General features: G+C 36.1%; 9 protein-coding genes, 1 long non-coding RNA gene and 1 pseudogene across 14 annotated transcripts; 3 read left to right on the top strand and 8 right to left on the bottom strand.

Moving 5' to 3' along the window:
- Nucleotides 1-60,695: 60,695 nt before the first annotated feature.
- Nucleotides 60,696-61,873, bottom strand: LOC132612303 (GTP-binding protein YPTM2-like). The gene is made up of 2 exons (XM_060326599.1): nucleotides 61,867-61,873; nucleotides 60,696-60,985 (listed from the first exon to the last, which is right to left on the bottom strand). Exons 1-2 carry the CDS (start codon nucleotides 61,871-61,873, stop codon nucleotides 60,696-60,698), a joined length of 297 nt encoding a protein of 98 aa, XP_060182582.1.
- A 3,196-nt stretch (nucleotides 61,874-65,069) lies between these two features.
- LOC132609824 (uncharacterized) lies at nucleotides 65,070-69,790 on the top strand. The gene is made up of 5 exons (XM_060323986.1): nucleotides 65,070-65,428; nucleotides 67,834-67,911; nucleotides 68,004-68,088; nucleotides 68,348-68,436; nucleotides 69,378-69,790. Exons 1-5 carry the CDS (start codon nucleotides 65,141-65,143, stop codon nucleotides 69,519-69,521), a joined length of 684 nt encoding a protein of 227 aa, XP_060179969.1. The 5' UTR covers nucleotides 65,070-65,140; the 3' UTR covers nucleotides 69,522-69,790.
- A 903-nt stretch (nucleotides 69,791-70,693) lies between these two features.
- LOC132609823 (autophagy-related protein 8f) lies at nucleotides 70,694-74,083 on the bottom strand. The gene is made up of 6 exons (XM_060323985.1): nucleotides 73,941-74,083; nucleotides 73,234-73,282; nucleotides 73,060-73,115; nucleotides 71,937-71,989; nucleotides 71,339-71,457; nucleotides 70,694-71,029 (listed from the first exon to the last, which is right to left on the bottom strand). Exons 2-6 carry the CDS (start codon nucleotides 73,268-73,270, stop codon nucleotides 70,932-70,934), a joined length of 363 nt encoding a protein of 120 aa, XP_060179968.1. The 5' UTR covers nucleotides 73,271-73,282; nucleotides 73,941-74,083; the 3' UTR covers nucleotides 70,694-70,931.
- Nucleotides 74,084-75,527: 1,444 nt separating this feature from the next.
- LOC132609821 (vesicle-associated protein 1-2-like) lies at nucleotides 75,528-80,539 on the bottom strand. The gene is made up of 8 exons (XM_060323981.1): nucleotides 80,259-80,539; nucleotides 79,815-79,885; nucleotides 79,630-79,711; nucleotides 78,889-79,004; nucleotides 77,950-78,105; nucleotides 77,827-77,868; nucleotides 76,824-76,901; nucleotides 75,528-75,990 (listed from the first exon to the last, which is right to left on the bottom strand). The coding sequence occupies exons 1-8, from the start codon at nucleotides 80,314-80,316 to the stop codon at nucleotides 75,880-75,882; spliced, it is 714 nt and encodes a 237-aa protein (XP_060179964.1). The 5' UTR covers nucleotides 80,317-80,539; the 3' UTR covers nucleotides 75,528-75,879.
- On the bottom strand, nucleotides 79,827-89,538 carry LOC132609822 (bifunctional adenosine 5'-phosphosulfate phosphorylase/adenylylsulfatase HINT4). 2 transcript variants are annotated; one of them, XM_060323984.1, is made up of 7 exons: nucleotides 89,322-89,538; nucleotides 88,665-88,711; nucleotides 87,774-87,850; nucleotides 87,596-87,662; nucleotides 86,718-86,795; nucleotides 86,448-86,598; nucleotides 79,827-79,885 (listed from the first exon to the last, which is right to left on the bottom strand). In XM_060323984.1, the coding sequence occupies exons 1-6, from the start codon at nucleotides 89,412-89,414 to the stop codon at nucleotides 86,481-86,483; spliced, it is 480 nt and encodes a 159-aa protein (XP_060179967.1). In that variant the 5' UTR covers nucleotides 89,415-89,538; the 3' UTR covers nucleotides 79,827-79,885; nucleotides 86,448-86,480. The 2 variants fall into 2 exon arrangements, with proteins under 2 accessions (XP_060179967.1, XP_060179965.1); XM_060323982.1 differs by lacking the exon at nucleotides 79,827-79,885 and having other exon boundaries at nucleotides 86,301-86,598; nucleotides 89,322-89,537.
- Nucleotides 84,417-86,209, top strand: LOC132609820 (NADPH-dependent aldehyde reductase-like protein, chloroplastic; annotated as a pseudogene).
- Nucleotides 89,539-105,856: 16,318 nt separating the features above from the next.
- On the bottom strand, nucleotides 105,857-116,411 carry LOC132609818 (flowering time control protein FCA-like). 3 transcript variants are annotated; one of them, XM_060323979.1, is made up of 13 exons: nucleotides 116,208-116,411; nucleotides 113,830-113,900; nucleotides 112,043-112,121; nucleotides 111,611-111,693; nucleotides 111,458-111,509; nucleotides 110,770-110,846; nucleotides 110,208-110,274; nucleotides 109,746-109,825; nucleotides 109,605-109,669; nucleotides 108,477-108,552; nucleotides 108,028-108,228; nucleotides 107,815-107,940; nucleotides 105,857-106,299 (listed from the first exon to the last, which is right to left on the bottom strand). In XM_060323979.1, exons 1-13 carry the CDS (start codon nucleotides 116,374-116,376, stop codon nucleotides 106,279-106,281), a joined length of 1,167 nt encoding a protein of 388 aa, XP_060179962.1. In that variant the 5' UTR covers nucleotides 116,377-116,411; the 3' UTR covers nucleotides 105,857-106,278. The 3 variants fall into 3 exon arrangements, with proteins under 3 accessions (XP_060179962.1, XP_060179961.1, XP_060179963.1); XM_060323978.1 differs by lacking the exon at nucleotides 105,857-106,299 and adding an exon at nucleotides 106,301-106,695 and having other exon boundaries at nucleotides 116,208-116,410; XM_060323980.1 differs by lacking the exon at nucleotides 105,857-106,299 and adding an exon at nucleotides 106,301-106,695 and having other exon boundaries at nucleotides 113,830-113,941; nucleotides 116,208-116,344.
- Nucleotides 116,412-118,223: 1,812 nt separating this feature from the next.
- Nucleotides 118,224-118,934, bottom strand: LOC132612302 (uncharacterized). The gene has a single exon (XM_060326598.1). The coding sequence runs from the start codon at nucleotides 118,932-118,934 to the stop codon at nucleotides 118,224-118,226; it is 711 nt and encodes a 236-aa protein (XP_060182581.1).
- An 8,683-nt stretch (nucleotides 118,935-127,617) lies between these two features.
- LOC132612301 (uncharacterized) lies at nucleotides 127,618-128,244 on the bottom strand. Its single transcript, XM_060326597.1, has one exon. The coding sequence runs from the start codon at nucleotides 128,242-128,244 to the stop codon at nucleotides 127,618-127,620; it is 627 nt and encodes a 208-aa protein (XP_060182580.1).
- A 2,580-nt stretch (nucleotides 128,245-130,824) lies between these two features.
- On the top strand, nucleotides 130,825-133,655 carry LOC132608728 (uncharacterized). 2 transcript variants are annotated; one of them, XR_009570498.1, is made up of 3 exons: nucleotides 130,825-130,979; nucleotides 131,924-131,974; nucleotides 133,409-133,655. It is a non-coding gene; the product is annotated as an uncharacterized LOC132608728 (long non-coding RNA). The 2 variants fall into 2 exon arrangements; XR_009570499.1 differs by lacking the exon at nucleotides 130,825-130,979 and having other exon boundaries at nucleotides 131,084-131,974.
- Nucleotides 133,656-135,955: 2,300 nt separating this feature from the next.
- On the bottom strand, nucleotides 135,956-136,669 carry LOC132612300 (uncharacterized). Its single transcript, XM_060326596.1, has one exon. It carries the CDS (start codon nucleotides 136,667-136,669, stop codon nucleotides 135,956-135,958), a length of 714 nt encoding a protein of 237 aa, XP_060182579.1.
- Nucleotides 136,670-144,179: the final 7,510 nt, after the last annotated feature.

The following is a 144,179-nucleotide window of genomic DNA, read 5'->3' as shown; positions in this document are numbered from 1 at the left end:
GCAATTATAATATTGTTGGTGGAGTTGGTGATTTTGCAACAATCCGAAGTAGCTTTGGTGGATTTTGCAATTCTAGCGGCCTTCACTTTGTTGGAAATTAATCCGGCAATTTGGTACCTTCGTTCCAACTCTATCTTTATTTTTCGCAATTTAATTCTAGCAATTTATTTTTCGCAATTTAATTTACGCAATTTAATTCTAGCAATTTAATTTGTTGTAATTTATTTTCTTGTGATTTATTTGATTGTGATTTAAATTAATTCTATTTAATAATGTCAAAGAGATTAAGACGTGGTGCTGGTAGTAGTAGTCGTACTGTTAGGGGTGCGCTTAATGAGGAAACATTTGTGGAAGAAACACCTAATTTAGGTATTGATGTTGGTGGAAATAATCCACTTTTAGGTCATGAGGCAATGCAACAACATTTTACCGACACTTTTAATGAAGACTTAGATGATGATGATGAAACACAACCCCCCGAAAACCCCATAGGAGATACATGTCCTGCACAATCACATACACAAGACAAACCGCCTAGAACTCGTAAGCCAACAGCTAAAGTTTGAAAATTTATGATTAAGAATAGGGAAAACCAAACAGCTACGTGTACCCTATGTGGACAAGTATTTAGTTTTAAGCAAGGAACTGGTAAGGATGGTGGAACGGGTACACTAAATGGTCATATGAGAACCAAACATATGGATATTTGGGGAGAACAAACAAGTTCAAATGTGGGGGGGATTCAAATGACGATAGACCCACGAACCGGTAGAAATTTTAAGTATGACAAGAAAAAAGAACGCGTAGAAATAGCTAAAATGGTAGATTATGATTGTTTACCATTTTCCTTTCCTTCGGGTTTGGGATTTGCTACTTACATTCAACGTTGTTATAATCCGTTATTTGAGAGTATTCCTAGAAGTAATTGTAGAGCCGATATTATAGATTTGTTTAAAAAATATAGATTTTATTTGCTCCATGTATTTAATTCTTTAAATTGTAATGTTTGTCTTACCGCTGATTTGGGTCTTAGTATTAACCATTTAGATTTTTTTGCTATTACATGTCATTGGGTTGATGACAACTGGGTTATGCAAAAAAGAATTATAGCTTTTTTATATGACGAAGGAAAAGGTCGTCATGATGGAAAAATTTTTGCCGATTCAATGTCTACTATAATGAGATTTTTTAACATTTATAGAAAAACACTTTGTATTGCTTTAGATAATGCTTCTAATAATACAAAGGCAATTGGTCTTTTAAAAAGAGAAATAAACCCTCCTCTAAGAAATATATTTCATGTAATATGTAGTTGTCACATTTTAAATTTAATTGTTAAAGATGGTCTTGTACATTTTGATGATTCTGTTCAAAAAGTTAGAAATGCTGTTGCGTTTCTTTTTTGTAATGCTAATAGGGGAAGAATTAGAGATTTTAAGAATGCTTGTGTAGAAAATAACCTTAGACCTAGGAAAATTCAAGTAGAAATTGAGATTAGGTGGAACTACACTTACATTATGCTACAACAAGCATGTGAGTATAGGATTCCCATACAACAAGTTCACAACAAATATAATACCGATAGTGAGGATTGGTTAACTTTTAGGCATTGGGAAGATGTTAAAGAATATATTAAACTCTTAGAAATTTTTTATAATGCAACTCTTGCTTTTTCTAGACAATTCTATCCCACGGTAACCGGAATTTTAGTCTACTTAGCGGAAATAGCTGGAGTTTTACAAGAGTATAAATATAAACCCGATTATCAAGTGGCTATTTTTGAAATGATAATCAAATTTAAGAAATATTTTTTTCCCATCCCAACTTTATTTATATTGGGTTCCCTTTTAAATCCTTATTTAAAAGTATCTTATACTAAAAATTTGGTTAGTCAAATTTATACATTTTTAGAAATTGAAGAGGGAGTTCAACCATCTTTAGCTGAAGCCGATCTCGCTATTGATGATGAGTTTAGAAAAATTTTTACTCATTATTCTAGTTTGGAAGAACATGCTACACCCGTTGCTCCACGCCCTACTACTTCTCAGAGTAGCAAAAAGGGCTTGTCGGGTTTAAAAGTTTTACATTCACAGCCAACTTCTTCTTCTACTGCAAACTTTGAGGAATATAACTTTTATTTGATGCAGCCAAATGTGGATATCAAGGAACTGGATGAGTTGGACGTCTTAGCATGGTGGAAGAAGTACAAGGCAAGCTATCCGGTACTTTCAAGAATGGCTCGAGATATCCTTACGGTTCAAGTATCAACCGTGGCTTCGGAGAGCGAATTTAGCCAAGGAAGACAGCAAATTGGAGACCATAGACATTCATTATCCGACTTTTTCTTGCAAGTACTAGTGTGCATTCGAGATTGGATTAGATCGGAGCGACACAACCAAAACTCAGAAGCGGAGCAAGACGAAGAGGAAGAAATTGAAGACTTGATAGCTAGTGGACCGGACCAAATGGAAGACTTTGAAGATATTTCCATGACCGAATATGATGTGGGGGAAATTAACGAAATGGTTCAAAATTGGTGATTTTATTATTCTACTATTTTTGTATAACTCATGTATTATTTGCAAGTTTTAAAAAAATACAACTTGCAAATAAATGTTATCCAAGAATGAATAAAATATATGGCTCATTGAGCTTTCTTCTATTTACTTGTGTTCATATTTTTACTTTTATTAAGTTAGGAATATACCTAAAATATACTAAGAATATACTTATAAGTATATTAAGTTATATAGTATATAAGTATATATAGTATATAAGTAAGTATATATAGTATATAGTACATATATATAAGTATATATAGTATATATAGTATATAAATATATATAGTATATATATATATATATAGTATATATGTATATATAGTATCTATATTAAGTTATACCTATATATAAGTATATATAGTATATAGTACATATATATACATATATATAGTATATATATTAAGTTATACATATATTTAGTATATGTTAAGTTATACATATATATAAGTATATATAGTATATATATTAAGTTATACATATATATAAGTATATGTAAGTTATACATATATATGTATACGAAAAGCACTATTTTGTATTGCTGACTTGCTGTTAGGTTGTTAGTCAGTAAATATTTAAACTTTAATTATAAAGTTGTATATCATATGTAAATATACCTACAATATAAAAATAAATACTATAATATATATATATATATATATATATATAATACAAAAAAAAAGATTTTAAGCACTCCAAACCGGACCGGTTCCGGTTTGGAGTTTAAAACCGGTAAACCGGAACCGGTTAAGCGGTTCCGATTTTTTAACCGGAACCGGCCGGTTCCTTAACTGGTTACCGGTCCGGTTCCGGTTGGAACCGGTTAACAGGCATATTGTTGACCACCTACTCACAGCTTATAAATTTCCACGTCACATCTACAAATGCAGCTCCAACTGAGAACAGAGGCTAAGCGTAGTCACCGTAATCAAATAGGCAATGGCGATGCTGTCAGTTTTTACCCTCTCGAGAAAATTTGTCAATACTTCCTTTATTGCAGTACACCGTAAAGATGATGGTGATGATTTTTTTTAAAGGGCAGTTCGTTTAATTTGAACTGATAATAATAATAATTTTTTTTGCGGTGGTGGTGGCGGCGACGGCGGTGGCGGTAGCAACGGCGTAATGGTTGATAAAAATAGGGTGAGGATGAGGAGAAAGAAGAAGAAAGAGAAAGAGAAAAAATAAAAAAAAATTAAAACAAAAAATGAAGTGTTGGTAATTTTGATATGGCAATGATGTGGAAACGACGTGACCATGATGTGGCATTGACGTGGCAATGATGTGGCGCGAGTGTAATACACCTCACATTGTGAGAGTGGTATTATTTTTTTAGGGTGAAAAATAATTGAAACGTAAGTTGTTAAGGGGGGTAAATAAATAGAAGTTAAGTTTAGTTGCTAAAGTGAGTTTTCGTGCTAAGTTCAGGATTAAAACATGTCTTTTCTCTTTAAATTTTAAAATCTTACAATTGCCAAAAAATATAAAGTAAGTTGTCAGGAGAAGTGAAGGTAACTAGCCAATACCTTAAAATTTAATAAATTCAAAATGGTAGAACAAACAAGGTTAATTCACTTTGGATTTGTCACGACCCAACCCAGTAGGTCATGACTAGTGCCCGAGTTGGATATTCATATTATTTGTTAACTATAATCATTTATAATAAGCATATCATGAACTTATTTGTATGAAAGGCAGGATGTTATTTTTCAAGCTGTCACGATTCTATACGTCATAGGCATCTGTCTCCTGAGGAGTTGCAATTTTTAACAACAGCATGTATATATATATCTACGCAAGCCGATAAGGCTGCCACTATATGCAACATACCAACATGTTTATATATGCAAGCCGACAACGCTGCCATTACGAATGGGTACGCCCCAACATAAGTCATAGTCATACAACGCATCAACAACAATATACAGACCCATATAAATGTCCACAGACCTCTAAGAGTAATGACAGTATCATATGAAGGGACAGGGCCCCGCCGTACCCCGAATAAACACTTATATATACAACAAAAGGGAGTTATACCATAAGCTAGGCTCCGGAACAAAGGAGCAGTCCAAAATAGCTGAATAGGTATCCTAAGCTGGCGGATCTCCGAAACGAGCGTCTGTACCTGCGGGCATGAACGCAGCCCCCGAAGAAAGGGGAGTCAGTACGGGATATGTACTGAGCATGTAAAGCATGAAACATAGTAATAGACTCATACCGAGACAAGGTGTATAAGACCCAATGCAACGAACATAATTTCATATAACTTGCCTTTAAACATATTTCATCTGTAAAGTTCTCATATCAATGTCAATATAGAGTTTTGTAATCAAAGCTGCATAATCATTCTAAATATAACATATATAACGTGTCCCGGCCCTTTAATGAGGGACTCGGTAATTAACATCATAGCATCATAAACATAAACATATACGTGTCCCGGCCCTTTAGTGAGGGACTCGGTAATAAGGAATATATGCCCTCCTGGCCACCATCTCCATATCATCATATCATCATATCATCATATCATCACATCATCACTTCATCATATCATCATATATATATAACATGTCCCGGCCCTCTAGTGAGGGACTCGGTGAATAATATAGTAAATATGCGCACGAAAACGTGTCCTGGCCCGGAACTCAGTGAAGGATATAGTGGTAAGCACGAGCAGAATAATAAGCAACCACATATATGCAATTCATCTTTTGAGACTCAATAGATAAGCAACTAACCAGCTCTAAAGTATTGGGATAATAACCATATTTAATTCTTTTCAACTCTCATTACAAGCCATAGCAAGAAACGTTTCAGCTTTCATGTACATGTATCAATTTTCATGATGTAGTTTTTGAAAGTCAAGTATGCCTCTATTTATGCCATTCTTTAAGAGTATGAACTTCTATACATCATTCATTAGTCAATCATATAGTAGGCTCGCGACAATAACATTAAGGAAATATAGAATCATAAGTCATGCATGGAACTAGAGAGTAGAATTTATCCCAAGGTTCATATCATTTCATACTTACGTCTAGGACATGCCAAAAGAAAGAAGGAATAGGCTTTACATACCTTTAGCGTTTAGTCGTATTATAACTTGTACTTGCTGTCCAAAAACACTTATCCTATATCAAGATATCAAGAGCTACGATTAGGCTACGAGGGAATTCAATACGTATTTTAACGTTAATAATCCCTTTCTAACATTTAAACGACGTTTCGTTCGCATTCAAACCAACTAGCACTACAAATTAATATTGCTAATCATACTTTCAAGTATCAATCCGAACTTGTTTAAACATGACTTAGGGGACTTGGACAGCTTGTACATCATTCAAAATAGTCCCATACTCACGGCCAAACAACACATACAACATTACCATTCTCACTTAGCAATTTTCCCGTTTTAACTTACAACGACAACAACACGTTTAACAACATTACCTTTACGATTCTTGGAACTGTTTTAGCATCATTTTCATTCTTACAACAGCCCACAACCATTTCAATTTCAACTTGAATCATTAAACTTCTCTTTCACTATACGTTCATAACAACATTCAACATTCAAAACGCACAAATTTACTCATATCATCAAAACAGTCCACGGTTTGGACTGTTTTCCCCCTTCAACATGATTCGTTTCTTTAACACCTCCATTCACATATTCAACATGCATACAATACACCACAATGTCCATAACAACAACAATCAAAATATGACACAAAACAGTCCATAAACTCCCCTAAAACAGTCCCCTTACACGGCTTCAACACAACTACAACATCTTCATGATTTTCATCCATTTATCCAAACTACAACACATTCAATCCATTTCCAATACATGTACAAGAAGATTAAGCATGATTTCATTTAACTCTACAACACACGACTCATTTCAAATTCAAGAAAAACAATCCAATACCAACATGCAATATCATAAATAAACTTCTACAATCTTTGTTCATTTACATATGTTGACACACATTCAATCCATTAACAATACATGCAAAATGAGACCAACCATGGCTTCACCAAGCTCACGGCTCACCCCCAAGTTCAACCACAACAACAATCCAACAACAACATGCATGAATTATACATTCAAATCATCATGCAACACAAGAACAATGATCATTCTTACCTTGTAACTAACTTCTTCAATCGGCTAGCCCCTCAAACTCTCTTCTTGAATTTTAACACTTGTTCTTGCTATATCAATGAATGCTGCACGTTAATTTACCTTCAATGGAGTTGAATTACTTAAGAAAACTGAATTTTTTTGAGCAATTGGAACCCTTCACTCTCGGCTAGCTCTAGGCCGAGAGCTTCTCTCTCTAACTATGTATTTTCTTGACTTTGTAATATTGAAATGAGTTGTGTAATGAGGTATGAATCAGATTTTTGCCTTATATATTCACTCCATGATTTGGACATGTGTCCCACTCAAATTTTGAGTCAAGAATCTTTGACCATTGCACTCAACTACACGGCCAAACATGGCTTAAAATAATGGACTGATTTTTGTTCCCAATCCCACTTAATAATTTAACCATGGTTAATTTAATCCCCATTTTCCATTAATGCTTCCATGCCAAACGAAATTTGTAGGTAAATTGTGACTTGAAACGAAACCGGAAGTTAAAGTCTCTACTTCGTATCTTAAGATAGTCTTGTCTTTAACTTGTCGCGTTTATTTTAAAACGTCCCAATGTATGAAAATATAGGATGTAACAGGATTGTAGTGTCGATTGTCCGCTCTCACATCCGTATAATCATTATAATGTGATAAGATCCTATTCATGGGTATTCTCTAACTTAGAATCGAACTCATATAGGTAATCTACGATCTACTAATTAGCGCCTTAGTTTTTGTTGAATAGGCGTACTCGACTTTCAGCTAATTGTCAAATAAAGTTGTATGTGTTTAAATTCTTAGCTTGCAAGCATTTTTTTAAGCTAAAAATTCTAGAAATATTCTTGAATCCTACACAGTTAAGAGAAAAAATATTCCCCAAATAACTCGTATCTTTCTTGGATACTCTCAGTTAAGATGATATTTGTTATGACGTGAAATTCAAAAAAGCTGAGTATCATATTTAAGACAACAAAAAATTAGCCATTTGTTTTCCTTTTTAAACTTCATGTCATGCTAATATAATTCAAATGCTATTAAAGTGAACGGAAGAGTATTATAAATATTTTAAAATATGGAAACTTTTGCATAGTTTTTGAAATGCATAGAGTTGGATTAGTTAAGTAAATTCAAACATGCTTAGTTAGCTTGCATAGCGCACTAAAATAGTGCGTTATGTAATTTAGTTTTTTTTTTTTTTAATTTGGATAGCGAATTTTAACAGGAATTCACTTTTATATAACACATAAAAAAGCTGCGTTAAAGATAACTCTTTTTGTCATTACTTCTCCACTTTCCACCATCTTTTCTTGCAAGAAACTAGAATCATTTTTCACCAACCTGTGTTCAAAAAACAACCACAACAATGACAGAGAAAAACTTTGATTCTGAATTACTGCCTGGTTTTGCCACACCTTTAACCAAGACTGTGTCAAGAAGCATTACTCCTCCTAGTTCTCCAACTCAAACTCCAACAATTTCTCATCTGAGCGAAAAATGCATGGATGATTTTGTAAGATGAGTTTCACAACACAGAGCGGTTTCACAGGAAGGTGAGTTTCATCACTAGTACTCTCTTCGTTCAAAAAGATTGTCCTCTTTTGACTTGACATAAAGTTTAAGAAATAAATAAAAAAAATTAAAATGTGTGATTCAAAATAAAATTTAAATATTTATGTGACTGTAAATTATCTCATAAAGTTAATATTTCTAAATATAGAAAGAGATAATTTTTTCAGGACAAATTAAAAAGGAAAGAAGGACAATTTTTTTTTTGGACAAAAGGAGTAGTTTACATTCTGTTTTTGGTTCAAATGCGTTTTGTCTTTTCTCTTCTTGTGCGTGTTGGGGGCGGGTGTTATAAACTATTCTCCGGTGAAAGTGTGTTTATCTCTATAAGGAAGGGTATTCCGGGGCATGAGGGCACTTTTAACCTTAAGCACTATTTTTTACACTAAAGTAGTGAAACTTAACTCTAACCTATTATATTATTTTTTACACCAAAAAAAAAAATTTCTTTTATATTATAATTATTTTTTATTTCATAATTTTCTTTTTTTACATATTCATCTCATATAATTCATATTCCATTCTTCTATAATCATTTAATATAAAATTATTTTATATAATAAATTTTTAAATAATATAAATTGTAAGCAAATATTATGCATTATACATATTAATGGATAATTCAAATAAAAGTGAAATCATTGATAAAATATAATTAAATAAATATTACATTATGGTAAAATTTATTTTAATTTCTATATAAATATTCAACTTCCAGGATTAGTATATTTGTAACGACCCGTTTAGTCATTTAGCACTTTTGAACTCGTTTTCGCTAAAATACCCTTTTCGTAGTTTTAAAGGGTATTCTTGACTTGCGGGAATTGGTGGCACGGTGATTTAATTGGCGAGTATTTTTTTTTGTTTTTTTGAAAAATATTGATGTAATATGTGTGAATAGTTTATTTATAGGAATATGAGTTTCACACATATAAGGTCTAAGTTGGTAATTAAAGTATTTGGCGGAAGGACTATATTTCTACAGGTGGTTAAGTGAATAGGTAAATTGTAGAAATTAATGGGAATATTATTTGCACAAATATATATAAGGCATGAGGTGAGAGTATTTATTTTATTTTATTTTATTTAGATAATATGCTAATGGATTGGTGGACTAAAGTGTAATTGTTTGGTTATTAAATGGTAAAAGAAGTGGGTCAAGCTCACCATCCTTCACGTCATGGGTCTTAGGGGTGTTTGGGAATAAATGAACTTTTTATTATTTTATACCTAGTACACTAATCAAAAGAAAACTGCATATATTTGGTTGGGCCACTTTGGGAAAGAGACAACTGGAAAGAAATTTTATTGAAGGAATATTCACGTGGAACGAACAATTAAGGCATCAGGTAACATGGAACAAGTGAATAAATTCTTTACATTTTGTTGTCTTGAGTGTTCAATTTCTTTTTTTGTTTGTTTGTTAAATCAATTAGTGATGATGGCGTTAATGATTAGAGGGAGGGAACAAGAATAGTAATTAGGCAATGATGGGTTAATCATTGGAAAGGCGTTAGTTTGATGGGTTAATCAGAGGCTCTACGCAAAGAGAAGGCGTTAGTTTGATTGTTCGTGGCATCCGCTCGGCATTGAGGTAGGTTACGGTCTACTTTAGTTAGACTCTGATTAGAGAATCGTATGTAGTTGTAGAAAGTGACGGGGATAGCATATAGGCCTTCGGGCATGAAGTGGAGGTGGATTCCAATTAGGGTAGCTCTGTCAGCTGTTATGTGGGCTTGCCGCCATATGTGTTATTTTCTGTGATTATAACCTGTTTGTATCTCCGTCATATACTGGCTCCCTCATTATATGAAAAGGAACGATAACATTAATATGACTTGTATTTGTTGATTGTATATTGGTGATATTGTTGAGACTGATATCATGTATGACATGCCTTCCATATTATTCTTGTGATGATGGTGAGCTAAGTGATTGAGAGACTCCGAGATTTTTGCCGGAGATTGAGAGTGACAGAGAGACTCCGAGGTCTTTGCCGTAGATTGAGAGTGATTAATAGCCTCCGAGGTTTCTGCCGGAGAGCACGAGTGGTACACGGACTTCGCGGGTCCCCCATGGGTCATGGCTTTGAGGCACTGCCCTTAGCATGTATGTACGAGAGTGGAGTGAGAGAGGTGACTATTGCATTGCATTGCATTCATCCACTCATATATTTGACTGATTATTTGGTGAATTATATCTGTCTTGGTTGATTTCATGATTCCTTTACACCTTAATTGTTTATGATATGTGACCATACCTGTTTTCTCTACGTGCTACTTGTTGGTTTCAACTTCTTCATGCGTTATCTAATCATTGTCGGCCTATGATGCTTACCGGTACAAGTGTTGTACTGATACTACTCTTGCTGCACTTTTATTGAGTGCAGAGTACGATCCAGGTTCCAGTTCTACACCCCGTGGCTGATACGCGAGGGTGACATATTTCAATCATTCAGGGTGAGCTACTTGGTCATCCGTGGCCCCTGAAGGATCTCCTCTATTTATTTCTGTTTTTGTATTCGACAGACACTATGTAGCCTTCGGGTATTTTCAGACTTCTATTCCGTACTATGTTAGCGCTCTTGTACCCTTTGACCAGATTTTGGGGTTGTCGTGACATTTCTAGTTATGATAAGCATTTAAGACTTGATAACTTATTCTTATTTAATTTTTCGCTTATTTTACTTGTTATTAGTAATGTGGTTCGCCTACTCGGAGGGATAGTGTAGGTGCCACCACGACTCGCGAATTGGGTCGTGACAATATTGCTCCTATAAATGCTCTATTAATGCATTATGAAGTGCAAAATGAGCATCTTTATCCTTTATTTTATTTTTTGTGTCGAGCTAAATATTGTTTAAATTGGTAATTGTCATATACTATCATTTTTTCTGTTCGAATTGGATATTACTATGTTATTGAATATTGTGTTATAATTTTAATGTATTTTCAATTCTAAATTATTACGTTATTGAATATTATGTTATTTATTAACAACATATTATATTTTATATTTGCACTTTTCATTTTTGTAATGGTTATATTTTTTATACAATTATAAATTATAATAAAATTAACATACAATTTTATTTAAAATAATATATTAAAAATTAATTTATAAAATTATACTTCAAAATTAAAGTGTAAAATTAATATTATAAAGATATTATATAGAAAATAATTAGGAATATTGGGGACCTAAATGAAAAAATTTAAATTTATAATATATTAAATTAAAAAAATTATATAATAAAAAATAATAATAAAATATTGATGAATAGTAATAGTGTTGATGAATAGCGTTACACCAAATTTGGTGTAACAATATTCACACACCAAAATGGTTTAAGAAATGGGATTGAGTTGGAGATGGTCTGACCTGAGGAGAAGGGATGTCACAATTGAGGTTTTGAATAAATGACTTTTTGATTTTTGATTTTTTCCTTTTTCATATTTAAAAAGAATGAGGGGGTTAAAGCATTTTATCATTCTTGAGTTGAACTATTTTTCCGCAGTTATTGTGGAAGACGGGGAGCTCACCAAGTACCTAGCCCTCAATTTCGGGGGTTGATATAATAGTCCAATAATTCTTTATTTCCTATTTATAAATGATAAAAGCCCAATATCTTCATACTAGTTTGCAATTTATAAAGCTTTGATATGAAAAGGACAAAACCAAAATAATCAATCAATCAACAACAATCCAGTGAAATCCCACATCGTAGGGTCTGGAATATTTGAAACCATAAAAGAGTGATTTCCACTGTTAGCTCTATTTTTTAAGCCAAGTTTTCGGTGAGTTATAATTCTAAAGCGTATATCAAGTTCTAACTTTGAAGTATACATCTTCTAAAATCAAAGATTAAATTGGTTTGTTTTCGTTGTGTTCTAACATCAAACATACAGATTGTAAATTTAAACCTTAGCAATTTCTCAAGAAGCTTTAAGTTTAAAGCATGTATCTGGCGCCAGAGCTTTAGTTAGTTCTCAATAAGTTCTAATGTTAATGCATTAATCATTTTGAACTTATTACCAAGATTTTGTAAGTTATAATTATAAAGCTTACATCTTTTTAAACTCAAGAGTTAGTAAGTTCACAATGAGTTGAGTAAATGCATTTTCATAAACTAAAGTTTCAGAAAGTACTAGTTACCTGTTAAGCATACACCTTTTCCGTTACTTTTTCTGATTTCCTTAACTAAATCTTGTGAGTTTGTTGATGTTGAAGCTCCATCGATGCCCACGAAAGAAACTCCAGCAGTTCGATTGCCTCCTATGCCACCATCCGGATCGAGCATAAATGCGCCTATACTAATTGTAGATGAAGAAGAGAGAGACACAAAGATAAATCTGGATCCATTGTCAATACTGAATCCACCACCAAATCCACGCCTTTGGATTAATGAATGTTCTTCCCACATTAATGAAAAATCTAATAGAGGATACCTAGGGGTATTTATGTAATGTGTAAATATTATTCATATATATATATATATATATATATATATATATATATATATATAAGAGGTCATGGCACCCGAAGAGGGTGTGTAGTATCAATATTTCACATGGTATCAAGAGCTAGGTTATTCTAGGGTTTACTTTTCTTAAATTTTTTTTCTTTCTTTCCGCAGCCCTAGCCAATTGCTTCCGCACAGTTTCATGGCTTCTACTGGAATTCTCTGTTCCACGGTCTCAACCAATGTTGAGTCTGTCTTGTCCACGCCTCTTTCTTCACCTTTGTCGTCTGTAACGCTGCTTGTTCATGGCGCCACCATGTCGCTGCCCTTTACCATTGGTAGCCCTCGTGTCTCCTCGTTTCCTATGCAATCAGGTAACGGAGAACAATATTCGACAACATTTACGTGGACTCCAACACGGTCTGAGGCTCCTTCTCCTCTCTTCCAGGCCAGCCAATTTGATCGTGGTAATTCTTATGGGGGTTCGACGTTCGCTGGTCATCCAGGATTCGTATCCCAGCCACACACGCCTTTTGGCTTTGGCGAACCCCCTGGTTTTCATCCTCATGGACCGTCTCTTGCCTCTCTCGCTGCTAGTCTGGAGCCATCTAAATTTAATGTCAAGAATTTTGTTACTACTATTCTCAATGTTGTTGAGGATTATTTACCATGGCGTGCACAATTTGAATCGTTTCTTATTGCTCACGGTCTGTTTGGCATGATTGATGGTTCCATCCTGAAGCCTCCAATTTATATATTAAATACTAATCATCGTGAGATTGGCAATACTGATTATCATCATTGGCTACGCATTGATCAAATTGTGCGTGTGTGTCTCTTTGCTACGTTGTCTAAAGAGACTTTAGTTGATGTACATGATATTAAACATTCTATAGTGGTTTGGGAGAGATTACAGTCTCGTTTTATGAATGCAAGTATGGCTCGATCTATGGAGTTGAAACGTATCTTGTCTCATGTTGAGAAAGGCGAGACTCAATCTATGGAGGCGTATCTTCGTCAGATTAAACTGATAGCTGGTTCTCTTGCTGCTATCAATTCTCCTGTGTCGATAAAGATTTAATTGAATACACCGTATTGGGTTTTGGTGAGGATTATGAATCCTTTATTACTGGAGTTACTCATTTTTTGGGGGCGATGTCCTTTGATGAGCTGCGTTCTATGCTACTAGTTCAAGAACAACAGGTGATTTTCAAGAAGAACAGAGAACATGGGCTAGTGACTCATCAAGCGTTTGGTGCAAATACTTCGTCTGCTCATATCAACACCAACTTCTCTACGTCTAATAACTATCAACAGTAAAAACAATCCAATAAAAATAATGGTAGAGGACAAGGGGGTTGGCGTGGCGGCCGTGGAGGCCGTGGGCGAGGTCGCGGTCACAGTGGCCAGCAACACGGACAGCAGCAAGGGGTTGTCTCAGGGCCACAGTAAAATGCTCAAACTCAGAACACTCAAGGAGGTATGGCAGTTTGTAATTCAGATTTAGCATCTAAGAGTATTATGGCCCTTGCTTCCTGTGGTACTAACCATATTTTTGCAGGCAATTCTAATGTTGAGGGGGTGTTTGGGACTAATACTCCTCCTGTAGTTTGTCAAATATGCTATCATCCAGGTCACTCAGCAATTTCTTGTCCATCCCGTTATGCTCAGACGTCGTCTACGTCAGCTTTTGCTGCACTACCTACGGGCGAGAATGAGACCACTACTTGGTTCCCTGATTCCGGAGCATCTTCCCACATGACACCTGATCAAGGTATTTTATCGAATAAATCCCTTTACTCTGACCAAGTTCAAGTTCAGATTGCAAATGGTACTAAGGTCCCTATTAAAAATATTAGTGATGCCTCATTAAACTCCAACAGTAAATCTTTGAAGTTAAACTCTGTTTATCATGTTCCACAACTTAAAATTTAATTTAATGTCGGTTCAAAAATTGTGCAAAGATAATAATTGTATTGTGAGTTTTGACAAACATCATGTTTTTGTAAAGGACAACCACTCGGGGGAGGTGCTACTCAAGGCTACTAGTCAGGGGAGTGTATACCCGATCACCATCACCAATCGTTCTACTTCGCCAATAGCTCTTTTGACAACCTCCATTCCTGGTCCAACCTGGCATCGTCGACTTGGTCACTATGGAGATAGAGTTCTAGACACACTTAGGAAAAATAAGGCTATTGTTTGTGCAACTAGTTTTATTCATGACTGTGTTTCATGTCGTTTAGGAAAATCTCATCGTCTTCCGTTTAAAGATGTCATTCATTCGTGTGATAAACCTTTGCAAATTGTTCATTCTGATTTATGGCAATCTACTATTTCATCAAATCTTGGATACAAATTTTATGTTTGTTTTGTGGATGATTGTTCTCGCTACTCTTGGATTTATCCTTTAAAAAGAAAATCAGATGTTTATCAAAATTTTATTTTCTTTCAAAAGTTAGTTGAGAATTTATTTGATACAAAAATAAAACATTTTCAAAGTGATGGAGGGCGTGAGTTTGATAATGGTCCTTTAATTAACCATTTTTTACATAATGGTATTTCTTTTCGAAAATCATGCCCGGACACCCAAGCACAAAATGGAGTAGCCGAACGAAAGCATCGACATATCATTGAGTTGGCCCGAACAATGCTCATTGCAGCCTCACTACCTGCTCAATTATGGGTCGATGTTGCTTATACGGCCACTTATATAATTAATTGATTGTCAACTCCAGTTTTGCATGGTGTATCTGTTGACACCCAATTTTGTCCCGCCTCTCCTCCGAAATACCTAGTTACACTTCTGGTATTTCGAGAAATTGATAAAATACGCATTTAAGTCTTACTATAACTATTAAGTCTTTTATTAACACCCACGTTTATTACCCTACTTCAATTATTATAATTATTATTATTATCATTATTATTATCACTATTATTAATTATTGTTACTATTCTTAAACTATTATTATTACTAATTGTCATTAATTATTATTATTCTAGTTATTCCCAATTACCATCATTATCATTATTATTATTAATTAGTATTATCAGTGTTATGTTGTTATTAATTATTAATCATCATTATCATCGTTGTTTTATTATGATCATTGTTTTCATCGACAATTGTTATTTATTATTATTATTTTATTAGCATTATTATCATTATCATATCGTTTTATTACTGTCATTATTATTATTATTAATTATCACTTTTGTTATCATCAATAACTGTTATTTTTTATTATTATTATTATCAATTTATTACCATTTATTGTTATTTTTTATTATCAATAATTGTTGTTTATTGTTATTATCATTATTTTTATTATTATTATTATTAATTACCATCTTTTAATATTATTATTAATTATTACCATCATTATTGTTGCTACTTTGTTATCAATCGTCAATATTTGTTATCTATTATTGTTATTATTATTACTATTATTATTATCATTATTATTATTATTATTATTATTATTATTATTATTATTATTATTATTATTATTATTATTATTACCACTACAATCATTATTAGGGGGGCATCAGTATTATCATCATCATTTATCGTTATCATTGTTATTGATTATTAATACTATTATTATTATTACTATTATTATTATCACTATTTGCAGCGTTATCACCGCTAGTTATTCGTTACGGTATTTAGTATCATTGAAACTGGCATTTCTCGGCATTTTATCAACTCCCGCATGCACATCGCATTTATTTTCGCGCATTTAAAATGATAGCTTTATTTATTGTTAAAATTTTTATCACACGGTCATTGCAACAGCATAAATTTTACTATCCGGGTCTTTTTACAATCACACATTTTTTTTCGTACCAGGTGATATTCTGGCACCCTTGGTACATCGTTAATCAGAATGGGTCTTTTATTCAATTTAGAAGCCAAATTATTTCTTGCACTCGGTCGGCATTTTTGACTTACCGGACCCCAAATCAAAGTCCGATTAACTCCTAATATTTTTTTGATTAGCCCATATCGCTTATCTTAATTTTTAGACTAGTCCATGGTTTAATTCACTAGTCCATTCTTTTAATACCCAATCTAAAAATTGACCCGGTCCGCAAATGGACCGGGTCCGATCCATTTTGCATCCAAATAAGGGAAACCCTTTTCAGGGTTTCCCATTTCATTTTGTTCTCCGCCTCATCTCCATCGCTTCCCTCCCCTTTCCCCGTCGTCATCTTCATCTCCGCCGTCTCCTCCACTCCCATCGTCGCCTCCCTTTTCCCCATCGCCACCACACCGCCGTCTCCTCCACCTCCGCCGACTCCACCATCCCTCTTTCTCCTCACCGCTCCCCCATCGCCACCCCACTCCTTCTCTCTCTTCTGCTTCTTCCTCTCCCTCATCTCTCCCCTCACGCCCATACTTCTGACACCCCATTCCTCCATGTTCCCCACGTTGTCACCGCACACCCCCATTCTCCCTTGTCCCCCTGCTTCTCTCTCTCTTCTTCACCAGCAAACCCTAAAAATCCCCTATAAATAATCCTGTCTTGAAGTCGTTGAGGAGGGGATTTTTTTTGGAGATAGGCGAAACCCCCTGGAATCTGATTTTTTGATTAAAAGAATCCCCAAGGATTGAAGCTGAAAAACCCCTCTGAAAACAGTTTCGAATCACCACTTTTCTCTTGAAAATACGAACTTTTAACTGTTCCAGTTCCTCCATTAAAATCTTAGTTCTAAATTATCTTGATATCATCCCAAAATACTACATCCTTTTTTGCTTTGGTATTTGTTCGGATCTGAGTATATGCAAACTCGGGATTGGTAGTGTTTCGAAGTAGATCGGAGACTCGAGGCTTCACTTCGCTGCACCCGAATAAGGTAATTCTCCGTTTTAGTGATTTCAGTAGTCATTTAAGTGCGTTATACTGTTTATGTAAACGTTTGTTATCACATTTATTTTTAGTAGTTTCTTAGTTCTTATTTATTGAGTGCGCTAACTTTGTTTGTGATTCATGTTTGGTTCGGGTGTTTAGCTTGCTCTTATAACTTTAGCTCAGTCATTATAATTTCTATTTCAGATTAATGTTTAGTTCTGTATCTATCCAGTCATTAATATGAGTATGGTTTGGTTATGACTTCATTACTGCTTAGTTGTGTGATTTGTAAGGTAATTAGGCTTACGAGTCTATTTACAATGTAGTCTTGGTCTAATATTATTAGCGTCACATATGATTGGTTCAGATTCAGGTCTGTTTTCATGTATTCATCTGTCCTGAGGTATGATTCATGTTGTATATATTGAACCATAGATAGTTTGTCCGGACATCTATTAGGATAATATTTGTTTAACTCAAGTGGATATGCCATGCACAGTGTATGATTTGATCATCTGCTTTAGTGTGGGCATCTGTTAGCTTCATTATAAGTCTGCTCTGCTAATTCTGGTCTCTTGTTTGTTGTTTCCTGTCCCCCATCAGTTGTCCTGTCTAACTAATGAAGTAGTTTGTTATGAAAAGTGGACTGATATACCACATACTCCTGCATCTGTATTGCTATCCATCCATGTAAAATCCCTAGCTTGATAGATGATCCTAGGTGTTTCAAACTTAATAAGTCCAAAGTATTAAGAGAATGTTGGAATAAAGTAGTTTTGATCATGTTTGGTCAAGTTCCTGAACAGTTTAGGGAATGAGGCTTTTCTTTTTTCTTGTCTTTTTTGGGAAACATGAGGTCTGTTTTTCTTTTTCTGTGTGCATGAGTCAAGAATATGAGGATAATAACTTGAACCATCTTAGGAGAGGATTGAGAAAAGTCAAGCATCACTTGAACCATATTATCTTTATTCCCAAATAAAAGCTCGTCATGACATTTTCATAAGTTTATGGGTTGTAACCTGTTATATTTGCACGTTTAGTATTTTCCTTGCCATTTTACTAAGTTAGATGGATCCCAAAAAATAAAAAACTTCTTGCGCATTAATAACTGTTTATTTAGATAATTAAACCTGACTCTGATCTGTGAATTTTGGACCCAAATGGATTTCGCTGGTCTGCTCTGATATGTCTTAAGTAAGATGGGTTGATTAGTTTAGATGATATATGATAAGTTGGAGGATTATAGTCTTTGCTTAAAACTGGAGAAAGGAAAGAGTTTTCAAAAGGAATGCTGTTTGTTTTTGGAAAGAATGGCAAGAACACTTACTTGGGCTATGCATAAGACACCTCAGCCTGTTTGAGGGTCTTGTATGAATGATTCTACATGATCTCTGCAAATGCCACATCTGTTGATCTTCTCTATTGTATTATGCTATGTCTTGAAGCTGGTTTACCTTATGTTTATGTGCCTTTACATTTTTCATATACACTTGATTCAATATTGTAAGGAATTGTGCTATTTCCAGCAGTCTTCACTTAGTTCGACATGGAAACTGTTCTGAGTTTGTTTGGACTGAATGATAAGTCTTGATCCCTCAACAAACATTCTTTATTCGCATGCTAATTTGAAGGTATATATAGATGAAAGCTTAATCTTAAATGATCCTAACTTCCCAAGAATGTACTAGTGAACTTGTTTGGAATATGTGTTGGCCTGTAATATATTAGTATTGGTCATAGATGTTTAGTTTATATAGGTGTTCGTTTGAGCAGACTACATTGTTTGCTTGCTGTTGCTGTTGTGTTTTGGTTTGTTCATTTTTGCTTCCTAACTGATCAGTCCACCGAGTATAGAAATACTTTTGAAACATGTTCGAGTTTTTTTTTTTCTTTCTCTCTGGTACGCTTATTTATCTTAGGTTTAAGCCTTTTCCTTTTCTCTCTGTCTCCATCTCATGTTTAGATATACATATCATATATGCGCCTGCTGATCTACTTTGATTTCCATTTTGTATGTTTGATCTCATTATTCTATTAGCTACTAATTCCTTTTTCTTCTGTTTGTGCATGACTATCGCGCACGAGTCCAAAAGACTCGTCTTCCTCCACATCCGGTGTTGGGCTAAAAGCCCAACGAAATCTTTTCCGCGTCCAGCCAGTCCGTAGCAAAAAAAAATAGAAAACAAAATATTTGGGCCTTGGCCCATATGTATAGCAGCAGCGGCCCGCAAGCATAAAAAAGGGGAATTCTGGGCCAAGCCCGATGGCAAACAGATTGCAGTTGTCTTTTAAAATGGGCTGATCCCATTTAACTCTCACCTCTATTTTATCTTTTACATTTGACTTGTATGTCTAATGTTTTATTTTGCTAATTTAGATGAACCTTGGGGACATTAGTGGTTTTAGTAATGGGTAGTTAAACTGATAATTAATGCCATAAGTCTCACTCTCTTTCATTTTGTACGTTAAAATTATTTATAATACTTATAGTATTTGTCTTCATTAAAATAATTGATTTTCAAAAGGGCATGACTACACATTTTTGAGCTAAGGAGTCACGATTTATTATTACTATCTTAGAAATGTTCAATGTGCCTCCAATATGCAAATATTAATCCTAGTGTAAATTTATAAGCACTTAGATTAATTCAACTTTATATATTTTAACCGAATATAGTTAAACATAAGTTAATGAAAGAGAAAAAACTCACGCCTCTTTCTTCATATTAAAATAAGTTTAGGCTTTTCTACATCGCAATACTCATAATACAATTTTTATCTAAAGTTCAATATCTTTAAATTCTATTTAGCATCTAAAATTTTCCCTTATGCGAAAGTATTATATTTTTCTACAAGTCTTATCTTTAAATAGCGTTACTATTTTCATTCAAAGTTTCAACAGTCTTTGTAAGTTTTCATTTTTTTAAAGCATTTTTCTTTATGCAAATTACTATATTTTTTTCTATAAGTTATTTCAAATAGCATTATCATATTTCCCTTCAAAACCTTAGCAACATTTCGTGAATTGTATTTTTTTTAAGAGTATCTAAACCCTCTTGTATGTAAAAAATTTTATTTCTAAACAGCATCTTATTTAAAGTCTTAGCAATATTTATAAGTTTCATTTAAAATGGCATTTAAAGTTCCTTTATACAAATTATTATCTCTTTTCCCTAAATCTTATTTTAATTAACATGATTTTCTTCTTAAAAACTTTAGCAATATTTTAAAGTCATTTTCTAAAATTTAACCCTACATTAATTAACTTAAGTTTGGTCGGATAACCGTAAGTTAACGGATTCTAAAGGATGCCTAACCCTTCCCTTTAGGATAATATAGAGCCCTTACCTAGAATCATACTGGTTAAGCAGACTATTAACAGAGGTTTAGTTAGCTTTGCCTTAGTTAATAAATTAGGTGTCCTAATTCACCATTAAACTAATTAGGTGGCGACTCCTTAAAATATGCAAATTCAGGAACCTCCAATATGTTGTACTCCGCTTCAACCCGGTTAAAATGGGGTATAACAGCTTGGCGACTCCACTGGGGAATTCATTAGGTTCTAACCATAACAAACTTAGGTTAATTTGTTGGATGTTTGGTTGTTTTCTGCATTTGCTTTTATTGCCTTGTTTGTTTCTTTTATGATTGCTTTATTATGTGAAATTTTCTATGTAATAATGTGTTACTGCTTTCCTTAAATTGGCATTCCGTTCATATTTCTTCCATTCCTGGAAAATTCACACATATTCACACACTTAAAGCGGCTTCGCAGTTTGCGCCCGTGCACTACTAAATTACCCCTTTAGTTGGATTGGTCTAGTGGATTTAGTCGATCAGCGGTGCAGTCGACGGCCACGGACTTTCCACTCCCAAGTTGTCCGCTTGGGGGAGCCTTGTGTCATAGGAAAACAACTCTTAGTCAGCCTAAGATAGAGCTAAGCCAAAACCCTTTTTGAAGACATGCACGAGCTTAGGAGGCTTAATACCCAAGGTGTATTAAGTCCATTAGTTAACCTCTTCCAAATGTCCGAGTGGGTCTATGACCCCAAGTGACAATTATCATGTTACGTGCATCGATTTGAAGGATAAATATGTGCGTTATGCGGACCATGTGCTATTCAGGTAGAACTAACCATTTGTGAACGCAGGTAACCATGAGTCAACACAATGCCTACCCGAGATTCAGCATGGTTTTGAGCGTCCCTTCCCAACTAATAGCATGGTGGGTTGATCTGGGGGACTACGGACAGCGGGTTGTACGTGGAGCATTGGGGCACTTACCGTCTTTGATGGATATCCAACCCTGTAGGGACATCATCGAGGCGGCGACCGTGTTTTGGGATGAAAAAAGGGCCGTGTTTAGATTTGGCAACATTGAGATGACTCCGTTGCTAGAGGAAATAGGAGGCTATATAGAAAATGTTGCTTTGTTACATAAGCAGAAGAAATGGCAAAACTGTGGCATGATTATTCCGAAGGAACCTTTACCAAAAGAATTCGCTGACAGCTTCGGTTTCAGAGAGGGTGAAGGCGTGGAGTGTTTACAAAGGTCTAGGATACCATTTGAGTATCTATATCGCAGATTCGGTTATCAACGAGGTTTCACCGATCATCAAGACGAGTTCCTCTCATATGACTCTTGGAAGCAAAAACGGTGCTTCGCTTTCGCAGTATGTTTTTTGGGAATTCTGGTATTCCCTAAAGGAACCACGAAAGACATCCATACCCATCTCATCACTGTAACTAAAGCTCTCTTTGGTGGCATCGACGGAAAACACTACACTGTGGTCCCTATGGTCGTGGCAGATATCTACCGGGCATTAGAACTTTGCAAGCACGGGTATAAGCATTTTGAGGGATGCAACTTGCTTCTGCAGATTTGGTTGATGGAACATCTTCAGAAAGTCAACGGGGGTCTAGCATTCCGAAAGCCGGCAGGTGAAAATCACATTCTGGGTCATGTTCCAGGCGCTATCTTGACGGATAGACCATTTCAAAAGCCAAAATGTGTAAAAGAATGGGTAGAACTTCTTAGCTGTTTGAGCGATGACTCAGTTCAATGGATGTTTAGCTGGTTTCCATCCGAGAGTTTAATGTTTCGTACGAAGATCGTACCATTCTTAGTTTTGATGGGACTTCGAGGCTTGCAACCTTATGCCCCACTTAGAACCTTAAGGCAATCTGGAAGGAAGCAGAACATACCTTTAGTGGCAGACATAGATCATTATCGAGCTGACTACAAGGAAAGAAAAATTCCTTTTGCAAAGGAGGTTATCCGCATGTGGAAATTGAGGGAAACTATGAAAGCAGATTCAGTTGAGCCGAATAGATACCAAGCGGGATGCGAGGATAACTATATGGAGTGGCTGACCGCTAACTTGGAAGGATCAATCAAGCCTGGCATTAGTCTGAAAGGGCGGATTAAGGATGGAGAAGCGGAAGCGTGCATCTTACTCCGACAATTGCGTAAGAAAAGTCTTGTCTCCGAAGCCGAGCATCATGCGCAACTTAAGGAAAAAGAAAGGGAGGCAGAGAATTGGAAGCAGCAAGCACTGAGTTACGACCAAAGCATGCGAGAATTGGATGCACTCCTGGCTGAGCAAGGCGACACTTGCATCAAAGAAGGCATCAGAACGGGAGGAGTTTTAGCTATGTCATACCTTGCCCAGAATCGCCGAAAGATCGATCAATCAATTCAGGCAACCAAAAGACTCAAGAGCGACGAAGGGCCTTCGTCATTTAATTAATTTGTTCAGCAGCAATTGTAATAATTTCTTTTGCGTTGGCATTTTAAGTTCAAAACAGTATATTCGTTTTGGGGCCTTCAATTAATAGCACGTTGGGATGACACATGATTACATATTTTATCCTTCAAATCCACGCTAGGCCTACCTTTGGCACAAAAGGGTCCTTGCATAATAGGACGCATTGATTTCCTCCCGATACATTTTGTTTGCAATATGTTTGTTTGCTATTTCATGTTACGTAATATGTGCTACGCAATATGTGCTTCTTTCAACATTTGTCCGCTAAATTTTCACATTAATTTCACAGCAAGCATTTGCCCTATACTGACGCAGTTTTCTTTATTTTTGAAGGTTTATTTTCTTTTGTTTATCCCCCAGAGGTTGATTCGTGTTGACTGCGAACTGGCAGACCATCCATACTTCACGAGATCGAAAGCACGAACATCCGGCAATATGAATGATTCAGGGGCATCCGAACAGATTGGCTTGGGACTCGTCACTCTTCCAAGAGAGGAACCTGAGGCTTCAGGAGGGGGAAACGATGAACTCATTGCCCAATTGTTGCAACAAATGGCCAATATGCAATCCGAAATTGAGCGGCTGCGGAATCTCACCAACTTGTCCATCACCCTGAATGCCCCTCACCCTGAACAAGGAACAAACACGACAATTCCACCATCCTTTTCGCCTGTCGATTCACCCGCCCCTCAGCCCTCTCCTATCAACCCTGCGCTTTACACGACTCATCCAAATATTTCCAACCCCCAACAAACTAACCAACGGCAATCCACCTCACAACAATCGAATCCACTACAAGCCATTCCACCTCAGATCCACTCGCAACCCACCATCCCGCAACCAACTGTCCAACAGCAAACCATCCCGCAGCACGCCAACATACAACAAACTACTTCACAACCAAATGACCAGCAACAAGCCAACCTCCAGCAAATTAACTTCCAACAAACCAATTCACAACCCTTCGCTACTCCTTACATTCCTCAACCTGCAGTTACCCAAATTAACCCACATACCCAAAACTACCAAGCAGTTCGCCATACACCCTTGGCGCATATTGCCAGCCATAACACACAGTATGCGGCAGAAACTCATCCTTTCACTACCCAGGTACAGGCATTGCAACATCCAGAAGTTGCCCCCTATGAAGAGTTGGAAAGGGAAGCCAGGGCAAGAGCGGACGAAGATGTGGCAAAAGAGCTTCGCAGTCTGAGGGAAGCAGTCAGGAACATCCAAACCAACAGGGGATGTGACGGACTTGAATATGAAGATCTGTGCATTCACCCGGACATTGAGTTACCTGCTGGATATAAGGTGCCTAAGTTTGACATGTTCGACGGGAAGGGAAACCCTCGGGCTCATTTGAGATCATATTGCGATAAGCTTGTCGGAGTAGGTAAAGATCAAGCTATCAGAATGAAACTGTTTATAAGGAGCTTAACGGGAGAGGCACTCGATTGGTACACATACCAAGACCCGCAGAGGTGGCACAGTTGGGGAGATATGGCCCAGGAATTCATGGACAGATTCAGGTTCAACACTGAGACTATCCCGGACCGGTTTTATTTGATGAAGCTGGAGAGAAAATCAACAGAAACTTTCCAGGAATACGCTATGCGCTGGAGAGCGGAAGCTGCAAAGGTCCAGCCTCCAATGGCAGAGAGTGAAATGACGATGCTTTTCGTACAATCTTTAAAGGACCCCACATATTATGAAAGAATGTTAAGTGTCATTGGGCAGAAGTTTGCTGAAGTCATCAGGATGGGGGACTTCATAGAAGAAGGGATAAAAACAGGGAGAGTTACAAATCTTGCGGCCTTGCAGGCCACAAGTAAGGCCATTCAGGCGGACCCTGCTAAGAAGAAGAGAGACGGAGTATCCCCGGTCATGGCCATCCAAGATCAAAGACCCACCCCAAAACCAACCTGCCAATATTCTTCACCCCAGCCCTCGCACTACAGCCAGCACACCCAAATACCTCAGCCTTATTACCAACCCCCACCTGCCCCCCTTCCGGTCTATCATACTCAACCAACATACTACTCACCCCGGACCCCCTCCTACCAAAACCCACCACAACACCGTCCAACCTACGCAACGCAACCCCAGTACCATTCGCCAAACCGCCCACAAAACACCCCTAGACCACGCCCAAATGTCGAAAGAAGACCAACCAGAACTTACACACCATTAGCCGAACCTTTAGCCCAACTGTACGAGAGGCTGAAAATGGCAGGGATACTCCAACCGATTCAAGGAAGAACTCCTGATCCTATCCCGGGATGGTATGACGGAACCAAACATTGTGCATATCATTCGGGAATTGCAGGGCATGATACCGGAAGCTGCTTTGCTCTCAAGGATAGAGTTGAGACGTTAATCAAGGAGGGGGTCATACAGCTTAAGGAAGCTCCCCCGAACATAAACAACAATCCACTGCCGAATCACGGCGATGCAAATGTGCACATGATCACCCTTGATGAAGATTGCAATCTGGAGGGGACTATCGTGCCAGTTAAAGAGAGGGAGGAGATTGAATCGTCGGCTTGTGTTGCTCCAATAATCACGGTTCAAAAGAGGGCCCCATTCGAAGTGCTCACTCCAAGGCCCAGGATCACAATTTTCGTTGCCCCAGCACCTTCTCGCAACACCAAAGCGGTCCCCTGGGATTATCAATCCGGTGAAAGGGACAAAGGGAAAGGAAGAGTGGTCGTGGAAACCGTTGCCACCGGAATGACTAGGTCTGGACGATGCTATGCCCCCGAAGAGATAGCACGAGGGGCGCCAAGCAAGGAGAATGGTACGAAGAAGGCTGTTACAGAAGCTGAAATCGAAGAATTCTAGAGAAAAATGCCGACGAAGGAATATTCTGTTGTAGAACAATTGAAGAAAACGCCAGCTCAGATTTCCTTATTCGCATTATTGATGAGTTCTGAAGCCCATAGGAGTGCTCTAGTGAAAATACTGAACGAAGCCTATGTTCCGGCCGAGACTTCCAGTGAGAAACTGTCAGCTATGGTTGGGGAAATCCTTGAGGCCCACCGGGTCTCTTTTCATAACGACGAGTTGCCACCTGAAGGTTTGGGGCATAACAAAGCATTGAACATCACCATCAAATGCAGGGATAAGTTCATCTCCAAAGTACTGATTGACGGAGGCTCAGCTGTGAATATATGCCCTGTTGCCACTCTACGAGCATTAGGGATCGATGTCGGGAAACTCCGCTGCAGTCAAGTCAGTGTCAAAGGTTTTGACGGAGCCCAAAGAGACGTTGTTGGAGAGATCGATTTGTTTCTGGAGATTGGGCCTGTGGAGTTCATAGTGAAGTTCCAAGTGATGGACATATCTACCAGTTACAACTTGCTGATCGGGAGACCATGGATTCACATGGCTGGCGCGGTTCCTTCCACTTTGCATCAGAGTCTAAAGTTTGTGTGGAATCATCAAGAAGTAGTGATCCATGGAGAAGGCAACAATTCTCTCTACCCGGAATGTTCAATTCCTCCTATTGGAAATGTGGAAAAGCTAGACGGATCTGTTTTCCATGTCAAAGAGAATGTGTGCGCTGCTCAAGCGAGGAAAATGGAATTGCCACAGGTACTTATGATGGTGGCGTGGGAGATGCTAAAGAATGGCTTCCAACCCGGTCAAGGCCTTGGTTTGAACTCGGATGGAATTGTGGAACCAATTCAACTGCCCGGGCACAAGTATACTTTCGGTCTCGGATACGAGCCTACCCCCGAAGAGATTGCTTCGGCTAGTCTCAAAAGAAGAAGTGACGTTCCCTTGCCAAAGCCTGTTCCTTGCATGAATCAGTCATTTCTCAAGGCTTCCGCTGCCCAAGCATCAGAGGGAATATCTGAAGATAGACTCCTGGAAAGTTTCAAAAATTTATTCGTCACCGAAGAAGAAACTGAATGCAGCATGGTTTCGAATGGGTGTTCTGAAAACCCGACCATCCGGGATGCAGAGCCAGGATGCCGCTTGAACAATTGGACTTGTACCCCGCCCCCGTTTCTCCGGGAGTCTTGGTAGACTAATTGTATTCAGTATTTGATGAAACAGACACGATTTGAAATTGAGGCTTGAATCGTGCCTATACTTTTGTTATATTTTTGCCTCCAAACTTTGAAGTTCAAATGCAATTTTCAAGCCATGCTTTTATTTATATTTTTCCGTCTTGGTTTAATTAATTTTCTTTTATTTTTTCAGCAATCAAATTAATAAATTTGCCGATACTGTGAATGTGGCACATAATGAAACAAGCGAGCCCGTAGGAAATGCCGAGCAAGATTCTGAAGAATATGAAGGAGATATGCAACCCGAGGGATTAACTAAGGATTTTGAGTATTTTGAAAATAAGCCGAAACCAAATTTGGATGAAACGGAAGTTATAAATTTGAGTAATTCAAAAATCATGATGGAAGTGAGAATCAGTGTCCATTTGACCCCGTCGCAGAAAGAAGAATTGATCAAACTCCTGAAAGAATATATAGATGTGTTCGCATGGTCTTACGATGATATGCCCGGACTAAGCACTGACATTGTTTCGCATAAGTTGTCTCTTGATCCGTCCTGCCCTCCGATAAAGCAAAAGAAGAGAAACATTAAATCGGATTTGAGCTTAAAAATCAAGGAGGAGATCTCCAAACAGTTTGATGCGAAGGTTATTCGGACTACAATGTACCCCACTTGGCTAGCCAATATCGTTCCCGTACCAAAGAAGGATGGCAAAGTTAGAGTATGCGTGGATTATCGGGATCTCAACAAGGCTAGTCCAAAAGATGATTTTCCTCTCCCAAATATACACATGCTCATTGATAATTGTGCGAAGCATGAGATGCAGTCTTTCGTAGATTGCTATGCGGGATATCACCAAATTCTAATGGACGAGGAAGACGCAGAGAAAACAGCCTTCATCACACCTTGGGGGGTGTACTATTATCGGGTAATGCCTTTTGGGCTCAAGAACGCGGGTGCCACCTACATGAGAGCCATGACTACCATTTTTCACGATATGATCCATAAGGAGATTGAAGTCTATGTGGATGATATCATCATCAAGTCACGGAAAAGCTCAGACCATCTGGCAGATTTGAGGAAATTCTTCGACAGGCTGAGGCGATACAATCTGAAGTTGAACCCCGCAAAGTGTGCATTCGGTGTTCCTGCAGGGAAACTGTTGGGTTTTATTGTGAGCAGAAGAGGCATAGAGTTGGACCCCTCGAAGATAAAGGCCATTCAGGAATTACCTACCCCAAAAAGTCGGAAGGGTGTGATGAGTTTCCTCGGGCGTCTCAACTACATCAGTCGATTTGTAGCACAATCAACGGTGATATGCGAACCAATAATCAGGTTATTGAGGAAGGATGCTCCTACAAAATGGACTGAAGATTGCCAAAGAGCCTTTGACAAAATCAAAGAATATTTGTCTAGCCTGCCCGTTTTGGTACCTCCGGAAGCTGGAAGACCTTTGCTGTTATATTTGTCCGTATCGGAGAATGCGTTTGGATGTGTATTAGGACAACATGACGAAACAGGGAGGAAAGAGCGAGCAATATATTACTTGAGCAAAAAGTTCACACCTTACGAGGCACGGTATACGTTATTGGAACGCACCTGTTGCGCGTTGACTTGGGTTGCGCAGAAATTGAGACATTATTTGTCTGCATATACTACTTACCTCATCTCAAGGATGGACCCACTCAAGTATATTTTTCAGAAGCCTATGCCTACTGGGAAGCTAGCCAAGTGGCAGATGTTGCTGAGCGAGTTTGACATTGTGTATGTTACCCAAAAGACTGTCAAAGGGCAGGCGATAGCTGATCATCTTGCAGAAAATCCTGTGGGTGGGGAATACATACCCCTTAAGACTTATTTCCCGGATGAAGAAGCACTGTTTATCGGGGAAGATATTGCAGAAGAGTACCCAGGTTGGAGGCTGTTCTTCGACGGGGCGGCAAACTCTAAAGGAGTCGGCATTGGAGCGGTTTTGATTTCAGAGTCAGGCCAGCATTACCCCATTTCAGCAAAGCTCAAGTTTCTGTGCACCAACAATATGGCGGAATATGAGGCTTGTATTCTTGGCCTCAGAATGGCTGTCGATATGAATATACAGGAACTTCTGGTTATAGGTGATTCAGACTTGCTGGTTCATCAAGTACGAGGCGAATGGACCACTAAGAACATGAAGATACTGCCATACCTGCATTGCGTGAAAGATCTATGTAAGAGATTCATCAAGGTAGAATTCAAACACGTTCCAAGGACACAGAACGAGTTCGCTGATGCGTTGGCCACTTTGTCTTCTATGATTCAGCACCCAGACAAGAATCGCATAGATCCTATCAAGGTAAATGTGCACGATCAACATGCTTATTGTTTCTATGTGGATGAGGAGTATGATGGGGAACCTTGGTACTACGACATTAAGAAATATCTTAAGACGGGAGACTATCCAAAAGGCATAACCAGTGTTCAGAAGAAAACACTTCGAAGATTAGCAAACCATTTCTTCCTAAATGGAGAAATCCTGTATAGGAGGGCTCCAGATTTAGGGCTATTAAGATGTGTCGATGCTAAAGAAGCGACTCATTTGATTGAAGAAGTGCATGGCGGCACGTGTGGGCCTCATATGAATGGTTTTACACTGGCCAAGAAAATCCTTCGCGCATGCTATTTTTGGATGACTATGGAATCAGATTGTATCTGCTTTGTGCAGAAATGTCACCGATGTCAGATTCATGGTGATTTGATTCGAGTCCCGCCAAATGAATTACATGTGACAAGTTCTCCGTGGCCTTTCGCAGCTTGGGGTATGGACGTCATTAGTCCTATCGAGCCAGCCGCGTCGAATGGGCACAGGTTCATTTTGGTAGCCATTGATTATTTCACAAAGTGGGTGGAAGCATCTTCGCACAAGTCGGTAACAAAGAAAGTGGTGGCAGATTTTGTTCGGAGCAGCATTATTTGCCGATTCGGAGTCCCAGAATCAATTATAACAGATAATGGAGCTAATCTTAACAGTGATCTAATGCGGGAGATTTGCGAGACATTTAAGATTACCCATCGCAATTCCACTCCTTATCGCCCTCAGATGAATGGAGCAGTTGAAGCAGCCAACAAAAACATCAAGCGAATACTGAGGAAGATGATCGATAATTACAGGCATTGGCACGAAAAACTGCCGTTGGCTCTTCTCGGGTACCGTACTACTGTGAGGACTTCAACGGGGGCAACACCTTATCTTTTGGTCTATGGGACAGAGGCGGTGTTACCTGCGGAGGTAGAGATACCATCATTGAGGATTATCCAGGAAGCTGAGTTGAGTGACGCTAAGTGGGTACAGAACCGATATGAACAATTGATGCTCATTGACGAAAAGAGATTGAATGCAGTTTGTCATGGGCAGCTTTATCAGAATAGAATGGCCAGAGCTTTCAACAAGAAGGTGAGATCGAGGCAATTCAAAACAGGGCAATTGGTACTGAAACGCATATTCCCATGTCAAGATGAAGCTAAAGGAAAATTTGCGCCTAACTGGCAAGGACCTTATATGGTTCATCGAGTATTGACTGGAGGAGTGTTAGTCTTAGCAGAAATGGACGGCGAAATTTGGCCGAAAGCTATCAACGCAGACGCCGTCAAGAGATATTACATTTAGGAGCTTTTTCTTTATTTGTATGTAATATTCTGCAATAATTTTCCATGTAATGGCGCTGCCCTCCCTCGGCGGGAGGCGTACCAAACCTATATCGGGTCAGATTTTCAGGATAAGACCTTCATATTTACCTGTAATTTATGAACTACGCCTGACCTGATTCTCATGGGGGATACGTAGGCGGCCCGCATAGGCCTCGGTCGCATCATTTCATTCCCTCAATTTTATTTCTGCTTATAATTATGAACTACGCCTGACCTGATTCCCATGGGGGATATGTAGGCGGCCCGCATAGGCCTCGGTCACACCATTTTACCTCAATTTTATTTTTGCTTGTAATTTATGAACTACGCTTGACCTGATTCCCGTGGGGATACGTAGGCAGCCTATATAGGCTCGGTCTCACCATTTTAAGAGCTCAACATCCTTCGCGCCAGAAACTGGGACAAATTTTAAAAGGGCATCGCCGCAAGATAACGTCGAAAGACTTGGAAGAGCACTGTCTCAGCAGAATCATCGGGCAGAAGAAAACTTCGGAAAAGGGGCATTCGCTTTGTTTCACAATGTGTCACAGTTCCGAGTTCAGCAGAAATTATTTATCACCATACAATACACTTTACTATGCCTATTTTTCGAAAATAATGTGATTCTAATCAGACTGTTTACTAGTCGGCCAAGACTTAAAATGAGCGGAGGTTACAAGTTCAGACGAAGTTGAAGGCATGAGGCGCCAAGAGCCGGATCCCCCAAGTTAACGCGAATCAACCCCCTCCCCAAACTTACAAAATTTACTTTGGATACAGGTTTCCAAGTTGCAGAAGCTAAAACATGTACAGCCTTGTAAGGATGGCGCGTCAAACGGTTTGAGCTTTTCTATCAATTATTCTTTCAAGTATCAATAACTTTCGACAATCAGAATAAGCTAATCCTGCAAATTATCCTTTTTCCAATATATATTAACGCACAAATATTTTCTATTGCTTTCGAATACTTTGCTTTGTTTACTTTCAAACGCCCCTGCGCACGCTTGCGACCACATTGCACTGCACCTGCATTGCTCACCGCTTTTCATATTGCCCGGGCCATGCACCGCCCTTTTTAAATTTCTGCATAAGGCCATGCACCGCCTTTCATATGATGCAGGAGCTGCGCACCGCTCTTCGCATCGTTTTCATATTTACTGGGCCATGCACCGCCCTTTTTAAATTTCTGCATAAGGCCATGCACCGCCTTTCATATGATGCAGGAGCTGCGCACCGCTCTTCGCATCGTTTTCATATTGCCCGGGCCATGCACCGCCCTTTTTAAATTTCTGCATAAGGCCATGCACCGCCTTTCATATGATGCAGGAGCTGCGCACCGCTCTTCGCATCGTTTTCATATTTACTGGGCCATGCACCGCCCTTTTTAAATTTCTGCATAAGGCCATGCACCGCCTTTCATATGATGCAGGAGCTGCGCACCGCTCTTCGCATCGTTTTCATATTGCCTGGGCCATGCACCGCCCTTTTTAAATTTCTGCATAAGGCCATGCACCGCCTTTCACATGACGCAGGAGCTGCGCACCGCTCTTCGCATCGTTTTCATACGTTTACTGGGCCATGCACCGCCCTTTTAAATTTCTGCATAAGGCTGTGCACCGCCTTTCATATGATGCATGGGCTGCGCACCGCCCTTCGCATCGCCGTTCATATATTGCCTGGGCCATGCACCGCCCTTTTAAATTTCTGCATAAGGCTGTGCACCGCCTTTCATATGATGCATGGGATGCGCACCGCCCTTCGCATCGCCGTTCATATATTTCCTGGGCCATGCACCGCCCTTTTAAAATTTCTGCATAAGGCCATGCACCGCCTTTCATATGATGCAGGAGCTGCGCACCGCTCTTCGCATCATTTTCATACGTTTACTGGGCCATGCACCGCCCTTTTAAAATTTCTGCATAAGGCTATGCACCGCCTTTCATATGATGCAGGAGCTGCGCACCGCTCTTCGCATCGTTTTCATATTTACTGGGCCATGCACCGCACTTTTTAAATTTCTGCATAAGGCCATGCACCGCCTTTCATATGATGCAGGAGTTGCGCACCGCTCTTCGCATCTTTTTCATATTGCCCGGGCCATGCACCGCCCTTTTTAAATTTCTGCATAAGGCCATGCACCGCCTTTCATATGATGCAGGAGCTGCGCACCGCTCTTCGCATCGTTTTCATATTTACTGGGCCATGCACCGCCCTTTTTAAATTTCTGCATAAGGCCATGCACCGCCTTTCATATGATGCAGGAGCTGCGCATCGCTCTTCGCATCATTTTCATACGTTTACTGGGCCATGCACCGCCCTTTTAAAATTTCTGCATAAGACTATGCACCGCCTTTCATATGATGCAGGAGCTGCGCACCGCTCTTCGCATCGTTTTCATACATTTACTGGGCCATGCACCGCCCTTTTAAATTTCTGCATAAGGCCATGCACCGCCTTTCATATGATGCATGGGCTGCGCACCGCCCTTTGCATCGCTTTCATATTGCCTGGGCCATGCACCGCCCTTTTAAATTTCGGCATGGGCTGCGCACCGCCCTTCGCATCGCTTTCATATATTACATGGGCCATGCACCGCCCTTTGTAAATTTTTGCATAAGGCTGAGCACTGCCTTTCATATATCACATGGGCCATGCACCGCCCTTTTAAATTTCCGCATAAGGACATTGCACCGCACCTGCCTTGTTTTGTTATTATTAGTACCCTGCACATGCTCGCAGCCGCATTGCACCGCACTTGCGACGCTGTATTTCAATATTTATTCTTACTGACTATTTTCATCTAGTTTTTAGTTTCGCAGGAGCTTTAGCGCAACGTGGAACTATTTCTTCGGCAGCGAACTGGGGCAATACGTCGGGAAGGACAAGCAGACTTCTCGACAAGGGTCAAGATCTACCTCGAACACTCGGCTCCGAATTTAAATTTCCCGTTCACATTCCAGCACAATCAATTTTCAGGGTTCTATCACAATACCCAGTGTCATCATAACTCGACACTGGGACAATATTTTTTGCGAGGATTCGCACCAAATCGTAATTCGCCAGACATAAGGGTCGTAGACATCCCAGAACTACACGCGGCCTGATTCTCGTGCAACCCGAGATATGTAGGCGATTCAGAGACCAGAGTTCGGCCGTAATTTTCTTTACCCTTAGTCCCCCATGATCCTCTAGCCGGGACAAAATAGGCTACTAAGTCAACGTCTTTGCCCGACAATTCCTTCATCATTATCAGGCAAAGAGGGACAAGTTGTTGACACCCAATTTTGTCCCGCCTCTCCTCCGAAATACCTAGTTACACTTCTGGTATTTCGAGAAATTGATAAAATACGCATTTAAGTCTTACTATAACTATTAAGTCTTTTATTAACACCCACGTTTATTACCCTACTGCAATTATTATAATTATTATTATTATCATTATTATTATCACTATTATTAATTATTGTTACTATTCTTAAACTATTATTATTACTAATTGTCATTAATTATTATTATTCTAGTTATTCCCAATTACCATCATTATCATTATTATTATTAATTAGTATTATCAGTGTTATGTTGTTATTAATTATTAATCATCATTATCATCGTTGTTTTATTATGATCATTGTTTTCATCGACAATTGTTATTTATTATTATTATTTTATTAGCATTATTATCATTATCATATCGTTTTATTACTGTCATTATTATTATTATTAATTATCACTTTTGTTATCATCAATAACTGTTATTTTTTATTATTATTATTATCAATTTATTACCATTTATTGTTATTTTTTATTATCAATAATTGTTGTTTATTGTTATTATCATTATTTTTATTATTATTATTATTAATTACCATCTTTTAATATTATTATTAATTATTACCATCATTATTGTTGCTACTTTGTTATCAATCGTCAATATTTGTTATCTATTATTGTTATTATTATTACTATTATTATTATCATTATTATTATTATTATTATTATTATTATTATTATTATTATTATTATTATTATTATTATTATTATTACCACTACAATCATTATTAGGGGGGCATCAGTATTATCATCATCATTTATCGTTATCATTGTTATTGATTATTAATACTATTATTATTATTACTATTATTATTATCACTATTTGCAGCGTTATCACCGCTAGTTATTCGTTACGGTATTTAGTATCATTGAAACTGGCATTTCTCGGCATTTTATCAACTCCCGCATGCACATCGCATTTATTTTCGCGCATTTAAAATGATAGCTTTATTTATTGTTAAAATTTTTATCACACGGTCATTGCAACAGCATAAATTTTACTATCCGGGTCTTTTTACAATCACACATTTTTTTTCGTACCAGGTGATATTCTGGCACCCTTGGTACATCGTTAATCAGAATGGGTCTTTTATTCAATTTAGAAGCCAAATTATTTCTTGCACTCGGTCGGCATTTTTGACTTACCGGACCCCAAATCAAAGTCCGATTAACTCCTAATATTTTTTTGATTAGCCCATATCGCTTATCTTAATTTTTAGACTAGTCCATGGTTTAATTCACTAGTCCATTCTTTTAATACCCAATCTAAAAATTGACCCGGTCCGCAAATGGACCGGGTCCGATCCATTTTGCATCCAAATAAGGGAAACCCTTTTCAGGGTTTCCCATTTCATTTTGTTCTCCGCCTCATCTCCATCGCTTCCCTCCCCTTTCCCCGTCGTCATCTTCATCTCCGCCGTCTCCTCCACTCCCATCGTCGCCTCCCTTTTCCCCATCGCCACCACACCGCCGTCTCCTCCACCTCCGCCGACTCCACCATCCCTCTTTCTCCTCACCGCTCCCCCATCGCCACCCCACTCCTTCTCTCTCTTCTGCTTCTTCCTCTCCCTCATCTCTCCCCTCACGCCCATACTTCTGACACCCCATTCCTCCATGTTCCCCACGTTGTCACCGCACACCCCCATTCTCCCTTGTCCCCCTGCTTCTCTCTCTCTTCTTCACCAGCAAACCCTAAAAATCCCCTATAAATAATCCTGTCTTGAAGTCGTTGAGGAGGGGATTTTTTTTGGAGATAGGCGAAACCCCCTGGAATCTGATTTTTTGATTAAAAGAATCCCCAAGGATTGAAGCTGAAAAACCCCTCTGAAAACAGTTTCGAATCACCACTTTTCTCTTGAAAATACGAACTTTTAACTGTTCCAGTTCCTCCATTAAAATCTTAGTTCTAAATTATCTTGATATCATCCCAAAATACTACATCCTTTTTTGCTTTGGTATTTGTTCGGATCTGAGTATATGCAAACTCGGGATTGGTAGTGTTTCGAAGTAGATCGGAGACTCGAGGCTTCACTTCGCTGCACCCGAATAAGGTAATTCTCCGTTTTAGTGATTTCAGTAGTCATTTAAGTGCGTTATACTGTTTATGTAAACGTTTGTTATCACATTTATTTTTAGTAGTTTCTTAGTTCTTATTTATTGAGTGCGCTAACTTTGTTTGTGATTCATGTTTGGTTCGGGTGTTTAGCTTGCTCTTATAACTTTAGCTCAGTCATTATAATTTCTATTTCAGATTAATGTTTAGTTCTGTATCTATCCAGTCATTAATATGAGTATGGTTTGGTTATGACTTCATTACTGCTTAGTTGTGTGATTTGTAAGGTAATTAGGCTTACGAGTCTATTTACAATGTAGTCTTGGTCTAATATTATTAGCGTCACATATGATTGGTTCAGATTCAGGTCTGTTTTCATGTATTCATCTGTCCTGAGGTATGATTCATGTTGTATATATTGAACCATAGATAGTTTGTCCGGACATCTATTAGGATAATATTTGTTTAACTCAAGTGGATATGCCATGCACAGTGTATGATTTGATCATCTGCTTTAGTGTGGGCATCTGTTAGCTTCATTATAAGTCTGCTCTGCTAATTCTGGTCTCTTGTTTGTTGTTTCCTGTCCCCCATCAGTTGTCCTGTCTAACTAATGAAGTAGTTTGTTATGAAAAGTGGACTGATATACCACATACTCCTGCATCTGTATTGCTATCCATCCATGTAAAATCCCTAGCTTGATAGATGATCCTAGGTGTTTCAAACTTAATAAGTCCAAAGTATTAAGAGAATGTTGGAATAAAGTAGTTTTGATCATGTTTGGTCAAGTTCCTGAACAGTTTAGGGAATGAGGCTTTTCTTTTTTCTTGTCTTTTTTGGGAAACATGAGGTCTGTTTTTCTTTTTCTGTGTGCATGAGTCAAGAATATGAGGATAATAACTTGAACCATCTTAGGAGAGGATTGAGAAAAGTCAAGCATCACTTGAACCATATTATCTTTATTCCCAAATAAAAGCTCGTCATGACATTTTCATAAGTTTATGGGTTGTAACCTGTTATATTTGCACGTTTAGTATTTTCCTTGCCATTTTACTAAGTTAGATGGATCCCAAAAAATAAAAAACTTCTTGCGCATTAATAACTGTTTATTTAGATAATTAAACCTGACTCTGATCTGTGAATTTTGGACCCAAATGGATTTCGCTGGTCTGCTCTGATATGTCTTAAGTAAGATGGGTTGATTAGTTTAGATGATATATGATAAGTTGGAGGATTATAGTCTTTGCTTAAAACTGGAGAAAGGAAAGAGTTTTCAAAAGGAATGCTGTTTGTTTTTGGAAAGAATGGCAAGAACACTTACTTGGGCTATGCATAAGACACCTCAGCCTGTTTGAGGGTCTTGTATGAATGATTCTACATGATCTCTGCAAATGCCACATCTGTTGATCTTCTCTATTGTATTATGCTATGTCTTGAAGCTGGTTTACCTTATGTTTATGTGCCTTTACATTTTTCATATACACTTGATTCAATATTGTAAGGAATTGTGCTATTTCCAGCAGTCTTCACTTAGTTCGACATGGAAACTGTTCTGAGTTTGTTTGGACTGAATGATAAGTCTTGATCCCTCAACAAACATTCTTTATTCGCATGCTAATTTGAAGGTATATATAGATGAAAGCTTAATCTTAAATGATCCTAACTTGCCAAGAATGTACTAGTGAACTTGTTTGGAATATGTGTTGGCCTGTAATATATTAGTATTGGTCATAGATGTTTAGTTTATATAGGTGTTCGTTTGAGCAGACTACATTGTTTGCTTGCTGTTGCTGTTGTGTTTTGGTTTGTTCATTTTTGCTTCCTAACTGATCAGTCCACCGAGTATAGAAATACTTTTGAAACATGTTCGAGTTTTTTTTTTTCTTTCTCTCTGGTACGCTTATTTATCTTAGGTTTAAGCCTTTTCCTTTTCTCTCTGTCTCCATCTCATGTTTAGATATACATATCATATATGCGCCTGCTGATCTACTTTGATTTCCATTTTGTATGTTTGATCTCATTATTCTATTAGATACTAATTCCTTTTTCTTCTGTTTGTGCATGACTATCGCGCACGAGTCCAAAAGACTCGTCTTCCTCCACATCCGGTGTTGGGCTAAAAGCCCAACGAAATCTTTTCCGCGTCCAGCCAGTCCGCAGCAAAAAAAATAGAAAACAAAATATTTGGGCCTTGGCCCATATGTATAGCAGCAGCGGCCCGCAAGCATAAAAAAGGGGAATTCTGGGCCAAGCCCGATGGCAAACAGATTGCAGTTGTCTTTTAAAATGGGCTGATCCCATTTAACTCTCACCTCTATTTTATCTTTTACATTTGACTTGTATGTCTAATGTTTTATTTTGCTAATTTAGATGAACCTTGGGGACATTAGTGGTTTTAGTAATGGGTAGTTAAACTGATAATTAATGCCATAAGTCTCACTCTCTTTCATTTTTTACGTTAAAATTATTTATAATACTTATAGTATTTGTCTTCATTAAAATAATTGATTTTCAAAAGGGCATGACTACACATTTTTGAGCTAAGGAGTCACGATTTATTATTACTATCTTAGAAATGTTCAATGTGCCTCCAATATGCAAATATTAATCCTAGTGTAAATTTATAAGCACTTAGATTAATTCAACTTTATATATTTTAACCGAATATAGTTAAACATAAGTTAATGAAAGAGAAAAAACTCACGCCTCTTTCTTCATATTAAAATAAGTTTAGGCTTTTCTACATCGCAATACTCATAATACAATTTTTATCTAAAGTTCAATATCTTTAAATTCTATTTAGCATCTAAAATTTTCCCTTATGCGAAAGTATTATATTTTTCTACAAGTCTTATCTTTAAATAGCGTTACTATTTTCATTCAAAGTTTCAACAGTCTTTGTAAGTTTTCATTTTTTTAAAGCATTTTTCTTTATGCAAATTACTATATTTTTTTCTATAAGTTATTTCAAATAGCATTATCATATTTCCCTTCAAAACCTTAGCAACATTTCGTGAATTGTATTTTTTTTAAGAGTATCTAAACCCTCTTGTATGTAAAAAATTTTATTTCTAAACAGCATCTTATTTAAAGTCTTAGCAATATTTATAAGTTTCATTTAAAATGGCATTTAAAGTTCCTTTATACAAATTATTATCTCTTTTCCCTAAATCTTATTTTAATTAACATGATTTTCTTCTTAAAAACTTTAGCAATATTTTAAAGTCATTTTCTAAAATTTAACCCTACATTAATTAACCTAAGTTTGGTCGGATAACCGTAAGTTAACGGATTCTAAAGGATGCCTAACCCTTCCCTTTAGGATAATATAGAGCCCTTACCTAGAATCATACTGGTTAAGCAGACTATTAACAGAGGTTTAGTTAGCTTTGCCTTAGTTAATAAATTAGGTGTCCTAATTCACCATTAAACTAATTAGGTGGCGACTCCTTAAAATATGCAAATTCAGGAACCTCCAATATGTTGTACTCCGCTTCAACCCGGTTAAAATGGGGTATAACAGTATCACCTTATGAGAAATTATTTAAACGGGTTCCAGATTATAATTTCTTACGAGTCTTTGGAAGTCAGTGTTTTCCTAATTTTCCTGCAAAACCATCAAACAAGTTAGCTCCTAGGTCAGTGTCATGTGTTTTCATTGGCTATGCTCCCGGTTATAAGGGTTATATGTGTTTGGATCCAATTACGGGGCGGGTATATGTGAGTCAGGATGTCGGATTTCATGAGTCCGTCTATCCATATCGAACCTTAGTGTCGAGTCAACCATCCAAAGTCATTGGGACTAGTGATTCAGACCCTTCACTTTTATCTTTCTCCCAATCCCCGACTAATGTGGCTCACACCATTCCCTTAGGTGACCATTATGTTCAGATCACACCCGTTTGTCTGACCCATCCCCAGGTTCACCTTCTTCGTCCAGCTCATATCGTGGTCCTCTTAGTCCACAACCGAGTTCTAGTCCATTCCAGCAGCCACCTACACAATCTCCTCTTGAGTTGTCACCTTCCAGTCCACCTATGCAGCCCAGTCCACGAGTCCCATCTAGCCCATATCTTGCTGGGTCGTCTTCCCCAAGTTGACACCCAATTTTGTCCCACCTTTTCTCCAAAATACCTATTTTTCACTTCTAATATTTTGCCAACTTTAAAAAATAATTATTTGCATTTTTTTACTATAATTAGTTTTTATTAATACCGGCATTTCATTATCCTGTCATTATCTTTTACTACCGTCCTTACTACCATTATTATTATTATTATTATTATTATTATTTTATTACTATTTTATATTATTACTAGTATTATCATAATTATCATTTCAACATTTTTTACTGTCTTACGCACATGCATCGCATTTATCTTCGCACAATTAAATGATAGCGTTTATTTGTTTTCAAAACATTATTGCACAGCTATTACAACGTCGTATAATTTTATTACCTGAGCACTAATAATTACATATTTTATATTTTAGCACACTTAGTATATATTTAATTAAAATGAATCTTTTATTTGAGATTAGAAACCCAAATTGGTTCTTTCATCAGCCAAATTATTAGTCCAAATACGAGCCCAATTCACCCCCAATATTTTCGGATTAACCCAAAATAATTTTCATAGCCCACTACCCATTTTAATTCACCCCAGCCCACATTTAAAATTGACCCAGTCCATTAAATCATTTGACCCGACCCAATTCCATTTGAACAAAAAGGAACCACTAGGGTTCCTTTCATTTCCTCTCAGCCGCCGCCCCCTCCCCCTCTTCATCTCTCTTCTCTCCCTTTCTCTCTCTCTCCATCACCCGCCCCCATCCTCGCCTGTCCCCCACTCCACTCTCGCTCCACTTTCGTCTGTCACCCCACTCCCGCTGTCCCCTCACGCGTCTGTCACCCCATTCCCTCTTTGTTCCCCGCTCTTCTCTCTCTCCCGCTCCTCCCTCTTTCTTCAACGCCAAAAGATCAAAAACCCTATAAATGGTGGTGAGTTGAATGGGTAAAGGGAGATGACCCCAAGAACAGCAAGTTTTGGAGCCGCGAAAAACCCTCCCTGAAAAGAAGTTCCTCAGCTTTGAATACTCCTGAAAATATCAGTCCCTAATCGCACGAATTTCCCTTTTTAAATATTAGTTTTAATTTTCTAAATATGGACTCAAGCACTAAATTCTTTTCTGTTTTGCCCTTGTTATTTGTTTGAATCCGACCGCGCGCAAGTTCGGATTTCGTGGTGTTTCGAGGTAGATCGGAGATTCGAAGCCTCACTTCGCTGCACCCGAAGAAGGTCAGTAAGCTTCCCTCTTTTAGCATATTTTAGCTTTTTATTTGTATTTTGTTTTTATGTGTTAAGTTGATTAGCTATGACAATCGTTAGTATAAGTTAGGCAGATATGTGTTAAGTGCTAGCCTTGTTTGGTTGTGTTGTCCCAATTGTTAATTTTAGCCATGTTTAAAGAGCAATTTAAATGTCAGTTTAGGTCTTTGATTTAAGCATGTCGAATGATTAGTTTAATCAGCGTTGTGCTTGTTTTAGCTCATGTTTCCATATGTTGATTAGTTTAAAAGTCTTGGTTAATTGCATTCCTCTCTTGTTTTGCTTGATGAATCAACCCCTACTATGCAAAGAATACGGTATCAGTAGTTCTCTCGTTATTTCAGCATTTAGCTTCTCCTAATCTTATTGCTGCCTAGTGTGAGTTTATGCTAGTTTCGGTATATAAGTGGGCTAAATCTTTAGTTTACTTAGGCTTTTGCTTGATCTTGTTTTATTTTACCATTTTCCAGTTTAGTAGTTTGGGTATGTGTCAGTATGAACTATACTAATAAGATATCATTAATGTCTCTATGCTAGGCTATAAGCTGATTCTGATAGGTTTTGGTGTTGGCCTGAGTTTATTTTGGTTCGTATTTCTTTAGCATGTTAAAAAATAGGATTTAAACGATGTTAACAAGTCTAAATAGGATCAATTGGGATCTGAATTCAACTTTAATTAGTTTATAAACATATAGTGTCTCTGGTTTAAAGGATCTGAGCTTTAAATGTTTCATGTTTGTATATTTGTCTGCACCTTGCTTCATCTGAACTTACTCTCAATGAGCATCTACTCATCTGCATATGGTATAACCTCACTTGCATCATGATCGGAGTGTAATTGGTTAACATATATGTCTTTCTTGTTGCTTCACTGCATATATGTATTAGATGCCTTCCTATCTGTTTTGTACCCTCCATGCAATGTCTTGACTTCATTAGCCTACTGAGCCATCATGGTGGCTGAGATGCTATGCCTACTTCATGTATTCTGTGAACTTCCATGTATCCTAAGTCAATCTATCCTACCCTGCCCCCCTGTAGTGCCACTTATTACCCTCCACGACCATCCTGTGATAATCTTGGAATTTCTTTGGATATGCAAAACTACTTTTAGCCTCATGTCCCACTTTGCTTGCTTGAATCACTCTTCAATATACTACTGTGTGTTGATGTGCTCCCTAATGTGATCCTGCCTATATCTGTAACACTGACCTAAGACCTTGCACAACCTTTAATTTGTGGTGTTTTGCCTAAATCTTGTGCATGCATGCCCTCTGGGAAGACTCTTGTTCTTAAGAGAGGTTCTGGCAGACCATGTTTTTGCTTGGAGCATTCATTGACATAGAATACTAGGTTGTCCTCATCTTGTCCCCCTATCCTATTATGTATATGATTCAAGTATCGTAGTATAGTTCAGGGCAGCTTGAACTATTTAATCTGTTATTTGTTTGAAGTATTAATCTGTCAGGAAGTAGATCTCTGTAGCATGTTCTGTGTCTATCGTTAGCCATATTTATCGATTACATACTAATATTTTCCTTTCGTTTTTATGCATGACCACCGCGTGCGGGTCCGAGGAACTCATCTTCTTCCGCATTCGATGTTGGGCCAAAGCCCAACGAAAATATTCTATCGAGTCAGCCCCATCAGCTGTGTAAAATGATTCCGGGCCGAGGCCCATAACCGCAGCAACAGTGCACAGCAATTGGCCTGAAATGGGCCGATCCATTTAATTCCTCTCCTCCTCTATTTTATGCTCTATTGAGCATTTTGCTTTGGTATTGAATGACTAACGCTTTGCCTTGTTTCGTCTTCTTAATATTAGATGAATCCTAGCGGATTAGTGGGGATGATGTTAGTAGTAACGGGTAGTTAAATTAAAGGAGAAACCAATAGTTAATTCCCTAGGATTCAGTTTCTTACGTTAAAATTATTTAAAGTCCTCTTTTATGCAAATTATTATGCTTTCCTCTAAATCTCATTTTAAGCAACATTCTTATATTTTCTTTAAAACCTTAACAACCTTTTTTAGCCCTTTTTCTTAAAATTCAAAGCACCTTATTTAGCATTAATTAATTAACCTAAGTTTGTCCGGATAACCGTAGTTAACGGATTCTAAAGGATGCCTAACTCCTTCCCTTTAGGATAATATAGAACCCTTACCTAGAACCACATTGGTTAAGCAGGCTATTGACGGAGGTTTAGTTTTTAACTTTGCCTTAGTTAACCTCTAGGTGTCCTAATTCACCGTCAAATTAATTAGGTGGCGACTCTTTCAAATAAAGCAATTTAGGAATCTCCAATATGTTGTACTCCGCTTCAACCCGGTTAAAATGGGGTGTGATAGCTTGGCGACTCCACTGGGGAACTATTTTAGGTTCTTGACCATAACAACTTAGGTTAATAATTAATTTGTCGGATGTTTGGTTGTTTTTCTTTATTTTTGCTTTTATTGTTGCTTCATTTGTTTTTCTTTTATGTTCTTCTAAGTGATTGCTTTATTATGTGAAATTTTCTATGTAATAATATGTTACCGCTTTCCTTAAATTGGCATTCCGTTCATATTTCCTCCGCTTCTGGAAAACTCACATTATCACACGTACACGCGAGGTGTGTTTTGGGCACCCGCAAATTTTTTTTCTTCGTATAATCCAAATTTTAGGAGAGTTCGCGTATGCGCGGGGTGCCCGAGTAACGGGGACCGCGTAGCCTTCTCACTCGAGTAGTCCGCTCGGGAACCTTGCGTCTAGTAAGCCAAATCCTAGAAAAACTTAAGATAGAGCTATGCCACCAATTCTATTTAAGTCATGCATGCATAAGCCTCAGGTGGGTCGGTCCTTGGTATCGACTTCACAATTAGGAAACTTACCAAATTGTCGACGGGTTTCATAACCCAACGACCGAACAAGCATATCGTGTGTAACGTGATAATGATAGAAAGATCCAAGCCTATCCACGACATGTCGAGTTTGGGAATCATTTCGTTTTGTAGGATGGTTTTTCACAACCCCTTTCAAAGTTGAACTTATTTTGCTAGATCTGTTAGTTTATGCATCCTACACTTTGCAGTGGCATATGATGTTGATCTTATTTATCAATAAGTAGCATAAGTTATTTATGGTTCACTCATGCTTTGATCTTATAAGTGACTTTGTTGAATATTGGTTTGTAGGTAAGTAGTTCAATTATAATTCCTGGTCAAATGCACTGTAGGTTAACTTATAGTTTTGTTTCAAGCTCCACCACCTGAAAGTATTTCTGTGTTTAATTTTCTTGCCAAAATCCTTTGTTGAATGTTAAGGTCTTATGAAATTCTGGATACCTAGTTGTGATGTGAGATTCTAAAGACCTGCATTTTGAAGCTAGCTTGGCAGGTTGAAATTAATTAATGTTTTCATGACTATCCCCCTAAGAATTGAGATACCTAACTGCCCATATATGTTCAAATCAGTGATAAATTGCCTGCATTGATTCTCTTTGAATATACTTCTCTTTCTCTCTTTCATAGTTAGGCATGAGAAAGCTCGGTTACGCTTCAGTTTCTCCCTCTGTTAACAAGTTATCCGGGCTTCTTAATCTGTTAAGCTTGTTTCAAAATAGTTGAAGTATTGATCTCAAACCATTTTGAGGGCAAGCATAGATCCTTAGGCCATAAAATCACTATATGTTAGTTCAAAACCTGGAAATATGCCCATGTGCACCTAATCTAAGCCTATGTCTTTTTTTCCCTTTAGTGTGTATGCTAAAGAATAAGGATGTTCTGTTTGGACTAACTTCTTGACTAAAAATGACCCTAGTTTAGTTGCTAGCATTCTGTGACATTTATGGGACCGTTTTGAAGTCAATACCTTCTACCCCTATCCCTTAATAGTCTCTAGCATTCTGCGACATTTATGGGGCCATTTTGAATTCTGAGATTAAAAGTCCTTCTGGTTTAAATAAACAAGAGTTATGCTTTAGCTTCTAAACCAGTCAAGTAGCCCCTTTTCTTGCACAATCTCATTATTCCTTATTTCTACCTTGGGCATGTGTGAACTATCTTAATTTGTTTTCCTCTGCCTAACTGCTTACACATTATAAAGAGGGGAGAAAATAAAGACAAACCTCAGGATCAGTTTAAGATAGAAAGGGCAGATTGGTCTGAGGTGTGCTTGTATACATGATTAAGTCAAAATGAATAGGATTTTGTTTGATGAATGCTTGTGCCTTTGACCAGAATGCATCCTGCTGATTCGAAATGCTAAACTTGAGACAAACTGGTGAAATCAAGCCATCATTATTTTGCCTCTAAGTCTCCACTGTTGCATTTTTGTTGCCTTCTGGACAAAACCATTGTTGCACACTTGAGTTATTGCTATACTTGATGAACTTGTTGCTTAGCTAGAATCTGAGTGAAAATGGTGATTGTTATGCTCAAATGCTCTTAAAGTCTGCTCCATCCCAATACCCTTGATCACTGTTTGATAAACTACTGGCTGATTATGAAAATTGCTGCTAAGAATTCTGTTGCTATTCAGAATTGCTATTGTGTTATATATGAGAGCCTAAATGAAAGTCGAGGAACACTTATGAGATTGGTTAAGTCTTTTTCGATAGCCTGCCATGCTTGGGGTTCTAGAAACCTTTTGATCTTGCGCGGCATCGAAAATATGAAGGTAGTAACCCCCTAAGTTTCCTTATTCCTTAAACCTTTGCACACATAGCATTGACAAATATCTCAAGGTAGCCCAACACTGTGTCATGATAAGTGTGATTACAGTAAATAGAATATTAGTCTTTGTTGTGTACATGTTATGCTTTGCATGACCAACATTGTGTTATGATAAGTGTGATTACAGTTTCCTCTTTGATTCATTAATAAAAGGAAGGTCCTGCCTGCTGTTTTGCAGCTTGGAGTCTGCTTATTGTTATTGAGGTATTTTGTAGTTTTGAGTCTGCTTATTGTTGATTGAGGTATAATGGGTCCTGTCAACCTAGGTTTGCTCTGTATGCATTATCTTGGTAAAATATGATGAAACTACATTGGCAAACAAATTGTTGCTGTGTTCTGGAACATTAAAATCACACTTGCTATACTTTGAATTCTGGAAAGAACAGATGTGTTTTTTTTTTTTTTTTGTGACTTGAGTTATTGCTTTGTTTCACAAAAGATACGCTTCTGGTGCTGTTGAGTTTTAAAGAAACATAAGCATTTGATAATGATTGTATGAATGGTGTTGCACGTTTTGCTAAAGCCCATCACTGCACATTATGCTAAATAGCTGCCTATTCGAAGGCAAACTGTGGTTATAAATGGCTGCCGCTCTGAGGTTGAAAATGGCTGCATTACTGAGTAGATTTGAGCTAAAATACTACTGCACTTTTGAGCTGCTACTTGGCTGTTATGTTTGTTGTAAGAAGCTGCTGAGATTTTGGTCGTTTACACCTTTTCTTGAAGGTGTTTCACTGGTGCATCTTGGCTGAAGTTTTTTTTACTAAGATCTTAAATGAAAGTCGAGGAACACTTATGGGATTGGTTAAACCTTTTCGATAGCCTGCCATGCTTGGGGTTCTAGAAACCTTTTGATCTTGCGCGGCATCGAAAATATGAAGGTAGTGACTCCCATTGTTGCCTAGTCTCCTCAAGCTTGAGATTCTGTGCATAAGTTAAAGTCTTGAACCATCAAGAGGCGGCTGTCTTGCATTTTAAAGAAGCCAATACTGCTCCCGCTTGAGTTTGCTAGCATTGTTTGCATTTGGCCCTTGGTATTGCATTTCGGATCCAAATGTTTGGTCCATTTTGTTCTGGTCGTCTATTTCTGTTTGTTGCCTGGTGTTGCCTTTGCACCTGAGTATTTATTTGAGGTAAAGAAAGGCGATATGTTGGTTTTTAGCTGAGAATTTCGGACAAGGACAGATTCTATACCTCCACTTAATAGAGCAAACAAAGGCCAGTGCTGTTGTTTTGTGTAAATAGCTGCTGCCGTGTTTATTCTAAAAAAAACAGATACTACTCTAGCTGCATTTTTGCCATGCCGTTGATTTGTTCCTATCACGAGTTACTGTACTCTAAACCTGAGTTGCTGCTGCATTTGAACCTAAATTGCTGCTATAATTTATGGCAAGGAGATACTGCATTTTGAGCAAACGTGTTGCTGCATATTTATACAAGACTACTTGGTTTGTTGCTGTTACTTTGAAGCCTAGATGCCATGTATTTGATATGTAATTGCCACGCGTAAAAGGCTGAGTTTGTTGCTATATGTTAAGTTGAGTTTTTGCTACATTTTGCTATATGTTGATTTTCATGGCCAAACGCCTACTGACAGCTGAAGTATCTCTGTGTATTTTTCTTATCAATACGCACGATAAACTTTCCCTTTCCATTCTGTAGTTGTCTCATAGTACTCATGCCCCTAAAATAAAAAAAAATTGTGGACTAGATATGTTCCTTGTACCATATCGAGCAAGAAGACTTTGCACACGAGCGCTTAGCACTGAAAACGTAAGAATCTGTCTCATCCAGATGCTTAAGAATATATGTTTTTCGATCGGGAGCAACAACTAAATAAACTTTTAAGAGAAAAATAAGCGAGCAAACAAACAATACAATGAAAAGTAGGTCAGTTTTAAGATTTCTCCATATTTTGGTTATCGCCTTTTATGTATTTTGGTTGTCTATGTACTCACTTTTATTATTTCAATGAAACTTGGTCTTTTAGTTCCAAACTCAAGTGTCTCGGTTAAATGGCTTGGATCACTCTATCATAATCTCGAATATTTGGCGTTAGGCCTACCTCTGGCATAAAGAGGTCCCTGCATATTAGGACGTACTATTAATGTTTGCCTTGTAAACTTTGTAAGTCATTTGCTGGCTTACTTGCTAAGTGATTTACTGGAATTTATTTGTGCTATGCTCGCTCTTGAATTTACTTGCGATTACTGGATGCTAAGAGAATTATTTGAACTTATTCTCTACTTGTTTAGTTTTAATTCTTTAGAGGTTGCCTAGCATTGAACATTGGTTTGGCTGCGAATCCGCGTTAAGGACAAAATACAATGGCAAAAAGATTTGAATCATTCAACGTCGGTATGGGATTGGCGCAAGCGCAAAATGAGAATAGCGAGGAGAATGTGGTACAAAGAAGCGTGTTGGTCAATTTGGGAAATACCCTCAGCCTGCTTCCTAACACAAGTTCAGCTTCCCGCTCAACCCAAAACATTTCCTTCACTATTTCTCCTCCCTCAGCTCCTACATATGTGCCGCCAAGATACTCTGTTAAACCAGAAGTTTTGCAAGTCACGTTGACGCCTAATGTCCAAAAGCCTGCACTTGCAACACCCTTCACAGAAAACCAGCAAAATCAGCTAGCGATATGTCCATACAAGAGATTGAGAAATGAAACAAATGCAATTGATTGGGATGACTCGGATAGAGAGCTTCACAATTTAAGGAGAATTGTCGAAGAAGAGATGCGGGCAAGAAATGTCCAAAGTTTAAGATATGAAAACTTGTGCATGCTTCCAAATGTTGAGTTGCCGCCAGGATTCAAAGTGCCAAAATTCAACACCTTCAATGGCAGAGGAAATCCTATTACGCACTTGAAGGACTATTGTAGCAGATTAATAGGAATTGGACAAGATGAAGCCATACAAATGAAATTGTTCATTCAGAGCCTATCAGGGTTAGCATTAGATTGGTACACAGAACAAGACTTTCGCAAATGGTACACATGGGAGGACATGGCCCGCGACTTTGTAGAACATTTCAAATTTAACATCGGGGTTAGTCCGAACCTTTATGATATGCTTGAGATAGAAAGAATGCCGCATGAGTCTTTTCAGGAATATGACATCCGATGGAGATTGGAAGCTTCAAAGATACGCCCTCCATTGCCCGAGAATGAGTTGATTTCAACTTTTATCCACATGCAAAAGGGCATATACTACGAAAAGTTGTTATGTGCGCGATTACGAGTCTTTTCTAGTCTAATTCAAATTGGAAAGCAAGTAGAAGCGGGCATTCGAGCAGGAAGAATTGTTGACACTTCATCGGCACAAGCAACTTTTCAAGCTGAGACATTCAACAACTTGCAAGGCAAAAAGAGAGAAACCGACTCAGCTGTCAGGTCTACATACCAGCCGCAATCACAACAGAACTATCAAGTTTCACGTGATCATATATCTCTTCATCAACGAGGCTTTCAATATCAACCCGATCAAGCACAATCTAGCTTACGACAGTCAGAGCACGTAAAATTCTGCATTTTTACTCCTCTTGAAGAGTCATTAACCAGCATATTTGAGAGAATGAAAGCTAAGGGACTCCTGAAGCCAAAGAAAGGATGGATCCCTAAAAGCCTACCGCCAGATTTTGATTGGTCCAAGAGTTGTGCTTACCACTCTAATATTCCAGGTCATGACACAGAAAATTGCCCGGCACTTAAGCATAAGATCCAGAACATGATTGAAAAGGATAAGATAAGTGTGCAGCAAAATAAATTGCGCGACAATGATGACCCTTCAGTGGCAAATGCAATTATTGTTACCGGTGATCCATCAAAATTGGCACCGAGACATTTGAAAAGGAAACGTGGAACTAAGTAAGATGACTGAAAGGATCTACTGTCACTAGCATTCTCCACCCACTTTCCTCATGATCAGCTTTCCTTCTTGTAATTTTTGCTAAAGCTTTGTATGAACTACGTTCGACCTGATTCCTGTTGGTAGCGGGATACGTAGGCGCCTATGTTGGGTTCGGTCTTAATATAGTGGAAAATTCCATTTTTTCCCACGAAGCAACACTGGGGCAACTTTGCAAATGGCCTATCATTATTCGACAAAAGCATGAATCGAAATTCCGAGCAATATATTAGCGTCACCAGATTTATTGCAATGCCATCACCACGAGAAATGCAGATTCAATGCCAAAGCTTTAGTGTTCAACGCAAGGCAACCATTTTATTTTACACTAACAAGTTTTCTTTGAGTAACGCATGGGCATATTTTAGCTATTCTTGAAGGATATTGCACAGTATCAAGTCGGCAATTGCAAGATTCAGATAAAGCAAAGGGCAAAGCCAACTTAATACTAATTAAATTTGAAACTCACAAATTTCTTTGAGTGCAGGAACTTTTTAGATGCAAATTTTGGCAGGGTAGAAGGTCCCCAAATCTTCGGCATTACATCATGAATATTTGCTGCTGCAAATTACGCACTGCGTCAAACTCATCTCACCGCATACAAATAAAGCATCGCAAAAGCTCCTCGCTCCACACTAATTTTAGTAATCATAAATCAAGCACTGCATTCAGGCTAGTCCGCCTTTAATAGGACATTTTAGGCTCGTCCGCCTTTAATAGGACATTTTAGGCTCGTCCGCCTTTAATAGGACATTTTGGGCTTGACCGCATTTTATATATCGCATGGGCTGTGCACCGCCCCTTTGAAATTTCTGCACAAGGCAGAGCACCGCCTTTTATACATTGCATGGGCTGTGCACCGCCCCTTTGAAATTTCTGCATAAGGCTGAGCACCGCCTTTTATATGTTGCGTGGGCTGTGCACCGCCCCTTTGAAATTTTAGCATAAGACCGAGCACCGTCTTCTATCTCAATTTTATTCTGCTTTGTAATTTAAACTACGCTTGACCTGATTCCCTTAGTGGGATACATAGGCAGCCTATGTCAGGCTCGGTCTCGTCATTCGCAAAAGCAACATCCTCCTATACCAGAAACTGGGACAAATTTTAAGGGCATCACCGCAAAAGCTCAATATCCACCTATACCAGAAACTGGGACAGTTTTAAGGGGCATCATTGCAAAACGACACCCTCTTATGCGAGTAACTGGGACAATTTTTAAGGGCATCATCGCAAGCGACATCGAGAAGCATGGAAGAGAATATGGCCAACAGAGTCATCAGGCAAAAAGAAGACTTGGGAGAAAGGACGCTCGCTTTGCTTCACGGTTCCCAAGTTGCGGAAGCCAAAATATATAATGTTTGCAGCCTTGCAAGGATTGCACGTCGAACGGTTTGATCTTGCTTATAACAATTATGCCTCTCGAGTATCAATAATTTACGAGATTCGCAGCAAATTAATGCTTGAGTCTTACAAATGATTTTTCAAACGTGTCGATGCACAAACATTTCCTATCGCTTTCAAATGTCTTGCATAAATGCTTTCAAATACAATGCGCATGCACTATTGCTTTAAATGGCCCGCACTGCTCTACGGTTTTCAAATGCCCCGCACTGCAAAAGCAACCGCACCTGCATTACATTTTTACTTTCAAATGCCCTGTAAAGGCACATCATCATTGTTCGCAAAAGCACCGCATTTAGGCCCGTCCGCCTTTAATAGGTCATTTAGGCCCGTCCGCCTTTAATAGGACATTTTAGGCTCGTCCGCCTTTAATAGGACATTTAGGCCCGTCCGCCTTTAATAGGACATTTTAGGCTCGTCCGCCTTTAATAGGACATTTTAGGCTCGTCCGCCTCTAATAGGGCATTTTAGGCTCGTCCGCCCTTAATAGGACATTTTAGGCTCGTCCGCCTTTAATAGGACATTTTAGGCTCGTCCGCCCTTAATAGGACATTTTAGGCTCGTCCGCCTTTCATATGATGCATGGGCTGCGCACCGCCCTTTGGATCGCTTTCATATATTGCCTGGGCCATGCACCGCCCTTTTAAAATTTATGCATAAGGCTGAGCACCGTCTTTCATATGATGCATGGGCCGTGCACCGCCTTTTGCATCGCTTTCATATATTACCTGGGCCATGCACCGCCCTTTTAAATTTCTGCATAAGGCTGTGCACCGCCTTTCATATATTGCCTGGGCCATGCACCGCCCTTTTAAATTTCTGCATAAGGCTGTGCGCCGCCTTTCATATGATGCACGAGCTGCGCACCACCCTTTACATCGCTTTCATATGTTACATGGGCCATGCACCGCCCTTTTGTAATTTCTGCATAAGGCTGAGCACCGCCTTTCATGTTGCATGGGCTGCGCACCGCTCACTTAAATTTCCGCATAAGGCTGAGCACCGCCTTTCATATGATGCATGGGCTGCGCACCGCCCTTTGCATCGCTTTCATATGTTACATGGGCCATGCACCGCCCTTTGTAATTTCTACATAAGGCTGAGCACCGCCTTTCATGTTGCATGGGCTGCACACCGCCCATTTAAATTTCCGCATAAGGCTGAGCACAGCCTTTCATATGATGCATGGGCTGCGCACCGCCCTTTGCATCGCTTTCATATGTTACATGGGCCATGCACCGCCCTTTGTAATTTCTACATAAGGCTGAGCACCGCCTTTCATGTTGCATGGGCTGCGTACCGCCCTTTGCATCACTTTCATGTTGCACGGGCTGCGCACCGCCCTTTGAAAATTTTCTGCATAAGACATCGCACCGCACTTGCTTTGCTTTATTATTTTTTTTAATGCCCTGCGTGTGCTCGCAGCCGCATTGCACCGCATTACTTCAATATTTATTTTTACTGACTATTTTTATCTAGTTTAAAGTTTCACAGGAGCTTTAGCGCAACGTGGAACTATTTCTTCGGCAGCGAACTGGGGCAATACGTCGGGAAGGATAAGCAGACTTCCCGACAAGGGTCAAAGATCTACCTCGAACACTCGGTTCCAATTCCAAATATCCCGCCCGCATTCCAGCACACTCAATTTTCTGAGTTCTATCACAATACCCAGTGTCATCATAACTCGACACTGGGACAATATTTTGCGAAGATTCGCGCCAAATCGTGAGTTTGCCAGTATAGGTGTCGTAGCCATCCCAGAACTACACACGGCCTGACTTTCGTGCAACCCGAGATATGTAGGCGATTCAGAGACCAGAGTTCGACCGTAATTTTCTTTACCCTTAATCCTCCATAATCCTTTAGCCGGGACAAAATAGGCTACTAAGTCAACGTCTTTGCCCGACAACTCTTTTCATCATTACCGGGCAAAGAGGGACAAGTTGTTGACACCCAATTTTATCCGACCTTTTCTCCAAAATACCTATTTTTCAATTCTAATATTTTGGCAACTTTAAAAAATAATTATTTGCATTTTTTTACTATAATTAGTTTTTATTAATACCGGCATTTCATTATCCTGTCATTATCTTTTACTACCGTCCTTACTACCATTATTATTATTATTATTTTATTACTATTTTATATTATTACTAGTATTATCATAATTATCATTTCAACATTTTTTACTGTCTTACGCACATGCATCGCATTTATCTTCGCACAATTAAATGATAGCGTTTATTTGTTTTCAAAACATTATTGCACAGCTATTACAACGTCGTATAATTTTATTACCTGAGCACTAATAATTACATATTTTATATTTTAGCACACTTAGTATATATTTAATTAAAATGAATCTTTTATTTGAGATTAGAAACCCAAATTGGTTCTTTCATCAGCCAAATTATTAGTCCAAATACGAGCCCAATTCACCCCCAATATTTTCGGATTAACCCAAAATAATTTTCATAGCCCACTACCCATTTTAATTCACCCCAGCCCACATTTAAAATTGACCCAGTCCATTAAATCATTTGACCCGACCCAATTCCATTTGAACAAAAAGGAACCACTAGGGTTCCTTTCATTTCCTCTCAGCCGCCGCCCCCTCCCCCTCTTCATCTCTCTTCTCTCCCTTTCTCTCTCTCTCCATCACCCGCCCCCATCCTCGCCTGTCCCCCACTCCACTCTCGCTCCACTTTCGTCTGTCACCCCACTCCCGCTGTCCCCTCACGCGTCTGTCACCCCATTCCCTCTTTGTTCCCCGCTCTTCTCTCTCTCCCGCTCCTCCCTCTTTCTTCAACGCCAAAAGATCAAAAACCCTATAAATGGTGGTGAGTTGAATGGGTAAAGGGAGATGACCCCAAGAACAGCAAGTTTTGGAGCCGCGAAAAACCCTCCCTGAAAAGAAGTTCCTCAGCTTTGAATACTCCTGAAAATATCAGTCCCTAATCGCACGAATTTCCCTTTTTAAATATTAGTTTTAATTTTCTAAATATGGACTCAAGCACTAAATTCTTTTCTGTTTTGCCCTTGTTATTTGTTTGAATCCGACCGCGCGCAAGTTCGGATTTCGTGGTGTTTCGAGGTAGATCGGAGATTCGAAGCCTCACTTCGCTGCACCCGAAGAAGGTCAGTAAGCTTCCCTCTTTTAGCATATTTTAGCATTTTATTTGTATTTTGTTTTTATGTGTTAAGTTGATTAGCTATGACAATCGTTAGTATAAGTTAGGCAGATATGTGTTAAGTGCTAGCCTTGTTTGGTTGTGTTGTCCCAATTGTTAATTTTAGCCATGTTTAAAGAGCAATTTAAATGTCAGTTTAGGTCTTTGATTTAAGCATGTCGAATGATTAGTTTAATCAGCGTTGTGCTTGTTTTAGCTCATGTTTCCATATGTTGATTAGTTTAAAAGTCTTGGTTAATTGCATTCCTCTCTTGTTTTGCTTGATGAATCAACCCCTACTATGCAAAGAATACGGTATCAGTAGTTCTCTCGTTATTTCAGCATTTAGCTTCTCCTAATCTTATTGCTGCCTAGTGTGAGTTTATGCTAGTTTCGGTATATAAGTGGGCTAAATCTTTAGTTTACTTAGGCTTTTGCTTGATCTTGTTTTATTTTACCATTTTACAGTTTAGTAGTTTGGGTATGTGTCAGTATGAACTATACTAATAAGATATCATTAATGTCTCTATGCTAGGCTATAAGCTGATTCTGATAGGTTTTGGTGTTGGCCTGAGTTTATTTTGGTTCGTATTTCTTTAGCATGTTAAAAAATAGGATTTAAACGATGTTAACAAGTCTAAATAGGATCAATTGGGATCTGAATTCAACTTTAATTAGTTTATAAACATATAGTGTCTCTGGTTTAAAGGATCTGAGCTTTAAATGTTTCATGTTTGTATATTTGTCTGCACCTTGCTTCATCTGAACTTACTCTCAATGAGCATCTACTCATCTGCATATGGTATAACCTCACTTGCATCATGATCGGAGTGTAATTGGTTAACATATATGTCTTTCTTGTTGCTTCACTGCATATATGTATTAGATGCCTTCCTATCTGTTTTGTACCCTCCATGCAATGCCTTGACTTCATTAGCCTACTGAGCCATCATGGTGGCTGAGATGCTATGCCTACTTCATGTATTCTGTGAACTTCCATGTATCCTAAGTCAATCTATCCTACCCTGCCCCCCTGTAGTGCCACTTATTACCCTCCACGACCATCCTGTGATAATCTTGGAATTTCTTTGGATATGCAAAACTACTTTTAGCCTCATGTCCCACTTTGCTTGCTTGAATCACTCTTCAATATACTACTGTGTGTTGATGTGCTCCCTAATGTGATCCTGCCTATATCTGTAACACTGACCTAAGACCTTGCACAACCTTTAATTTGTGGTGTTTTGCCTAAATCTTGTGCATGCATGCCCTCTGGGAAGACTCTTGTTCTTAAGAGAGGTTCTGGCAGACCATGTTTTTGCTTGGAGCATTCATTGACATAGAATACTAGGTTGTCCTCATCTTGTCCCCCTATCCTATTATGTATATGATTCAAGTATCGTAGTATAGTTCAGGGCAGCTTGAACTATTTAATCTGTTATTTGTTTGAAGTATTAATCTGTCAGGAAGTAGATCTCTGTAGCATGTTCTGTGTCTATCGTTAGCCATATTTATCGATTACATACTAATATTTTCCTTTCGTTTTTATGCATGACCACCGCGTGCGGGTCCGAGGAACTCATCTTCTTCCGCATTCGATGTTGGGCCAAAGCCCAACGAAAATATTCTATCGAGTCAGCCCCATCAGCTGTGTAAAATGATTCCGGGCCGAGGCCCATAACCGCAGCAACAGTGCACAGCAATTGGCCTGAAATGGGCCGATCCATTTAATTCCTCTCCTCCTCTATTTTATGCTCTATTGAGCATTTTGCTTTGGTATTGAATGACTAACGCTTTGCCTTGTTTCGTCTTCTTAATATTAGATGAATCCTAGCGGATTAGTGGGGATGATGTTAGTAGTAACGGGTAGTTAAATTAAAGGAGAAACCAATAGTTAATTCCCTAGGATTCAGTTTCTTACGTTAAAATTATTTAAAGTCCTCTTTTATGCAAATTATTATGCTTTCCTCTAAATCTCATTTTAAGCAACATTCTTATATTTTCTTTAAAACCTTAACAACCTTTTTTAGCCCTTTTTCTTAAAATTCAAAGCACCTTATTTAGCATTAATTAATTAACCTAAGTTTGTCCGGATAACCGTAGTTAACGGATTCTAAAGGATGCCTAACTCCTTCCCTTTAGGATAATATAGAACCCTTACCTAGAACCACATTGGTTAAGCAGGCTATTGACGGAGATTTAGTTTTTAACTTTGCCTTAGTTAACCTCTAGGTGTCCTAATTCACCGTCAAATTAATTAGGTGGCGACTCTTTCAAATAAAGCAATTTAGGAATCTCCAATATGTTGTACTCCGCTTCAACCCGGTTAAAATGGGGTGTGATACCCCACTTGCGTCTTCTTCCGAGCCCCAAATTCAGCAACCCATTTGTGTTTCTCCTGATAACGTGGTCCAACAGCCTGTCGCTCCTCCTTTGGGTGGCATCTTTGTTCCACCATCTTCTAGCAATGTTCATGAAATGCGGACCCGAGCTAAAGATGGTATTTTTAAACCAAATACTCTATTAAATTTCAACACTATTGAGTATGAAAAAGAACTGAGTTCTTTTTCACAAGCTAATAAGGTGCCAAAGTGGCGTCAAGCCATGGCCGAGGAGTTTAATGCAATGCTCACTAATAATACTTGGGACTTAGTACCATTTAATTCTAATAAAAACTTGGTTAGTACAAAATGGGTTTATACGCTAAAATGTGATGAGCATGGTAATATGGTTCGGCCTAAGGCTCGTTTGGTTGCTCGTGGAATGCATCAACAAGCTGGTGTAGATTACACTGAGACTTTTAGCCCTGTTGTGAAATCAACTGCTGTTCGGTTGGTTTTAACTCTTGCTATTTCTTTTGATTGGATTATTCGGCAATTAGATGTTAAGAATGCCTTCTTACATGGGACACTGTTAGAGGAAGTGTATATGGAACAACCTAAGGGGTTTGTTCATCCTGATTTTCCTAATCATGTTTGTCGTCTCCGAAAGTCTATCTATGGTCTTAAACAAGCTCCAAGAGCTTGGTATAATCGGTTTAGTAGTTTCTTGTTGCAGCAGGGCTTCTTTTGTGCACAATCCGATAATTCTCTCTTCATTTTTCGTAAGGGCAAATTCATTGTTTATCTTCTTTTATATGTTGATGATATCATTCTTACTGGCAATTCTACTTCTTTAATTACCAAGTTCATTTCCGTTTTGGCCAAAGAGTTTGCTATGAAAGATTTGGGGAATTTGCATTTCTTCCTTGGGGTACAAGCACTGCGTGCATCTCATGGCTTATTTTTATGCCAACACAAGTATGTTAAGGATCTTCTTCGTAAATTCAACCTTCATACAACTAAGCCAGTACACACTTCTCTTCCCAGTCGTACTACTTTGTCTCTCACCAATGGTGAGTTATTGTCTGATCCTAGTGATTACCGTAGTATGGTAGGGGCCTTGCAATACTTGACCATGACTAGACCTGATATTACATATGTTGTACACTTGGTTTCTCAGTTTATGCATGCTCCTCGTACATCTCACTTGTTGGTTGTTAAGCGTGTCTACAGGTACTTGGTTGGTACAACAGATTTTGGTTTGTGGTTACGTCCTTGCAGGCAAGCTTCAATTATGTTAGCTTACTCAGATGCAAATTGGGTTGGCTGTCCCGATAGTTGCAAGTCTACCACGGGTTATGCGATCTTTTATGGGGACAGCCTCATTTCTTGGCGTGCAAAGAAACAACCCACGGTGTCCAAGTCGTCCACCGAGGCAGAGTACCGTGCAGTTGCATACACGGTACAAGACACTCTTTGTATCTGTTCTCTGTTAGCAGAGTTGGGTTTGATGATACGTTCTCCTGTTAGACTTTATTGTGATAATGTTTCAGCGACGTATTTAGCAGTGAATCCAGTTCAACATGATCGTAGTAAGCATATTCGAATTGATTATTGTTTTGTACGAGAGCGTGTTGCTCATGGTGATTTGGTAGTTCGCTATGTCCCAACTCAGCACCAGTTGGCTGATATTTTCACAAAGAACTTATCCGGTCAACGCTTTGAATATTTACGATCCAACCTGCGCGTGGTTTCCCCCGCACAGTTTGAGGGGGTGTAATAGAGGATACATGGGGGTATTTATGTAATGTGTAAATATTATTCATATATATATATATATATAAGAGGTCATGGCACCCGAAGAGGGTGTGCAGTATCATTATTTCACAAAATCAAAGACCATGATCTCTCATGCCAAGTTCCAGCTCACCTTTGCGAGCACGAAAAACGTTGAAGCCATGGTTAAGTGTGCGAACAACGCCTTCTTCACCTTGGATTGTCTTGAAGCCGATTATACTTCTTTCTACAATGATGTTAGAGGTTTCATCGCGTATCACTATGATTATTTGCAAATAGAAAAGAGACAAAGAGAGATGCAATCTTTTCCTGCAGAGCTCAAGACAAGATATGAAGATGCTAAAGTTCGCACCAATAATCTTAAAGATGAGATTGTTCGAACTCAAGGCCATATCCTGATGGGCGTGAAAAAGAAGGAAACCTATGAAAGAGAGATAGCGGATGCATTGGAAGTAATTGGTAAGCTGAAAGAAGGTGTGGCTGTTCTTGAACAGGAGGAAGAGGCTCTGAAACTTGAGGAAGAAAAACGCATCGCAGACCATGAGATTGCACATCATGAGGTGCAAAAACTTTGTACACAGTTGGAGGCAGCTAACAATGTACTCCGGAAAATTGATGAGCGCAAAAATGCAGCTCTCAATGGCATTGAGTCCTCCAGCAAACGCCTGAAGTCCCACCAATCTTAACTTAATTTTAGTGTATTAATGGCGTGTTTTTTAAGCTTCTTAGCATACTGAAATGTCCAAAAATTCGAATAGCTTATTGAGGAATGCTCTAATAGCAGTTTTTTGCTCTCTTTAACGTAGGATTCCTTTCCTCTTAAATATTTGTTGCTGTTGGAAGTCTATTTAGAAAAATAGCTGCTAGGGCGAATTCATGTGAATATGATTCTAGCTTCACTCATTTGAATGAGAAATTTGGTGCATCAAGTGATATATAGACGAAATATGAGGCCCAAACTGAGAAGTGTTGCACCTCTTGAAATGAGTGCATGTACATACCTCCTATTAGGGGTGTTCAAACGAGACCGAAAAACCGATCCGAACCGATAAACCAAGTCAAACCGATTTAATAAACCGAAAACCGGCTCGGTTTGGTTTGGTTTGGTTTTAGATTTTTAAAAACCGATAACATTTGGTTTGGTTTGGTGTTACTCATAAAAAAAACCGAACTAAACCGAACCGAACCGATAAATATGTACATATTTAAAATATTATATATATTTATATATGTTAATATTTATATATGTTAATTAAACTTTATCTATTTTTTAACTTCTTCATAATTTAGGACCATTCCAAGAGAAAAGTCTAGCCCATGTTCCCCAAGCCCATTTACAGTTAAAGTAAAATAAAAATCTCTTACTGAATAGTTAACATAAATAAACTCTCCATGATTACATTTGTCTGTTAAGAGGTTTCTCTGCTGAATTTTCTTATTCTACTTTTTGGTAATCTTTTTTTTTTTTTTTAATACAAACACATGCTAAATATTCTAAAAAGAAGTTATGTTTTGTGAGTGCACCATGCACTATCTTTTGTTCCTTTTTTCTCTTTTTCATGATGTCCATTCTTGTCTGTTGTGGCTAGGCTTGTTAAGTGGTACTTTGTGTTGTTGCGTGCTAGCTTCACCACAGCTCCACATCAGAATCATCATCAAGGCAACAGAGCTTCGTCCTTTCAAGATGAACAGCAACCGCTCTTGCCGGTTGGCTTGCCATTCTGTTCTTGATTGAAGCAGCCATAGCCATGAAAGCCTGTTCTACATTAGTGGCACTTTTTGCACTTGTTTCCATGAAAGGTATGCCAATTTCATCAGCAAAAGCCTGAGCTGTCTCTGTGGAAACTACCTTCTGTGCTGTGAGATCACACTTATTTCCAACAAGAAGTTTGTTCACATTATCACTTGCATATCGGTCTATTTCACTCAACCATTGCTTGACATTGTTGAAGCTCTCTTGGTCGGTTACATCATAAACCACAATTATTCCGTGTGCACCGCGATAGTACAAGAAGCTTTAATCCCTGTAAGTCTGTAACTTTTTCTTCCCTTTTATTTTTTGGTTACTTTTTGTATGTTCCCTACTCTTTGTATGTGTAATTATTTTTGTGTCTTTGAAGTTTTACTTGAATGAATTGCTTCTCTAGTCTTTCATCTTGTATGTGTTTTTTATTTTATTTCTCTGTTATTTTAGATTTTCTCCACTGATTTAGATTTTTTCTGTTGATTTAGTTTTTGTCTAATGATTTTGAATTTCTCTATTTATTTAGATTTTTGGATACTTTTTTTCAGATGGAAACTACAACTACTCAAAAGTGCAAGTTTGTAAATAAGTTTGTCAATTTTTTGCATTATAAAATATATTATTACAACCCGGAAAAACCAAACCAAACCGATAAAACCGACAAAACCGATAAATCGAAACCGATAGAATTTATACTATAATGGTTTGGTTTGGTCTGAATATTAAAAAAAACCGCCTTGATTGGTTTGGTTTGGTTTGGTTTTAGCCAAAAACCGAGTCAAACCGGACCATGAACACCTCTACCTCCTATGTTGTTGCCAAAGCTTCGAGTGAGCCTGGAATAAGCCATGAAATGTGCGGACTTGGTCAATCTATCCACAATTACTTAAACTGCGTCAAACGTCCTCAAATTTGGTGGTAAACCTACCACAAAGTCTTAGGGAATTAATTGATACTAATATTGCTGTTAATTTATGTTGATCTAGGGACCCCCAACTTGTCATGGTTTATTCAGTATATACTCGAACTAATTTTGTCCTAATTACCCCTGAACCTGGCATTTCGATAGTCTAGAGTCTAGACCACCCCTAACGATTGGACCTAATTTGAGTGCTCACACGCACTGTCCATATTGGAAATTCATCGGATGTGGCTATCCCTTTAGACAAAAGAAATAGGAGTAGTTTTGAATCACCAGAATAAAAGATAAAAGGAGAGAAAAGTAGAAAACAACTTTGGATAAAAATAATGTCTTTATTGTTAGCTTAGTGAAGCAGATATGTCCACGAACTATTAGGGGTCGACTTATTTGAAGACAAATTATATGCTAGGATTAGTTATGACGACACCCTTGTATTACAACTGCCTGACCCCATTTTACAAATTACTATGCATAGCCATACAATTAGTAACCAAAATTCCATAAAACCAAACAAATCCCCTCAATCTGGAAAAAACTTGATTGGCCGGAATACTGTGTATATGCCTTTTGCTTAAGGGAGTACGCTAATGAATACAAGATATATTGCCATTTTCTTTCACAGGAAAAAAGGGTCACATACTTTTTGAGGAGAAGAATCTCGTTTATAATATATTTGATGATTGAATTTGATCCCTTCTTTGAAAACTCTCCGATTAGTTTGTTGTTTATGCCGGTCAAATGAACTTTTTACTTATATACTACACAAAGAATACTCCGAATATACTGGTATATGCAAATCTGTTCATAATAATTATACACTATTTATACATTCCATTCCATTCCATTTTTTACATAGTTCATATACATTTCGGGTGAGCCTCTTCGGTTGGGTAAAAGCTTATCCGCATCGGGTGTTTACACCAACCCAATGAAGTGTGACATGTGTTTGAACATATACAACTATTATTTAACCATGATTAACTAATGTATGTATTCACTTCATAAAATCACTTAACCATGATAAATCACTTTACCCTTCAGTTGCATACATAAAGTGTAAAAATTGTATAACATGTTTAACCACTGAATAACATGTATAAATTGTGTATAAAAACTGTATTTGGTGTTTACAAAGGGAAAAAAGAAGAAGAAAAAGATGAAAATTACTACAAGAGTTATTGTTATCACTTTGTTAGTGAGTATTCATGTAGTCAATTTGAATTTGTTTGGGAATGAGGCATATTTATTGTTATCGTCAACGTCGTTGTGATTTGTTCGTTTTGATTTGTGTGTCTTATTTTTCGTTTTAAGTTGTTTGAAAAGAACTTCACGTTTGATATTTAGTAAAGTTCGTTATAATATCTTATCATTTTATATATGACCTTATGAATAACATGGTCAAGATTACCACATTCGATACGCAATTTGATTATATTATTAAAATATTTAGTTTAAGATCATAATTTTTCAGAATCATCTACATTGATCGGTCAAACAAAGTAGTTGTTTGAACATGATTTGGTTGAGTTTTGAAAAAATGTTTGATTTTCAGCTAAAAATAGCCATAAATCTTTATAAGTCCCGCATAAAATCAGAGTGAAAAGATTTGATTGAAAAAGTAGCCATAAATCTTTGTCATCGTGATCATCATTCATCACGAGGAGCTTGTTTTTCATTTTATAAAAAAACACGTAGATGTGAGATTTTAGGATATCTCAATACATTATTTATAAACTAAGATTTGCTCATTTGATTAGATTGTAAAAGAGTCGGAGAAGATTTGATAGTTTCCACAGATTGTGTGGTTATGTGTATGACAAAAAATATAACTTTTAAGATTCAAATTGTATATCCAGATAAAATTTCAACTTCAAATCAACCTGGTTTCAAATTAATGATTTGAGATCATGGCCAAACGGGCCCTTAGTGTTTAGTCAAATTTTTAAAAAGTATGTTTAATTATATTTTTCTCAAAACTTTTTTTTTTAATTGCTTTTGCGGAAAAACTCTACTTTTTCAGCTTTTGAAAAAAAAAAACGTCTGGTACTCCCAAACGCACTTATTTTCTCCTAAATATTTGGCCAAACATTTCATTATTTTAAAATAAACACTTTTCGCTTTTCAAAAGCTTGACCCAAAAGTAAGGATATTTTTTACCAAAAACGTAACGGATTATAAAATTGATCTATTTCGATAATTTAGGAGCATTTTGACCATTTTCCCTTTTAAATAAGACAGCTTTGTATGACAAATGGAAAAAAAATTAAAAAAAAACATTTTCTAATCCAAAACGCTACACTTACACAAAGTGAACGAGTTGAGGGCAATGGAATCATTATTAGAGTTAGAGCGAATCCATTAATCATCTCCGCAAAAACATTGTTCTGATTCCTCTTCATGTCTTATACAAGCAGTTGCTATTAATTTCACAATTATATTTAAACTTTATATTAAAAAAAATTGGTACTCGTATATATTAAAAATGTAATCTAAAATGGTCAACTTATAATTTTATAATCTCTAATACTATAAGTTTTTGCTGAGTCTCTACAATTAAGGAACACTTGCACCGAACTCTAAAATGAAGGGCAAAATTGTCCCATCCTGAATACTTTAAAGACAAAATCGACATCTTTTTCTTGCTTTGGAGAAATGTTAGTAAGGACAAAATCGACATCTTCTTCTTCTTTTGGAGAAATGTTAGTAAGGTAGGTATTTTTGAACTATTTGACTAATTAAAGGGTATTTTTGAACTTTTTTTTTTACTAATGAGAGGATATTTTTGAGCCAAAAATATAATAATAATGATGTTTTTTTTTAGCTAAGAACGTACCAAAAATATAATAATAAGAACCTCAGATTATGGTAGAAGGCTAGTATGTAATTTCGTTTTTCTGTCGCACTAGTAGGCGTAGCTTTGCTTTACTTTTTATTGCCCTCTGTTTCCTGCTTTTATGTGTTGGGTCTTGTCTCTCCATGCTGTTTTACCATGACTTCTTTACCCTTGTTTTTTTTTCTCATTGCTTTGATTTGCCTGTCGGTATCTGACTTTTCTCCCCTTGTTTTCTTATTTTCTTTTGAGCCGAGGGTCTTTCAGAAATAGTCTCCCTATCAAGGTGGGGGTAAGTTCTGCGTACATTTAATCCTCTACAGACCCCACACTGTGAGATTCAATTGGGTATGTTATTGTTGTAAAGTACCAGTAAATATATTTTTTAGCCAAAAATGTAACAGAGGCAAAATTAATCTACTTGGACTAATTTAGGATTTTTTTTCTTTTTTCTTTTAAACCCCTTTTCCCTTTTAAATAAGACAAATTTGCATGACAATAGAAAAAAAAGTAAAAAAGAAACATTTTCCTAATCCAAACGCTACAGTTACACAAAGTAAACGAGTTTTGTGGGCAATGGAATCATTAGTAGAGTTAGAGCGAATCCAAACCCAAATCCTGGAACGGATAACAAATCTGGAACTTTCTAGAAATACCTCTCTAGAAACTTCCAATACATCCTCCTCCGTTACCGCCGCCTGGAATACCACCGAAGACAGGCTTTCGGGGATTCTGGTTGCTAACGGAGTTAGAGATTTCAGGTTGAAGCGTGTTCCTTGTGATTACTATGATTGGCCTCTGGAATCCCGTCGTGATGTTCTCAGTGCTTCATCTATTCATCATCTCTGCAAAAGCATCGTTCTGGTAACCTCCTATTTATATCATTCATTTCTCAATTGCATTTACACTTATCAAAATATGTGTGTGCTGCTGGAAGTATATCATATACTCAAATATAGGTTTAATACATGCACGATTCCTTAAATTTATTTTCAATTTATGTTGCGCCTTTGACCTGATACAGAGTTTAAGAAAAAACATGATGATTTTTGAAATTTGTGATCTAAAGCAAGCCTGATATGTTTGTGTGGTTGTAAATCTATCTCATAAAATTAAATTATTTTTAAATATAGATAGAGGGAATAGTAATTTTCATTACACTTGAACTATGACCTGTTACAATTGAGCATCTAACATATGATAAAGTGTTTTTATTAGACACTTCTGCCTAAGTTTTTTTTTTTTTTTTTTTTTAATTTGTACGTGTTCTCAAGCATCCATTATATAGTCAGATAAAATATGTCTATCTGTTTTAATTATATACATCAACATCAATTGGAACAGGCCTGAGGATTTACCGTTTATTGAGGCTAATACGTATAATTAAAGTAGGTGACATATTTTTAGTAGTTAACTTATCTACATAATGGGCGCTTAAAAATAAGTGCCAAAAATTTAGTCTAAAATGTTTAATAAAAACACTTTAACATATGTTCAGGTGCTTAATTAGAACATGTCATAGTTCGAGTGTCTAAATGAAATGTACTGACAAAGTTTAAGAGGCTATCGATGTATACAGCCTCAAATGAAAGTAATACTTCATCCATTTCAATTTATATGACTGTTCAATTGAACAAGTAGTTTAAGAAATTCATTGGGAGTATATATTATGGCAGTGGAAGAAAATAATAAAGTAATATTTGAAAATTTAGCTCCTTTTGATATGTATTAAGTTGAAAAGTTAGCTTGTCCAGAAAGTCACATCAAAATTTATAAGTTGAGTGATTTAATGGATTTGGTTTTTGAAAGTTGTGGAAGTTGGAGAGCATGAAATGGTGTCAAATATTTCTTAACGTCCCAAAATGAAAAGAGTGCCATATAATTTGAAACATACGGGGTACCTTCAATCTACTTAATTCAAACAACTTCTCAATAACTTCAATAGCAAAAGCATGAGACTTCTATTTGGGGCAATAGATGCTTTTTAGCTACTCCTTCTACCAAAAGGATTAGTACTCTTATTCGAGGAGTCGGACTATCTTTTTGTTTGACTATGGTTTTCTCATACACTTTTGAATGCTCTTAACTATAAAAAATGTATTGTAATATGTTGTACTTTTATAGGGTTTAGATATATAAATTTAAATTGAAAAATATTCTAATATTGCATGTGTTGGCAGTAGTATACAGACCACATAATTCCTTTTGGAACAAAGGAAGTTCTGTAGAAATGCAGCCTTCCGGAGCCAAATCTGTCTTGGGGCTGATGAGACGGTATTGTACGACTGAGATGGTTTAGTGTAACCTTGGTTTAAGGTGATGTAATGTTGGACGAGGGAAATGTTTATAAAGGTGTTAATACGTAATGGAGTGAAATTCTATATTAGCAATATTGAGATAAACATAAATATGAGACCTCTTGCAGTTTATATTAAAGGTAATTGAAAACCTACGTTTAAGTGAATGAATATAGAGAAGAATGGAAAGTGTTTGATTTCTGTTCTTTTGATATGTAATACTGTAAACAAACAGATAAAGAACGAACTTTATATGGCTTCATGTGGATGTGAAAAATCCAGCTCTGCTTCAGTATGGAGAGACGCACTTTACAGTTCATATTTTGCGTAGTCAGTGTAAAAGTTGTTGATGATGTCATTATCACTAAAAGAGATTGCATAATTCTTTATAACTATGAGCTGGATAATTTTCTTGGAGCTTTTCCTAGGATTATGGCCTTGTTGAGTTGAATTTGACCTTTTCTACCTTTTAGCCTCTTCCAGTTTAATCCCAGTGAACTGTATAATGTTTGAAATCATAATGATGAGCCAATGATTAGCAAGCTTGTAATTGGCCACAATTACTATTGATATCCTAAAATTTAGAATTAAGTTCGATCCGAAATGGCCGAAGATCAGAGAAGTCAATATCCCCTTGTTGAAAAAGTGATGATTTTAGGGTATATTGTTCATAGTCATCTTGTCTTTCTGTTTCCTTGTCAACAGGTGAGAGCAACCACAAATATCTCAAACGAAATTTCTTGTATCTGTGCAAACCTATGCATAAAATTGTGGTGTTGAAAATGGTTATGATATTGCATGCTCCTCTTCTTTTGTTTTTGTTGAATTTGTGTGTTATGTCACTTATGTGTGGGGCTGGTGGTAGGGGTGGGGAAATAAGCAGATATTGGATGCTTGTTAACTTTGAACCATCTCAGTGTCTCTATACAAGACTTTTTTCTATCTTAATCAAATCTGTCTGCTCAAATGCAGGTAAATACTCAAGCCCCGTCTAATATTACTGATTGTAGTGATCGTAACAATTCAAAGTACTACATTGTCGTCATACAGGTAACTGCTATGCAACTTCGTTTCTGTTTTCGGGGTTTAGAAATAGTATCTACAAATAACATAACATGCTTCTTATACGATCTTAAGTGCAGTATACTGCCCGATTCAATGCTGAGACTGTGAAGAATTTTCTGTACACTCTCAATGATGGCAAGATAGCCAAAAAGAAATTCAACAGTAAGTTCCGTCTTTAATTTACGCAATACGATCATTAGGTCTAGCAGTTAAAGTGAAGTGATTGAATGAAAGTTGAACTGGAGAATCTTCACCGTGTCTGAAAATATCGAATTAGAAGTGTTAATTTGATTATACTAAGAAAAGACTCCTCTGAGAGGTCCATATTAGTTGTGCAAGCTTTTGCTGTATCAATTAATGAATCAACAGTGCCTCACATTGCGTTGTCTACTTCATGTAGAATAATATTTGCTTTTTGCAGTGAGGCTTGCTCCTGAGGAGATATCAGTAAAGCTGACTGGTTATGAACACAATGGAGTTACATGTGTTGGCATGAAAACAGATATACCGGTATTGACTCTTTCTGTTTTTTAGAAATTTTTGTTTTAAAGTTGCTTAGTTTTTTTTTTTTTTATAGGTTAATATATGAAGTGTACCTAGGGAACTAAAGTTCAAAGAAATGTGGTAAACTTGGTCAGAAGACCAAAGTTCCACTGGAACATGGTCAGCAACTAAAGAAAACGATCTTTATTAGTAGAAGCCAACTTATGAATTGAAAAGTGAAATGAAGTGATTTCATGTTCTCTTGCTGGTTTTTTCAAAAGATTGATTCAGCCATAAACATTCGAAATGTAAGTCAAACATATTTTTCTTATTACCGGTTAAACTTAAAAAGAGTTCTCTCTCGTGTCTGAGTTCAAGTTGTGCTTTCTGTCACACTTGGAAAAGGGTACAATAGACAAGCACAAGTACCCGGTAACTATCCACCAAGGCTTGGACAATAACTATAACTTTTGCAAAATCTCTTGACATATTTATTTTTTTATTTTATTTTTATGAGAATCAATCATGCTACTACCGGTTCACATAAGATCTTGAATGATGGAGTAGAAGGAAAAGTAGTCACACAATCGCTTGAATTTCTTTTTATTTTTTATCCCACTAGATTCTAAAACTAGTAATTTCTACACATTCCCCCTATAGTTGATGTGCCGCAGATTGCCCCCATTATTCCTGACATGCTATGGTGCCCTGGGGCTGTCTCGCAAAGATCTTCGATCCGAATCTTTGCAGGAATAGACCCTTGGTATGTGATAAAAAAACGGGGGGAATCCAGATCAAACTCAGATAGGAAGAAATTTTCTAGTGCCTATTTGCAAACCTGAGACCGCATCTTTATGAACCGTAGGTCACACCCTTGTTTGCGACAAACACATTTGCTCTTAACCATATACTGAAAGTATTTGTGGTATTACTATTGTAATTGGAACTCATTTTACTAATTTTACCAGGTGATTTTGGATGAGGAAATTACAAAGCTCAACCCTGACTTCTTCTGGTTGGGAGGTGGTGAGATTGATCTTAAATTGGGGATGAGGACTTCAGAATTCATCAAGTTTGTCAAACCATTTATCGTCAAATGTAGCGGTGCTTAAACTGACCCCATTTTCTGAAATGCCAGTGCTCGTGGAGGAAATTCCTCCAAACCAGCAAAAATTGCTGGTTAAATGTGATTGGTTTTAGATAGGTTTTAAACTTGTAGTGGTACGGTTTTAACTTCTTTAAAGTTTAAACTTGTCATGCTATGGACATTTTTACCATTTCCTTGCTGGACTTGGGGTAGATTGTGAAGTTTTATCCGAGCATACAGTTGGCTATTCTTAAGAATGATTCGTTCTTTAACGGTTGTTATACTTTGGTACTCTCCAAAGGTAACTTTCTGAAAAGCTATTTTGACAAAAGCGCTTCTCTAAATAAGCAGTATTTTCACAGCTTGGCCAAATAGGTTCTTAGCAAGGTGTGTAGGAGGGGGTTGATTTTTCATCCCTTTTCTGTGTATAAAATGCAATTGCGCCTTGGTATTATCTTATCAATACCAAGTTTTATGTCATGTGGCAGTGACAAGTAATTTTCAGTGTCGTGAGGGATTTTCGGCAAGATTCGTTTTATGAGAGATATAAGGATAGTTGGTATACCTTTTTGTTACAAAAAATAAATAAATTAAGTTTGTAATAAATCTTTAGTTCGATGGCGAAATCGTGATATTAATTATGATGTCCGATTGTGAAATTGACAGAGATTTTAAATGAACTGGAATACGCAATGGAAGTGACTATCAATCAATTAATCAACTATCCTCAATCTCAAATTTAAATTGGCTAAGGTTTACACGAATCCTCTACACAAGTCTTCAATATTCAGAAGATTCATTATAACTAAACTATCCCTACATTGAAGATGAACCTACCGCAAACCTCCTCCACTATTTGGACTTGAAAACAAATATGAAACGTTTGGGAGGATAAGGGAAGACTGCCTGAGGTAAGCAATCGAAAAGAACTCGATTTATCCGAATCAAACATGAAACATTAGGGAAGATAAGGGAAGACTGTCTGAGCAGAGTGACCGAAAGAACTTCACTCAACCGAATGGTAGCGGCATACAGCTAAGCCTATCATTGCAGACTAGCAGGTTAGCAGGGGTAAGAGTGTTTCATAGGTGTTCTCAGTCTCAAAGCGACCTTGCAAAGAATGATAAACGAACGACTCTGAAAGTCAAACCAAATATTGCAGTAAACAAATATGTACTAACTAAAGATGCTGATCCAGAATAATAACACCATTGTCAATGAGATTGAATTCAACTGTTTATTAACATCACATGCCAGAAGATTCCGATACTTGGTTTTCTTGAACTATACATAGATATTAGCTGTACACAACTTCTTTTTACTACTAAAACCTATATAAGATGGAAGCAGCAAGTGGAATATTAGCATGTCGATTGTGGATGGACAATGGAAATGAGAGCATTAAGCAAATGACCCAGAGTTGTGAAAACTACACCTAGTTAAGGTCCCCAAATGTGTTTTCTCCACTGTAGGTAACATAGAGGAAACCGTCTTCATCCTTCTTCTCATCATAGACTGAAGACATGATTGCACCTGCCAAAACCAAAAAATTAATCGAAATGTATAACCAAACGATGTTATGAAAGGAAAAAAACTGAAAAAAAAGGTAAAAATTTCTCCATCCAAACGGCTCCTTAGATTTGTAGATACCCAAAACTCATTCCGACTAATTATGATTCCTGCAGGGTAGGCCCACTAAAGGGGATCAAGCAGTCCATTGTTCTTCATTTTTAGGGATTAAACCCGAGGCCTCTAGTTAAGAGTGGAGAGATTGTACCTATCGTTCACACCCTTGCTATTGCTTTTGCAACCTCAATAAACCAATATAGTAGTAGCACTCACCTGTTGGTGGTAGGACATTGTCGACGAATATAAAAATTGCCTTTTCTGCACTCAATTTAATCCTTTTGCGAATGACATACACAAATTGGCCTACTGTCAAGTCGGCTGGGACAAGATACCTGCAATTTGTCAATTAGGAAACATGAATAATAAGCTTTTTTCTAGTAACAACCCAGATGCATATTCTATAGCATTAGTTTGTTACTATGCTGCTTGAACTCTTCAAAATTGTCAACCGGTGCTTGGCGGATCCACCAAAAAGTGCATTTTTAGAGGATTCGACACAGGTGCACCAACATATTTGAAGAGTCTGAGCAACATAAGTATAGACGTATATATTTAGCCAAACCGGTGTTTATGATAGGTTATCTTAAAGAATTACATGAATGCTACCAAGCATAGCCTAATTCTACGGGGCAAAATAAAAATACATAAGGTAGGAGGAGGTCATTTGCCAAGGAGGAAGCGAATGTACACATGAAAAGGAGCACGTAACTTTTTAGAAAAAAAAAATAGAACAAACATTTCCAGCACAATGTAGGGTTTAGATCTATATAACAAGAGAAAATATTACTACTAATAATTGATGAGCGCTCACTTTTTCTTGTCAATGTTGGGAATGTCACTCCTTTCAGCCTTTTCAACTATCACCTGCACAACATAAGACAAGTCAACAGAAGGTGGGGAGAATACTGGAGACATTAGCCACAAGTTACCCAAAGAGAATGAAATATTAAAGCAGCAACACTTGTTTCTCTTGAGACAAATTCTTAACAGTGATGATCATGTAATTTTGTAATGCATCAACTTTCACACATTGGTCAACAAGAAAACCAAAATGATAGCTGAACACTGACACTGGATTGATCGAAGCACATGTAGGTATGTCCGGTCGAACGCAGGTAGATATATCAAATCAAACATCTATGAGAGATATAAATCCTCAAAAATACTTTACTGACGACATTCCATGACAATCTCAAAATAAATACCACATAAATACAATGAGAGATGTAAGCCCTCATAGATACTTTAGTTGATTTTCCCATGTTAGCAGAAATGATCATCCCACCCTTTCATCAATATACCATTATCCTATCTAGGTTTATTCAGACAATGTTGAATAACATAGAACAGCAAAGTCTATTAATATAAAAACAAGAAAAGAAAAGTCAAACCAAAGTGGAAAAGGTATGAAATTCTTAAAATGCCAGCAACCAAGCTTGCCTCTCAAGATAAAGTCACCTATAATACATTCTGTGCGTTAGAAGATTAGCATTTACCCTTCCCAATGACTCAACACCATTAAAAAATACCAAGCATAAACCCGCAAGGGCGGCTCAGTTGGTTGAGCATGGGGCTTTCATCATAATGGAGGTCTCAAGTTCGAAATCCCCTGCCTACAACAGCCGGGGATTTGCCTTCTGGGTCGAGCTCGTTGCACAGGGCTTGCCTAGTGCAGAACAGGAGCTGAGTTTACCCTGTGCGCACCCGAAGGGTAGCGGTTGCGGGTTCCCATGTCATACAACAATAAAAAATAAAAAAAAATAAAAAAAAACCTAAGCATAAACAACATCCTTTTCATTTTTTTATGGTAACTATTCAAAATGCTGTTTTCAGTGAAATCGCTTAGATAATTACATTCACATTGAAGCAAGCAACTAGCAAACAAAAACAAATCTCCATATTCAATGCAATTCCAATGAAAACTTAATTCTCACCGGAATCCTATCTTGGTATTTTTCCCTAATCCTAGAAGCTTCTGCACGCCTTTTCTCTGTACAGCATTGGACACACAGCGTCAGAAACCAATAATAACACCAACCATATTTTTCAGGGAAAAAAAAAAAAAAAGATTGATACAAAGAATAATAAAACAGAATTTCAATACAAACCAAGATCATGTTCTTGCTTGAATGAACTCTTTGCCATATATATCTGCCTGAATTCAACCATAAAAAAAAGGCACAAATCCTTATGTTAAACTAACATACCAAATAAAGCTAATTTCTTCAACAACAAAAAACACTACAACCTATATTACCTTACAAAACAGAAATCAAGATTTAACATATCCTAAAATCTTGCCAAAAGATTAAACTGATATAAAACTAATAAGACCATCAACTTTCTAATTCTCTTTCTTCAACAAAAAAAAAAAAAAAAACCACCATAACCCATATTTTCTTACAAAACAGAAATTTAACATTAACATATCCTAATAACTTAGGCAAAAGATTAAACTGATATAAAGCTAGCAAGACCATCAACTTTAATTCTGCTGCTTTAGAAAAACAAACAAAGGTTACATTTTTTTGTTAAATTGACATACCCTTTACCAAATAAACTTGGGATAAAAACTAATAAGACCATCAAATGCTATTTTATTTTTTATTTAAAAAAAAAAAACTTAAAACTTGGGGGAAACAATAAACTGATATAAAGCTAATAAGACCATCAAAATTGATTCTACTGCTTCAAAAAAAAAAACAAAAAAAAACAATCAATTCATAAACCTATAATCTTGAATTCCATACAAAAAGAATTGAGAAAAGAAAGATGTATTATATTATATTGATCAAAAGAGAGTAAAGATTACACCTTTTTTTCTGAAGAATGATTGAACAAGAAAGATAAAGAAGATTGTTGTAGTAGGTTGATTGAATTGAATGATTATCTTTGCTTTTGCTTTGTTTTGTCTTAGCACTCTATGTATAAATAATAATGTACGTAGCCTAATATTTTATCATTATCCAAATTCTTTTTTAGTTTTTTATTAGTGTATTATATTTTGGGAATTATTGTTTGTGGTTGCTTGGAGATATGAGCAGACGTGGGCTTCAAGGATAAAAGTTTTGTCCGTGGCTTAATATTTTGAAATTGTGGTTCGAATTTTAGCTTAATAAAATAAAAAATTACAAGATAAATGTTTAGATTCGCAAGGCAAATATTTGCAAAGTTCTGTCATGCGAATCTAAACTCTATCTTGAAATTTTTTTAAAAAATTTTGACTAAGCGGGATTCGAATTTGAAATCAAGAGATTTTTAGTGAACGGCAAAAGTTAAAGATCACCAATTTGAGGAGCAAAAATTAAAGACCACCCCCAACAAAGGACAATCTTGTAAATTGCCCCTTGAAATTTGGATTATTTTTGTCTATGTTTGTATTTCACAAAACTTTAAAGATTTTAGGAAGAAGAAAAAAATGGAAATTTTGGAGCTGGCTCTGAGTGGACAATGAAGTAGTCAAATTTGATAGGAACTCAATGTTTACATCAAATTAATAATTACATTGATACATATTTGAAGATATATTTTTATTTTTTAATCATGGTCATTTAATATACAATATAATTTTCCTCGTTGATGATGATAAATTAATATTGTTTGGTGTAACAATAGGATGAGAATAAGTACATTTTCATTTGTGCTCTCCTTTTAACTATGCGATTTTTTTTTCCGGTTACCATAAGATTTCAGATTTAAAACGCAACGCGATAAAAATAATAGATAGTTTCATCCCAATTCAAACTTATATTGGTGGAAATAACAAATATTAATCGAGACCTACGTAAATGGACCCGCACATCGTTATAAAGCTTCTTTACATGAATGTGCTCATCGCACGCAAGAGTGTTGCCATAGGATAAAAGAGGATATACCCTGTATCAATTTGAGAATATCTTTCACCATCATACTTTTGCATTATTACACCACCATTGAAATTTAAGCATTAACAGATTTACAAGAGAAACAATTTCAGGATTAAAGTACTCAATGATATACTAAAGTAAGCAAACCCAAAAAAAACCACTGGATTTTCAGTGTAAAGAATCATCCAACTAATTTTGTGAACTTTTTGCCATGTTTCTTTTAGAGGCAATTGTTTAGTAACTAGTCCACTTGTTATTTCTGTTGCAACTTATCTAAATATCTCTTTTCAACAAACTGAAAGTTTTATGAGAAAATATTAAACCACGATCCAAAATTTTTTTGAGTTTCTGTTAGACGAAAATCTAATATTTTGACTACAATATTAGCAAACATTAGACCCGAGTCTAAGGTTGTCTGAAAGGGTAATATCTCAAGGATATATTTGCAACTTCTAAAAATAGGAAAAAAATCGAAATAGTGGCCTTGAAAGGAAGGAAATTTGCGTAAGTCAACCACTACTTTTAAAGGCCAAATATAGCCCAAAGGAGACAATTTAAATAGTGGCCTCAAAAAAAGCCATATGGTGCATATTCCTCCCTGATCTTCACAACAAGAAAAGAAGATTAGACTACTTTATCCAGTAGATACAAAATTTCATAGGACATCTTTTCAAGCTAGAATTATCATCAATAATCCTTGGTGAGTTAACAGAGAGATTTCAGGCAAATCAAAGACCAGCTAGACAACCTTATCCTACTAAAGAGTGCAGCTAAACCAAGACAAAATCACTATTGTATCAATCATTGGCCCGTCTCTCTTTTTTCTCCTCAATGCTTCTCTGAGATTGAGAAACAAACAATTTAATTGAAAATCTCATTGACTGCTCATTAACTTTTGAGAATGTAGCCCAAAGTTACACCGAACAAGCCAACAATGATGACAAACATGAAGGAAACGCCACCGCTGCGACTTTTACTGATATCACGCCTCAGAAGTTCCTACAGATAGAGTTTCAGAAGTCATTGTAATTAAAAGATACCACTACTGTTAACACACGCTGGTCGGACTCTTAAAAAAAAATGTCAACGGGTGCATCTCGGATCCTGCGAAAGTAGTTCAATTTTGGAGGATACGACACAGGCGTGACATCATTTTTTGGAGAGTTTGAGCAACATAGCTCTTGACCTAAATTATTTGACTGTTTATGCAAGTTCAGCTGACAATTCCATTTGTGTCGGCTTGCTCACATTTCCGGTCCCAATCCCGAATATAGGAACTACAGTAGGTTGATAGCCAGCGTAAAACTAGCATAAAACTAGTCTACAGAATATCATAACTAGTTTGGTGGAGGCATGGTAATTGTTGTTGTTTGTGTATGTAAGTTCAACTGACTATCACTTAAATCACAAGAATAAGTCGACTATTCAGGGTAAAAGGAGGACAGAAACAACGGCAAGCAGAGGAACTTGCATACAGAATTGCTACCAAAGAGTGCAGACTAGCCACAGAGCTAGGATACGATTTTCCTATTGGAGATCCATTGGCCTAAACAACTTGTCCATTTAGATTTCTCTAGATGGAATAATATGAAAAGGTGAGGTTCAAAATAATTTACAAAAGAGGGATTTTCTTTTTTAGATTTTTAAAAAGGACCGGTTCCGAGAGCAGCCCTTACAGCCAGTTCAGATACCGCTGTAGAGTGGGACGAGATAACCATAGTTTTGTCTCTGGATTGCCGAAGAATAGATATGGCAAATCTCTTGGTCTTTCAACAGGTATTGGAGTTCTGGGAGACAGGAGAATCAATCAAAGAAAGTAACGTTAGCCTTACCAATTCTTGACGAAGTCTGTTGCTCTGATGTAGAGCACCAGCTTTCTCCTCCGTCAATCTGTAAATGACTGACTTTGCCTGAAATAACACGTCCACATTAGCCATGTAGACCAAATAAACTCTTATCTCCTTTCAAACATATTTATAAAATCATCTATATCCTTGATTTGCTGAAAAAAGTAGAACAAAACTTATTCGAACGATATCAAAGATTAAAATGTTTATTAACCTTGTCCGCCGCATTTTTTGAATATAGTGGGGATATGGAAACTACAACATTCCTTATGATCAATCTCATATGTTAAATTTGATACGATTCCAATGATACACCAGCATGGACAGATAACTCGTGTTGTTTTCAGTGTATGTACCTACCTGCTAATTTATTTACACTTCTTCTTATGATAACAAAATCTATGATATCATTAGGTCATTCAGAAACTTCTCAAAGACATAGGAAAGAAATCTTGATTCTTTCCAAATAATACAAAAGAGTAACCATGAAGACGCCTTATAACTCACAATAACAAGCAACACACAGGAGACGTGTACATGTGCATGCCAGAGTAAAATGCATAGATACACACAGGTATAGAACATAAAGAAAATCTGGTACTCATACATAAAACTATGATACAACACATGTATTATTGACTTAGTAGGACATAAGCAAACTTTTCTATTGATAAGTAATACTCCCTTGGTCCCAAGTTACGTGACACACGTTTCTTTTTAGGTTGTCCAAAAAAAAAAAAGGGCACCTTTCTATATTTAGAAATGATTTAACTTTTAACTTTCCATTTTACCTTAATGGCATTGATTTTACAGCCACACAAATGTCTACATGTTTCAGACCACAAGTTTTAAAAGTTTTTTTTATCTCAAACTCTATATCAAGTCAAACACAATAATAAAAAATGGGATGGAGGGAGTAGGAACATAAGTAAACAAAGACACACAAACACATGTTAAGTATAGTATGGAATTGTAGTAGAAATTTCACCTCTGAAGATTTGTCATGAGTTTCAAGGAATGTTCGTGTAAGCTGCAGAGTAACATTGATATGGCATGAAAATTAAAGTTTCCACAAAATCATTAAATGACCATAAACAACAAATAAACGAACCTCAGAACCATTTTGTTGGTCATTCTCTGTCAAGGACTGTCTCGGTGAAGAACCTTCTTCTGATCCTTCTGCCACGGGGGATGGTGGTTGTGGCGGGGGAAGATAAATCACTCTCAATTTGCACTCTTCTACAATGCGTCCAGGCTCCTTATTGAACTATACAAAGAGATCAACAAACTTCACTACCCTTAAAATAGTTGTGTAACGACAACAACGACTAAAACATGATCCACTCTTTTATCATTCATTTTTAAATTTAAACATTTCGGTAGGGTAAGTTAAATATGATAGAAAATGACAAAAATGGTCCCTTATCTTTGGGTATTAGGTTCAAATTAGTCCATTAAGTATCACCTGCACAGTTTTAGTCCTTTAAGTTTGCCAAAAGTGAGTAGTTTTGATTTGCGTCAGATATTTACTGAACTCTTATTGCTAAATTTAAGCAGAACTGTGAAAAAGAAATGCTAGAAATTTCCGTCAAAATCACAGAAACCGCAGCACAAAAAACTACACCAGAAACCAAAAACTAGACCAAATATAACAGAAATTGCAACTCAAAAAGTTGCACCAGACCTTGAAATAGACCAAAATAACATAAACGTCAAAAAGTGTAGTTCCAAATGTGAGTTCCTGTTACATATTTTATATTTTCACAGTTCCGGTTCAGTTACAACCAAATTTTGGTGAATATCCAACAGAAGGTTCAGTTACAACCCAATTTTGGTGAATATCCAACAGAGACCAGAAGTGCTCACTTTTTTGAAAACTTAAAGGACTAAAACTGTTCAGTTGATACTTAAGAGACTATTTTGGATCTACAACTAAAGATAAGGGACCATTTTGTCATTTTCTTAACAAAGATATATTCTTCTTGTCCTCACATACTCAAAATTAAAAGGTCAAGGAAAAGAAAAAGTTCCACTCATTTGAATGAATTACCATTTCTTGGGTGATGTCTTTTGGATTGGTAACAGCATTTGCAACCACACTCTGAAGTAGAAACTTATCCTTGCATTGCATGTCAGCAGGGGCCTCTTTCTGTGCTTGCATTGTTACTACCAAAAATTGTAAACTAATATCAATGACACTGATAATGTGATGCTGAATAAGGACCAGACAGGATGAATACTTGTACTAAATAATATCTCAATTCAATGAAGTATAAGTTCAAGTTAACTTTTAAGCTGCACTGATGAGCTTAAATGGAGTGACATGGACAATATGAATTCATATACATCGTTCCACAGGCATAAGGCATAGTTTTTTGTCGGATTCAAAGTGGTGTCCGGGCTAGCTGCACGCACCACGACTAATTCCACGAGTTACCTATTATCTCCCACCAGCACAGGTACCGAGTAACTCTGCCCACTAAGACTTGAACAGATGGGAAGAAATCACCTAATGTTCTTTAGAGTTCAAAAGACCATAAATGACTTCCTTTTCTTCTTCTTTCACCTACCTTTCTACTTACTATATTTATACCGAGCACGAGATTATTCCAAATACTCCCTCCATCCTAATCTATTTGTCATTATCTAACTGAACATATAGTTTAAGAAAAAAAAGAGAACTTTGGACTCTTAAGTTAAATATAGATAAAAGTGCAAAGGTGCAAATATACGTATTAACTTTGCGATTTAGAGCAAATATACCCCTCGTTACAAAAGATTATGTGCATACCGATGACATCACAAGTGGATCGAGGCAAAACAATGCCTGTGTTTGGACGAACACAATACTTCTTGGGATTCGTCGTTTTAACCTGGAAAAAAAAATCAAAATTTATATGTGTATATATATATATTAAAAAAAAAAAGAAGACAAAATTCAAATTCATAATTATAAATTTGGGAAAGAAAATGCACCTTGAAAGCAACGTGATTTTCAGTTTTATTTGACAATTGAAGGGAACATGAAATCTGCTTCTTCAGCTCAACTGTGATCAAATCAAGAACCCCATTACACAAAAACAGAAAAAAAAAAAAAAAAACACAACAAATTGATGTCAACATAAAATAAAAAAACATTACTCTCTCCGTCCCAATTTATGTGATATTTTTCATTTTTCGATGATTAATTTGATTAAACTTTAAAGCTAAATTGGATTAGATTAACTCAATATTTTAAAATTGAAATTTATATATTTGAAACTACATCAAAAGTACTATACGTCACAACTCATCTTGTATCAATTTGCCAAAGTTCATGCAATTAAATCTCGAGAAACGAAAAGTGTCACGTACATTGTGACAGAATATATAAAAATGAAAAAAAAAAAAACAGAGAGGAAAAAAGGATAATATTTTTACATGGGAATTTGAGCTCAAGGGGATTGATGGTGAGAAGTTCTGGTTCTGCATTGCTCATTTCTCTCTTCTCTTTTTTACTATTTTTTTATTTTTGGTTCAGAAAGTGAATTAGAAAAAGGAAAATTTTGATTTGTTTTTTTTGTTCCTTTACTGATTACAGAGTTTGGAGGTGATCCGTATATGTCTCAATTTTCAAAATTCTCTCTCTTCAATGGCAAATTATATTGTGTTGCACTTATTATAAGAATCAAATTTGTATAAATATAATATAAATATATATTTGTCTCAGGTTCAAACGGTGAAGATAAAAAAATGAGAAACTTAGGCATATATATTTTCAGCCAAACTTAATTACGGTGATAGACCAAATATACGAAATTTGTGTATCTGAAATTTATACTGATATGTATATTACGTAGAATATACGTATAATATATGTATATTTAAGTAAAAATATATAAAACACATATATTTGCTGGCTATTTTGTACACTAGATCACCGAATGTGTTGGCCTTAAAATATTAGGGAACTTCGCCCCATTTATTCAAGTCTTAGATGGCAAAATCACTCAACTACTTTTGTTAGTGAGAGGTAGTACATATTTGTGAAATTAGTTAAGATGTGTGCAAGCTAGTTCATGGTTGTGAAAAAATTAAGTATATATTCCTAGCGAGTTCATATTATTTGTAAACATAATGATATTCTATAGCCCTCTTTATTCAATTAACGTGTCTTATTATTTATTTTTTTAAGTCTATTTTAAAGAGGGTGTCTCTTTTTATATTTGGTAACATTTTAATTTCTATATGATATTTTAAGACTATAAGATTTTATAACATTATAATGTTTTGCATATCTATTCTCATACGCTCCGTATCTAATCAAACTAAAACAATAATAAAGTGAAGCAACGGAGTACTACCAAGTAATCTATAATGTAGCACCCGCATTAAATAAAAAAGTATGCCTATTTTTACAAGATACTCCTTTCGATTGTTATGGAGTGCTATAAGAAAGAGTCTCTTTATTCCATGAAGGTAAGGATGAGTCTGCGTACATTCTATTATCTCCAAATTTCACCTATAGAATTACACCGACTATTATTGTGTTGTATTGTCAATGTATAGAAATATCTTCTTTTGCATGGAAAAGTCGAGAAAGCTTTTTGAGAAAAGATTCTGCTTAGCATAATTTATTGATTGCAGTCTCTTTTTCACTTTTTCTCCTTGATGTTTGTCTGAAAAAATTATTATTAGTTGGTCATTGGATTTAACTCTAGTGTCTCACTGGTCTAACTATGTCGTAATTAAGTCTTGGCCCTTATGTTTCTTGTCAAAAAAGAAATAAAATAAATAAAAATCTCAAATAAGTTCTGAGGTCTTACAGTTCAAATGAAATTTGGACAATTACTTATTTAGTATCATGTTAATATTTTAAGTCAATTAAAGTATCATTTACTCCCTTCGTTCACTTTTATTTGTCAAGTTTCGCTTCTCGAAAGTCAATTTGACTAATTTCCAGAGTTAAATTAAATTAGATTAATTTCATATTTTAATTTAACTATAGATATTCAAAAACTATACGAAAAATACTATAATTTACAATTATTCTCATATTAATATGATGAAAGAATACATCTTAAAATTTGAGTGAAAGTCTGTATAGTTTGACTCTCGAGAAGCGAAACGTGCAAAATAAAAGTGAGGATTATGATTTAAGTAATGTGACATTGTTACACACGTAACACCATTTTCTTTTCTACTAACAACACTAACAACAAATCCTACGTTTTCATTTCATTTGTTCTCCTTTTTAGTTGGCAAGTGACACCAAATGAATTTTAGTGCAACGAAGGTTTTCACTTGTCCGTAGATATGAAATTGAATTTATGCCACAGTTCTTATCACCAAGTTGAATAAATACAGAACATTTGAATGTAATAACTAATAAGTAATCAGAATTTAATGTAAGAAAAAGATTAAAGCTATTAAAACATTAAAGCTATTTAATGAAATGTTTGTTAGAACATAGTCATATCAATGAAGCTAGTCATGGACACCCTCCATCGCATTTTATGTGAAGATACTGGGACACAAAATTTAAAATGTCAATATATTATAATATTATATTAGTGACTGTGGAAGATCTTACGATTAGAAGATTAGTTTGATAGCGAAAACAGTAAGTTATATTATGGTATATTTTTGTCCTGGACAACTTAATAACCGATTTACTTGATGATATATTAAGGCACATCGGAGTTTAAACTATGAACAGTTCAATAAACTTTGAATTTAGGAATATGTGACTGAAGTTCAGTCATTGTTGCCTGAACTTCAGGCAATTCATGCACCATTTTTGAAATGTCTAAACTTCAGCCAAATCTAACTTGAGACACCGCAGGTTTTAAGATGTCCCGAAGTGGATAGATGCGCAAAAATAATTTAAAAGAAAGTACACATTAAATAGAGTACTCCGTGAATTTTTACAAACAAATAATGATCCACATAACTTAGGTAACCAAAACCTTTCGACTCAATCCTCCATCAGAGAATAGGTGGTGTGCAGGTTTCATCATGCACTCCCATACCATAATCCAACAAATTACGAGCAAGACATTCATTCTGGGGCTGCATCATTTTCAACTATTCTTTACGTTTATCAAGATATGAAACTAACAATTAATCACACGTGGTTGGAACCTAGGTAGATAACTGTCTCTCTAACCTCCCCCACTTAAATGCGAGGTTCTTGTACGCAGCAGAGTCAGAACCAGTTACTTGCACTTAACCCACACATCATATGTTGCACTCTTACTACTAAAACACAAAACTTGGCTTTGTAGAAATAATTTTACGGGTGTACTTCATTCAAGGTGGTACTGGACTAGTCAGTGACATTCTTGCAGATTAATAGAGCAAGCTGTGATAGACAACTCCCATGATGAATACTACACCAAGGACACTTCAAAACCTATTTCAAAACTAGGCTTCATGTCATGAATTTGAGTATATACATAATGGTGCAATCGCGTAATGGCATCATCAACCAGCTAAATAAATCAGACAAAGAGGAAAGAAAGAACATGTGAGAGACTGGCATTTACAACTAGTTTCTTATGAGATCGATGGTAGAGTGTTACTACTGGCCAAGTACATAAGCATAATGTTTATTGGTCTTTGCTAACTTGATCACAGTGGAAACCTACTTCAGAGACAACATTTTGATGCTACTTGAATCAATCTTTATCATGGCAGAAGTAGTTTGGCATCATATACTAAATGACTAGCAGTGGTCGATCACATTCATAAGAAGTTACTTGTAGGATGGATAACAACTAACAAGTATACGACCTAATAATCCTGACAGAGTTGTATTGGAAAGAATTGGGTTGAATGAGATTTAGGTATGTTATGTTGCACGAAGAAAGGATGTGCACAATCTGTAATAAACGACCACGAAAGCACCACTTCTATCAATGAGACTTCCCCTAATACAAAGGCACAAAGTGAGTTCACTAAACTTGCTTCCTTTGGCTGCCTCCTTTCTAACTTTTTCTTCTTAAACATCAAGTGAATTCGACCACAAGTTCAGTCCAACGATACTAAAAGAAAACAAAAGCTTAGAACAGGAAGCTACTCCCTCGTCCCAACTCCCAAATACGTGTCTCTTTAGCTCATTTCATGCCCATTAAGAAGAATAACAAAATACAAGGTATAGTTTACTAAGTACCCCCAATTTATTAGATGTTTCTTGAGAATTAAACACTATTAAGAAGAAGTAGTACTTTAATATAAGGGTATAGTTGGACACACTAACTATTTTTTGTCTTGAATTCTTAAAGCAACACTTATTTTGCGAAAAATTTCTTTTGCGAAAGCGATACTTATTTTCGGATGAAGTAATACTACGGCTTTATAATTAGGAACCTAATGCTCAGAACATGACTTATTGCTCTAAAGCTGGTTCACAATCTTGAAACTTTGCCGCCACAATCAAGCTTGGGAGGGAAGTGGTTGGAAGTTAATAAAAATGTATTAGAAAATACTTTAGGCTATAATAGTACTATTACTCTATTAGAGTGGTGATAAATTTACGATACATGTTATTAACCTCACATGAATAAGATTTGCATTTCCTTATCAAATCTTTTTTATAAGGAAATGCAGATCCTTATCAAATCTTCCCAAAGAATCAGATTTTCAGCTCCATCAAATCCTTTTATAATTCCCTTTTCAAGCCCTTACCATTCAAAATCCAAGTATTTGTTACCTACAATTTCATTGGGATTAGTTATACTAGTCAACCTCAATATATATATATATATATATATATATATCAGCAAATTATCTCTTCATCTTCCCTTGTATTTCAAAGCTTTAATTTCTTCAGTCATGGCGGAATTAAACGAAAACACGTCCATTCATGAGCGAACAATTTGCCACTCCAAGATGGTGTAGCCATCGTTACCGGCTTTTCACGCGGCATAGGAAAAGCGATTGCACTTCATTTAGCCTCTCTTGGTGCTAAACTCGCCATCAACTATACCTCCTCAAACTCCAGTACTCAAGCCAACAACATTGTATCTCAAATCAACTCTAACTACTTCAATAGTTCAGCCATCGCTGTCAAAGCCAATATCTCCGATCCAGACGAAGTAAAGTCCCTCTTCAATGCAGCGGAATCAGCCTTTCAATCTCCTGTCAACATCTTAGTCAACTCCGCGGGTGTGTGTGACGCCAAGCACCCAAAGGTCATGAACACAACCCTTGAGATTTTGACAGGACTTTTAGCGTTAACACACGTGGGGCTTTCATATGCTGTAAGGAAGCCGCCAACAGGATGATCAAAGGCGGGCCTGGCGGGGGATGGATTATATGCGTAACATCTTCTGCAGCTGCGTCGTTTAGGCCTGGGAATGGGGCGTACACGGCTTCAAAGGCAGCTGTGGAAGCAATGGTGAAGATACTGGCTAAGGAACTGAAAGGGACGGGTATAATGGCGAATTGTGTGGCGCCAAGACCGATAGCGACAGATATGTTTTTCGATGGGCAAACGGAGGAGATGGTAAAGAAGGTGATTGATGAGTGCCCACATGGAAGACTTGGTCAGTCAGAGGATGTAACACCGGTGGTTGGGTTTTTGGCCGGCGACACTTCTGAATGGGTGAATGGACAGATCATTCGTGTCAATGGAGGCTACATCTGAGTTACTTGTGTATTTCCTAGTAGAATTTTCTTTTTTCATGCCTTATTTGCTAATGATAAACATGGGTTTCTAAGGGGTCGTTTGGTAGGGTGTATAAGAATAGTGCTGAATATGGTGTATTAGTAATGCAGGGATTAATTATGCTGAGATTAGTTATGCTGAGATTATTTCTTATCAACTGGCTAATACATGTCTAATACATCCTACCAAATGACCCCTAATAGTACTAGGCTACTAGCTATAATTGGTCTCAGGTAGATACCGCTGCCGCCAAGACTGAACACCAATAAGCATCTAATAGGTGTTCTACATCTTAAAGTAATAATAAAAAATACAAGGAAAAACAGATAAAGCTAGTGATAGGGAATGCTAGCAGAAAATATCCCTTCTGAACAAGTAAAGTGTTTTCAGTTTTTTTAATTTCTCCCAGCACTAAGGGCAAGCAGCACCAATTTGAAATGACACATATTTGCGATTTATTTTGAACAATGCTAATGGACCCAAATCCATGTAGACATCTCATCATTTACTTGTGAAATGTAACACATGCTGACTAATTGCATGCGTAAAAGGAGAAAAACTGAAAGTTCAGTACTAAAAAAGGTCAAATCCCATGCTGCAACCAAAAGCCAGTAAGCAACACACCACAGGACAGAAACTTTTGAGTTCACTCTCAATTAAAAGGCAGTTATTATTATTATTATTATTATTATTATTATTATTATTATTATTATTATGCAGATAAGCCATTTTTCACTTCCCAGGAGAATGTCATTCTTACAACAGTACAGAGCATGGATACCTGAGGCATGAAAGAAAATAGAGAGTGCAACTTCAAGAAAGCCTTGCATCCAATTTTTTTTTTTTTTATCAAGAAATATAATTAAATAGTCAAGTTTCTGTAACAAGATCATTCTCAAGGTCAATGACAGAATTTTACACATGTATATATTGAGAAGAATAGTTAGCAGATTACTTACACTTTTGCCAATTTTAATTAGAAACCAACTGATTCACAGACAATTACATTGAGAGGGATGAGGAATTCGTGGCTTTATTCTCTCCAATAGCTTTTCAACTTCAATAAATCCACCAAGTGGCCCCAATGATGCGTATTTTATAAACCTCGAGCTGTTCAATGCCTTAAAATTAGAAAAGGGAAATACAATACTTCCAAGAATTTCAAAGCTTTCAAAAAGGTAATATTCTAGAGTATCGAAGGAAGTCTAAGCATGTAGAGAAAAGGTTACCTTGGAGTATAAGGAAGTGCTAAGCAGTGGAGGTGGAGGTGATCAACACTGTTGAATGGAGGCTGATGGAAGCCAAATCTGAGATAATGGAAAAATATTTGTGAAAAGGACTCCTACTCCAAATGTAAGTTTTTATGTTAAGAATCCTGAAATATATAGTTAATGACTTGTAAGCTAGAGAAATTAACTACATTGTCGCAGCTGTCTTCTCTATTGTAGCTTCAAGTCAGTACTTATAACTAGCGGCTTAAGATTGTAAAATGTATTTCTTCATCCATAGAAGCTTCTGTTGATTGGCCCTTAATTCAATATAAGCGCCAGACAATAAGAAAAAAGATAATTAAGCAGAAAGCTAGAATCGTAAAACAAGTTCCTCAAGTCACTGGATTAAGAACTGCTTTAGGTCCCAGCATTTATTCTCCAGAGTGATTGAAGGAAAAATTTCAGGAGTATTAGGTTTGGTTATGTTACTACCTACATTGCGCGGACTCTTCAAAATCCTTGCCGCACCCGTGTCGACACGACATGGGTGTGGGAGTGGGATCTACACCGGATTCGGTGAACTCATCTTGGTTACTTTGACTATATCAATGACCAAGAAGGATAGAATGATTGGGTATTTGATTTGATTTTGTAGGTTTACGTCACATATATATATAGTTATAGAAAAGTACGAGAATGCTATGCTATTTCACGAGATATCTTATGAATAACATATTAGGTGTTTATAAAGAATTAACATTTATTAGCTTTAGTTCAATACTATAGACCCGCACCCGAATCCAAGCAACATAGTTACTACTACAAATTATAGAATAACGGTAGAGCAAATGAAGATGCAACTCCTCCTTTCTTTGTGTGTGTTTAGAAGAAACTACCTGTAATGCTTGGACTGAGGTGCATCCCTATGTAATAGGCTCTTTCCCACATCTAACATGTGACTCACTGTAAGAAAAGAAGCTGCAAGTTAGATTTGTAAATACAGAGAAATAAAATAGCATCTGGATTCCAAAAGAAAATGATGTGGTAAGTATGAATTCGAAAAGTTTAAGTTACCTAAGGAGAAGTCTTCTGGGCTTCTCTGAAGGTTTTTGACAGTTGGAATGTGCTGTTTTGGAATTACCAAGTAATGCCTATCCACATTTTGAGTTCAAAAAACTTATTAACAGGAGAAAATTACAAAGGGCTTCGCACATTTAAACTCTACGGCATCGACAGAAGTGTATTTAAATGACTTATATTCACATAACGACTGAAAATTTCAAAGTTTATGGAGAACGAATACGGCTGTACAAAACTATATGCAAATCATTTTTAACTTCATGATTAAAAATAGGTGGTTGACCAAAACAATAAGCCAAACAAAAGGCAAGCATTATTAAGTTTGGCATAAAAGATTCATAGTCCCATTCTGATGACTTAGTTTGACTTGATACGAGCATAGGAAAGAGTAAGACTTTCACTCCAACTGAATCATCTTATCAACTTGAGAATTGGAAGTTGAGCCTGCTAAAGTGAACTCTAGTATAGCTAAATGGTGTATCTAATTGTTCCTTTACGAACACGCTGGCATTAGCTAATATTCATATATCCCATGTTCGACATAAAAAGGAAAAAAAAAAAAAAAGGAATTCATTAACATGTAAATCTACGCAAAAATACCACTACTAAACAATTTCTTTTTTTGATAACCGTGGTAACTGGTGATCGGGCCAGCTTGCGCGCAACTCGACTAATTCCACGGATAACATCTACCTCCCACCAGCACAGATACCGGTAACTCTGTCACAACTAAACGATCTTTTTTGTGGAGTGTTAAACTACAATTTGAAAATTCATGAATCTGACCTCAACTAATTTAGCATCGAAATAAGTAAATAAAATCTGAATTCAGGTGGAAAAAAAAAAGAGAGGAAAAATATGAAAAACTGATGAGAATTGAAGAACCTGAAGGCAGAGGGATTAATATCGGGAAACGCAACGACTTTATCATCCTGCAAAATCAATTAAAGAAGCAAGCTAGAACAATTAACCTAAATAACCGTCCACTCAATCTAATCCATGTTATAATCAGTAAATAACTGTGTATAATTAATTTATACCGGCTAGAAAAAGTAAACAGTAAACTCAACAGACTATTTATATAAAAATCCCTTAAAGCTACAAAAAAAAAGTCAAATTACTGCGTGTGTGTATACCCGTTGGAAAAAGTAAACAAATTTCACCGAATATTTATATAAAAAACTCTTAAAGCTACAGAAAATTAAAATTACTGCGTCTAGGAAAAGTAAACAGTGAATTCGATCGTATTTATATAAAAATCTCTTAAAGCTACAGAAAAGTAAAATTACTGCTTCTAGGAAAAGTAAACAGTGAATTCGAGCTGTATTTATATAAAAATCTCTTAAAGCTACAGAAAACTAAAATTACTGCGTCTAGGAAAAGTAAACAGTGAATTCGAGCGGTATTTATATAAAAATCTCTTAAAGCTCCAGAAAAGTAAAATTACTGCATCTAGGAAAAGTAAACAGTGAATTCGACCGGTATTTGTATAAAAATCTCTTAAAAAAAAAAAAAAAAAAAAAAAAAAAGAGGAGATGTTACGGAGTGAAGGAGAGTGGTGGAGGAGGAAGAGCTATTTGCAATCTGGCAAAATATACATTCCGATAATACCCCTCCAGTCATTCTTCCTATCATTCCGCCATTCTTGATTTTCTTCTTTGCTTATTGACAGAAGTAGCCGCCATTAACGTGCTCAGTACTCAACTTTAGTAATTGGGCCAAACCCGACTAAAATTGCACGTTTTGTTACTCAAATGGGCTTGTCTTTAATTTTTGACCGTCAATAAGGTGGTTTTTTAATTTTGGGACTTTAAAATCAAACTTATGTATAGCGGGGATATACGTCTTTTAAAACGCAAGGCATAACTTATCTGATATTTTGATGTGACATATTTATGTGCTGCAAAAAAGTTACGTCTCAATTTATGTGACATTTTTCGTTTTTTGAGAGTCAAACAAAATTTTTTTTTACTTTTTATATAGTTTTTAAATATGTAAATTATTTTACAAAAAACTTGAAGATTGTTTGCCTGAATTCACGATTAAAATAAAGAAATTTGACTATCGAAATACGAATTATATCACATAAATTGGAACATAGCGAGTATTTGCTATGAGGGACAAAAATTAAAGACCAACACAAAATAGGGACAAAAGTGTAAATGAGGGTTGAATTGATTAAATGACCCTCTACAAAATATAACAGATCCATTATGTGTTATATCAAAATCGTTCATGTATATAGAGGGTCACACGAGGGTCATATACCTATTCATTTTTGTAAAGATCCCTTTTAACCAATTTCCTTGTGGAGAGGTGCAAGAGCTACTAGCTATTTGGCAAAATCTACATTCTGATAATGCCCCTCCAGTTTTTGTTCTCTACTTGTTGAGAGGAGTCGCGATTAACGTTCCCAGTACTAAACTTTGGTAATTGGGCTGAGTTTGTGCACTAACCCGATTTAGAATAAACAAGCTCGGATACAGCCCATCTCTATAAACTGGACCTGGCCCACATATTGAGATGGGAAAATTACGGCCCAATAACTTTGGGTGATCTAGTTTGCAAAATAGCCAACAAATGTATAAGTTTTGTATATTTATGTTTACCCCGGATTTTGGTAATCAATTGAATTTGTAGGTGAGGTATAGGATATGTGGATAACTTTAATCTATTTTGGGTTTATGAGAAATGTTTATGGATTTGCATGCTATGATACGTATATATGAATATATATTAATGTCTTGAGTGAATACGTTGCTATAGATGATTAAGCTAATGGTGTTAGAGGAACAAGCTAAAACCACAAAGATCCACTTACTCGGACTAAAGAGAAAGAGATAATGTTTTTGTATATATTTGCTATTACAATGTTTTTGATCTCAAAAAGCTAACCTCTAAAAGTAAGGAGATGCCTTCTATTTATAGTTTTGCCTTATGGGTCTTGCATACAACATAAAGCCTTTTTAGAGTAATAGAAACCCTAAAAGGATAAGGTTGGACCGTACGGTCTGACACCCGTATGGTCACCACAACGTGACCGAACGGTCTTGACGTGTGGCAACTCTGCAACTGGTTAACCGGACCAACAGCCACGACCAATTTGGACATGAAGAAACCGGACAAACATTGATGCAGAGTTTGGTCTGAAAATACCGGACCAAACAGATTTACTTCCCTTTTCTCGGATCAACTGCGCCTGTTGGAATCCCACCAGTTCGAAGGAAAGACTTCGTACTCATGCTTGTTTCTTCCTATCCCCGGTCTCACCGGTCTTGCATATATCCGGTTTTTACCGTATACAATTTATACTTAATTATACAAATACTATATACAGTCAAACCTCAGCATTGTTGGGTCTGAAATTTTTTGGCTGCTATAACGAATTGCAGTTATGCACCTATAACAACATTGATATTTAAATAATATTTCGCTGTTATAAGCAAAACAAAATGCATAAAATCTAATTTTTTATATTTAATTGTCAAATCCTGAGCTTAATCACTTTGTATAATAACAAAGGGAAATCTTTTAATGATGAAATATGTATTCATATAATATTTTTGTCATAAATAGCGTATCAAAATATTTGGTCAAAATCTCTACACTTATTAAATATTCTAGTTTTATAAAGATGGTTAATTATTACATTAAAATAAGATAGTTGTTATATGGGGGTAATTTTACAAAGAGCATATTGTTAGAAAGTTGGTTGTTGCCATTATCGGCAAAATTCTGTTGTAGAGAAGTAAAATATAATATAAAGAATCGGTCCGAGAAAACTTATCTGTTATAGAGAGATGTTGTTATATGTGGATGATGTTATAGAGAGTCTGACTCTATATATATATATCTATATATATCAATTTATATGTTTTGTATATTTGACCGGTAATTAAGTGTAACACCTCGTACCTTATAACTAAACCTTATTCATGATTCAGGATTTAGAAACCAAGGTGGCAAGTGTTGGATTTGGAATCTTTGCCTCAGAACGGCAATTTCACGTCTAAGATCAATTATACGGGCTGTACAATATGTACGGGCCGTACTTGTCATCGTACATCATGATACGGGACGTACTTCCAGCCCATACCTCATCAAAGAAGATTTGAGCTTTCTGATGTTTGGCATTCCAGGCACGGCCATATAGTACGGGCTGTACATGGTGCTCGTACCTCATTAGAAAGAATTAGGAGTTACTGGAATTTGTCATTCCAGGTACGACCACAAAGTACTGGCAGTACATTACTGTACGGGTCGTACATGTTGCCCGTACTTTTCCCGTCTCAACAAATAGTATAAATATGTGGGTTCAGTTTTTAATCCTATTTTTCATACTTTCAAGCCCTATCACGAAGGTTCTCTCCTCCCACCATTAAAATACACCAAGGTAAGCCTATTCCAAGTAAATTTTAACATAAGTACATGAATTCTAAATAGAAATTCATTGTTCTTGAAAACCCATCACACGAATTCAAGATTCACGCTTTTGGATTTCTTCTCAAGTTCAGGCCTTTTATACAAGTTTTAGAGCGATTAAGGTATGTAGGATTTCTATCCACGTGTGGAAACATCATTATTATTCCCCACGCCACGTTCATCCATGAAAACACGTAGTTCCATAAACCTAGGATTTCTATTTCAATTCATGATAACCCTAAGTTACATGTATCATGCTATACCATGTTTGACTACTAGTTCGTTATTGTATTCTTGATATTCCATTTTTGGTTATTGGGAATCCGTACGTAATCCATGAACACCCATGCTTTGCATTCCAAGGGTTTCTTAAATGCAAGATATGAATTATTATGCTTATTTTCATGAAAATTCTACATACTTCCACGTTTTCATACAAGTTATACTATATATGTATATTCATGTTATATTACACTCACGGATTATGTTTATGTAATTCACGGGTTTCTAAGCCAATTATATACATGTTCATGTTTTGGGAGTTACACAAATTACCAAGAAGATGTTAATATCTGAAACTACGTATGCCGACGTAGGATAAGGATCGCTCCGCCCAGTTAGAACGATTCGTTCATGTTACCCATTGCCGGTTATTGGATCTATTCATGTCATGTTCATTTTCTTACCCCGGAAAGGTACGAGATGACTTAGCTAATCGGGCAAAGATCAGATGCCACGTGCTTACGTGGTGGTTACATGTCGGTTATACTAAGGCTCTCCCACTTAAAATGTTTTACTCATGTTATATATATTCATGTCAGATGATGCTTATGTTCATGTTCAGCTTACAATTTCAGTTTCAATTCTTATTATTTCATGTGCCATGTTTATTTCATTCAGTTGCTTTACATACCAGTACAATTCAAATGTACTGACGTCCCCTTTTATTTACTGGGGACCTGTATTTCATGATGCAGGTATTAATTTTCAGGACGACGAATCTGCTCGTTAGGACTACTCACGTATCAGCTATTGGTGAGCCCCATTCTATTCGGGGTGTTATCGTTATTTTATTTTCATGTTAGTTATGCGGTCAAGGTATGCCGGGGACCTTGTCCCAGTAAAAAGTTTAGCAGTCAGACTCATGTCAGAGGTTTCATAGACTAGTCAGTTATGTTATGTCAGATGTTCAGTTGGGTTAGCCTCGTTGGCTACATTATTATAGTTCCGCATTCATGATACAATAATATTTTCAGACTTATGATTATTGAACTCCATGTTTTCATAAGTCATGCATGTTTAACTTATATTCTGCATCAGTTTATGTCCCATGTTAACTGAGCAAGCCATGTGGTTCACTTGGTCACATGCAGCCAGACACCGAGTGTCGTGTTACGTCTAGGACATAGTTCGGAGCGTGACATTAAGTTTGGCCTAAAGTACATTTTCGTAAGAAGCCCTATTAATATAGGGTTTGCCCAGGTTTGTTGGCCCAGGAGATAGGGCCCGACCCAGGTTTGTCCACCCATAATATGTACTAAAGTTCTGATGACAAGCCAGGATTTGTAGCAAGACACATTTTTGTTTTCATCCTTTTTTTTCTTTTCGTTTTCAGCTATCGGATTTTTTTGGTGATTCGTCGTGACTTGTGAATGGTTTCAGAGTCGGGACACATTTTATATTAAAAATCTTGGCGAATCATCATGACTTTTGTGACAAAATAAGTCTTTGCCCACTCATAAACTTTTGGCGATCCATTAGGACTTTGCGGTCAAGTTCGAACCCACCACAAGCTCTAAATTCTACAATTTTTTTGCTAAACCTTTTAAAACGGAGTAAAAATTTAAATAGCGGAATCTCCCAATAACCACATAATAAGTTAATGGATCAAGCACTGAAATTATGACTTCTTTTTATGCTCAATTACGTATAGTTACTTTTAGAAAATTTAATAACCTTTTGCTTATACACACAATATATAGAAATTAAACTCATGCACTTTGTGTCATATTTTTGGATAATCTTTTATTAATTATTTTGGTTTAGAGCGTGGAAGAAGAAAATGACTCTTTTTTGTCGCCTCTCTTCTAAGTTCTACGGTTTTTGGTTGGTTACATCTTATATTCTTATTCCTTCTCTGTTTTTTTTTTTTTTTTTTTTAATTGGGTAAAGTTTGGTTTGGCGATGTGTTTGTTTTTTTTTTTTTTTTGGGGGGGGGGGGGGGGGGGCGGGGGTGAGAAAAACTATTGAATTAGTGATATGCTCTTACGGCAATTCCACCAAGAAACTTTATATTTTAAAATGTCATTATCAGTCCTTGGCTTATTAAAAATCATCTTCCCTTTTGGCAATTCTGAAAATAATGCAGTCTTTATTAGTAATATATATATTAAGGAAAAGGAAAAGAAATAAAATAAGAAGGAAACGAACAAGACTAGTAAATTAAATAAAGCCTTCTAAGTTATGTATATCCCTTTGCTTCTTAATTACATTATTACTTTACATAGATTTGTGTGGCCATAAGATCATAGAGGACTACAAAAACATCCAAATCATAAAGTAAATTTCTTCCTTTTTGGTTCAACAAACTTAAAGAGGAGTTTTTTTTACCTAAAAAAAGAGACAATTAAACTATTTTGAGCAACTTATAATGGAAACTTTTCCAAATTTAATCCCTTTCTTGTGCTCAACGTGCTCAACGTCTTATGTTTTTAGTTAGTTAATGATACTTGCAAGTTTCACACTTTCTTATATCTCTTGCTTTGGGTGAACTACCATTTCCTTAAATAAATAAATAAAATTGGCCTACTTTTAGCGCATTATTATATATTGACAACACACTGAATATTTCAAGCGGGCATGCCATTAAATATATTTACACAATCAGTTTATTTACGATAATCTATAATAGCGTTAAATTTATTACAATATTAGTGTATTTAATTTAAATCCTAAGAATATGCTCTGGAAAATAGCTTTCTTATGGAAAATATTATTAACATTCTTCTCTTAAGGGCTTCTTCTGAACGTCTTTTATTGAAAAATTATATTGGGTGTGTCTTTGACTTAGTTATGTTTTTTTTATATTTTAAATTTTCTTAATTAATGAAAATTCTGAATTCACCGCGGAACAATACTAAGTTTAGTGTATGATATTATTGTTTTCACCTAAATTTGGTGTATGATATTGCCATCACATATTTGTGCACATTTTGTCAGATACAATCCACGTGTTGCCATCACTCTGTTATCACAAGTTTCACAAAAATCCGAAGCAAAATTCCTATTGAAGTTTAAAAAGGAAATTTCGTGGACATTTCGTCTAGGCCCCATAACTTTGTCTCCATTTCACATGATGAGATCCAAAGGCCTGTCAAGTGTCAAATGATATTCCAATTATTTGAGTTCTAAAATTGATTTCTGCATAGAATGTAAAATCAGGGAATAATGGAAAAAATTTATTCGTACCTCGTGTTTATATCAATTCAATAAATACATGAAGCATGTTTTTCACAAAAACGTTTATCAATAAATCATAACTAATTAATACATATTTTCAACTTAATTTATGAATTAACCATGATAAATTAGTACGATCTATTTAGTGAAAACAAGATGCAAATAAGTTCTTACCGAAAATTATGTCCATTTTGTGATATTTCATTTGTTAACTGCACATTTTCGTTACTTTTTTTTTTTTGCACGGATTGCCCTTCATTTGGGGTGGTCTTTTATTTTTGCCCTTTAAATTGGTGGTCTTTAAGTTTTGTCCTTCGTCTAATACCCAGAGATTGTGGGTTTAAAATTCTGCCCATGCAAATTCTACCTTGCAATCATGCAAAGACAGAATTTACAGCGAAATTCTGCCTGAAGGGCAAAAGTTAAAGACCACCATTTTGAGGGGAAAAAATAAGATACTTCGGCGCAAATCTTAATTACTTGGGTTCCAAAGGAGGTACTTAACGGATTCGTCTCCCCTCCAGTGCCAATCATCTTCAGTTTCTCCGGTGCTATTCTAAAACTTTGTCACGTGTCTCATTAATAAATCAATGGTCCTGATTTATTTTACCAACCACAGTATTTTAACCATAGTTACAGAGTAATCTTTATTAGTTTTCTATCCAACAATTTAAGCCCAACTGCTACTTCCGACTGTTGAAAGCCCGAAATTTGCCGGAATATGGCCTTTAGCAAGCTACTGTTTGTTTCTTAATAATTGATCATACCGAAAAAATTACGTAATCATGGAATTACACAGAGAATCTGTAGAAAAACAATTCACATATGGCCTATTTGGAAAGCCACCCGGGTAATCGGAATTGGGTGTAACTAGGTGTAATTACACAGTTTGGCCTGTTTGTTTGATCAGGTAATTACACAGTCAGGTGAGAATTGGATGTAATTGAGACGGTGTAATTACACTCTCCAATTCTCAAGGGCTGAGAATTGGGTGTAATTACACCCTGTAATTACAAGGTTATTTTTTAGTTTATTTCTTTTTAATTTCTTTTTTATTTCTATTATTTAATTTCTCTTTTATTTTATTTTTTAAAATATATTTTTCTTTTTATAGTATTTATATTTCATTTCCTTTCTTCTCATCCCCAACCTTTACTTCTTGTGGTTCCATGTAATTGCTCGTATTTTTTTTAGTTTTTTATTTTATTCATTTAACATAATCGTATTAATCTATTTTTTTAAACTACATCTCTTAATATTAGAAAGAATGAGTCATTAACAAACTTAACATATAATGAGTGACGTTATTAAAGTAGAATTTCGTTGTCAATGAGGTTATAGACTTATAGCCTGTTTGGCCAAGCTTCTAAAATCAGCTTATTTTAAAAAGTACTTTTCAAAAAAGCACTTTTAGCGAAAAACAGTTGGTGTTTGGCCAATTAATTAAAAAAGTACTTTTGAGCAGCAATTAGTGTTTGACCAAGCTTTTAAAAAGTGCTTCTATTTGTATTTTTCTCAAAAGTACTTTTCAAAAAAGTGCTTTTTGGCAAAAGTTGTTTTTTTTAGCTTCTGAAAAACTGCTTCTGCTACTTCCCAGAAACACTTATTTTCTCTCAAAAGCTTGGCCAAACACCTCACTTTTTTTCAAATAAGCACTTATTGAAAAAATAAGTACTTTTGGGGGAAAAATAAGTTTGGCCAAACAGGCTATTATATCTTCCATTTCTTTTGAATTATAGGAGTATTTACTTATGTTACGTTGAAACTTACTTATGTAACGTTGGAATTTGACATAAGAGTATTATGTTCAATTTTTTTCTTTTGGAATTTGAATTTAGATTATACTTTCGATTTTAAAAATATTTGCTTTAGTACTATTGACTTGTTATTTCACATTGCATGTTGTTTATTTTTCACTTACAATTGATAGAATTACTATCAATCATTTGAATAATGTTATGGCATTATACTTATAAATATTATTTTTTTGTCAAACATCCAATCCCATGACGTTCTCACAAAAAAGGTATGCTTTTAAGTTTTATAATCAATTAAAATTAAAATATTATTAATTTAAAATTATATATCAATAATTTTATACAATATTAGTTACAAATATATGTTTATTAATTAACATATTTTCAAGAAACAATTTATTATTAAATAACTAATTTAATATTATTTATATATGCATATATTATTTAAATACTAATTTTAAATTTTTATAATTAAATTTTATTTTCAAATTAAATTAACTGTGTAATTGCACATGTGCAACTAAATAACTCGGTTATAATTACACTGTAATTACATTATGATAAATAAATAGTTCCTTGTAATTACTACCCTAATAATTACACCAATTCCAATTACCAGGTGGCTTTCCAAACAGGCTCATAGAGAATTCCAACACCAAGTCAAACTAGAAGGGGCAAATCAAAATGGAAATTTCAAATTCTTAATGGAATAAATGCTGGGTTTGCTTCCACGAAATGAACAATCGATCGTGAGAGAAATGAAATTGAGGGTCCTCAACACTATCAATAGGAATCCATGACAAAGTCAAAGAGCATCAATCAGTATGATTGCTTTCAAGTCAATAGATTAATAAGTTGTCATATTTAGATTTCACACTAGACAAGTGAAGTTATGGTTTGGAAGAAGAACTCGTTCAACAAACTTTTTTTTTTTTTGATTTGTATGTGTGCAGTGATTGATAGGACAATTTTTTACTTTAAAGGAGCTAGATCCACAGATGAACTAGGCATGGTGAAGCACACCTTGTTTATGGAGAACGTGAAGAAGTGAGATATTTCGGCTGACCAGACCAAAGCAGATAAAATCTGACAGTAAAACAGAGGGAGAGATATGCGTGAGAAAACTATTAACCATGATTTAGATGTTTCAGTCAATACATAGTAAATCAAAACCATTGATTTGTTAATAAGACACGTGTTAAAATTTTAGAATAGCACTGGTGGAACTGGAACATTCGACAAAAAACCGAAGAGACATCCCACTAGTACTTTTTTTTTTTTTTTTTTTGAATTTTCTAAGTTATTGATTCCAATTAGTTTATTGTAGACTACATGTAATGTTAACTTATTAGTTAACTGATTTTATGGTGCAAAGATTATTTATATTATATATATTGTATATTGTAAATAGAAAAATAGTTGTTACTTCTATTCTCTAGATTTTAGTATTTCTCCTTTTTCTTTTCTCTAAACTAAGATCTTTCTAAATTTCTTATGAAATAACTACAGCTTCGAACACAGCATTGCATGCATCGTCAAATTAGGCCATTGACGTCTTTTAGTATAATTTGAGAATTTAGCTAAATAAAAATCATAGTTCGTCATAAATATACATGTCTTATTTAGAATGAATGCTATTCCTTTTGTACTTCTTTGCAAATTATTACGACAAGAGAATTAATGAATTTCATTCTTTAGTTTGGTACAAATTGGAAACAGAAGTACCGAACTATGAGGCGTATCAATCAACTTTTAAATATGAGGTGTAAAGTACGTATTTGGTTTGTGAAAATAATTTATATCGGGATTATAATACAGGATAATTTAGTAGATATATTTCAATCGATGGATATTTAATTTATCGGACTGAAATTGGAATATATACTGGGGTATGATATAAAATATGCGTCTGAGTTTACACTAGAGAAGTTGTGTAAATATATTTTTTCCAATTTTAACATTGAATTAAAAGATATTTGGAAGGGAAGAGCTTTTAGAAGGGCACCTTTGTCATTTTGGTGTTTTATCCCGGATTATTGTTATCCTACATTGAGGCCAGATGATATAAAAATACAACTGTGGTAAAACTAATCCCGGAATCGAAAGCTCAATCAAATGCGGGATAAATTAATTAGTCCGCATTCTATCCGAGTGTTGTTATATATTCCTTATCCTGCAAATTAACCAAATGACCCGTAAGAGTAAGCGCATTTCACAGATTTGAACCCTGTTGCGTACAACAGTCTAATATTATTTAAGTGGACAAAGGTACAATGACGGACCTACTACTCACAGACTTCGAACCTCGTCACTGATTCTCAAGAATTTCTCGATTATATAAAGAAGTTACTATAACATAATATACTATATTATTTCTTTTTAATATAGAGCCTTCTTCTATCAGCAACTATATATATATATATATATATATATATATATAACGATGTTGACATGAAGATTCTGATTTTTTTTTTCACTACTCCTTCATCAATATTCTCATCTATATATCTCAAAACTATTCTCCAAAGAAACTCCATTTCTTGTTTTCCACTTGCAATAAAGAAAATAAAACTCATCACTCGTCAAAATTAATTCATGGGTTTACATCTTCTTCTTATTGGGAAAATTAATATTTTAGCCACTTCTTCTTCTCATAGTTTAAGTACTCCATTTCTTGTTAGTTTATTATACCCATTTGTCTTGAAGCTAGCTGCTTTCAGTGTCAGGCCAATTCGTCAAGTTTTTTCAAATTTGTTATACTCTTTGAGGTTTTTTTCCTTTCAAATGGGCCAAATAACTTTTAACACTGAGCCCGTTGGGCCCGGTAGTGGCGGCGTTGGTGGTGGTGGTGGAAATACGCGGTGGGAGAGGGCGGTCCGGCTCGTGTGTGAGAGGCTTGTTCATGCAAGACACTCTCAGTTCACAGAGGCGGACGAGGAAAGCTTGCGTGAACTTTCCATGATTGCCCTTTGAACTGAGATGTGCCTTAAATGAAGCGACCTGAACAGTGAGGATTCATATAGTTGATTTCAACTGGAGTTGAGACGTTCATAGTTGTTGGTTGCTCGTTGAAACATAAATGAACGTGTCAGGTGTCTGGTGGAATACTCGGGTATAAATTCTCTAGGTTCATGTAAAGTACATTTGAAGTTGGTTGACTCGTAAATCTTAAAGGATATTACAGTCATAATCCGATTGGATAAGGTTGATTTGTCTACAAACAAATTAATGCCATTTGATTTTGTTCATGTAAGTGTTCTTATAATCACCATGGTGGTTTTCTAATTCTGAAGTCTATATTGGATTTTCACTTTTATTTTTTGATTTTTGCCTTTTTTTTTTCTTTCTACCAGATTGATTCTTTTCTTTTTCAAGTGGACAAAATGTGCTTCCTTACTTTGAATCAGATGCTCCCTTTTTTATGTGTAGAAAATGAAAAAGAGAATAGTGTTCTCTTGAAATAGACTAAAGGTTTAGTATTAAGCATGTTCTAATGTCATGTTAAAGTCTTTTCAATTAATAAAGTGCTAAAGCTTTACTGCTATAAAGTAGAATATTTAAGCTTCTTTTGTGAGAAGAGACATCTGTTAGTTCCTATTTATGCATGTCTTTTTTTGCTGGGTTATTACGTTACACAACAGCTTAACAAAGACGTAACGAAAAAAAAAAATTACCTTTTTTTTTTTTTTTTTTTTTTCAAATTTCAGTTAGTATATATAGTGTATAGTACTCTTAAAATCAATGTATAATCAGTATGTACACTGATTATATACTGAATACACACCGACAACAACTACAAACTATTACGGCTAGACAGGTGAAAGGTCTTTTAGCCGGCTAGCAAAAATATTAAGATTATTATAATATCTTTATAACAGTTCAGTCCACTAGTGATATTATCTTCTTTGGGCGAACACGTTCATAGTTTGAAGAATTTGTTCGACAAAAAATAGTTCACCGTGTTTCTTAAAAGCCATAGCTAATTTGACCATTTACTCGGAGAGAGAGAAAGATAATGATATAGTGATTGTACTATTATGCCCTATGATGATTAGAGGTAGAACTAGAATTTCAACTGATGGATTTTGAACTTTAAAATCACAACTTTATATATAAAATAAATTTTAATATAAATATATTACTTGAGTGAATTCAACTGAATTCATGTCTTAGCTTCTATCTCCGTCCCTGATATATAGCTCTGGGGAGCTTTGCCAGTTGGAAAAATTGTTCAACGTAAGAATCAAATTCCAAAATCTTATGTTGGTATATATCTCACTCTCTTAATTAATAGGCAAACTTATAGATATAACTACCTTCGATGAGGATCTTATCATTAGTAGCTATCATTTTTCAAATTACAATTCGTAGCTTACTTTTAAGCAAAAGTTGTGTATTTTGTGTATTCGCGTGTATTTGGGCGAGACACTCCCCTTGCTGGCCCAGGTTCGAACTCAACCAACAACATTACTTTCTTACATATTTCCTAGCTTTTTCTTTTGTATTTTGAGTGTATTTTCGTCATATGTATTTAGCTCATATTGTATCTCATATGTATTTGATGTCACATGTATCTGATGTCATGTGTATTTGAACTTTATTTGAATGTACGTCATATGTATTTGGCTCATATGTCTTGTATCCCATATGTATTTGAGCTTCTTGCCTTATATCTGAATGTATTTGGCTTCATATACATTCAGGTATAAGACACTCGGGCCAAATGCACTCATCTCATATGTATTTGAGCTTCTTGTCTTGTATATAAGGACAAATACATTCAGATACAAGACACTCAGGCCAAATACATATGACAAAATACACTCAGGCCAAATACATATAGATACAAATATGAGTCAAATACATATGGTGAAATACACTCAAATACAAGGAGAAGAAGCTAGGGAAAATATGTAATAAAGAAATGTTGTTGGCCAGGTTCGAACCTCGGCGGACAGTAGAGGTGAGCATGGTATGGTAGATACTGATTACCTTACCGAAACCGAAATTTTTTATACCACAGTTTCGGTATTGTGGTATTTGGTACGGTATTTGGTATGCATTTTTAAAAAGTGTGGTATTCGGTACGGTATTCGGTATTCATAAAGAAAATACCGAAATACCGAATACCATATCGAAGTACATAATCACATATACAATTCATATATCTTAGTATTATAATACTAACAAATATATAAACTAGTATTATTAGAAAATTAATTGTTTAAACGTTAGAACTTTGACTACTCTATCTTGATTTAAATGTCTTTTTTGTGTAATTGATTTACGAAGGGGATTGCTTGTGCTTTCTTTTGAATATGTTTACATGTGTAAGGTGTTTAGTACATAATAATTGAGACGTTTTCTAAGTAGCGGAAGTCATAATTCTCCACGATATGAGTATATGTGTAATATTATGTAAATCAGAATTAGGTATGAATGTATGAATCTAGTATAAAGGTGATATTTTAGCTATACGAATCTATTTGGGATGAACTCGGGTCATAAACAATCGTTTTGAAGTCAAACAAAAAAAAGTGAAGTTCTTAAGACCTTCTAAATTCGTCTACGTCTAGGACAGTCTGTACTTATGGCCTGTTTTCGGGTACTTGCGTTAGGAACTTGTGAAAACTTCCTTCTTGAAAGTTGTAGCCCTTTGAAATACCTTTCCAAGGGTATATTATGGGGGGTCAAGGGGACATCTGTACAAAAAGTTATGACCATTTTACTGAAAGATTACAGAGCAGTCCGTTCACTGGTCATGTTATACGAACTGATTATACGGCCCATATAATTTTATACAGATCGTATAACTCGTCCGTACTTCATGAAGCTTCAAATCGACGTTCTGTTTTCAACCATGATAAAATATGGTCATATTATACGGACCGTATAATATGTCCATATAACTTCCACCTCACTTTTGTATAAATTCAAGCCTTGAGTTCTTTTATTTCATTATTCACAATTCCAAGCCCTAGCAACAATCCAAAACATCAAGGTAAGTCAATCCAAACCCTTCCAACTCAATTCTAACATATACTCTAATAATCTAAGCAAGAAATCATTGTTCCTAAACTAGGGTTTTCAAGAAAACCCATCTCTAGGTTCAAGAATTCATGATTTTGGAAATCTTCTTCAAAGTTAAAATATTTAATTCAAGTTTGGAGCATTACCAGGTATGTAGAGTTACTATCTACGTGTGGGAACATCATTGTTCTTCCCCACGCCTCAAAATCCATAAATTATGATTCTCTACTAAAACTAGGATTTCTATATCATGCTCATGATAATCCTAGGCCCATGTCCATGATTATATTATGTATGAATTGCTATTATTCTATCATTGTGTTCTTAATAACTCCATATGATTATTGAGAATCAGTCCGTAATCCATGAAAACCCATATCTTGTATTCCATGGGTTCTTGCATGCATGTTTTAGCTAAAATGATTATTTCATAAATATCTTACATGTCTACAAGTTTTCATGCAACTATATTATATAATTACTTTCATGCTATGATACAAGATACATAAATGCTAAATACAAGTTATTTCATGAAACCATGTTTACAAGTTATTTCATGATATCCATGTACAAGCAAGTTATATTCATGAAAACCATGGGCAGCACGTGCCACTTATTTTACGTGTTCATGTTTTTGGGAGTTGCATTAATTACCGAGAAGGCTTCAAACAGCCTGAAACTACGTAGCCACCGTAGGATGAGGATTGCTCCACCCATGCTTAGGACGATCTCTCATAATGATTGGATCCTTTCATAATATTATTAAATCTCATGTCCCTGGCAAGGTATGAGTGTTCTGCTGGTAGGACGCAAGTACCAGACCATGTTGTCGGTTATATTTACTGCTCTCCCTACTCACGATACTTTACATATGTTATATATGTATATGTACTCATGTTCATGATCATGTTTCAACTCAGTCTCTGTTATGTTATTTTCATGTCCCATGTTATTTCTTCAGTTGCTTTACATACCAGTACATTCAATGTGCTGACGTTCCCTTTTATTTGCCCGGGGGCCTGCATTTCACGATGCAGGTACTGATTTACAGGACGACACATCTGCTCAGTAGGACAGCATTCATATAAGCTTATTGGTGAGCCCCATCTCATTCGAGGTTTAGTCAACTCTTTATTTAATGATTAGCTATGCATCTAAGGTATGTTGGGGGTCTTGTCCCAGCGAGTATGTTTTTCATGTTCAGACTTATGTTAGAGGTTTCATAGACTAGACAAGTTAGTTATGTTAGGTCACACATTCGGAGTCGTATAGCCATTTTGGCTCATTCATGTTATTTCCGCACTCATGTTTAAACAAGTATTATGACTTATTGCATTTTATAAAGGCTCATCATGCATTCACGTTAAATTTCGCTTATGATGATTCAGCAAGCCATGTGGTTCACTCGGTCATATGCAGTAAGGCACCGAGTGCCGTGTTTCGCCCAGGCCATGGTTCGAGGCGTGACAATATGTAAGTCGAAGTCGGACAAACTATGGTACCGATTTACCGTACAGTAAAATACCGAAACCGAACCTTAAAATACCAAACCATACCGAATTAATTTGGTATGGTAATGGTATAGTATTTTTAGAAACCGAAAACCGAAATTACCTTACCGAAGTTTCAAAAACCGTACCATACCGTACCATGCCCACCCCTAAACGGGCAGGGTAAGAGCCTCACCCAGTAACCCCTTCAACCACTCCAACTTTATGTATTTTAGTGTAGCTACGAATAGTAATTTACAAAATCACCGTAGCTACTGAATATAAATAAATTAAAAAGTAATTATTATCACTAGTTACCTTTTAGAAAAAGCTACACCAAGTAAAAATTCCTAATTAATAATCATTATTTGACAGAAAAAAAAAAGATTATCCAACACTTTTTCCAATGATTATTTTCATTATTTGGATGGAAAGTTACGTTTGTACCAATTTAATATAGCGATCTCTTAACAGAATATGTATTGCGTGCATCTCACTTTAACTTCTTTTTATTTTTCTTTTTTTAAAAAAATTGTTAATTAATAAAATAAATTTGTAAACGCATTTAACTAGCCAGAAAAGACCACACAATTTCAATAAAAGACAGGTGATTTGTATGGCTTTGGCTTGTGCTCTTATATTATTGAGGTGATTTGTATGGCTTTGGCTTGTGCTCTTATATTATTGAGGTGATTTGTATGGCTTTGGCTTGTGCTCTTATATTATTGGACAAGTATCTTCTTTGATCCCTTGCTTGTAGTATATAATTACTTTGAATTTTGTTCAACTGATACTTCTCTTATGCCGTTATGCTTTTCACCTACTTTCGGTTGAATTCATTAAAAATGAAATGTCATTTTAAAGATCAATGACAGAATTAACGTACCATTCAATAGATTTTAGCCTTGAAGTCACAATACATATATCAATTAACCATGATTAAGTTATAAAAGTTTATACACAAAATAGAGGATATACATATATTGATTTGTGTAAACACCGAATGTCAGTAATTATTTACAGTAGTCTAATCATACTTTAGTGATGGGTCAGAATTGAAAATTAACCGCAGTTTATCACCTTTAATTACACTTCTTGCAACCATTACCATAGAAATTCCAACCTTTTCGATTGAGCACTTACTATAAAATTAGAGTAATGTACTTCATGGCTTGATAATCCATTTCGATGCACCATGTGAATTACTATCAACTCGAACAATTGTACAACTATGCCTTAATCCCAAGCAAATATACCATGTGAATTACTATCAGCCCGGACAATTATACAACTATGCGTCAGTCCCAAGCAAATAGGTGTCGACCATACAATCCTCACTGGCTATGTCGCGCCACTCAAGCACTGTCAATCAAATATTATAAAAAGATTAGTGTCTATAGTACACTTGATCCTAGCCAAAAGGCCGAGAAAGGTATTTGAACATCCGTACAACAACTACACCTTAGTTCCAAACAAGTTGGGGATCGGCTATGCTGAACATCATCCTAATAATATTTTACTACCAACACAGAGAGTAAGAAAAGACACCTAAAGCTTAGACCAAATGTACAACTATAGAGACATAGCTGCTGCCCATTGGGGAAAGGTCCTAACAGTATTACTAAATCTCAAGCAATTTAAAGGCGGTACAGATTTGCACACTCAGAATAACCAGCCAAGAAACCAAGTCTTCAGACTTTTGCCTCTTGCTGTTTAAACACACGCCAGAGGAACACTTGAACTTGCTGTTTCGAGCTCCTGAAAATTCAGAAAAAACATATAATGTCTATCAGATGCTAAATATGCAATGTCCATATAAAAGCTAAGTTGTTTGGACTCGGGTGCGGGTGTCCGATAAGGGTGCGGATCTAGAAGTCGGATCCTTCGTGATCCAAAATTTCAAGATTCGGGGATACAGATCCAGGATCGGGGATTCGGCTAAAAATAATTCAAATATCTAAAAATAGAGTTATAAAACCTAAATTATGAGATATTATGTGGAAAATTTGAGGAGAAAATATTGATCAAGAGAGAATCTCGGAGGAGCTAACGAGGAAAAGGAGTGACAATAGATATTTCTACATACAAGGTATTCCATCTTCTTCAATTTCGCCATAGCTTTTATTTTGATTACATAAATCATTGAATCTGTCCAGAATTCCTCCCTCGGTTTTGGTCAAAGTACTCAAAATTAGTTGACCAGATTGGGCACGAATCCCACACCCACGCCCATGTCGGGTCGACACGGGTGCAGCACCGAAAGTGAAGAGTCTGAGCAACATAGGATAAAAGATGATTGGCCAAATATATTTATAGATCTGATATCAGACCGAGCTGACAACAGAGTCTGACTACCAAAAGGGCCTATATATCCAATGAACATACAATATATACGGATCTTAGATTGAGGTACTTAACAATAGCTAGTGCAATCAAGGAATGAGTAGAAGTGAGTGTTAGAACAAGGAGAACAAGAGAGGGTAATTTGCAGCCGAATGCATATTGACCGCCTCTAACCTTCCAGGTCTTCTATCAGGATACACCAAACATATAGTTTCTAAGGCTAATATTTGGTCATATCATGCACAACACTTCCAGCTATATCTCCCAAGCTTTACATTTTTCTTTCAGTCAGAGCATCTTTATGGGAGTACTAAACTTAAAAACCTCCCACACAATTAGTGGTTATTGACCTGTTCCAATCAAATGAATCTAAAATAAGATTCACCAAAGCAGTAAAAACAAGGTTTCTGCACAAAATCAAATCCGAACACAATCAATAACAAAAACCTAAACCACAAAAGTAAAAAAAAAAACAAGTTGATAAAAATCACTAACTGCTGCATGAAAGGAAGGTTCCCCTGAGGAAATCTGTACCTGACGCATTTGAGAAACTTCTGGAGTAGTACAGACTCGAGGTCTTAAATTGTGCTGATCCTGTTGCTGGAGATCTAGCTTTTCTAATTTCTTTTCATAAAGTGCAAGCTCCTCTGGCTTCTCCCACTGTATGCATGTTTTCAGGCATTCATCGACTTTTGAGGGGCACGGGATCAAGTGGGTAAAGAAATTGGACAATTAATGAAATCTTACCCTGCTTTCACACGTCACACAGTTAAAATAATATAAGAATCCGTCAGGGCAGATATGTTCACTCCATTCACAATCTATAGACTCCACCATCTCAGCATTTAAAGGTCTTGCATTGACAGAAGATTCAGCTGATGGCAAAACATTATCTGATCCAACATGAGGGCTGAAAACTGCCTGAGGATTGGTTCTGTTATTTGGAGTCTGCAAAAAGCAACAGATACTTGAATCATCCTTTTTTTAATCTAAGTGTCTTATAGGTAATTCTGTAATGGGGGTTGCACATTTTTCACATAGGCAAGATCGTTTAAATTGTGCTAAACAGATCAAGGTCTTCTCTCAAATAGGCAAAAAGCTTACGGCTCTTAATAGCAATTGTTAGGACATTCTAATAGTAAAACTCGTATTATGACATGTCGCCATCTACTTAATGGAGAATATTGGACGATTACCTCATTTGGACTGTGCTGGTTAGACTGGTTAGCTGCCATATACCCATTAAAATGCTCATTCGTATGGGATGGTGGCCTGCAAGAGGTAAGTTACAGAAATGGGAATCAGCAAGTAAAATTACAAGAGGCGAGACAAACTAAAAGCTAGTCTAATGTATTTTGACCAGAGCAGGACTTGCATAAGAAATGCACCGGAAAAGAACTGAAGGAATAAATAGAAAGTGGTCAGATAGAAACAAGATTTATAGCCACTTGTTACAGAAGATACTAGATGCTGGACAAGATGCCTCTGGAAAGTAGAAGCAGCGTTATAGAAGGCAGAGGCTTGCGACGAGGCATTTTATCTCACATGGGGTAAAGCGTAAACCCTAAGGTAAAGGACATGAGTTCCCTGAATATTTAATTTCTTACATTCTTATATAAAATAAAATAAGCATAAACTTACCTATTCATAACAATTACATAAGGAATTGTATGAGATTCATTTTTGACAAGGTAAATAATTTTATTGACATCGAAATTCATAAAAATTCCCATAGAGAATACAACAATCATTCATTTGTCAAAGAACTTTGAGGGTTAACATTACTAATTAGGGAATTCGACACATGATATATATATATATATAGATTTATTTTTTTGGAGATAAAGGTAACTTTTGACACATGATTTGCATAGGAACTGTTGGGCAAGCCCCGAGCGTTAGGTGAGTTTAGGGCTCACAATCGCGCGCTTGGGGCGTAAGCATCACAAAACAAAGCCCCACATGTGAGCCTCAGGGGGTTTTGCAAGCCCGAAAGAGCCTTTTAAAACACTGATAATAAGCACTTCAACTTTCTCAATCAAGAGAATCTCAGATATCGGTAATCACAGTAGGGAGAGGACTGAGGAGTATCAGTTCAATTCTAGTTTCTTCAATTTGTGTTCAACTTTTTCATCTAAATTTACTACTACTTTGTGTCTTCAGAAAAAGTAGTTGACTTGTCCTACAAAAGAGGTATTCCTAAACTAGCAATGGTGATCCATTCAAAAAGATAACTTTGTCCTACAAAATGAGGTACTCCTAAACTAGCAATGGTGACCCATTCAAAAAGATAAAGGGAAAAACAATTATAGAAGGATGCACACCTTGACTCTCCCAACTTGGGCTTCTTAGGATCCGCAAATCGAACAATCAATGGGTGTTCACATATCTGAACCACAAGCGAATGGAGCAAGGAGATTTGGTTTCAGATTAGACCAGAACTATACATTAATACTGGGACTTACATTAATTACATAGGCGCCATTTAGTGCATTCATTGCCGCAACTGCCATGTCTCTACAAGCAAACTTGATAAAAGCATTTCCTTCAAGACAAGAATAATATCAACATCAAGAAGAAAAAGTTGAAATACAGAGCATGTATAGACAATCCAGAAGTTGGTGTGCACATATTATATCTATGTAGAGGCAGCATGAATAATAAGCATGAGCATCAAAATATGGCAAATGGCAAATGCAACTACACTAATAAAACATGTCAAGAAGCACTTGATTAGTAGAATTAAGAAGGAAGTCCAACCAGATTAGCTGTTGGCAGCAACTAGAGAAGCAACCATAGTGACACAGAAATATGTCTAAAACTAGGTTCAGTAAAAGAGTAATTTTGCAAACTGTTACCAAATGCAAAGACTCCTGCAAATTAGATGTCAAAATAATAACCAGAGAGAGAGAGTGGTTGTTTCATACCACGGGGCCGTCTTTGTTCATCAAGGATAAAGAAGACATCTTCAATAAACCCATATGGTGAAAATACCTGCCAGCAAAGGCGTGCATACAAACTCAAAACGTTTCCATTGGCTCAAAAGTGAAACAGATAGTGTCGTCTCTTATCTGTGACTTAATTTGACCGTGTATATAGGTTAAGGATTTAATTCACTTCATATGATATTTTTAGAGGTAAAGAAATGAGCATTGACTAATACGAGGATACAATATCATGATACGAACTCGTCTTTCAAACATGAGAATGGAATGAAGCTTGTTATTTGGCATAGTTTATGACGCACTTTACTATATGCTAAATCAAAAACTGTGTCAGGTAAAGTGGGATGGAGCAAGTTACACAACAGCTAGAGTGTGTGCCCAATACATATTATCTATAGCATGCAAGAACAGAAGCATGATACATGCAGATTCCTCACATATATATACAGAATGGACAAATTGAACAAAGAGTAGCAGTGAAAAATGAAGGAGCAAAAGGGAAGATAGAGTCTAGATCTTGGTTAATCGCATATGTGAAGCATACATGCTCAATTTCTCCTTTGGAAGCTTGTTTCCTCAGACCACGAACATAAAGTTTGTGAGTGTGTTCAGCCAAGATTCCTACAATAAGAGAAAAAAGAGGTCAAAGTGGAGATTAAAATAATAAAGCATTGCAAACGAACACGTAGAGGCACAACGAGATAATTGAAAGTTCAAACACTGTACACTTGGGAAAATATTCCATGTCAGTTCATTAAAAATTATTTTGAAATTCCCAAGAATCATTCGGTTTACTATTATTCTTAAATTACTTAGCATGCCTTAGCCTTACTAAGTGTTTTCCTGGAAAATATAGTTTCGGTCATACACGGAGCTTTACATAGCAGGTGGGGAGTTAGTTTGGTGGATAACATAAATAGTGGAAGGGTACTATATTGCTTTAGTTAAAACTTAACAAAGCATATGATAACTCAAGTTGAAAATTTAAGGATAAGGTCTTCAAAACGCTGGGAGCTTATTTTGTGATCCTCACGTAAGGTAATAGACCTATATTACAACAACAACAACAACAACAACCCAGTGAAATCCCACATCGTAGGGTCTGGGGAGGGTAGAGTGTACGCAGACCTGACTCCTACCAAGGTAGGACGGCTGTTTCCGAAAGACCCCCGGCTCAGTAATAGACCTATATTATTATCGATAAATTTAAACAGAGAGAACAAAACAATTACCAAGACGATCTCGTTCCCCGTCAGCGTACCTAATTGTTAAGGGAACCTCACCCTGCAAGCAAGAAATAAATATATAGAAACCGAGTAAGAGGAGAACAATAGTTTCTTGAGAAGGTAAATTATTTTAACTTCACAGCAGAGAAGAAAACTAACCCCAGGAAAAATATATCGACCATGGAATGCTCCAATAGCCCTATTAGCTTCATCTAGCGTTCTATACTTCACAAAACAGCATTCTGCAGTGTAAATCATCATTCATTTTTATTCCTTCTATCGAAAAATATTTTCTGTTATCTATACTTGTCCAAAAAGATAATATTATAATTCCAGGATGATACATGGGCACGGAATATCGTGAACATCAACAACAGAAAATTGCACAGAGGAGGAAAGATCAAATCCTGGTAATTTAAAGGATCCACAATACTTAAATTGCAATTTAACTGCTTTGAATTGCTTTAGTAATACAGAACCCAGTGCAGATGGCATGGCATTTGATAAAGCAACACCACAATGTAAACTAAACAAGAACACTAGGCCGATAGCCTGGAAACTGCAACTGCAACTGTTACAACATTCCTTTACCTTTCCTAAAACCAGTGGACTTATCCATGAGACGCACAACCTCAACAATATGTCCATGTTCAGCAAAAACAGAGCGAACCTGAATTGAAAGAGGCATGCATTAATATGGAATCTGCAAGCACTTGAGTGATTAAATTTCAAATTTTTAATATCCCGGTGAAATGGAACGCAACTGGATCACTGGACAGGGAAAAGTCTGTCCCTACTAAAGTTGGACCAAAGCTAGGACTTAACCTATTCTTCCTAAAGGGATGGATATCTACAACTTTTCTGTACATATTATTTTGTAAATGTTAGTCGACGCCTACCACTTTGGGATTGAGGAGGTGCTGATTGATTTTAATTGAACAGCAGGATACTACGGGTGAGTTTAGTATGAAGGAAATTCTTTTACTGGTAAACAAGTAGGTTTCTTACTTATTTTCTAGTGTTTGGTAAGAAAGCAAAAAAGAAAAAAAATATTCAAGAGCATTTACATGTAATCTAGTAAAACACTATGGGGGTGCATGGTGGCGGAAGTGGGGTTTGGGAGTGGTGGGGTGGATAGTTAAGGGATGGGAGTTGGGGGCGTTGGATTGGTGTGGAGGAGTAAATGAACTTGGAATGTTACTTATGGAACTTGTTCTCTCAACTTCCATTAGGGAAGTCATTTTTCCTCATTTTTAAGGAAATTGTTTTCCAAAAAAAAAATGTTCTCCAAAAAATTTTGACCAACCAAACATGAGAACATTGGAAAACATTTTCTGGCAAATGTTTCCTCCATACCAAACACACCCGATTTCATATCTATTTGATGCAGTTAATCCAAGACAAATGAAGTATATATGTAAAATATAGGGCTTAGAATTCCCAAAGATAAAGGAGTATACTCCATTTCACAAAAGTTGTTTTTGATGTTGCAGCTTCTTCACAGTTTAATAAGTTCTGAAGCAAAAAAGAAATAGTTAATTGATATTCAGAACAAATATGAAAAATGTAGTGGATCCTTGACAAAGGGGTGACAGCATGAACTAAATATATAAGTAGCCAGTTCTTAGAACATGCAATGACCACAGTATGTTGCTAAATTTATTGGCATATACATCAGCTAATGTATTCTTCCAGCTGGTTGTTAAATCAAAAACCTTGAGTTACTTCATACACCTATATACTCGCTAACAATAATTTCACTATATTACATCCAAAAGGAGGGAAGGTATTAATATAAGTGATACGAACTAGACGGATTAAGGTTTAATCATTCTAGATACATGTTTTTCACAGTTAAAAAAACTTTCATTAATAAACACCATGTTAGTGTTAAAAAATATGTGCAAGATGTGTGTGTGTGCGCGCGTGACTCTGCTTGAGTAATTTATATTGTCTGAATAAATGTCATGTTAGTACACATGCATTAGCTACGGTGTTCTCCAAGAGTCTTTTTGTTTGGTCAGGGATTTGTATGTCAACGTAAGTTACATAAGAGATTTCGAGAATCTCTAATTTCATAGAACATTCCATTTGTCTTTAAAAACCAATTATTAGGTATTGGATGATTGCCTAGCTAATTGAAGCAAAATGGATATAGAGGCTTTAGATGACCGACCTCAACTACATCAGCGTCGAGGCTAATAGTAGTAGCTCTTGTTGTTGTTATTATCTAAGCTCTTATTAAAAGCCTCAATTCCCACTCTTAAGAATAACTCATAGCACACAGAAGCTCACTTTTTCAGTACAACCAAACAAGCAACATAACATGGAAAAAAGAGTATCATTTTTTTTTATATATACTCAATTATAACACTTACATCTTCTTCTTCCGCGGGCCTTGGAATTCCTAGAACATAGAGTTTCACAAAACCGCCACAATCCTGAGAGTCTAAAAGTTTTTCCAAAATTCAGCATTCTTACATGGAAATCCTGCAAACAAAAATTCAATAAAATACAAAAAACTCCCTCTGTCCCAAAAAGTTTGGATCTTACGCTTACATAAATTCAACTAAGTGAACTTTACCAACATTTTTAGAATGTATCTTTCCACTAATTTTAGACAAGGCAACTTACAGTACACTTTCCTATACTTTCCAAACGTCCAAATTTTAACTTTAAAGAAAATTAATTGGACTCGTTTGACCATAAAAATTATTCACTTTTTCCAGAATAATTTTTCACTTCATTTGAAAATCAGCGTCTGGCCGTGAAAAATTACAAATCCAACTTGAAGTTGTATTTCAAATTTGGAAAACAGCTTATAACCTGTTTTCACATTTCTCCAACTCACTTTTCACTTTTGAAGTTGTATTTAAGTACATTCAAACATGAACATTATCTATTCCAAATATTCTCTGCAAAAAGTATAACCAAACACAACTCCATCTTCAACTCCAACACTACAAATTCCAAATAAAGTGAAAAATATTTGGAATCTATTGCCAAACGCCTACTAAGTGAACTTCACCAGCATTTTAGAATGCATCTTTCTGCCAAGGAAAATTGCAACTTATAATACTCTTTTCTTTAGTTTCCAAATGTCCTAAATTTTAACTTTTTAAAATATGAAATATCAAGTCTCTCAAAAGTTAAACAAATTTAAAGCCTGTTTGGCCAAGTTTTTAGGAAGCTAAAAATGATGTTTTTGACCAAGAATTTAGGAGAAAATAAGTGCTTTTGAGAGTAGCAGAAAATGTTTTTTTTGAAACTAAAATGATTAGTTTTTCCCCGAAAACACTTTTCTTGAAAGCACTTTTGAAAAGCCTAGACCAAATACTAATTGCTGCTTAAAAATGTTTTTTTCAAATTGATTAGCCAAAATACTTTCGAAAAAAAAAAACATTTTTCAAAATAAGCTGATTTTAAAAGCTTGGCCAAAACAGGCTATTATTCTTAATAAGCAAAAGTGCCAAGCAAATTAGGACCGGGAGATTTTTTAATCATAGGAACAAACAATAACAATACTTTTGTACTAAAATACTCGCGATATTTGAGCTGTCAACTTACTAGGGCCCGTTTGGCCATAAGAATTATTCACTTTTTTCGGGAATCAGCGTTTGGAAATAAGAATTCCAAATGCAACTTGAAGTTGTATTCCAAAATTTGAAAAACAAGAAAAACTTGTTTTCAAAACTTTCACTTTTTTCACAACCAAAACAACTACATTTCAACAAAAAATACAATTTCAAAAACTATGGTCAAATATAACTCCAACTCCAAAATTCCAAAAAAACTGAAAAAAGTTTTTGGTTTCTATGGCCAAACGCCTACTAAATATAGAAAGAGACACTCTATTTGCGGCGGATGACCAAAGACACTTAAATTGGGACAGAGGGAGTAAATTTTTTGTTTAATATGAAATAATCAAGTCTCTCGAAAGTAAGTTAAATTTACAGTTAATAAGCAAAAGTACCAAACAAATTAGGACCGGGAATTTTTTTAATCGTAGGAACAAACAATAACAATACTTCTGTACTAAAATACTCGCGATATTTGAGCTGTCAACTTACTAGGGCCCGTTTGGCCATATCAATTATTCACTTTTTTCAGGAATCAGCGTTTGGAAATAAGAATTCCAAATGCAACTTGAAGTTGTATTCCGGAATTTGAAAAACAAGAAAAACTTGTTTTCAAAATTTTCACCTTTTTCACAACCAAAACAACTACATTTCAACAAAAAGTACAATTTCAAAAACTATGACCAAATACAACTCCAACTCCAACTCCAAAATTCCCAAAAAAAAACTGAAAAAGTTTTTGATTTCTATGGCCAAACGCCTACTAAATATAGAAAGAGACACTCTATTTGAGGCAGATGACCAAAGACACTTAAATTGGGACGTAGGGAGTAAATTTTTTGTTTAAGTATGAAATAATCAAGTCTCTCGAAAGTAAGTTAAATTTTACTGTTAATAAGCAAAAGTAGCAAACAAATTAGGAACAAACAATAATAATACTTTAGTACTGTCAACTTACTAAATATAGAAAGAGACACTCTATTTGGGGGCAGATGACCAAAGACACTTAAATTGGGACGTAGGGAGTAAATTTTTTGTTTAAGTATGAAATAATCAAGTCTCTCGAAAGTAAGTAAAATTTAATTTTACTGTTAATAAGCAAAAGTACTAAACAAATTAGGTTAGGAGGGGGAGATTAAATTAATAGTAAGAAGAAACAGTAACAATGCTTTTTATACCAGAGTTTAGTTGATCGAAAGGTCTCTTACGACCCGGAAAAGGTACAGAACCACTGAAATTCGGGTCGGAATTAGGGTTCCGCCGGCGATTGAAGTGATTGCCGTCGCCGGGAAAGTTCCGGTGAAATTCCGGCGGGTTTCCCCATCGTTCTCCGTTACGCTGCTCCATTAAGCATCAAACTTGTAAATTGATTATTCTAACAACTTGTTATTTTTTTTGGTTTTAATAGAGAATGCGGGAGTAAAATGACAAAAATGTCCTTTAATTACGCACTTAACAATTTTGATTGTTTAGGTTTGTCAAAAAGTTAACATTTTTAGTGTCCTTCAAATATTTATCGAACTTTATATTTTAATTTAACAAAAATAGTGCCAAAAAATAAATATAAATTAACTATCTTTTGTCATGAAAAAGAACCCATAAAAAAGTTAAACTAATATGCACATTGTGTACAAATTACTATTACAACAACAACTCAGTGAAATTCTCCATCGTGGGATCTGAGGAGGGTAGAGTGTACGCAAACCTTACTCCTATCAAGGTAGGACGGCTGTTTCCGAAAGACCCTCGACACAATAAAAGTATAAAAGCATAAAAGGAAGTCAGATAAGGTTAAGAGATTCAGATAAGAGATTAGAGATTCAAAGCGATATGAAATTGAAATAATGCAAGCGACACAGGAAATAACACATAATAGCAGAAATCGGAGCAGATAACACAGGATAATCAAAGCACAGGAAATAATAGATAATAACAGAAATCGGAGCACAAGAAATTATATTGCAATAGTGCGACTACTAATAAGAACGGATAACGAGACTATCTATTAGCCTTCTACCCTAATTTGGGTCCTCCAAACCCTTCTATCTAAGGTCATGTCCTCGGTAAGCTGTAGTTGCGCCATATCGTGTCTAATTAACTCTCCCCAATACTTCTTCGGTCTACCCGTACCTCGTCTGAAATACAAATTACTATTACAAAAAAATAAAAATAAAAAATAAAAATTGGGATAAAGAGTTTCTTCCAAACTGTTTTTGCCGAACACCTCACTTATGATTGAAGTCTTCGTTTTTTTCTTTCCTTCTTATAAGCTCCCTTCTTTTATTTTGATTTTTCAGTTCACTAAGCAAGCCAAATTTTTGTCTTGACTAAAGGCTCTTACACTATTCAAAGTTGTGGTGGAATGAAAATATTCATTTATCTTTAATCAAAGGTTTCGAATTAAATATCTGGGTATGAATTTGTCTTTGATAAGAAACGATTTATATTTCAAGGTGAATTTTTCGACACGAATTCGAATTAGTCGGATAATATTATTGAGGATCTAATGTTTGCTCATATGTTGTTCAACCTTATAAATAAAATATCAGATTATCATTTAACGATTGCAATAACTTATAAAGAGTTCGATCACGATCTAATATTTTCTCATAAAAAAATTGAATTTATTCAAAAGGGATGGTCTAAAAGATTCATTACTTGTCAGAGAAATAAAAAAAGGGTTATTTACTAAATGACCCATATTTAGGATCGACCCAACAATTTAAATAGTGGTGTAAACAGTGAATTACTACTTCTTATTCATTCTTATTATTTCCCAATCATTGATGTTGCATAGCTTCCATTTTTAATTGTCTAATTAGTAAATTAAACAAGTTGAGGGCTTATATTAAGGCAGTAATAGAACTTTAAACCCGTTTCATTGTTTTTTCTTCCTGTTTAGCCCTGTTTTTGTTTTACAGTTTAACTGGGAGAAAGCATAATAACAAAACTAAACTAGTTTAGACCCAAAATCACTACCTTGACGAAAGGCAATTACTACTTTCACTTTTATCCAAGGCATCAACAATAAAAATATTCATGTACAGATTTTCAAGAAACCACAAAAAAATTGCACTAATATGTGTGTACTGTGTACTGTGTACATATTACTATTACAAAAAAACAGAGAACAAAAGACAGCTCAAATGTTTCCTATTACGAACTTTCCTAAAACTGTCTTCTTTTCACATTGATCAAAACAAAGCAAGTCTTCGAAACATTCCTTGTGTATCTTGTACCATCAACATTGGTTGATAATGGCAATTCAAATATTCCCTCTTAATAACACGATTCTCTTTCTCTCTTTCCCACACTAAATTAAACAAATTCTTGGCAATCTCAAACGAAACAAAAGCATCAATAGCACCATATTCAACTTGTTCATAACACAATTCCTCAGCATCCCATTTACTCAGTGTTACATTCAATGGCTTTTCCATTACTTTCCCTAGTACCTCTTTCGCCATTCTCTTCAATCCCATCTTCCCATACACTTCTTCCCCGTAAACCGAATACGCCAATCGGTTCAAATCCACAGTATTCGCCACGAACAGCCTGTGATCGCGGAGCAGTTTCTTAGCGTCCTCCATAACCCCAACCCCGACGAACTTGAAACTCGGGTCCCCAAGAAAGTCTACGAGGAATCCAGGAACCGCGTCTTTGTGGAGGAGTTGGAACAAGAGGCAACGACGACCTACACAGAGCTGGAGGAGAGCGACCGGGTGGTTTTCCTCTGGTTTGAAACACGGTAGCCACTCGATATCGAGACCGATGAGTAGCTTGTGGAGTCTATGGCGATGAGTCTGCACAGTTTGCAGAATCCAATCGTTAACGACTGTGGAGTCTTTGGTGACGGTAACTTCAATTTCATCACCATAGAAAGAGACTTCGTAAATCTCGGCCATCGCTTGAAAATTTTGTGAATGTGACTATGTGAAGTAATTCCGCAGACTAACGCCTATATATACTTGCTTAGGTTACCAAATAAGAGTTGGATTGGGATAAAGAAAGTTTTTCCTAAAATTATTCTTTTCCTGTTTAATTTCAGTTTAGTTTGCCCGAATCCTAAATGGTTTTGGTTAAGTTTCCTAATTTATTTAAAGGGTTAATTGTAGCTTTGTAATATTTTTTTTTTGTTTAATTCATCCATCTTCAAGAGTGGATGCATTTCATTAATCAAAAGGATATTATACACAACCAAAGAGTGAACGCTCCCTGTACCTACTTAATTGGAACAGACTCCAATTATAGCAAAAGTAGAATTTCTAATCAGCTTTCAAAAAATGAGTTGATTTTCTATCAAAATCAAGCTTCAAGGGACATCAAAAGTGTAAGTTCTATACATGCTCCTATTCAGAGAGAAGGAGTTTCTAATAATTTTGGTCCTAACGGAAGGGAAGTTCATTTTGTCCATTTTGAGCGCACCTCTTGCTTCCTTTGGCAGTAGATGGAACTGAGATATCCAAGTTGTGTTGTTGCATCGTGCTCCCCAATTAGCTCATCCATCAGCTACTTTGTTCCCTTCTCTATAGCAGTGTATTATGCTCCATTCCTCCATTTTTTCAAGCATCGCCTTTGATCGCATAATGAAATCCCAAGCATTCCACGGAACATCTGCAGTTTCTTTTATCCAATCCACTAGCATTTTTGAGTCAACCTCAATTTCCAGCCTGTTGTAACCATTGTCCTTACACCAAGCAATTCCAATTTCAACAACTAACACTTCTGCCATATTATTAGTAATATGGCCAAGGATTTTCCCATATGCAGTAACTAAATTTCCTTGCTCATTTCTAATGATGCCCCCAGCTCCACTAGGCCCTGGATTTCCCTTTGTACAGCCATCAGAATTCAGTTTTACAAATCCAGCCTTAGGTCTTTCCCATTTCACCATTATGTGGTTAATCTTCTGTGTAACTTTATCCTTAATCTGAAATAATTCTTCTCCTTTCAGGTATGGACTGATCATCGTGTACTACTTGTGAACTATCATAGCAACTTGTGTATTGATGTTCTATATGATGTTGTTTAGATCCATCTTTTTGTTCTCGTATCTCTGCTTGCATCTTGATTTCCAAATCTGCCAAATAATAATCCCTATAAGAATTTGTAGTAGCATTTTCTGTAATGGATTTCCAACCTTAGTTATCCACCATGAGATTATTTGTTGTCTTAAGCATCCATTTCCCTACAAAATTCCAAAAATTCTATTATAATATATCCATAATTGTTGAGCAATCATACCTTTGTGAAACAGGTGCTCCTCCTCCTCTTGATCAGGGTTGATATAGCAAGAACATCTTGAAGGGAGATGAACTTTGAATCTGATTAAGTTGGTATCAACAGCCACACAATGCCTCATTAATTTCCACAGAAAAAACGTTGTTTTGAAAGGAAGTTTTTTGTGCCAAGTCATTTTGTTGGCTATGGTAACCATCTGTTTTTTTTCCCCTCAATATTTCCCATGCAGTATTGCAACTAAATATTCCACTATTGTTATTAGTCCATATAGGATGATCATCTTCTAAGGATGTATGAATCTACACTTCTTTGATTGAGTTAGCGATGTTTGAAGGAAGTTTCTATCTAATCTTGCTCATATTCCATTGATTCCCATAAATAAATTCGGAAACCTTGACATTGATAGAAGTAGATGCTTGCCCAAATTGGCTCAAATTACCAAGACCTGACCAGTTGTCCCACCAGAAGTTGTTGCTACCATTGTTGATCCTCCATAAAATATAATGATCCACCTTATCTTTTATCTTTCATAGCCTTCTCCAAGTATGGGAGTGCCTATAACTCCATTTTCTAGCCATTGAGTGAATTCTTTTTGAATACTTGGCTTTCATGAACTGTGTCCAAATATTATCTTTGGTTCTAAATTGCCACCATAATTTAGCCCCAAAGGTCTCAGTAATATCTTGCAAAGATCTCACTCCTATTCCCCCTTCCTCCTTTGGAAAGCACATTTTGTGCCACGCCACCCAGTGAAATTTGAGTTTTCCATTATAATTTCCCCATAAAAAGTTGGCAAACATCCCTTCCATCTGCTTTAAAATGGTTTGGGGGGCTGACTTATCGATAATAAGTGCACAGGCATGGCACTTAGAACATGCTTTATTAGAATAATCCTTCCTCCAGTAGAAAGTTGCTTGCTTTGCCAGGAATTCATTCTTTTTAGGATCTTAGTAGCCATTGTAGCAAAGTGTTGAATTCTTTTCCTTCCTGCAAACAAAGAACACCCCAAGTAAGTTATGGGAAATACTTCTCTTCTAACCTGTAAAATATCAGATGCTATTCTAATTCTTTTTGCGGAGGTATCTTCCTTCATAACAAAGCAACTCTTATTCCTGTTTATTAGCTGACTAGAGTTTTCTTCATATCTTTTTAGACAGTCCATAACAAGGTTCAAGGTATGAGATTTTCCTGAACAGAAAATTATCAGGTCATTTGTATAAGCTAAATGATTGACCTTAGGACCAATTGCATTCATACTAAAACCATTAAACTCTATATTATTATATAAATTATTTAGAAGAGAAGATAAACATTCAGATGCAATAATAAATAAAGAAGGTGAAATAGGGTCTCCCTGTTTAACTCCTCTTTCTGATTTGAAGAATCCATGTCTTTTTCCATTTATGACCATTGTATACCACATGTTGGATAATAGGTTCCAGATGATATCAAAATAGGATTTTGCTTAATATCATTTGGATGGACTCAGATCCACCTTTCATCAAATCCCATTTTCCTCATTGCAAAGCAGATAAAGTGCCAAGAGATCCTATCATAGGCTTTATTCATATCTATTTTGAATACAACGTTTCCCCCTTTATTGTACTGCTTCATATCATGAATCATTTTCTGTGCCAGTAGAACATTTTCTCCAATAGATCTTCCTTTTATAAATCCACTTTGATTGGAAGAAATTATTTTAGGTAACAGAGAAGCAAGCCTGCAGTTTAGAACTTTTGATATGATCTTCTGAGTAACATTGCTTAAACTAACAGGCCTAAATTCTGAAAAATTCTGAGGTTCACCCACTTTAGGGATAAGAATAAGGCAGGTGTTAGTGTAGTATCTTGTAAGCTGATCTCCGTTGAAGACTGCCTGCACTAGATCAATAATATCCTTCCCAATAATCTCCCAAGTTTTCTGAAAAAATAAGTCACTGAAACCATCTGGACCTGGGGAACTATTTGGGTTGATGTCTATAACCGCTTTGAAAATTTCTTTTTCATTAGGACTGTTTAGAAGCATCTGATTGTCCATATCATTAATATTCTTAGGAATCTGATCCATTATGCTCATATCAATACATTGTCCCCGTTGAGAGAACAAATTCCTATAGAATTTCTCTGCGGCAGTCCCAATCTCATCTTCTCCTTCCACCCATACATCATTTTCTAGAATTCTGTGGACATGGAGGTGATTTCTTCTTCCTTTTACCATGGAGTGAAAATATTTGGTATTTTCATCCCCTTCGAGGTTCCATTTCAAATTTGCCTTTTGTTTCCAAAAATCATTCACTTTCTTATGATGAGAAATCAGTTCAGCTTTGGCTTTATTCAGCTGCATTCAATCATGAGAGTCCATATTGTTAATATATTTTTGTTCTAGCTCACAAATTCTGTTTTCCATGTCATGAGTATTCATAAAAATATCTCCAACTGTATTCTTGGACCAAATACTAAGAGCAGAACTAGTGTTCTTTAGTTTTTGTTGGACTTCCCAAAATATATTACCTTTTGCGTGAGATTTCCAACTAGATTTGACAACTTCCTGGAAGCCTTCACATTCAACCCAGAAGTTAAGGAATCTAAAATACTTGACATAAGAATATTGAGGGTTATCCATGGTAATATATATGGGACAATGGTCTGATCCAACTCTAGGAAGATGTTGTACATTAGTACTTGAGAAAAGATCATCCCATTTTTCATTATGCACCATTCTATCTAACCTTTTCCAGATTACATTCTTGTTTTTTTCTCTCATTGCACTAGGTAAAAACATGCCCCGTATATCCACTATCTCTTAAACCACAATCACTGAGGCATTCCATGAATGGAATACTCTTGCTTAGTCTATGGGGATTTCCCCCAATTTTTTCTTCAGCATCAAGAATACTATTAAAATCTCCTGCAACTGCCCAGGGTGCATTAATAGTAGATGCAAAGATTCTCATATGGTTCCATAATTCTTCCCTCCCTTTACTAGAAGATTTGGTATAGACAATTGTAAAATATAACTCCTTATCATTATCAATAATCTTACAGGTGACCATCTGTTCCTCATTAGCATAAATAGAGCATTTAATGCTCATAGCCCAGAAAACCCATTTTTTTTTGCTGCAGTTGGAAAAGCATTCATGCATATTCAACTCCTTTTTGTATCTTTCAATTTTCTCTTCCTTTATGAAAGGCTCTTGTATAGCAATAAGCTGAATTCTATGTGAAGCGATTAAAAACTTTACCCTTTCTGTAGAGGCATGGGATTTCACACCTCTAATATTCCAATTAAGAATCTTGATCATTTAAAACTCTTTTGGAATGATCTTCTGGTTTCTTCATTTGTCTCCTTGTCTTTGGAGGTTCATTTTGATTCACTTCCTTTTCCCCACTCTGTTCTTTCATAGAAGACTTGTTATTCTTAGCAGGCATATCATGTTTTTCTATTTGCTTTTTGTTACATCCCGTATTTTTGAACGTCGGATTATTTGTAAGCTGAGGTGGGGTCCACACGTCAAGATTTTTTTTTTGGGACATGTGACAAATTATATGAATCACATATGTGAAGTTAAACACAACTCAAGAAGGACCCTTGGGCCAAATCAAAGTGGAAGTCCTCCAAACGAATATTTTTAAGAAAACGTTTTCGGGTGACCTGACTTTGGGGGGCAAAAACGGTATTATATGTTTGGAATTTGGAAAAATACCAAGAATTAGAAGTTGTAGATAATTGAATTATCTTTCCAACCATAGGTCGTGGGTTCCCAGGTGACGTCGGTACAAGGAGATATGGACGTTTTAAGGTCGAAAGGTCAGTGGGCTAGGCCCAACTCGGGACCAACCGAGTTGGCCCAAAAAAATGAAAAGAAAAATTTAGGCCCAAGGTGAGAGGGTGGCCGGCCATACCTGGTCCAAGCCCACCAAATTAATTAATTTCCATGTGGCAAATTAATTATAAAGGGATCATTATCCCTTAGATGATTCAAGAAACTTAGAAGGAGAAAGAACAAACAAAACAAGAGCAAAAAAAAGGGCCATTTCGGGTTTGGCCATAGAAAATTCACCCCTCCAAATCTTCCTCCAAAAATTATTTTCTTGTGGTATTCCTACTAATTTAAGGGTCCTTTACAACTTGGTGTAATTGTTTTGGAAGAAGGAGCACTTATTTCTTCAAGTTGACAACTTGTTCAAGTGAAGGAGTTGTAGAAAAAGGTAAGAATCAATTCCTTTTTCTTATGTTATGAAGGTTTGTTTATGTTGTGGTATGTGGAAATGAGTAGAAATTATGGAAATAAGGAAGTTTGCAAAGTGGGTATGTATATATATGTAGCCATGAGTGTATATATGTTGTATACATATATGAGTTGAATTTTATGTTGTATTCTAGTTGTGGTTATGGTGAAAATTATATTGGGAATGAAAGTTGAATGAATTTTGGTTGAAGTTGGAATGTAGAAGATTATGTCACTTTAGAATGATTTTGTGATATTATGGAAATGAAGTTGTTAAGATGTGAATTATAATTATGGTTGATGAAATTGGAAGATGGAAATATGTTATGAATATGTAGGTTGAAGATTTGAAGTTTTGGGTGAATTATGTTTTGGTGGAAAGTTTGTATATTTTGTATATCTTGTGAATATTTCGTAGAAATGATATGAAATATTTCCAAATTATATTGTGATGATCTAGATTAATGATGAATGTGAAACCATTGAGATTAGTTTGGAAATTGAAGTTGAAATGAAGGTTATGACATTATGTTGGAAAGATAGCTAGTTAAGTTATATTGTGTTTATAGTGATTGTTGTTGTTGTTGATGTTGTTGTTGGGTTGTTGTTGATTGTTTTGGCCGAGTTAAATTCTCGGGGATGCTATATGTATAGGGGAGATGCTGCCCAAATTTCTGTAGGCAATTATGAATAAAGATTGAATACTTAAAGATTGGAAATTGAGAATTGGTAAATGTGACCAATTGCAGATTTTGGGCGAAACGGGAATTGAATTTGGAAAGGCGTAAAGAGCATATAAGGTATGTAAGGCTATCCCGATTCTTCTTTTGGCATGTCCTAGGTGTACTAGGATCGGATTTGAGCCTCGGAAAGTATTCTGCTCATCGGAATCTGCATTTGAAAATACCCCTTTTTCATTCAATTGAATTGAACCCTATAAGTATGCTTTATTGAAAGAATTGTGCAAACTTCCGCAAATTGTCTAGAAAATTTTGGAATGTCCCTAGAACCTCCGTAGGTGACTTTATAAGCTTAAAATACGTAATTTGAGCCCACCGCTTCGTTTGTCCCGAGGTGGGCCCACTATTTCCAATTTTACCCTTTATGTGTCTATGACTTGTCTTCGAGCGTTTTCGTTAGAGATACTCTAACTACTCCTTTATCTACTAAATAAAAACTATTTTAAATATTTCATTAAGTCTTATAAATTGTTTTGAATCTTGAAAACGATCTCGGATAGATTATGCCTCCGTAACCCGTTATGACATCTAAATTTACTTACTATGTTTCCGTCCGATTTCATTGATTTGATTTGACATTCGATATGCCTCATTGAGTCTCTGGAAATATATATATGGTATTTTTAGTGCATTTAGTTTCTCACTACTCCGTTCGTGGATGCCTCAATGTTTCCCCCACTGAGCCCGGGCCAGGATATGTTGTCAAGCGTGATCATTTGCATTGTTCGCCGTGCCTCGATGTGAGGGGGCAGGTATACGCGTACATGGGTTTGTGGAGTATGCTGTGCCATGTACGCTTGTTCTGATATGATTTGCTATGGCCATCTGATATGACATATTATGTTACAGGGTTATGCCCCTGTTCTGTTTCTTCTGTGTTGTGGCACCAGCGTCGGGAGGGTGGCCACGTTCTATCTGCCGAGTCCCTTGGCAGGGGCCGGATTTGATGTGACATATGTTTCTGTACACACTCTGCATGTTTTGAAAATATGTATCTGATACTTTGGGTTTTCTATTTACTTTCTGTACGTTCTGTACCAGTTATGATTTTGTTTCTGTAATTCAGGCTTTGCATATTCAGTACATATTTCGTACTGACCCCCTTTCTTCGGGGGCTGCGTTTTCATGCCGCGCAGGTACTGACGACAGGTTTGCTGATCCGTCCGCTTAGGATCTTATTCTGCTATTTTGGAGCGCTCCTTTATCCGGAGCCTATATTTTGGTACAATCTTCTGCTATTGTATATATGTACGCTATTCAGGGGTACGACGGGGCCCTGTCCCATCTTATGATTCTGTTATGTTCTGTAGAGGTCTGTAGACATACTTGTGTGGGTTCTGTATATGTTTTGGGTTGTTATGATCGGTGATGGCCTTATCGGCCTCTACGTGCCAAATCTGTTCATCTGTGATATTTAGTAGCGCCAACTAACCTTTATATTAATATATTTTGATAATATGTTGGTTTGGGTTATTGGGTACGTTTGGGTGTCCAGCACGGACACTAGTCGCGGCCTACGGGGTTGGGTCGTGACACTTTTGATGCTCTTCCTGTTCACTGTCTGATTCCTCTTCTTCGTCACTTTCACTTTCCATGTCTTCAGAGTCATCTGATGTATTCTCTTCCTTGGAAGACTCTTTATCAGCCCATTCATCGTTTTCATATATGTTAGTCTCATTGGCATTGATTATTTCTTCTATTGTTTTGCTAGTATCTCCCTTATTTTTGTTATCACTGAAATTTTCATCTTCCTGCATAAGTTCATCAAAGCTATTTTGGGTAATCATGATATTATCTTTTTCATTGTTCCCATTTTGTCTTAGGCTTCTTCTCTTCTTCCCTGATCTGCTTTTCAATTTCTTGCTCTCAAATTCCTGCCATTTACCTTCGAACAAATCAACCGTGAGTTCATTTGGATTATTGATCATAACAGTTTGCCTCATAGGTTGATCTTCTTGCTGATTTTTCCCAGTGTTATCAAACTTGTCAACCTTTTCTTTTGGAGTTCCTTGAGATTCTATTTCTTTTTGTAGACTTTCCTTATTCTGGCCAGGCTGTTCCTTTGTCTCTTCCCGATTAGAGTCATCTTGGTTCCTTTGCTCCATCCCAACCAGTTTATGCTCAGCATTCATACCATTCTCAGTATTCTTTTCATTATGTTTTTTTTTTCAGAAATTGGCATAGGCTTATCAATCCCAAAAACAGCACCCGTAGGCTTAAAAACCTTAGGAGGCTCACTTCTACCCCTTGGTCTATTCCTGAACTGGTCTGGCAGGGGTCTTTGATCCCTTCCTCTGTTCTGCACCTCATATTTCCCATTTGGAACATTTTCTTTTCCATCTGTTTTAGGCACATCCTCTTTTGGATTGGTGTGTTGTTTCATGCTTTCCACTTCTTTCTTTTCATTTTCTTTTTCCTTTCTAACACACGACATTCCATCATATTGTGTCCTAATTTCTTGCAACGTTTACAATACTTAGGAATATTTTCATATTCAATTTTTTGAGTGTAACCTTTAAGAAGTTCATTGTCATCCTCAGTACCAATCCAAATATTATGAATTAAAGGCTTCATTAAATCAATTTCAACTTGGATCTTAGCCATACTTGGTCTATTCATCGTTTTAGTCACCATATCAATTTCGATAGGCGTACCTACTGCAGCAACAATTTGTTTAGTATAATGCCTTGTGTGCATATGAAAAGGCAAACCTGGTAACAATACCCACACTGGCACAATAGGTAGATCCTCCTCAGGCTTGAAGTTAGGAGTCCATTTTTGCAACCAGATTTGAAAACCTTCGATCTCAATCACTCTCTTATATAGAATGCCATTGAAGTCTGCTTCGTTGTTGAAGGTCAAAAAGATGTTGAAATTATCAAAAAGCCCAATTTTGACAGTGCCCTTCATCGCGAATTTCTCATCAAATTTTGACCTAATCGTATCAATTTGGGGTCTTGATTTTAGGAATCTTCCAACAATTGTCCATCTGCAAGGATTTGTCATTACCCCATGGTAATGTCGATGTCTGAATACCAAAGCTGGCATCCCGTTGTGAGTCGTTCTTCTTGCAATTATTTGATTTGGGTCATTTCGATTTGTAAGGATTGGAGGTTCCGATAGAGTGGCAGCATAAGAACTACCTACTATGGGCTCCTTGAAAATAGGTTGTTCTTGTAATAGTGGGGGGGGGGGGGGGGGGTTGCTGTGTGGTCGACTGAGGGTCAGCTGCCGGCGAACCCATCGTTTTGGTGGAAGAGAGCTTCGGTGGTAACATATCTGAGATTTAACGGCTATGTGTTTTTTTAGAGAGAAGTAGGACCTTCTCTTTCTAGCTTTTTTAATTTTTATTCGAGTTGATTTGTGGCTTTGTAATATAGTTTCCTAAATTGTTCTTTTCCTGTTTAATTTCATTTTAGTTTAACCGAATCCTACCTGGTTTATGTTCTTGCGTAGGAAGTTTCCTATTTCATCTAAAGAGTTAATTTTACTAAATACCTCTACAATATGAATCAATTTTTAGTATATCTCCTATGTTTTACAATTAAATAGTTACCCTTATACTACCAAAATTCTGCACTTACATCCTTTATAATTAGTGATTCATTGGAAAATACTAGACTTTTCAAATGTTGATTTATTTAAACTATGATTGGTCATGTAAATAAATTATTTCATAAGTTATGTAGCAAATTTTTGAAGTACATAGAGAACGATAAACAAAGAACTCTTCTGTATAGGGTGGCATGCACACTAATAATTTAAACCAATTTTTTTATAAAGATTATTAGTAATTCACTGAATATTATGAGACTGTTCAAATGTTGATTTATTTAAAATTTTATTGGTCAGGTAGATAATTTGTTTCATAAGTTATGTAAAGAAAATCATGTTATTCTTATATGTTAAAATTCACCTTAAAACATTTGAATTAGGGGTAATTATACTTTGGGATAATTAGAAACTACTTTAGATTGGTTCGGCAAAATCAGTCTCCCTTATGATTGTCAATATTATATTTGTCTCTATTACTTTAATTTTTTCTCAACAATGTTTACCCCGGATTTGGTAATCAATTGAATTTGTATGTGGATATAGGATATGTGCTTGAGTCTAAATATTTATCACAAAGAGTTGATAAGAATGCTCTTTGATAAACGAATAAAGAGTGTAAGTATCGGATGACTACGCATATGACGAGTTGATTGAAGAAGTTCAATATAAGCGACCAAATTTGTAATAGATAGGATCAATATTGAGATTACAAGAGCTGCATATGTATATATATTGTGTTACAAGTGTTCTTGAAAGTAAAAGATGAACCAACCAAACTAAGGGAGGTGGGAATACTCTATTTATAGTAATGAGCCCATGGGCTTCCTCCAATATGAACTAATAAAATAGTAATATAAGGGACATCCCCTGCACGGATTTGGTGGGATTTGACTGACGGCGCCGTCTGACACACGCATAGTTGGTAGCCGACCATGATGTGACATCACTGATGTGTCCCAGCAACGGTCACAACGGACCAACGGACTCACGGATACCGGACCAACGGTGATGTGACCCCGGAAAGAGATCCGAACCTTCGGTGGCTTAGAGACCGGGCCAGACGACGCTTCCACTCGGCTTTGATCAAAATGCTTATCCGGAAAGGCGATGCCCTCACACGAACTCTCGCCCCTTTTCTTTCTCCGATCCATAGTTACCCCGGATTGACCCGTATCCGGTTTTTTACCGTATACAAACAATTGTCTTAAACTCTTATTCATTAAAAAAAAAAAAAAACGAAGTTGCAAACTGATTACAATTCGATTAGTTTATCCTTTCTAATGTTACTTTCTCTACGGCTTACCATGTGCATTCATGGTACATGTTATAAATCAGTGGTGTAGTCTTATAGACTGTGTGTAATTTATTTTTTCACTCAGTGATTATTTGTGTCATTATAGGTCTGGACTTATGAAGCTTGTTATATCCCGTATTTTTTTTTACGTCGGATTATTTGTAAGCTGAGGTGGGGCCCACACATTGAGATTTTTTTTTGGACATCTGAAAAGTCATATGAATCACATATGTGAAGTTAAACACAACTCAAGAAGGACCCTTGGGTCAAATCAAAGTGGAAGTCATCCAAACGAATATTTTTAAGAAAACGTTTTCGGGTGATCTGACTTCTAGGGGCAAACACGGTATTATAAGTTTGGAATTTGGAAAAATACCAAGAAATAGAAGTTGTAGATAATTGAATTAGCTTTCCAACCATAGGTCGTGGGTTCTCAGGTGACGTCGGTGCAAGGAGATATGGACGTTTTAAGGTCGAAAGGTCAGTGGGCTAGGCCCAACTCGGGACCAACCGAGTTGGCCCAAAAAAAAAATGAAGAGAAAAATCAGGCCCAATAGGGGCCATCCGGCCATGGTCCATAAAAGAGGACCCAAGTCCATGGGTTTTAATTATTTTCCATGTGACAAATTAAATATAAAGGGAGTCTTAGTCATGGAACTTTCAAGAGAAATTTAGAAGATGAAAAACAAAGCAAAGAAGAGCAAATTAAAAGGGCCATACGGCCAAGCTCTTGAAAAATTGACCCTTTGAAATCTTTCTCCAAAAATTATTTTCTTGTGGTATTTCTACTAATTCAAGGGTCCTTTACAACTTAGTGTAATTATTTTGGAAGAAAGAGCACTTGTTTCTTCAAGTTGACAACTTGGTCAAGTGAAAAAGATTGTAGAAAAAGGTAAGAATTAATCCTTTTTTATTATGTTATGAAGGTTGGTTTATGTTGTAGTATGTAGAAATGAGTAGAATTTATGAAAATATGGAAGTTTACAAAGTGGGTGTGCATATATGTAAGTGGACATATATGTATATTGTTGTATAAATAGTATGAGTTGAATTTTATGTTGTATTCTAGTTGTGGTTATGGTGAAATTTATATTGGAAATGGAAGAAAATGGTTCAAGTTGGCATGGAAAATTATTGGAAATAGTTATAGGAAATTATGTGATTTTAATGAAGTTTTTATGTAATTATAGAAGTGGAGTTTTAAATGTGAATTATTATGTTAGTTGGTGAATTTGGAAGGATAATAGTTCATATTGGCATGAAAGATTGGTTGTTAAGTGGTTATGAGAAGTTTTGTGATTTTATGGTAGATTTATGTAATTATGAAAATGAAATTATTAAGGTGCAAATTATGATTATGGTTGATGAAATTGGAAGATGGAAATATGTTATGAATATGTAGATTGAAGATTGGAAGTTTTGGATGGATTATGGTTTTGGTGGAAAGTTTGTATATTTTGTATATCTTGTGAATATTTGGTAGAAACGATATGAAATGCTTCCGAATTATATTGTAATGATCTTGATTAGTAATGAATGTAAAAACATTGAGATTGGTTTGGAAATGTGAAGTTGGAATGAAAGCTATTGCATTATGTTGGAAAGAAGACTAGTTGTGTTATATTGTGTTTTGTAGTCATGGTTGTTGTCATTGTGTTGATAGTTTGGCCGGGTTGAATTCCCGGATTGTTGTTGATTAAAAATTGGCTAAGTTGAATTTTGGGGATGGTGTATTTATAGGGGAGATGCTGCCCAAATTTTTGTAGACAAGTATTGGTTAAGATTGAAATCTTAAAGCCTTACAATTAACATTTGGTAATTGTGACCAAATTGTAGATTTTGGCGAACTTGAAACTTGATTTTGGAGACGTGTATGAAGCGGAAAAGGTATGTAAGGCTTCACCCTTCCTTCTATGGCATGTCTTAAACGTAATAAGTTGGGTACGAGCCTCGGGGACAACTCTATTTCCCGGAATCCGCACTTAAAGTTTCCCCTTTTTCATTCAGTAGAATTGAATTAGAAATTGTGTAAAATATTGGAGAAACTTCCTAAACATCTAGAACTGGCATAAATATGACCCGACTACCTTAAAACCCTCACAAGTGACGTCATGAAATATAATGTACATAAATTTGGTACGCCGCCTCATTTGACCCGAGGTGGGCCCATTGTTCCCGGATTTTCCCTATTGCTCCGTTTGACTTATTTTGGGAGTAGAATCCAAAGGAAACTTTTGATCCTCGTTCCGATTATCAAACGATAAGTACTGTACCATTCTAATGGAAATATGTATATGTATATAAAATATGTATATGTATATAAGATATGTAAAAGTATATAAGACATGTATATGTATATAAGATATATATATGTTTATAAAATATGTACATGATATACGTATATGTATACAATGAAAGATCCAGAGCGCTATAGACGCTGATATATGTATATGATACACGTATATGTATATGATAAAAGATCCAGAACGCTATAGTCGCTGATATACGTACATGATACCAGTATATGTATATGATAAAAGATTCAGAGCGCTATAGACGCTGATATATGTACATGATGTATGCATATGTATACGGGGAAGATGGGAATAAGGGCAGAGCGTTATACACGCATATCCACCTGATCAGTTGGCATTACATGACATGATATCGTCCCGGACGCGGGATGTGTATTTATGGCTAAATGGATCGGCTGCCGACGCCTCGGCAATATGACATGTTCTATTTTTATATATATATGAACAAGAAAAGATTTTCAACGGAAAGCTAAGCTATGATACGCTATGCCATGATATGATATGCTACGACAAGCTATGCTATGATATGATAAGCTATGCTATGATATGACAAGTTACGCTATGGCATGATACACTATGACACACTATACTATGACATTGACATGATATAACACGATACGACATGCTGTAGTAAGACATGACATTACACGATATAATATGCCATGATAAGACACGATAGGATACGACCTGATATGCCACGATAGGATACGATAGGGCACGATAGGACACGATACGACAAGATACGACATAATATAAGTTCTATTTTCTACGTTCATGGAGGGGAAACGTTTTTAAAAGGGAAAGACAAGCCATGCATGATAGCCGCCCAAAAAGGGGCCTTCCTATGTACAGGTTACTTTCTTGCCTCGTTATATGTCCTGTGACTCCATGATATTATTAATCGCACTCTATGTTATTGCTTGCATTGTCTTCCATGCCTTACATACTCGGTACACTATTCGTACTAACGTCCCTTCTTGTGGACGCTGCGTTTCATGCCGCGCAGGTCAGCAGACAGGTGGACGTGATCCTTAGAAGCTCTACCAGCCGCACTTGACAGCGCTCCAGTTGTTCCGGAGCCTCACTCCAGCGGTACTATTTTATGCATATACATTCGGGCTTGGTAGCACCCCGGCCCTTTCTATGTATAAGTGTACTATGTCTAGAGGCTCGTAGACAGATACGTACAGTCAGTCAGGTACAGATATATGTATAGTGTTTTGGCATGTTAATATTGTTGTACAAGGTAATAACGGAGTTTATTAGTTTATGTTCAAGGGAAAAAAATGGCTCGGTTTACACGGCTTGCTAAGAGGTACAGGTAATACGATAGATAAGGGGTGCTCGGTACAAGTATCGGGTACTCGTCACGGCCCCTAGTCGGGTCGTGACAAAGCTTTCCCCACACTTGGACTGCATCCTGGCAAATCGGATGAGGTTCCTCTGCCTATTCATAGGATTCTTAGGTTGCATACCACAAAAATGGACCGACTTACTGAAGGTGATCCATTTAGGAGTGGAGGGGGAGTTTCACAGGTATAAATTTGGAGTCTACGATCAATGTTTTTGCAAAAATATAAACTAAATGCTAATGCATTGCGTATTTGTAGGTTATGCACCCTTACATCATCCCCACAATGCATGAGCGGGAGCAGGACTACTGTTACACCTTGTAGTTTTATGCATTAAGATTCGTCGTACGTTAATTGTCTTAATTTTGGAAACCGAAATTTGCCTTCGAGGTTATATGAGGCTGGACATGCTTAACTTCACTTTTCTCTCTCTTCATCCAATATTTTCACTTGCAGCTAGCGGCCCATCCCACACTCTTCTTCTCTCTCTCTTCATCCAATAATTTAAGACAAAAATCTCCTTTTGAATCGCCCAAAATTGAGTCTCCAACTTGTTAGGGTTTTGCCCTTCTTTTTTTTTACCATACTTGAATTTTACCTTTCTCTTGAATGAAATTCAGATAATTACCATAATTATTTTTGTTTTTCTTGAAAGGAAAATATAATTCTCCTTTCATATTTGGTTATTACTTGTTTTGGAGAAAAAAGTTTTGGACCTCCATAAATTGAAGACATCCTTTCTACAACTAGAAAATACAATAGCATTCAAAATGTAGTCATTAAAGAATCTTGTTTAGAGGGAAATTTTTCTCTCAATAGTTTTATGCTTTCTTTACATTAGTTTTTCATATGTAAATCAATTAATCAAATCATAGGAAAATATTATGTCTCTTTTAGTATATTTTTCTTTGTCGTATAATTTATCGTGTTCAAGATTTGCAACGATTAGCTTCCGCATGACCGCATATTTTTTCGATCCCAACACAACTCCCAAAGGTTACGAAATAACATTAAAATATGATATTACAGATTTTATACTTGCCAAGGAAGCCTTTTACATGACTGCGATAGAGTGGCCCACAATCGCAAAAAGCAGTCCAACATGGCACTCGACGCGACAATGAACAACTTCTTGCGACTGCGAAGGTTCAACCCCAACCCTCCGCAAACACAACTCTAGTCCACTCGACCGTGATGGTCAAATGCTGCACCAGAAAGAAGAAAAAAAATTGGTGCAGCTCAAATGGGATTTTGGCATCTGAACCTCACCCGAACACTTCAGGTCCCATCCTAACAGACGTGCAAGTTCAAAATCATCGTATGAACCTCAAATCATGAATAAGTCCGTTTACTCAATATTTTGGCTTTGGTCGACTGTGTAAACTTTAATGTACTAGTTCAAGTTCAAGTGCTTCAAAACACTGCTGAGCCCCTCAGGACCCGTGTCATTCATACCTGCAAGTCAGAAATGACCAAGTATAGCTATGAGAAATCTCAACTAAGAAAAAGTGATTTTAAACCTCAAAACAATCAGTTGGATCGTTACACTTACCGTGCATGGCCCATGTTTAGCACTGCCCAACAATTTAAATTGGTATGTGAAAGTACATAATTTTTAATCATTCTTATTTTAGTGTGGATATTTTTTTTTTTTTTTTGTTCCAATCATTTATGTGGTACACTTTCCAGTTTTAATTGTCTAATTAGTAAATTAAACAAGTTGAAGTCTTTTTCTGAACGCAGTATAATATCTTCAAACCTGTTAGGCAGTAACAGCAAGAAACTCCAAAATCCAGTTTCAAAAATTCCATCAGTTTCTTCGATTCTCAAGCAAATGCATCGATTTATACCTCATTCGTGAGCTTGAACTTAGATGTTTTATCTTGACTTCGAACCTATAATTGAAGTTCTCGTTTTTCTTTTCTTTTTTAGCCCATATTTTATTTTGATATTATAGTTTCACTGAGAGCAAGCATAATAACAAAACGTAACTAGTTTAACCCCAAAATCACTATCTTGACAAAAGGCTGTTACTACTTGCAATTTTATTCGAGGCATCAACAACAATATTCATGTATAAATTTCAAGAAACCATAAAGAAATTAAACAAATATGTGTACTGTGTACATATTACTATTACAAAAAAAGAATACAAAAGACTTCCCAATGTTTCCTAATATTATGTCTTCTTTTCATATTGATCAAAACAAAGCAAGTCTTCGAAACATCCCTTGTGTATCTTGTACCATCAACATTGGTTGATAATGGCAATTCAAATATTCCCTCTTAATAACACGACGACTCTCTTTCTCTCTTTCCCACACTAAATTAAACAAATTCTTGGCAATCTCAAACGAAACAAAAGCATCAATAGCACCATATTCAACTTGTTCATAACACAGTTCCTCAGCATCCCATTTACTCAGTGTTACATTCAATGGCTTTTCCATTACTTTCCCAAGTGCCTCTTTCGCCATTCTCTTCAATCGCATCTTCCCATACACTTCTTCCCCGTAAACCGAATACGCCAATCGGTTCAAATCCACAGTATTCGCCACGAACAGCCTGTGATCGCGGAGCAGTTTCTTAGCGTCCTCCGTAACCCCAACCCCGGCGAACTTGAAACTAGGGTCCCCGAGAAAGTCTACGAGGAATCCAGGAACAGCGTCTTTGTGGAGGAGTTGGAACAAGAGGCAACGACGACCTACACAGAGCTGGAGGAGAGCGACCGGGTGGTTTTCCTCTGGTTTGAAACACGGTAGCCACTCGATATCGAGACCGATGAGTAGCTTGTGGAGTCTACGACAATGAGTCTGCACAGTTTGCAAAATCCAATCGTTAACGACTGTGGATTCTTTGGTGACGGTAACTTCAATTTCATCACCATAGAAAGAGACTTCGTAAATCTCGGCCATCGCTTGAAAATTTTGTGAAAGTAACGCCTATATATACTTGTTTAGGTTACCAAATAAGAGTTGGATTGGGGTAAAGAAAGTTTTTCCTAAAATTATTCTTTTCCTGTTTAATTTCAGTTTAGTTTGCCCGAATCCTAAATGGTTTTGGTTAAGTTTCCTAATTTATTTAAAGGGTTAACTGTAGCTTTGTAATATAGTTTCCTAAATTGTTCTTTTCCTGTTTAATATCATTTTAGTTTAACCGATTCCTAACTGGTTTATGTTCTTACGTAGGAAGTTTCCTAATTCATCTAAAGAGTTAATTTTATTAAATACCTCTATAATATGAGTCAATTTTTAGTATATCTCCCACGTTTTACAATTAAGTAGTTACCCTTATACTATCAAAATTCTGCACTTACATCCTTTATAATTAGTGATTCATTGGAAAATAGTAGACTTTTCAAATGTTGATTTATTTAAACTATTATTGGTCATGTAAATAAATTATTTCATAAGTTATGTTGCAAATTTTTGAAGTAAATAGAGAACGATAAACAAAGAACTCTTCTGTATAGGGTGACATGCACACTAATAATTTAAACCAATTTTTTTATAAAGATTATTAGTAATTCACTGAATATTATGAGACTGTTCAAATGTTGATTTATTTAAAATTTTATTGGTCAGGTAGATAATTTGTATCATAAGTTATGTAACAAAAATCATGTTATTCTTATATGTTAAAATTCACCTTGAAACATTTGAATTAGGGATAATTATACTTTGGGATAATTTTAGAAACCACTTTACATTGGTTCGGCAAAATTAGTCTCCCTTATGATTTTCAATATTATATTTGTCTCTATTATTTTAATTTTTTCTCAACAATTGTCTTAAACTCTTATTCATTAAAAAAAATGCGAAGTTGCAAACTGATTACAATTCGATTAGTTTATCCTTTCTAATGTTACTTTCTTCTGATTAATTAATTCTATGAATATTCTTAAATAAATTTTCATAGAAAGCAGAAAAGTATTTTCACTCTTCCGTATGACAGGTTCCCATTGGAAATGAAAGGTTTGTCATAATAAACAATAATGCTTGACGCCATAGAACTTTTATAATAAGAAAACAGGAGAATAATTCTAACTATTGCAAATTCAAAAATACCAAATGTTATTATGGCCTATAGGAGATATGAAAATAATTCTAACTATATCAAAATCAACAGAAAACGTTAAGTCAAAGTATTTTTTCTTCATCATACAAATTATGAACATGCACTGTTTCCTTGCCATTTAGACATCTAAACTAAACATTGTTAATATTGAACACCTAAATTCAATTTAAATTGTACCTATTAGACACCTCTCTTACGATCTCTCATAAAAACCTAATGCGTGTGTGTCAAATGCGATGACATGGAAAAAAGTCTAATTGATACTCTCTCCGTCCAAATTTATGTGATGTAGTTTGACTGGACACGAAATTTTAGAAATAACGGAAGATTTTTGAATCTTGTGGTCTAAAACAAGACAAAGATATTTGTGTGGTTATAAATCATCTCGTTAAACATAAAAGATAAAGCTTAAAGTGTCATTCTTTTTAAGACTGACTAAAAAGGAAAGATGATTATATAAGGTGAGACAAAGGGAGTAATTGACATGTGGCTTTGTTTTGTTTTTAAAAGCTCTCATCTATTTCTTATATTTTTTTTATTTTTTCCAGAAACTCCCCCGACCCCAATTATACTGTCTTCTTCTTACCCTCCCCCAACACCCACCCCACCCCCCGCCCCGTTCCTGTTATTCTTCCTTACTGTAGTGAAGTTTAAGAGTGCATGTGTTCGGTATGAAGGAAAATGTTTTCCAGAAAAATGTTCTTGGAAAATAAGCAGATTTCCTTAGTATACAAGTTGGAAAATGTCATTTTATGAGCATTTACACGCAAAAGCAATAGCTAAAGAATAGGGGCTAACAGATAACATAAGTTTAAGAATAGGGGAAATGACAAAAAAAGAAAAAAAAAAAGAATTGAATTGAATGGACAGAAGAAAGAGAGGAAAAGAAGGCCAAAAGAGACTATACTAGAAAAAACTTCTGTTTTCTTTCAACATCTCTTGTGAGGAGATAACCATATATTTCATATCTGGAAAAAATGATGCTATTAGGAACTATTGCTAAAAAGGAACTGTTTGTCTGGAATTTAAAAGAAAATGAGAAGGAAAGGCATGAATTGAATTACAAATATAGGGGGTCAAAACTTGGGGAAATAACTCATATATACGGTCTACGTATCTAGTTTGCAGCCGATGTAGCCCATTGTATCATCAATGTATAGATCATGTATTTGTTCTGTATAGCTATATATAAATATTACATATACTCTGTATATATAATGTATATTAGGAGATTAATGGCAAGCAAGGAAGGAATGATATTAAGTTAACAAATCATAGAAGCAAAGAATGTTTGGTTAAAATATATTTTTATTACTATGACACGCGAGTCGTGCCAATGAGAAAATTACAGGCTACAGTCTAAAAGCTTCCTTGCTATTGTCCACCATAAACTGTTCAACGTCATGTTACATTTTCACACTATGAACTCAAAACACCAATTTAAACAAACCTCATGTGAACACTTTACTGAGGCACAAGATAAGTGCAAACCAAACTCCTCCATTGGCTCAATTTAGAAGCTTCTTCGACGAATCATGGAAGGATCAAATTCATTCTAAATCACCCTTTGTCATCCACACCTGCAATTTCAATGAAATGAAAGTCAGAAAGGCATCCCAACGGACATATTCAGTCTCTAAACTGAATAATCCCTCCTTACGACCAAGTGATCCTCGGTTGAAACAGCTCGTTGACCTTCATGATTGGTTCATTATAATTCCTTTTTCACTAGCTGTTCAAGATCAGTTTTATTTTCAATCAGCATAATCACAATGTTCATGCTCGCATGAACATGGTGCAACTCTGCTAGCCAGAAACATACATGATCAAAGGTTTGGCGTTTGTTATGTCATAAACCAACAGAGCTACAATAGCTCCCCTGTAGTACACTCGTGACAACTCTGCAGGGTATGTGATTAAAGGTATGGCGTTTGTTATACCGTGGCATTTCTCGTGACCTAAGTTGCGTGGACCCTTCACTTTTGCTGCCACACCCGTGTCGGATTCTCCAAAAATACACTACTTTTTGAGAATCCACACGCACCCATTGACATTTTTGAAGAGTTCGAGTAACATCGCTTTGATTGCATGTTACAGATTGAACAAGCAAAATATCTGTAAGTATTCTTTGAAGTATTAATGTTCATAATTAAGCAAATGAAAAGACCGGATCTAGAAAAATAAAGTGAAGATGCACATGCACGTAAATATAACAAAGATGAACCTAGTGTGATGCTAAACAAATCATAAAGTCTGACCATTTAATCATGACTTCAATAGGGATGAATAAGAAAATATTAAGTAGTGTGAAGAAGAGGTAGAATTAGAAAAGAAGGTGCCAAACCCGCTAAATAGAGTCAACTTATTACAATTAAGAAGATTAACGTAGATTTTAAATAAAAATATAGGGCAAATCGAGAGACCCGACCATCTAACAGCGATTTTGATATCTCAAATTTTTTGTAAGATAGTTTAATTCTGCACGATCAGTTGGTAGCAGGGACAAAATTCAACACACCATGCATATGCAAAACAGGTACAATTATTGAGATAGGCGTAAAAATTCTAAAAAGACATTATTCAAATAGGAAGTTAAAGTGTGCACACCAAATTGTGAGTACAAACAAAGAAACTGCAACCAACATGATGTATATATTAGAAGTGGAATGACGAAGTAGAAGTGGAACACACGTGTACAGAGAAGAATATATATAGGTGGCAAACGTCTCCTAGTAGTACTCGTTAAATGAAGTGGGTCCATTACAGTACAACTTGCATTGAATATAGTACAATTACCATTGCTGTGTTCGTCTATATGCTTGTTCACTTCTTATATAGAGTAATGTACATGTACAACAATTTCAAAAGACTAATGCTCAAAAACCGTATAAAATTAAAATCAAATGCCATAATAAATCTTTTGAAAAACTTTAATTTATATAGTTTTCTTTCTTAGATATAGACTTCAGGAACAATAACAATGAAGTCATTCATTTGTGACTGAATATCCATAGGGAAAGAGGAAAGAATAAAAGGAAACCATAGCTAACGGGGCCCCTTGATATTCAAAGAAGGTGAAAGCAGAAACCAAATGCAAATAGATTTTTCTCCAAATGAAATTAGAGAACTGAAAATTGTTTGTAAGGATACTATTTTTTTATTTTTCCAATCCCCTTCTTAGGCTCAAGGACTAAATCCAAATATCCCAATTAAATTACAGTTTACAAAATTCTTTCAATGTTGTTGAACTTATAGTAATCCTTGTATTCACAAGATAAACATTACTGCCTGTGCGGATTTAACTGTGCATTTGGCTATGTTAATTGCAGTTTCATTGCTGGTTGATGAATCGTTGATATTTGTTATTTGAAATGTTCTGGAAAAATAATTAAGGGCGACATTCAACTTGTAAAGGATAAATGTATAAATTAACTTTTGACTTGAAATGTTCCCACTTTTAATCTAGTATGATATAGTAAATATTTAACTCTTAATGAAAATTTCAAGCTCCACTACTTCTACTCTCCGTAGTATTCAGTAACAGAGATTTTGGCGGGCTTATTTGGATAGAAATCATAGAGGAATTATGGACACCGGTCGTGCAGCTCGATGAAATGCACTGTTCATCATCCTCCTCAGATCGATTAAATCAGGATCCACAATTGCTCTCCAAACTTCTTTTTTAGCCCAATGTTGCTCCGATTTCTGAAAGATCCAATACGTTACATTCACCGCCGGCAAAGAAGGCCCAAAGACACACAATTGGCCAAACGGAGTCCTGGAACAGAAATGAGACGGTACTATCCATTAATAGCGATGCAAAGAAATTCGCACTGAAGGGAACAAGAAGCAGATAAGTTTGATACAACGTGGAAAATCTCAGCCTAATTCCAAAACTGAAACCAGCAAATCACCAAAAGTGTTCACCGCGATAGTCATCGTTTAGGGATGTGTTTGAAACAAATTCGCCTGAGCACCTTGTTGCCTAATCTGCAACCAGCCAACTGTCACCTCGAAGAATGTCGCCACAAGAATCAACTCTAGATCCCCCGCCATTGGTTAGCCTTCAACTCTCTCTCTCTCTCTCTTTATATATGTATATATATATATATATATAAAGAGAGAGAGAGAGCGGTTGCGAATAAACCTGTAGATCATCAAATTATTAACAAAATCCTGTTAGTTATGGGCGTTTTAGCAATAGGACTTTTGAAAATGAAAGAGTAAAAAAGAATGAATAATACTTTTTTAAAAACAAAGATTATGGACAAATAACTTCTATCATTAAAGAAAAAATCTACAGCTTAATAACAAATTATTATAAAATTCTTGTTACTACAAACTTTTTTGGCGACAGATTAACAACAAATGTTTTAGCTAACTCTTATTTTGCTTTATAGTGATATAAGAGAAGAGGACTAAGAGCAGGAGGAGATAAGCTTTAACAAGTGTGGCTTTAATAATCTCACCATTCTTACTGTGTGTGTGTCTATATATCTATATAGGAAAATTTAAGAACCACAATATGTGCAAAAGTGGACATTTTAAGATTTGAATGATATTAAGACTTTGTTACAGATCTTATTCACTCAAACCAATTCTAAGTAAGAAAAACAAATGCCCTTAATGGGCTGAGATCTGATTGATGCAGATCATACCTCCATTAAGTGCAAACAAGTGACGCCTAACAATTAATTAGTTAAGAAAATAAAAGATCTGACACTTAACTAACTCACTTTTTTTTTTTTTGTTAAAAAAATATTTCAACGTTAACCAAAATCTATGATTATAATAATAAATAACTCCAAACATAAAACTAGAAATTAAACATACCATTGAATTGTATAAATTGTCGTCAAGCATTATGCCAATAATAAAGTAGGATTTCACATATCTTGACACGTGAACATAAATAACATTTGACTAGAACTTAGATCAAACAAATTAAAAAAGACCATGCAGAATAGTCTTATTATGGGCGCAGTGCGGGGTGGGGATGCATGTGAGAGAAAGTCCCTCTGAACTCCCTGAAGTAGCCTCATTTCCTACTTTTCAACCCTAGAATGAGATTGCACCAGTAAAGTCATTGCATGCAATCTACGACGCAAACAAATGCTGCATCTAAAATCAAACCATAGACGCAAATGATCATTAATGAATTGATAAAATAAACATCTTCCCTAGATAGTTCTTTTTTTTAACCCCCGACAAATAGTACTCCTTAACTATGGTTCAATTATCTTAATTAAAAAGGAAAAAAAGATGATGAAAATCAAATACAGAAATTTCGTGGTAATTTAATGCAGAGATTTTCGTTCCTTACTGACATAACTACTGAGGAAGCATGGGTGCTATCCGGTTCATTTTCCTCCTCATATAGCTTAAAGTAGGATAACACTCATTTTCCAAAAATGTAGTTCACCAAAATGAAGTTCTAATTTCAGAAATATCCAACACGATATAAACATTATTGGGACAAGAATCTACACAAATGGAAGAATGGGGCCCTCGGGAGCCAAAAGAAAGATATAACTTGCCATTGAAAGTAATACGAAGAAATTCGTGTCAAGTGGAGCAAAGCACGGTGATATCCCTGCTAGGGCCTAGGAAACCCCAGCTTGATTGCTGACAGAATGTAGCAGAGTATCAAAGATATTGTTGTAGAAGCAATAGTTTGGGTTGTGTCTCAAAAAGAGTAGTTTGATGCTTAATCTACACCCAGACAAGGATCAGCCCTGAGAATAATAGCAACAGTGTCATTCGCTAATCCATCACCATTTTGCTTCACAAGATCACAAATAATTAGAAATTGGGAGAAATTTGGCCAGAAATAGAGGGAAGTTACATTGAAAAGAAAATGAACAAGAAGGGAAGGTAGCGAAGAAGAAAAAATGCATTGACGTGAAGATATAGAGTATAGACGATCACTGTTGGGCGAAGGTACCTTTGTCCTTGGCCAAGCAGTGTTGCTTGTGGTGATGGGATTCACTAAATGATTCATACCTTAATTAAAACTTCTCTCGTATATTTGAAAGTACGGTATGAAACTCATTTAAAACAAATGCACTTGATGGGCTGAATTTTCCTCCTTTTTTGTTAATATTACGTGCATTTGTTTTAAATGAGATTCATACCCTTCTTTCAAATATATGAGAGAAGTTTTAATTAAGGTATGAATCATTTAGTGAATTCCATCACTGCTAGTAACACTGCTTGGCCAAGGACAAAGGTACATCACCCAGCAATGCTCGTCTATACTCTATATGTTCACACCAATGCATTGTTTTTTCTTCACTACTTCCTCGTCTTGCTCATTTTCTCTTAAACATAACTTTCCTTTAGTTGTGG

Source organism: Lycium barbarum, chromosome 9 (genome assembly GCF_019175385.1).
Source record: "Lycium barbarum isolate Lr01 chromosome 9, ASM1917538v2, whole genome shotgun sequence".
Classification (NCBI taxonomy): Eukaryota; Viridiplantae; Streptophyta; class Magnoliopsida; order Solanales; family Solanaceae; genus Lycium; species Lycium barbarum.
The sequence above is the reverse complement of the archived record's forward strand: the minus strand, read 5'-3'. Positions and strand labels throughout refer to the sequence as shown.

What these genes read in the sequence shown, in the direction of transcription:
- LOC132609824 (XM_060323986.1), top strand. Translation starts at nt 65,141, where the DNA reads ATGGAATCATTAGTAGAGTTAGAGCGAATCCAAACCCAAATCCTGGAA. An exon ending in AGCCAAAAAGAAATTCAACA is followed by an intron (nt 68,089 to 68,347) that starts GTAAGTTCCGTC and finishes TGCTTTTTGCAG; the next exon opens with TGAGGCTTGCTCCTGAGGAG. An exon ending in GCATGAAAACAGATATACCG is followed by an intron (nt 68,437 to 69,377) that starts GTATTGACTCTT and finishes TAATTTTACCAG; the next exon opens with GTGATTTTGGATGAGGAAAT.
- LOC132609823 (XM_060323985.1), bottom strand. Translation starts at nt 73,270, where the DNA reads ATGGCAAAGAGTTCATTCAAGCAAGAACATGATCTTG. An exon ending in AATACCAAGATAGGATTCCG is followed by an intron (nt 71,990 to 73,059) that starts GTGAGAATTAAG and finishes TATGTTGTGCAG; the next exon opens with GTGATAGTTGAAAAGGCTGA. An exon ending in CCCAACATTGACAAGAAAAA is followed by an intron (nt 71,458 to 71,936) that starts GTGAGCGCTCAT and finishes GACAAATTGCAG; the next exon opens with GTATCTTGTCCCAGCCGACT.
- LOC132609821 (XM_060323981.1), bottom strand. Translation starts at nt 80,316, where the DNA reads ATGAGCAATGCAGAACCAGAACTTCTCACCATCAATCCCCTTGAGCTC. An exon ending in CCTTGAGCTCAAATTCCCAT is followed by an intron (nt 79,886 to 80,258) that starts GTAAAAATATTA and finishes ATTTGATCACAG; the next exon opens with TTGAGCTGAAGAAGCAGATT. An exon ending in ATCCACTTGTGATGTCATCG is followed by an intron (nt 79,005 to 79,629) that starts GTATGCACATAA and finishes AATTTTTGGTAG; the next exon opens with TAACAATGCAAGCACAGAAA.
- LOC132609822 (XM_060323984.1), bottom strand. Translation starts at nt 89,414, where the DNA reads ATGATAGGAAGAATGACTGGAGGGGTATTATCGGAATGTATATTTTGC. An exon ending in CCACCACTCTCCTTCACTCC is followed by an intron (nt 88,712 to 89,321) that starts GTAACATCTCCT and finishes TTGATTTTGCAG; the next exon opens with GATGATAAAGTCGTTGCGTT. An exon ending in ATTAATCCCTCTGCCTTCAG is followed by an intron (nt 87,851 to 88,664) that starts GTTCTTCAATTC and finishes AAATGTGGATAG; the next exon opens with GCATTACTTGGTAATTCCAA.
- LOC132609818 (XM_060323978.1), bottom strand. Translation starts at nt 116,376, where the DNA reads ATGGAGCAGCGTAACGGAGAACGATGGGGAAACCCGCCGGAATTTCAC. An exon ending in GTCCACTGGTTTTAGGAAAG is followed by an intron (nt 111,694 to 112,042) that starts GTAAAGGAATGT and finishes TTTACACTGCAG; the next exon opens with AATGCTGTTTTGTGAAGTAT. An exon ending in AAGTTTCTCAAATGCGTCAG is followed by an intron (nt 106,696 to 107,814) that starts GTACAGATTTCC and finishes CTGAATTTTCAG; the next exon opens with GAGCTCGAAACAGCAAGTTC.
- LOC132612302 (XM_060326598.1), bottom strand. Translation starts at nt 118,934, where the DNA reads ATGGCCGAGATTTACGAAGTCTCTTTCTATGGTGATGAAATTGAAGTT.
- LOC132612301 (XM_060326597.1), bottom strand. Translation starts at nt 128,244, where the DNA reads ATGACAAATCCTTGCAGATGGACAATTGTTGGAAGATTCCTAAAATCA.
- LOC132612300 (XM_060326596.1), bottom strand. Translation starts at nt 136,669, where the DNA reads ATGGCCGAGATTTACGAAGTCTCTTTCTATGGTGATGAAATTGAAGTT.